The sequence below is a fragment of the Hibiscus syriacus genome, unplaced genomic scaffold (assembly GCF_006381635.1).
Source record: "Hibiscus syriacus cultivar Baekdansim isolate YM2019G1 unplaced genomic scaffold, ASM638163v2 tig00111008_pilon, whole genome shotgun sequence".
Classification (NCBI taxonomy): domain Eukaryota; kingdom Viridiplantae; phylum Streptophyta; class Magnoliopsida; order Malvales; family Malvaceae; genus Hibiscus; species Hibiscus syriacus.
Window position 1 is genome coordinate 2,140,263 of NW_024062951.1, and position 133,781 is coordinate 2,274,043.

At 33.5% G+C, this 133,781-nt stretch overlaps 7 protein-coding genes and 3 pseudogenes across 7 annotated transcripts; 2 read left to right on the forward strand and 8 right to left on the reverse strand.

Moving 5' to 3' along the window:
• Positions 1-470: 470 nt before the first annotated feature.
• Positions 471-9,367, reverse strand: LOC120149585 (linoleate 9S-lipoxygenase 6-like). The gene is made up of 10 exons (XM_039162318.1): positions 9,272-9,367; positions 3,573-3,724; positions 3,212-3,504; positions 2,875-3,115; positions 2,467-2,805; positions 2,296-2,387; positions 2,111-2,218; positions 1,724-2,031; positions 1,366-1,629; positions 471-1,292 (listed from the first exon to the last, which is right to left on the reverse strand). The coding sequence occupies exons 1-10, from the start codon at positions 9,334-9,336 to the stop codon at positions 539-541; spliced, it is 2,616 nt and encodes an 871-aa protein (XP_039018249.1). The 5' UTR covers positions 9,337-9,367; the 3' UTR covers positions 471-538.
• Positions 9,368-40,660: 31,293 nt separating this feature from the next.
• Positions 40,661-42,130, forward strand: LOC120149844 (repetitive proline-rich cell wall protein 1-like). The gene is made up of 2 exons (XM_039162549.1): positions 40,661-41,713; positions 41,853-42,130. Exon 1 carries the CDS (start codon positions 40,697-40,699, stop codon positions 41,705-41,707), a length of 1,011 nt encoding a protein of 336 aa, XP_039018480.1. The 5' UTR covers positions 40,661-40,696; the 3' UTR covers positions 41,708-41,713; positions 41,853-42,130.
• Positions 42,131-48,496: 6,366 nt separating this feature from the next.
• Positions 48,497-49,431, forward strand: LOC120149845 (calmodulin-like protein 7). Its single transcript, XM_039162550.1, has one exon. It carries the CDS (start codon positions 48,591-48,593, stop codon positions 49,287-49,289), a length of 699 nt encoding a protein of 232 aa, XP_039018481.1. The 5' UTR covers positions 48,497-48,590; the 3' UTR covers positions 49,290-49,431.
• A 3,079-nt stretch (positions 49,432-52,510) lies between these two features.
• Positions 52,511-55,687, reverse strand: LOC120149813 (EIN3-binding F-box protein 1-like). Its single transcript, XM_039162521.1, has 2 exons — positions 55,473-55,687; positions 52,511-55,015 (listed from the first exon to the last, which is right to left on the reverse strand). The coding sequence occupies exons 1-2, from the start codon at positions 55,495-55,497 to the stop codon at positions 53,103-53,105; spliced, it is 1,938 nt and encodes a 645-aa protein (XP_039018452.1). The 5' UTR covers positions 55,498-55,687; the 3' UTR covers positions 52,511-53,102.
• A 20,556-nt stretch (positions 55,688-76,243) lies between these two features.
• Positions 76,244-78,546, reverse strand: LOC120149635 (annotated as a pseudogene).
• Positions 78,547-81,101: 2,555 nt separating this feature from the next.
• On the reverse strand, positions 81,102-86,126 carry LOC120149578 (annotated as a pseudogene).
• On the reverse strand, positions 83,309-84,897 carry LOC120149579 (NHP2-like protein 1). Its single transcript, XM_039162313.1, has 5 exons — positions 84,811-84,897; positions 84,616-84,736; positions 84,414-84,517; positions 83,670-83,801; positions 83,309-83,582 (listed from the first exon to the last, which is right to left on the reverse strand). Exons 1-5 carry the CDS (start codon positions 84,811-84,813, stop codon positions 83,556-83,558), a joined length of 387 nt encoding a protein of 128 aa, XP_039018244.1. The 5' UTR covers positions 84,814-84,897; the 3' UTR covers positions 83,309-83,555.
• A 1,094-nt stretch (positions 86,127-87,220) lies between the features above and the next one.
• On the reverse strand, positions 87,221-91,076 carry LOC120149751 (DEAD-box ATP-dependent RNA helicase 52C-like). The gene is made up of 7 exons (XM_039162462.1): positions 91,024-91,076; positions 90,045-90,858; positions 89,851-89,934; positions 89,445-89,687; positions 88,857-89,027; positions 88,549-88,662; positions 87,221-87,892 (listed from the first exon to the last, which is right to left on the reverse strand). The coding sequence occupies exons 1-7, from the start codon at positions 91,074-91,076 to the stop codon at positions 87,326-87,328; spliced, it is 2,046 nt and encodes a 681-aa protein (XP_039018393.1). The 3' UTR covers positions 87,221-87,325.
• Positions 91,077-98,706: 7,630 nt separating this feature from the next.
• Positions 98,707-104,369, reverse strand: LOC120149752 (annotated as a pseudogene).
• A 20,567-nt stretch (positions 104,370-124,936) lies between these two features.
• On the reverse strand, positions 124,937-127,425 carry LOC120149656 (cytochrome P450 734A1-like). The gene is made up of 5 exons (XM_039162384.1): positions 127,128-127,425; positions 126,572-126,795; positions 126,242-126,486; positions 125,730-126,099; positions 124,937-125,427 (listed from the first exon to the last, which is right to left on the reverse strand). Exons 1-5 carry the CDS (start codon positions 127,408-127,410, stop codon positions 125,002-125,004), a joined length of 1,548 nt encoding a protein of 515 aa, XP_039018315.1. The 5' UTR covers positions 127,411-127,425; the 3' UTR covers positions 124,937-125,001.
• Positions 127,426-133,781: the final 6,356 nt, after the last annotated feature.

Below are 133,781 nucleotides of genomic sequence, written 5' to 3' on the forward strand. Positions count from 1 at the left end.
TTATTTAAAATGGATGTATGCAATGGAACATATGGTGATGAAGATATGCTGACTTATACTTCGAGTTGAGACCACTATAGGTAAAACATGCTCACATTTTTAGTTGACACCACTGTAGGTAAAACATGAGCATGCTGACTCTTTGATGCAACTCTCGTGTTCTCCTTATTTTTACTCAAGGGCTTACCCTCATATTATTTATTTTGAACTATTCATTTCGAATGCTCAGGGTTGTGGAAAACCAAAGTTCATGCCTGCTGCTACGCAATACCCACGTGATCAAAAACCTAACATGCTGGTTTTCTTATGGCCTCGTATTAGTAAGAGCAAAGTTTATTCTTTCATTGCTGCCCTCCGAATTTTCTTGGAAGGTAGATTTATTCCTAATAAATAACATAGAAGCATTACATCATACTTGAAACAACACACAACCTTTAAGAAAATAACACAAGACAAAGACGATAAACTGATGTGCTTTAATAATTACAATAGAAGCACTTATTTAATGCAATTTATGCCCTTAACAACGTCGAGTTTATTAGATTGAGATGCTGTTTGGAATCCCCTTATTAGAGATTCCAGGTTCACCAGTTGGATGGAGCAAATTATAAGGAACATTGACCGGACCGATCCTGTTCTTCAATCTCTTGTCCAAGTTCATTTTTAAGATTTCCCCTTCAATTTCAGCAAGCCTGTTATTGAAAGCCTCTGAAGCTGCTAGCGGAATAGCATCCGTTGTCCAGTTCGGGAATCGTTGTCCAAGATACATCTCATCCGATGCATGGTTCGACAGGGTTTCAACCACGGTAATGACGGTCAATGATTGCAGCTGTGAGGACATGGTTCTAAAGAAAACCTTCTCAGGGTTCTTCTCAAGCTCATCATATTCAAGAGTGCCTTTCTCAGGCATGAACCTTCGGCTTAGCGTTGGACGGTTCGGGAAGTAGCCTCCATAGGCATATTGTCCGTAATTGACAGCTGCATGAAGTGCAGAAGCAATCCATATGATGATGGTACAAGATTGTATTAGCTCTTGGCGGTTTTGCATCTTTGGCCACCATGGCTCATGTTTCTTGTCACCGTGACCGACCTCTCGGAGTTCTGTCCACCAAGCTTGAAGTTCAGGGTCCTCTTTAACCATTTCGTCAGTCTTGTAGTAAAAGGAACAATAATCTCTAACCCAATTTTCAATTGCAAACCAGATCTTCAACCCATCAACAGCATATGGATAATCTTTTATCAGAAGTCGGTCAAGGTCACCGAGAGAATTTATATCACCATCTGCAATTCCCCTGTTACAACATGGAAGATTATAACCATTTACAGTGGATGGTTAATAGAGGCTTTTGAGCAAGATTATATTACCTTTTCTTGAGGTCATTAGGAAGAGCCTGATCCAAGAAATTCCAACTCTTGTAAATAACCGAGGACATCTCCAGGGAGTATTTTCCGGGACAAAATGTCTTCTCTATAATCCCATCTGCATTTACAAGCAATTCTCTGGCCAATGCATTAATAGTCATGGTGTCACGAAAATGAGGATGGAGAAGTTTATAAATTGGATGAACCACACTCAGTTGTCTGTTTGTTGCAATCACGAATGGCTCTAAAACTGCATGAGTGTTCAACCTGAGATCAAATCAAAAGATTCCCTAAATTAGCTTCAAACTGATCTCTGATTTAGCTTAATAAAAGCTATATATATATATATATTTGTATTTACCAGTGGCTCACAAGCTGATGATGACCGGAATCATTCACGGTTACAAAAGCTTTAGCAAGCTGCCAAATCCAACCCTCAACTCCGTGTTCTGCAGGAGTGTATACTTGATTAAGAGCACCAATTTTGTCTCCATCCGGTTTCGGCAAGGTCAATTCAATAGCCATTGGCTTTAATGTACCGTCGCCTCTCAAGAACAGAATTGTCCTAGATGCATATGTCTTTGCTTCAGTATAGCTGTTTATCTTCCCAAGGTAAGGCATTACAGTATCATGATGATCCAAAATAAATAGCCTTTTGCTACTCAGTGCCTGGACCACATCCATAGTTCATTAGTGATATTCCAAGAAATATAGAAATGAAGAAAATGATATATACAAAAACTAGTACCTCTTCTACAGTAAGTCCATCCAAGTTATACTCAATGTGTTCTTTAGTTATAGAACTGTTTTGATGAACATACACTTCAGGATCTAACTTGCTAGCCGGAGGGAATTCCTGCAATTGATTTCATAATTAATAAGCTGAGATCATACAAGACAATACAAGTTGATTGAGTTTCTCTTTAAGCTTACCGTGAGGAGACGAATGAGAAGAGGGTTCAATCCTGCAATCATTTCTCGGCCATATTCTTCATCTGTCCTCCATGCTATGGGATTATTCCGGTCTGCTCATAAGTCATCGAAAACATATGAAGATGATTACATACATGCATGCGATATTTTATAACAATAAAAAATGTTTACCTTCAATCACTTTAGGCACTGGAAACTTTAAGAGTTGTTGGCCATCAGATCGAAAAAATTCCTGCATCATCTCCAAAGGGATGTTACTTGCGAGTTGATTGATAAGATCGGTAGGAAGTGGAATTCCATTGAAGTAGAGATTGTCTACGTCTTTGAAGGAGTCGAACTCATTCGGAGTATAGTTAACAAAAGCTTCTAATAAAGGAATGATTTTATTAACTAAGCCTTTCAGATTATAAACAATGAAATCCGACAGCTTCAAATGACCAAATTGCTCGTCTCGTGGGACGTAAATGTTAAGAACATCCGGTAGAAAAAGCCTGCTCTCCGTGTTAGGATCTATGAAAGAAAGAAAAATGTTGGACACAATTCAATACAACTAAAAGCACATATAAATCACATTCTGACCTGATCTTGAAGGTGGTCTGCTTGTTCTTCCTCTACGAGGATAAGGATACTGCATTGAGCCTCCGAGAACCGGACGGGCGAGTTCGGCACCCTTATCAGGGTCACCCAAATCATTGTACAAAGCATAGTCATAAACACGATCTCCTAGTTTCAGCTCTCCGGTCCCATCACCTCTCAAGGCCTTTAGCTCTTCCTCCCTGTATTTACGCAGCGCTGCAGGCATCTCATGTGGAAGGTATGTCTACAAAAGGTGTTTAAATACGGAAGTTCGGGTTTAATTCATATAACAGAAGCAAAAGCATGTATAAGGTCTCGAACGTCCAAAGTGTTTAGGTACCTTGTTGGGGAAGAAAACTCGTGGTTGTTTATATTGTCTATCAGGGTACACCCATGAATTGCAAACAAAGTGAATTCGACCGGCGCCAGGAACATCTTCGAGGGTGATCGTCTTTAAGAAAAACTCAGCCACATGATTATTTCGAAGGATGATAGCTCCAGGAATTCCAAACTCCACATCCCACTCAAATGTAACCTTATACAATGAATCACTACCAGCCAATGGAGGAGTAAATGTCAGGTTCCAGTACTCCAAACCTTCCATCTTCCCCAGCTTTCCTCCATATCCATTTGCTGTAACATTCATTTATAATTACTGATAAATACAAAAATAAAAAGTGAAAGCAGGAAATGAAACGAACCAGGATCAGAATTTTGAGCACTGACGAGCTGGAGAGTGACTCCATTTCCGAGAAACTCGAAAAGGCCATCTGCGACGGTGGAGGTCATGGAGGTGAGGTCCAAAAAGTTCTTCTTGACTAAAACAACACTGCCTGTTATTGTCTTGGTGGATGTGTGATGCAGGGGGATCCGAGACAGATGATGCTGAGCTGTCAGATTGCACGTTGATGGCGCTGAGATACCATGAGTTGGCAGATCAGCGCAAAGGCGGGAATTGATTGTGACATGTTCCTCATTGGGGTCGTTTTGAGTATGTTTCAGTCTTTTGGCCATAACTTTGGCTACAGGTGTCAGAATCGCGCATAAGACCCCAATCCGGAAAGCTCTTTTCGACGCGCACGCTCTCCACATTGAGCTACGCTCCATGTGGCCTTTTTTTCAACCTCAAATTCTGCCGTTTTCCCCTCCGAATCACTAGATTTAGTTATTTTTTACTATTTATGGTAATATTTCGATTGTTAATTAGGAAGTCAATTTAAATCCGATTTTGGCCGGATTTTTGGGAGATTGCTTATTTTATTTCGAATTTTAATTTAGAGTGATTTTCGGGATTTTGCTATTTTTGGCAAAATTCTAATAAAGACGATTTTTGGCTATAACAGTCCGGCTTGTGGACTGCTTTTGGGCATTATTGATTTTATAATATTTTATTAAACCCTAGAGACTTTTTTTTTTCTCTGGTTTTTGGGCGAATTTTCTCTTGTGAATCGTCTGTCGGAGCTAGCCTACAGGATAATCACTATTCTGTCTGGCGTCAGTTGGTGTCAGAGCTTCAACATCTTCTTGGGAAATTTCACCAGTTTCAATGGCTGGAGGTCGTGGTCGTGGTCGTCGTGAGCAGGTTCCGAATGAGGAAGCCCAACGCCGTGATCGCAGCGTTCAGGATGTGATGATTGCGGATTTGCAGAGGCAAGTCGCAGAATTAACCCAGCGCCTGACGGCGCAGGATTTCGAGGATCGTGAGGCCTCTGATCACGATACCAATTCCACTTTCGAAAACCCATATCACAATCGCGCAGGATTCCGGGGCGCAGGATTCCGGGAGCACCGTGGTCGGGAGGAGCGTCATGGAGACCTCGGTTTTCGGGTCGATCTCCCTGAGTTTTCTGGTACGTTACAGGCCGAGGGATTCGTGGATTGGATTAATGAAGTGGAGCGTATTTTTGAATATAAGGAAGTCCCCGATCGTGTGAAAGTAAAACTGATCGCCATCAAACTCAAGGGCAGAGCATCTGCGTGGTGGGAACAGTTACGACGTTCACGAGAAAGACAGGGCAAAGCCAAGATCACTGATTGGGAGAAGATGAAAAAGAAGATGAAGGGCCACTTCCTTCCCTTCGGCTACACGCAAACCTTATTTCAGCGACTTCATGCGTTGAGGCAAGGCGCGCGATCAGTCGATGATTACACGGAGGAGTTTTACCAATTGGTCGCCCGGAACGATTTATCTGAGACGGAGGAGCAGATGGTGGCGCGATATTTGGGGGGTTTACGCCAGCCCTTGCAAGATGTCCTCAGCCTTCATTCATTGTGGAGTGTTTCGGAAGCATACCAGCGTGCACTTGCTGTTGAAAAACAGCAAAACAGGAGACCAGTGATCAGGAGCGATCACAACAGTCGACCAGTTCGCCCTCAAGAGTCCCGTCCTGCTCAGCAGCCACCGCAGGGTAATTCTAACCCTACTATTAGATGTTTTCGTTGTGGTGAACAAGGGCATAGGGCGACTGATTGCAGGAAGCCTGCTAGTCAAAAGGGCAAAAATTTGTTGATTGAGGAAAACGTGGAAGACGAGACTGAGGAGATTGGCGAACCCGTGTATGACGATGATGAGATCGATGATGTGCTGTATGGAGATGGTCATGAGACTCTGGTCGTTCGCAAGAGTCTACTTACCCCCAAGGGCGATTCAGGGGACGATTGGTTGAGAACCAATATTTTCCACACGACTTGCACAGTTGCAGATAAAGTCTGCAAAATGATCATTGACAGCGGCAGTTGTGAGAATGTAGTGTCCGAGGAGGTTGTCCAGAAATTGCAGTTGAAGACGGACCGTCATCCTAAGCCATACAAGTTGTCATGGCTAAATAAAGACAGTGAGGTAACAGTTGATAGGCGATGCCTCGTGTCTTTTTCAATTGGTAGAAAATATTTTGATAATGCCTGGTGTGATGTTGTGTCTATGGATGCGTGTCATATATTGTTGGGTCGACCTTGGCAGTATGATCGCAGTGTCATTCATGATGGACGGAAGAATACATATTCCCTTAGCATCAAGGGAAAAAAGATTGTGTTGGCACCCCGGCGGGAAGGACTTACTCCTACCCCAGTAACCCATAATACTAATCTGCTTTCTATGTCCAGGTTTTTAGATGAGATTGAGCATGGCGGCGTGGTCTATGCCTTGCTACCTTGCGAGAACAATGCAGTAGACGTGGATACAGATTTACCAGTAGAGGTGCAGCGGCTGCTAGCAGAATTCTCTAACTTGATGCCAGAGGATCTTCCTCCTGGACTACCACCTATGAGGGATATTCAGCATCAAATTGACCTTGTTCCTGGGTCAAGTTTGCCAAATCGACCAGCATATCGCCTCAGTCCCAAGGAGGCCGAAGAGTTGCAGCGACAGGTGGAAGAGTTATTGGAGAGGGGCTATATCCGAGAGAGTATGAGCCCATGTGCAGTCCCTGCTCTGTTAGTGCCAAAGAAAGATGGTTCTTGGCGTATGTGTGTTGACAGCCGAGCGATCAACAGAATTACAGTGAAGTACCGGTTTCCAATTCCCCGTCTAGATGATATGTTGGATCAGCTATCTGGTTCCAAGATCTTCTCAAAAATTGACCTTAAGAGCGGTTACCACCAAATCAGAATAAGGCCTGGAGATGAGTGGAAGACGGCATTTAAAACGCCACAAGGGTTGTATGAGTGGATGGTCATGCCTTTTGGGTTATCCAATGCGCCCAGTACATTCATGAGATTTATGCATCAGGTCTTGCGGCCTTTTATGGGGAAATTTGTTGTAGTTTACTTCGATGATATCCTCGTTTATAGTCCGACATGGACTTCACACTTCGATCACCTCCGTGCTGTGTTTGAGATGCTGAAAACGGAGTGCTTGTTTGTCAATCAAAAGAAGTGTTCTTTCTTCACTACTTCTGTGACTTTTCTTGGTTTTGTTGTGTCTACTGATGGTGTTCATGCAGATCAGTCAAAGATAGATGCAGTCTTGGAGTGGCCCAGACCAAGAACCTTACATGACATCCGAAGTTTCCATGGCTTGGCGTCTTTTTACCGTCGATTCATTAGAAATTTCAGTACTCTGATCGCCCCTATCACAGAGTGCCTCAAGGGGCGTGATTTCCAGTGGTCTGAGGAGGCAGAGGCCAGTTTTCAACTGGTCAAGCAGAAGATGACCGAGGCTCCAGTTTTGGCACTTCCAGATTTTGACAAAGTGTTCGAGGTAAATTGTGATGCAAAGTGTTCAAAGAAAAATTATTCCACTTATGATCTGGAGTTCTATGCCATAGTTCAGTCCCTGAAGCATTGGCGTCACTACCTAGTACAGAAGGAGTTTATTCTGTTTACCGATCATGAGGCCTTGAAGTACATCAATGGCCAACACAAGCTGAGTAGACGTCATGCCAAGTGGGTAGCATACTTGCAAGAATTCACTTTTACGCTGAGGCACCAAGCAGGGAGTTTGAACCGCGTCGCAGATGCCCTGAGCCGTCGTACCTTACTTCTCACCACCATGAGTACTAAAGTTGCAGGATTTGAGACGTTCACAGATATGTATGCAGCTGATCCTTCCTTTGGAAGGATATTTCAGGAGGTAACTGAGGGTCACCGTCATGATTTTGTTTTGCATAATGGGTATCTGTTTCGTGGATTACAATTGTGCATTCCAGATTGTTCATTGAGGCAGCAAATTATAAGTGAACTCCATAATGAGGGACACTTTGGCCGAGATAAGACATTGGCCCTTATCTCTTCTGAATTTTATTGGCCCAAGTTGACTAGTGATGTGGCCCATTATGTGGACCGTTGTTATGTGTGCCAGCGGTCTAAGGGAGTTCTCACCAATGCGGGATTGTACACTCCCTTACCTGTTCTTGAAGCTCCTTGGTTCGATGTCAGCATGGATTTTGTACTAGGCTTACCCCGCACCCAAAGGGCCTCTGATTCTATCTTTGTTGTGGTTGACAGGTTTTCCAAGATGGCTCATTTTGTAGCTTGCAGAAAGACTATGGATGCTGACCGGATTGCCCATCTCTATTTCAAAGAGATTGTGCGTTTACATGGTGTTCCTCGATCCATCACTTCAGATCGTGATACTAAGTTCATCAGCCATTTCTGGAAGAGCCTGTGGGGGAAACTGGGAACACATTTGAATTTCAGTAGCGCCTACCACCCCCAGACGGATGGCCAGACTGAGGTGGTGAACCGAAGTTTGGGAAACCTTTTAAGGTGTTTGGCAGGAACGAAGCCGAAGCAGTGGGATTTGGCATTGCCTCAGGCAGAATTTGCCTACAACAGATCAAAAAACAGAACCACAGGTTTAAGCCCATTTGAGATTGTCTATGGTCAGAACCCATCCGGGGTGTTGGACTTAGCCCCTATTCCACGTATAGGACGTTTCAGTCCTAAAGCAGATGAGATGGCAAATTATCTTCGGGGTATCCATGAGCAGGTGAAACAGACCATTCATGAGAGCAATACCAAGTACAAGACTCGAGTCGACAATCATCGTCGTCAGGTACTTTTTGATGTTGGTGATTTTGTTTGGGCTGTATTAACTCGTGATCGTTTTCCTGTTGGTGAGTATAATAAGCTTAAGGATCGGAAGATTGGACCTTGTGAGGTCGTGCAGAAGATCAATGATAATGCTTACAGGTTGCGACTTCCCAGTCACTTGAAGACTTCTGATGTCTTTAATGTGAAGCACCTGAGTCATTGTTTTGTGGATCCTGATGACACTACTCTGAACTCGAGGACGAGTTCTTTCCAACCCGGGGCGACTGATGCAGGGGGATCCGAGACAGATGATGCTGAGCTGTCAGATTGCACGTTGATGGCGCTGAGATACCATGAGTTGGCAGATCAGCGCAAAGGCGGGAATTGATTGTGACATGTTCCTCATTGGGGTCGTTTTGAGTATGTTTCAGTCTTTTGGCCATAACTTTGGCTACAGGTGTCAGAATCGCGCATAAGACCCCAATCCGGAAAGCTCTTTTCGACGCGCACGCTCTCCACATTGAGCTACGCTCCATGTGGCCTTTTTTTCAACCTCAAATTCTGCCGTTTTCCCCTCCGAATCACTAGATTTAGTTATTTTTTACTATTTATGGTAATATTTCGATTGTTAATTAGGAAGTCAATTTAAATCCGATTTTGGCCGGATTTTTGGGAGATTGCTTATTTTATTTCGAATTTTAATTTAGAGTGATTTTCGGGATTTTGCTATTTTTGGCAAAATTCTAATAAAGACGATTTTTGGCTATAACAGTCCGGCTTGTGGACTGCTTTTGGGCATTATTGATTTTATAATATTTTATTAAACCCTAGAGACTTTTTTTTTCTCTGGTTTTTGGGCGAATTTTCTCTTGTGAATCGTCTGTCGGAGCTAGCCTACAGGATAATCACTATTCTGTCTGGCGTCAATGTGTTCGAACCGGAAATGTCGTTCACAACATTTCCTATGGAATCCAAGACACCTCCGAGGATCATTTTTTCTATGGTATTATTAGCTATTTTAACAATGATATCGATGTGCCAAACTGAGAGAAATGTTTGGGATATTTATAGTGAAAGATTTAATTATTACAGAAAATTTTAAATTAATTATGAAAATGACAGTATCATAAACATACTATTATTCGATGAAATCGTTATCAATTAATTATCTTTTAAATCTAATTATATATATATATATAAGTTAAGAATTGCTCAATTATCATGGCCTTTTATTTTTTTTTAATGTTATATGTTCATATCACAATTTAATTATATAAAAATATAATTATTATTCTAATAATTGCATGATTATATAGTTACCTAGACATTGTTAGTTATCAGACTAAAATTATATTATAGTTTTTCATGTTATATTTGATAGTATAAATTATAATTACATAATTATATAAATTTAAATTTTAAAATAATATTAATTATTATAAAATAGTTCATTTTAAACTCTAAATTTATTATGTAAATATTTAAGTATTCAACAAGAAAACTAAATGAAAACATAAATTAACAAAGTTGTTGAAGTTGATATATAAAAGGTTAAAATTAGAAGAAGAAAAAAAGAAAAACATATAATAAAGAATTATATATAATATCGAAACGCCCCAACGTATATTTATACTATAAGTTGATATTAACTATATATGCATATATAGAGCAGAAGATGACTTATTTAAATAAATGAAAAAGATAATGAAGAAGTTGATGTATTATAAATATTTTATATTTACATAAATAATATATATATATAAGAAGTTTTGTTAGGAAAAAAAGGTTCACTTGTATATATATAAAATCTTTTATTATGATGATGACGACGACGACGACGATGATGATGATTAAAGCTAAAAAAAATATTATGAAAAAGAAGATACGAAAATCATTTTTTTGTATAGGGACTAAACTAGAATTTTGATTTCGGAGGGATGAAGCATAAATTTTTTTTTTGAAAGTGAGGGAGAATTTATAATTATTTTATAAATATTTAAATTATTTTTATGATAAATATAATATGAATACAAAGTAATATCTATTTAAAATATCAATCATTTGACAATGAATACAATATCATGCTTGTGTAGTATGAATGATATGATAATAAAACAGTTAATAAAAATAAAAAATATAATTATTTAATATTTATATCGATTTTTATCTATCCTTTGAGAATTAGTATACTCAAATATTTTTTTTATAAATTGTAATAATTAATTAAATATATCAGAATTATATATTTTTACTTAACTATATTCAAATCCAATTATAACTTTCCAGTCATAAAAGTTGAAAGTTTGAATTATTAACCTAAAGTTAATATTACATGTGAAACATGATATTTTTAGCACTATCATATGTGTGTGTCAGTGTGTGTGGTTACATAGACATGAAAAGTGACTTCCAGTTAAATTATTGTTAGTGGTAATTTTTTTATACAAACTATAACTAACCACCCGCTTAGGCTTTGATTAGGGCTAATTAAATATTTTGTAGAGTAAATTATATTAGAGGTCATTTTTATTTTTAATCTATTTTATTTTAGTTATTATTTTAAAAAATTTATATATTAATTATTTATATTTTCAATTTATTATATTTTATTTAATAAATCCCGTTAATTTGATTACATGACATATTAATTAAAGAGATTAATTTTCAAATTGATCTCTTAATTTAATAAAATTCTTTATCCCTTATTAAAAAGGTATTTGATCTCTTAATTTTAAAAGATTCTTTATCCCTTATTAAAAAAGTCTCTTGACCCTTCTTCCCTACCAAAACTTATCTTCTCTAATCCAAATTTTGGCTTACCGCGGGTAGTTCAGCTGTGCGGCGCTTAAAAAACGGCTAATATACGGTGTGATCGGTTAAACAAATGACCGGTTAAAATTTAGATCGGTTATGTTATATTATTTAACCGAAAATATTATCAAGTACAATAACATATTAGGTAACTCTTATATAATGTAATAGATAGCACTTATATAATAAAATATGTATTTAACCGGAAATATTATCAAGTACAATAACATATTAGGTAGCGCTTATATAATGTAATAGGTAGCGCTTATATTGACCTATTTTATAAGTAAATCGGTATATTTATACCGATAACATTGCAAATTTACCTATTACATTATAATTATCGGTTTCGATATTTTTTGGATCGATACTTTTTATAAATGTATCGACACTATATGCGTTCACCTTTTGTCATTTATAGACCGGTTTTATCATATTTTTACATGTTATATTATTATGGATCGATACATTTTTATAAAGTATCGACACTTTATTGGCGCTATAACTTCTTCTCTTATTAATTCCAAAAGTGTCGATACTTATAATAAATTATCGACACTTTCAACATATCCGGTAGCGCTTTACCTGTTTTGTCATTTCGAGACCGATTTTGTCATATTGTTACCTGTTATATTGTTATGGATCGATACATTTTTATAAAGTATCGACACTTTATTGGCGCTATAACTTCTTCTCTTTTAAATTCCAAAAGTGTCGATACTTATAATAAATTATCGACACTTTCAACATAACCGGTAGCACTTTACATGTTTTGTCATTTCGAGACCGGTTTTGTCATATTATTACATGTTATATTGTTATGGATCGGTACATTTTTATCAAGTATCGACACTTTATTGGCGCTATAACTTCTTCTCTTTTAAATTCCAAAAGTGTCGATACTTATAATAAATTATCGTCACTTTCAACATAACCGGTAGCGCTTTACCTGTTTTGTCATTTCGAGACCGGTTTTGTCATATTTTTACATGTTATATTGTTATGGATCGATACATTTTTATAAAGTATCGACACGTTATTGACGCTATAACTTCTTCTCTTATTAATTCCAAAAGTCGATACTTATAATAAATTATCGACACTTTCAACATAACCGGTAGCGCTTTACCTGTTTTGTCATTTCGAGACCGATTTTGTCATATTTTTACATGTTATATTGTTATGGATCGATACATTTTTATAAAGTATCGACACTTTATTGGCGTTATAACTCTTCTCTTCTAAATTCCAAAAGTGTCGATACGTATAATAAATTATCTACACTTTCAACATAACCAGTAGCGCTTTACCTATTTTGTCATTTTGAGACCGGTTTTGTCATATTTTTACCTGTTATATTGTTATGGATCGATACATTTTTATAAAGTATCGACACTTTATTGGCGCTATAACTTCTTCTCTTTTAAATTCCAAAAGTGTCGATACTTATAATAAATTATCGACACTTTCAACATATCCGGTAGCGCTTTACCTGTTTTGTCATTTCGAGACCGGTTTTGTCATATTTTTACCTGTTATATTGTTATGGATCGATACATTTTTATAAAGTATCGACACTTTATTGGCGATATAACTCTTCTCTTTTAAAAAAAGTAAAATTTACCTGATATGTTGAAAGTGTCCATACTTTTTATAAAATGGATCCATACTTTTTTTAAAGTTATGTAATTTATGTTTCAATTTTTTTAATAGTGTTTCATGTTTTTCACCAACAATATTAATTTAATAATTTCATTTACACAAAAAATTATTTGATTGTTTTGATATTTTATAAAATATTATTTAGAATTTAAATTTAACAATATGTTTAGGTAGAAAATGTATTGGCACATATTTAGGTAGTTATTGTACATACCTAAATATGTACTGCGAATTTAATATTGTACCCACCCTTTAACTACCATTACCAATACCACATCCTATTGAAAGCAGCACGACTGAAACATGTTCAAAATGAACCTTTGCTTACATCTCCATCAACTCCGGGACCACTGAACTTGCACAACAAAATTTTTGCCATGGATCATACTGATGTAGACAATGTTAAGCCAACCGAGGAATGCCATAAAGTACATAATGTTGATGAATCTGACAGATTGGTTGGTCAGCTCTTCTGTTCACGTGATCAAGCTTGGTACTTTTACAAGGGATTCGCACGGGAACATGGGTTTAGTGCACGTAAGGGAACAACACGGCTTGACGTGGAAGGGAATGTGAAGACACAAGAATTTTGTTGTTCCAAAGAAGGGTTTCGAGGATCAAAAGTCAATACTGTTGATCGTCAACGTGCTCATACGCCAGTCACAAGAACATGATGTAAGGCTAGAGTCTTAGTTAACAAATACAAGCGATCAGTGGGTTATAAGTAAGTCTGATCAGAAACATAATCATACATTGTGCACACCTGCTATGACACCATTTATGCGTTCTAATAGAGCTGTAAGTGAGGCTGATATCGATGAGGCAATAACATTGAAAGAGGTCGGTGTTGGCACATCACAAGTAATGAACTATTTAACGCAGCAGGCAGGGGGCTATCATAATGTTGGATTTACACATAAAGACCTCTACAATGCACTTCAAAGAGGTAAAGCAAAGGAAATCGTCGATGGGGATGTGAATGCGCTTATTGCCTACTTTGATTATAAGAAACATGATGATCCCGGGTTTTTTTATGACATACTCGGTAGACGAATCGGGGGCATTGTATAATCTTATTTGGTCAGATTCTACATCGAGATCGGATTACACATGCTTCGGTGATGTAATTGCGTTCGACACAACGTACAAAGATAATTTGTATGGTCGACCAATTATGCCTATTGTCGGTGTCAATCATCACCATAACACAATTGTGTTTTCCACTGCCATAATCACTGACGAGACGTCTCAATCTTTCGAGTGGGTGCTACAGAATTTTTTAGAAGCCATGATGAATAAATCACCTATTTCAGTTGTCACCGATGGGGATAGGGCAATGCAGAGGGCTATCAGATCTGTTATCCCTTATGCTAAGCACATATTATGTTCTTGGCATATTTCTTGCAATGCACAAGCTAACATTGGTGACCCAAAGTTTACAGCAGCATTCTCAAAATGCATGGCTTCCTGGTGGACAACCGAGGAATTTGATATTCAATGGCGTTCGGTTGTTTCAGAATTCAACATCCAAAAGCATCCATGGGTGATTGAGAAGGGAAATACATGACACTTATGGGCACAAGCATACCTATCCAGTCATTTCTTTGCCAATATTCGCTCAACACAAAGGTTTGAGTCTATGAATGCTTCACTAGCGATTGTACTGAAACACAAGAAGACATATTTAGATGTTGTTTGTGCAATTGAAGATGGAATTAGTAGAATGCGTATGAACGAGTTGAAAGCGGATTACTTAAGTTCCCATACGAAGCCCTTATAGATCACAAAACTGGTCAACCTTGAAAGCCATGCCGCTGCGATTTTTACCCGCGAATCTTTTCGTGTGTTCCAAGATGAACTTATACGGGAGACATTGTACCGGATTGAGGCAGAGATTAAGTCCTTATCAGATGAATGTCAACATTATATTTTGTCAAAGTACGCAGAAAAAAATAGGAAATTTGAAATTAGTTTTGATTCTCGTACGAAAACTCTAATTTGCTCCTACAAAAAATTCGAGACCGTTGGACTTCTGTGTCGCCATCAACTTCACATTTTGAAGCACTTGGATTACACATATTTTCCCGGGACTTTGATTCAAAATAGGTGGACTAATGATGCGAAAGCTTCTGCACCCAGTTATGTTGACATGAATGTGTCTCCAAAAGTGATGCAGATGGAAAGGTTCGCTGCTCTATGTTCAACGTCAAGTAGGTTATGCTACATTGCATCAAAGACAGACGAGTCTTTCAAAACCGCAAGAGATGAGATAAAAAAACTAATAGAAGAATTAGAAAACTCGTTTGGTTTGAATAATTCAGTCAACCAGAGCATTGTAGTAAACAATGTTCGTGACCCTCAACGAAAACAACGCAAGCGAAAAGAAGTGCCGAAGAACAAGGTCGAGAAGAAAATTAGGCGATGTGGGTACTGCAACGGTGAGGGACATAACAAACTAACATGTCCTCAAGTCAAGCTCAGTTTGAGTACAAGCACACAGCCTACATCAACTGATTTTTTCGAAGATGGAATGGAATGACAACGATCTCCATATATCGTAAGTATCAACATGACTCCTCTCCTATTGTGTATAAGATGTACATATAAATATTGAATGAAGGAAGAAAAACCACGTTACTTAAAAGTATGGACACAATATTAAAAAGTGTCGATATAGGTTGTAGACTTATTCTCTCATAAAACCGGTATATTTATACCGGTTATATTAAAAAATTACCTATTACATTATAATTGTGGGTTCCGATGTTTTTTCAATCGACACTTTTTGAAAAGGTATCGACACTTTTTTCATCCATTCTGGACATAAAGTAGCGACACAATATTAAAAAGTGTCGATATAGGTTGTATACCTATTCTCTCATAAAACCGGTATATCTATACCGGTTATATTACAAAATTACCTATTACATTATAATTATGGGTTCCGATGTTTTTTCAATCGACACTTTTTGAAAAGGTATCGACACTTTATGCTGATATTTTTTTGGGTATAATGAAAATTTACCCATTACAATATAATTATCGGTTTTGATGTTTTTGGGGTCGTTACTTTTTATATATTGATCGACACTTTATGAGAGACTTTAAGTTTGGATACATTTGCAAGCAGATATAAAATACATTAATAACTAGTATTGATATTTCAACAATCCTCAAATGTATATGTATACAGAGAAGAAAATATGGAATAATTAATGAAAATATACATACAATATAATCAAACCAAAAGATACATACACAACAATGTTCAAATAATGTACCGACAAACGAAATTAATCCGATGAAAAAGGGTTATTTCTAACGAAGTCCGGAACATTAGGGGCCTTCAACAAATTTTCCAAATACTCTCATATGTTTCCGCTGAATCATCGATCAAAAGTGTATTTAGCTCGTTAAAATCAGGACACGCGTTCCAAACATCATTGAGATCTTTACAGTAGGTAACATTATCGTATGTTTTGCATTTTGCTTGATCCTGTTCACAAACAGTCGAACATAAATATGTAGGAATCATAGACAACAAAAAGTCAGTAAACTGTAATGACATTCATCTTACCCAAACGAATAGAAAATGCTCAGAAAATAAAGGTAGTTTCTCAAGTACACGGTCGACGTTATGCCTGAGATTGTAATCAAGTTTGAATGTTAACATTCAAATGTATATTAACGATTTTGACTACAGTAATTCAATTGATCCAAACATGTTCTAACCTCATCTTTGAAGACCAAAGGGCAACAAAAAAATTGTCGACACAAAATTGCATAAATTCAAATAATCCTGTTCCGAGGACAACATCTACAACATGAAGAAAATGAGATTAAATTTATACGCTTATATGTTAAAATAATGGATACAAAAGAATAGAATTAAAACCTGCAGGAAGTCTTGAGATGTAGGCAAGGACACCATTGAGATAAAAAATTAAAAGTTTTCTTGAAGGCGGCGTTACAGACACGATATAATTGTTTGGATCATCATCATCATCGTCAGCTTCATCTTCATTGACCGCTTGGTTGTCCACACCTGTTAAAAGAAAATACAATACAGTTCAGAACGTGTAAATGCTTATAAACATAAATAATGAATTAGGGTTGAATTACCTAACTCGTTTGATGTCGTCGACGTAATTCGTCATGCAATGATGAAATATTGGCTCGCATTCCACTCACAAGGGAATCAATATGCTCCCGAAAATTGACCATGTATTCCATCACGGTCTTAATTGTGACATCCTCTGCAACTGGAGCTTCTGGAGCTTCTTCCATCATTGCGTCTCCAATTGGTTGCTCTTCTTCATGGCCAATGGGGTCCATTTCCTCCCTCTCTTGATCTAATCCGACCTCCTTGACACGCTTCCAATCGAGTTTTTCAACAAAATCATATCCCGCTTTTTTAATAAATAACATGTCAATCTTGCGGGCTAATCGAACAGGGACGTCATGCGAAAAATCAACTTATTTCTTCTTCAACAGATGGGTGATGACACATCCATATGGTAGTGAAGTTGAAATTGTTGCTCCCTTTGTGACCATATATACAATTGTATTAAATATGAGTTTAGCAATGTTTGGAGCCGTTTTGGATTTGGATTTATACTTTGCTATCCACCAATAATTGTTGTCTCGAAGCGTTGAATGTTTTCCCCCACTAGGCCAGATATACCATGTAAGCATTTTGTGAAACACTCTCGACTCCACATCTAGGTGAATTGGGCTATTTCTAGCAACCCGTTTAATTGTAGACCAATCTACATCATTTTCATCTGAATCCCCTTTATTCGCTACACCTAAACCCTCCGCAATAGTTTCCAGAGATATATATATATCCTTCCCCATGACATGTGTATTAATTCCTATTATATTAGTCTTATTAGGCTCGTGCTGTAAGGAAGCATTGTTGTAGAAGACTCTAACTAGGTTAGGGTAATATTTTGGTTCTACACCAAGGAATTCAAGCCAACCCCAAGGTTTAAATGTGGATTTAAAACTAAATGCATATTTATCATCAAACAAGAAACCCAGGTCAATGACACGTTCGGGATAAATCTTCCTTACTTTAAAACTCGTATGCCATCTTTGTTTCTCCATATCGGATCTAAAGTTCAGAGTTTTGAAGGACCTGATTTCCTCAGAAGAATCGTTTGTTTCAGAAGGAGGTTGTGGTTGAGAAGAACTGGGTTGAGAAGAGCTTTGAGAAAGACCGCGCTTCTGACGGTGACGTTTTGGAGCCATTTTAGTTGGATGCTATTACAATTGGAACACAAACATTCAGGAAAAAAACTCCAATATAGAAATCAATCAAACCCATAAAATATCGATACATTTACCTGAATATCTGATCGTCACTGTTATGATAACGCTAGTATTCTTCAGATAGGAAGAGTTCTCTTCTGCCTGCTTGTCTTTAGTAAAAGTTTAGGGTTTGTCGATTTAGAGTTTGTATACTATATATAATATAATGAACGAGGGAAAAACACTCGATATTTAAAAATAGTATCGACACAAAATTAAAAAGTGTCGATACATATATTACACATATTCTCTCATAAATCCGGTATACTTATACCGGTTAGATTGAAAAATTACCTATAACATTATACTTATGGGTTTCGATGTTTCTGGGATCGACACCTTTTATATATGGATCGGCACTTTATGGTTGCACCCTGTTTTCCATTCATTCTGGACCAATAGTATCGATACAAAATTAAAAAGTGGCGATACATGTATTACACCTATTCTCTCATAAATCCGGTATACTTATACCGGTTAAATTGAAAAATTACCTATTACATTATACTTATGGGTTTCGATGTTTCTGGGATTGACACCATTTATATATGGATCGACACTTTATGGTTGCACCCTGTTTGCCATTCATTCTGGACCAATAGTATCGACACAAAATTAAAAAGTGTCGATACATATATTACACCTATTCTCTCATAAATCCGGTATATTTATACCGGTTAGATTGAAAAATTACCTATTACATTATACTTATGAGTTTCGATGTTTCTGGGATCGACACCTTTTATATATGGATCGACACTTTATGGTTGCACCATGTTTGCCATTCATTATGGACCAATAGTATCGACACAAAATTAAAATGTGTCGATACATATATTACACATATTCTCTTATAAATCCGGTATACTTATACCGGTTAGATTGAAAAATTACCTATTACATTATACTTATGGGTTTCGATGTTTCTGGGATCGACACCTTTTATATATGGATCGACACTTTATGGTTTCACCTTATTTGCCATTCATTCTGGACCAATAGTATCGACACAAAATTAAAAAGTGTCGATACATATATTACACCTATTCTCTCATAAATCCGGTATACTTATACCGGTTAGATTGAAAAATTACCTATTACATTATACTTATGGGTTTCGATGTTTCTGGGATCGACACCTTTTATATATGGATCGACACTTTATGGTTGTACCCTGTTTATCATATTGTAAATTTACCTTTTGCTTTAAAGTTAATTTTTTAGTTATTGTACATACCCTCAATATGGAATGGCCATTCAGTCTCGCACATGATGATAATTATGATGACATTTGGTATAATACAGACAACAATCTTCATATATAGTAAGTATCAACTTGACTCTTAATGTGTATAAGAAACATGTCATGTACAACAACCTACTGCTAACTTTTCTCATCTCATTCATAATTACATTCACATACAAAATTATAAATCGTATACAAAATTATAAATCTAATACAAAATTAACCCTACATTTACATCATTGCATCATTTTGTTATTCTTATTTCTCATGGAAACTTTTGTTATCTCCTGTCTTCGTTGATTTTGATTGTGGCTTACGAGATCGTTTAATATTCGCGATCGATCCCACTCTCCAACAACCTATATTCAAATTGTCAGAACGTTAAGTATTGTAAACTACAGCATTCAATCTACGACATTTAACAATTTTACCACAAACGAATTTTTTCTTTCCACTTACAAAATCACCAGTTGTCCCTGTAGAACTGATCGATTCCATCCATATCATCACATACATCCCGCAATCATGTCTGTTACAAAATTTGAAAACCACACATGTCAATTATGATGAATCCTGCATAAATTAAGCTTTCTATTTATGATAACATCTCATACCCATTCAATTGCTTATTCTTCTTATGCTCCACAAATTTGAAATTTTTCAAGGGAAACTTTCCTAGAGATCCACAGTATTCAACCCAAATGTGTTTCTTATTATAAAAATCTAATATTTTAATCTGCATTAAAAAAGAAGAAGTTATGATCCAAAAAAGTTATGCATTATAATTTACATAATGTCCTTTCATACATACATACATACCAATCTCTTAGCATCCTTCACTCTCTGTTTAGTTGCTTCAGATGTAAACATACTATCATATATTGTTGCAACACGATCTACCATATCCAACACCAACAGATACCAATGTGAATTATGGTAGTTTATTGTGATCATGATCTGCAACAAATTTCACACCCAATTTGACAAAATTCAACATTCTATATCCGAAAACAACATTTGCAATTGATATGGTGTCTTACCTTCTCACAGTCGGTGAATTTCACATAATTATCCAATATGGGACCCCAGAAGGTAGCAATACTCTCAACAGTTTCTTTCCTGTTGGCATCCAACGCCTGATGCTGCAATTACGCAACAAACATTATTAATTTACCATCTATAACACTACTTATCTCCATTTATTAATTTAACTCACCGCTAAGTGGTATGGAAGGTAGTCAATCCTCCGGAGTGACTTTTGAGAATCGTAGCATACTGTCCAGGCGAGCAAATCAATAACCTACCAAAATTAATTACACAATCAGAACATATTCAATAAGTTTTAACATTTTATACTTTCTACTTACCACACCGCCAACCCATTCCGTAGGCTTCAACGTTGCAACGTCGTATACAGTAGCAAATTGATTTCCCATTGAGATTACAGAATATCTGTATGAATCATTAGGATTAATAAGTTGTCATGAAATATTTAAATATCACTCACAAAGTAATATATTTCACTTACCCCGATTCTAACTCACTATTCCATAAATAATCACAAATTGCAGCTTCGATGTCATCAATTCCGCTTGGAATATCCACTTTTTCAACCTATAATTTTGCATACAAATTTTTGTCACAACAACATAATAAAGATCAAATTAAGTTTTATTTTATTCAACTTACATTCTACTTCTTCTTCCGGGTGTAGGACATTCTGAATCCAAATCTGCTGCCATAACACTCTCCGGTGTATAAATGACATCGACTTCCTTCCTCCTCATTTTTTCCATCTCTTCTTCTTCCTCCTCTGTTTTTTCTTCCATCTCTTCTTCTTCCTCATCCCTCTTTTCTTCTTCATATTTTTTCAGTTCATCGTATTTTTTCTCTACATAGCTCTTCATCTCTTTTATTTCACCCTTCAATTGATCTCCTTCATCCAAGTATTTATCAACCACCCCCTTCACCCCCGTAAGTTCACTCCTCAATTCCACAACCTCCTTCACTACTCCCTCAAATTTTTCACCCGTCACCATCTTAAGATCACCCCTTAACACCTCAACTGCTTTCACCACTTCACCCCTCAACACCTCTACTTCTTTCACCACTCCATCTATTTTTCCTTCCACTACCCCCTTATGCCTCTCAAGTGTATCTTCGACTCTATCAAGTTTCTCTTCGACTCTTGATTGTTTTTGCATGATATAAAATTGGATTTTTTTATATCAGCCAATTCAGACATCAAAATGTCAAAGTTACTCTGTTTTCCCTCACCGTCGTCCCCCTCACCGTCATCCCCCAATACAACCATCTCTCTTTTCTTATCCTCTACCTCCACTACCTCCTCTACATCCTTGCCAATAACCTTCAAAATTAAATTACAATATTAAGACATTGATTATATTCTTAATATTATTTAATTACATTTATTACCCTTTCTTGCTTCCTCGCTCTATCCAACTTCAACTTCACCATCACTCTAACCACCTTTTCCTTCCCCCATGCACGGATGCGTGCCACTCTGGTTCTTTCATAAGCCGGCACTGCCTCACAGCCCGACCAAAAATCGAACAGTGCAACCTGCATTTATAATAAAATTTATATTTTTATATAATAACTATACTATCATTTTATATAAAAACACAAAAAAGTTATTCAACTCATTTACCTCTAAGATTACTATGCACCCTTTGAGATATCTCTGGCTGCCCTTTTTAAAGGTGATTATTGATTCAATCAATCTCGAATGGATATATTCAGCCCAATTGAATTCACCCTTCAAGCCTTCATTACAAATGAGCTTCATATATTCCTTGTTTGTTGACGTATCACCCGTTGGACAAAGAAAGATACCGACAAGGTATAATAGAACTATGGCCTTCAGCTCATCCCCCCCGTAAGATCCACTTTTTATTTCCTCTTCAATTTCAGCATATGTCACCTTCTGCTTCAAACCATATTTGGAGGCGAGTGTTTTCCAGTCCTTACTCTTACAGACTTCTACAACACTTTTGCCTTCATTTTCTACCCCTAATACGGCTGCAGCACATGGGATCCCGAGAGGAAATGAAAAATCACCATACTTAGCAATACATTGTCTGACATCAAATTGCGCCATCAAGGATCGACACAATTCCCTCCGAATAGGTCGATCTCTTACTCCTACCAACGATCCAAAACCTATTTCTCCCAGCACATTCAACTGACCCTTCTCCTTAAGGTGTTTAATTAATGAATTCACCCTTTTAATGATGCATATTGTCGACACTTCCTACATTTTTTAACAATATATAATGTTATAGTTCTTATATATTTTGTATCAACGTATTTACAAGTTTAATGAATACCTTATTTTCATGTGTTTTCCTCCATTCTTTGTATTCTTTACTATCATTCCTTGACTGTGTGATGTAAGGTTCCTTTTCAGCATCACTCATCGAATTCCATTTGGACCTCACATCTTTTGTCACCTAATATTAAACATAAACGTTTCTTAATCAATACATTAACACTAAATAATACTCAATGTCAATTTCATTTTACATACCGAACCGCTCTGTGTGTCATCTTCCTTCATCCTTTTGCGTTCGGCCATACTGTCAACATTTAAAATTTGTAATCAATTTAAAGTTTATCGATACTTTAATCCAATTACCATTTCAACAATAATAACAAAAAGACATTGATACTTACTAGAAGTACATATATCCACCCTTTGGTTACTTTCGAGTCTCGGCCTCAATTTCAAAGTCATATGCGCCACCAACAATTTTCCAACCCATTGACTCCATTTTTCCTGGCCTTTATATATCAGTTTACGCAAATCAAATTATTTTGTTACATACACTTTATTCAATATACAAATATAAATAACTACTCTTGTGGTAAAACGGTTTTCTACAAAAGAATTTGAATGGCCACTACAAAATGTGTCGGCACATTTATACAACCTATAATATCATTTTCTACCTATAATATTTAATAAAAGTATCGACATTTATATTTTTCCTTGAATATCACTTTCTACCTGCAATCGGTCCCAAATGCTTCTTTACTCCAAAACCCCAAACAACACATAAAAACCCTATCGCGATTACTGTAATAATAAAAAATTAGGGTTTCGACAACATACTTTTCGATTCGACTGTAGCAACAAACAAACAAAATTCGCTTTAGAAACGCCTTCTGAAATGCAGTAACAATTACGCTTCGATTTCAAAAACTCGTCCGTTCTATCTATTTTCAGAGGATATTTAGCTATGACTTTTATATTTTCATCGGATATGTTATTTATATTTAATCGATACAAATACAAAAGTGTCGATACTTTTATGTCAGGTGTCAATACTTTCAAAAGGATAATTACGTATTTCTTTGAAAGTATCGATAATTTATTACACGTACTTACGAAAGTATCGACACTTTTAATATATCCGGTATCATTTTACCGGTTTTATCATATTTTTACATGTTATATCGTTGTTTGATCGATACATTTTTTTAAAGTATCGACACTTTATAGGCTCCAAAACTGCTTCTCTTTTAAATTCACAAAGTGTCGATCCTTATATAAAGTTTCGACACTTTCAATATATCCGGTAGCGTTTATCGGTTTCATCATTTTGATACCAGTTTTATCATATTTGTACCTGTTATATCATTGTTGATCGATATATTTTTTGAAAGTATCGACACTTTATAGGCGCTAAAACTGCTTCTCTTTTAAATTAACGAAGTGTCGATCCTTATATTAAAGTACCGACACTTTAAATATATTCGGTGCCGCTTTACCGGTTTTATCATTTCAATACTGGTTTCATGACTTAGACCTACTACATTATTATTAGTCAACATTTCCGGTAGCGCTAAACCGAATTTGTTAAATATCTTTTAATATATCCGGTAACGTCGTATATTAGCCGTATATTAACCCGCCGTTCCTGAGACATTCCCGGCTTACCGCAGCTGCAGCCTTCATTCACTGTTCGTACTCACTGACGAAGCCAGTATAGCATGAGGGGTGTCACCCCAAAATTTCTAAAAGATTTTTTTATATATATAAATAAAAACAAATGATACCACTTTTAAAAAGATTTTGACACTCTTAAAAAAGAAATGAACTTTATATTTTTAAATATTTTTATAATTTTATTTATATATTATAATTTAAAATTATGACATCGTAATTTAAAATTTATAATTTTGTCTATCTTCGTACAATATCTTACTAATAGAGTTAGATCAAACACCTATAACTCATGATAACAACTCCAACGCTAAATCAAAACTGAATAAGTGCCTTTACAATCCTTTAGGTTTCATTAGAGTCGGGTATAAGGAGAACATAATATGCTATTGCTTAGAAGTTTCACTTTCTTTTTTATAATTAAGGGTGTTTAATTTTTTTCAATTTTATAAAATAGTTCATATATATATATATATATATATATATATATATATATATATTATATTGCTTTTATAACTGAAATCTCATAATTTAATCATTCTTTTATCGTTTATTAATGTAATATTAAAATATATTTAAAATGATAAAAATATATTTTCATTCTATAGCGTCTATTTTTAAGATTTTACTTACGATCCAAAAATGTTTAAAATGAGTCTGATGCTCATAAATAATCCTGAAAGAAATCCATGTTGATCATGCGGGAATAAGATCAAAGTCACCGGAAATATCAATGCCTTTTAGTACAATCTTTTTTTTTTGAAAGAGGGTACTTTGTATTATAAAGATTAATAAAGTACACCACCTCAAGGACCTCATTAAAAAACCTCCATAATCCTAATTGGAGGAAAAAGAGTGTACGTTAAGGTGGTAAGAAACTGTATACACAAAAAGCTTACAACACACAAACCAATTCAGCCCTACAACAATCCCCCAGCAGAACAAAAAAACCAAACACAAGTCTCAGATTCCACAAGCTGACAAAAACCTCGGCCAAGAAACGACACATACTTCCATAAAATAAATAATTCTGAAGACTACTCAACTAACCCGATTAAACTAAGCACTAGAGTAGTGGACTGAGTAAACCCGTATTAGAAGCGTATCCACTAACACCAAGGAAGAACGAAAACTACCAAGTAACCACAAAGCGAAACCATATTGAATACAACAACAGCCAAAAATAAATCGCCCAACCTCCCGCCTGCAACGGATACAACAAACGATTACAACCTATGCAACGGATCGCTTATCAGCCCTGCAAACTCCACCCCAAATCAACAACAGCCACTAAAGCCATCTCCTCTTCAATAGAATCACCTTGAACTCCCTCTGGATGTTACTTTATACCTGTCTCCAAAAAGATTATGAATGCTTCTACCCTTTGGCCCACGAACCCTCTCTCTTCGGATATGGAATTTCCTCATCCAAAAAATTAGCTTCGGTGACGCTTTAAGACTGATTCGACTCACCACTCCTTTTTGCCTTGGAACGACTATCAGCGCTTGAAAACAGAGGGATAGTAGGCCTCTTAGGAGAATGTCCAGAAATGAAATCATGCTTACCAGTTGAATGATCCTTAACCAACATAAGGGGAGAAGACACCTCGTCAATCGATACGTCAAAGAGCCTAGAGCTGGAGGGGATGGATTGGGTCGCCCAAGCTTGATCCAAATCCCTGTTAATTACAATTAACCCAACACTATCATCGAAAACTTGCTGCTCATGTGGCCCATTACAAGAAGAGATGGGCACACCGTAAAACCCTGCTGCAAAAGCATCCCTACAGACCTCGATACCATCTACATGCTCCCACACACCTTCCATAAAGCCATCGATATTAACACTCCTCTGACACACCACCTCACCCTGTTCTCTCTCAACAATTCCCCCTCGAGACCACCTCCTGCAGCACCCTCCACGTTGAAGAGTGAGGAATTTGAACCTTCTGCAACATCCGCACACCACACACCACCATCCACTTTAGTTCCATCGAAAAAAACTCTCGCCTCATCCTGCACCTCGGATAGAACTTTAATAGAGACTAAACGACCTTCAACAAAAATTGAGACTTTCTCAGATAAGGATACTTCGGACTGAACTTCCAACAATACCTTGGCAACAGAAAGCTTTGAAGGAAAACTTGCCACACAGTCGTCAGCAACCCTAACATGAACACCTGCAGCAGAACTATTATGAATCCCAGCCTGCTGACCAACATACTTCTAAACTGGAAACCCACATGCAACCGTCGCACCTCCCTCCACCTCTTTAAACGACCTAGAGTCCCTTAATACTGACTTCCAAGCCTTATTAAACCTTCTTAATACATCAACCTTCTTGCAAAGTCTTTCAGGATTATTGTCGTAGAAAACTCTGATTTTGAAACCATCCAACACCCTACCATCAGCTCTACTTACCACCAAGCTCGCTTCATCTCTATTACTGAACCTAACGAACGCAAAAGTAGAGTCTGCGAATTTTCTTTTCAAACTCTTATACGCAATGAACACATCCAAAACAACACCATAGACCTGAAACACTTCCTTGAGAGAAGAAACATGTATCCTTTTAGTACAATCTTAATGTTACAAATTTATAACTCAATAATTACAAACTTATCTAATGTGAATTTCGTGTAAAAGACAATAGAAATGGAATCAGAGATAAGAAGAGAATAAAAAAATTCTTAAATCCATAGAAGTTTTATAGAAATATCAATGCCTCTTAGTACAATCTCAACATATTTAAAATTTTATAAAAAATTAAAATTTTAAATGATGACTGTCACACCTTCCTCTTCAGTCTATCTCTTCCTTGGATAGTAATGGATCTGAAAATTTCATTCCATAAATTGTCTTTTAATTCTCTAAGTAATTGATCAGTCTTAAAACAACCTATTAACCTCAATGTTGCGGGAAATACCCTCCAAATAATCCTTATTAAATATTTTAATTAAAATTTTTGTCATTAATATGATTTTTTTTAATATTTTCTTTAACTTGTTTGATGAATTTAATTATTGTGCATGAGTATCCTTCATCATCGTGTCCTGTAATTCTATTCCAATCAATATCGTGTCCTGTAATATTTCCATCAATATTTTTATTAAAATGGAAAATACAACAATCCGATTATCACTATCACAATGAATGATTATTTTTTAATTAAAATTAAAACCGCACTAATTGTTTTTAAAGAAATGGTTAGTTAAACCGCACCAAGTAAAATGTATTAATGTTGTTATCTCTATCTCTATTATTGTAAACAAGATACAACGTGAAACAAATTGAAAGTATATATTTTTAAATGCTATAAATGTGTCAATATCTTTAGCTCGTAACACTAAATATAATCCTATATTTTAAATTAGCATAGATAGACCCAAAGTGCACAAATAATTAATTAATGTGTACGAATTTTATTAATAATATGGGTGATTACAATAACCATGTAGACGCAACCGTTCGAACTCAAGACATTTAGAAAGAATAACTCCTTTTAATCATTGAGTTCACTTAGTGGTTCAATGTGCACAAAATTTTAAAATACATGTTTGAGTATAAATGAACAGAGTGTTCGGTGAACCGTTCGTATAACATTTGTCTATGTTCGTTCGTTAAGCTTTACAAACAAGCATGAACAAAATTTTTACGTTCATTTAATATACAAACGAACACGAAGAAAAGTGTGTTTTGTTCGTTTATATTCACAAACAAGCTCGTTTATCAACTCGTTCATTTATGTTCATGAACAAGCTCGCTTACCCAGTTCTCTTTTTCCTTTTATTTTTTTACATTTTAAATATTTGTGAGAGTAGAGACTAATTGAACAAATGATAAAAGTTGAAATTTAAATTTTGGATTTTAAGGAGTTTTAGCATTAGTGTAATTTGATCATTTTTCTTCAGCTTGAAAATGAAAGGGTAAAATTAAAAATAGAATATATAAACTAACGATAAACAAACAATAAACAAACACTATACGAACATGTTCATAAACGTTAAATGAACACTTTCATGAACATATAAACAAACACGACCATTAAACGAATATATTTGCGAACAATAAATAAACGAACACAAAACCTTCAAAAATAAATAACTAAATAAACACGAACACGATATTAAAAATTTAAACGAACACAAACTGGACACAAACATAACCTAATTCATTAAAGCTCAGTTCATTTACACCCTTAAATACACAATCTAACAAATAGCATAACATTAAGCACGAACTAAGCGACATTAGTGGTTAAAAATTTTGTTGTTATCCTTTGAGATCCCGGATTCTAACACCGCGTATGTTGAGATATAAACATTCATTGTAAAATAATTAAGTCTTTGAATAAATATTACTTTCTATTCACCTCGTATTTATATATATATATATATATAAACATAATGATAAAGGCGCAATTAGAAAGCTACCTGGTCATATTAAGTTTTTTGTAATAATTCTTAAATAACACTTATATTTTTATAATGTTATATTCAACATATCTAAACGGAGATAACATTTAAAATATAAACAGTAGTTAAAGTAAAAGGCCATAATCTGAAAATCATATAAACTTTTAAAATTGGTATATTAAATTTTTTGAGTTCTCCTCTCAATTTCAGAGATTCATTCGGATTAATTTAGACCTATTCTTTTCGCACATCTAATTTTAATGATTGAATTTTTTACTGACGGTTTTCTATATACACAAAACGTTAAATTCAATACTTAAATAATATCAATTGTTTAGTACTTGAACAGTTGGTTGTTATATTAAAATTTTAACAAAAGGTTAAAATAAATTTAAATAGCGTGTACCATGCCTGCTTAATTATTGAGGGTTGACGTTAACGAGTAAAAGGACACATGAATGGTACGTGTCGATTTTGGCGAACCGGCGTTAATATCTTAATTGTAAGTGGGGTTTTAGCTCGAAGACAAGGTTGATGCAACCACTTTGAACTTCTATGTGATTTTATTATTTAAAGATATCATAGGTGATTTTTTAATAATAAAAATATTATAATAATATATATGCATTATAATCTAAATTAAATTAGAATGCACTTACACTTGATGCAAAAATTTTAGTTTTACATTTTTTAAGATAATTATTTTTTATACAAATGGAACCTACAATTCACCAAAGACTACAATTCAGCGAGCTGATAAATGGAAAAGATAGGCAGCCTTCACCCTAAGAATTTCAGAAGTTACATTATCGACAGTCGACCTTGAGACAGATCTCTTCTTTCTGGAGTTTTAAGAAAGAAGAAAATCACCATGATAAACACAGTAGCCAAATATTAATGGACGATCATAAACATCACTACCACAACCCACATCGGAAAATGAGCACAATGCTAACCATTTTGACTAAGAGGCAAACCACATACCATAGCCAAAAGTGCCTTTAAAAATCGAATATTTCGTTTGGCTGCACCCTAGTGAGCATCTCTAGGTTGTTGTATGAACTAAGCAACCTTGTTTACAGCAAATGAATTTTAGAAGATGTTGTGAGGAAGGCGGGTGGTGGCATATTGATCTTCTATTGGATTTTTTGAGGAAACTGTAATGACTTTGGCGTTGATTCTTAGTGTCGGATCAGACAGAAGCTATTTGTTTCTTGAACTCATAATTCGGAAGTTAGGTTAAGCTATATTAGGGTTCAAATTGCTGCATCGAAATGGTGAGGCTTCAAAGGTGTAGCCTTTATATAAGTGGTGAGTTCGCTTGAATTTTCAGTTTGGTAAGCTGGAGGTGCTGGGTTATTCTTTTCGTCTTTATGGTGTATCATCAACATCTTTGAATCAAGTGTGGTCGTTGCTCGTGATTTCGACATTGGCGTCTCCTTTTTCAAATGTTTGAAGTGGTAGTATAAGGTGAATTTTTGAGATTATGATATGAAGAATGGGATATGACCTTTTGATTATTTTGCCGCGTGGTCTGAGAATTTCAAGGGTGGGATTCGTAGGGTGTTTTGTTAGTAGCATAATGGGTTCATTTCCAGAAGACTGGAGTTTTGTAGATTTGTATTTGGGTAACATTTCCAGGTGTTTTTGTGTTGTAACTTCGGTACCTTATACGTTCTTTTTCCCCTTCTAATTGGAGGGTTTTTTTTTTAATGAGGTATAAAGTGACCTGGATTGTTTATTTTCTTCAATAATAAAATGAAATTGCTGAGTAATATATATATATATATATATATATATGGGTTAAATCCACTTACACAATATAAAACTCTTTAGTTTTATATAAATTTAAGATTGATTAGTAAAAATAAATCGATGAAATTGACTCCTTTTTTTTCAGTGAATATATTTTCATTTCCTATAGTTAATCTCAGTCATCTATTTTCACTCATCCAACAATCTTAAATCTGTGTAAAACTAAAAGAGTTTTACATTGTCTAACATGATCATATCCCTATATATATATATATATAACAGTGCACCTATAACACTACAATACTGCTGAGCATCCAAACTCATTCCCACCAAGTTTGCTTATCTTGAGAGACACAGCAATATGAGTCTCAACTAGTCGAACATTACTCATATAGATCTTGACAAAAATTCTTAAATAAAATTATTTTGACTAAGGAATAGGCCACTCAAAGTTTGGACAGCTTCAATTCCGAAAAATATTAGATGAGGCCAATATTCTTCAACGAGAATCAATCATGTAAGGTTGGACTGAACCTTTAAATGTACACCGCATATGATCGAATGACTAGTTTGTCATCAACATAGACTGCAATATAAGTAACTACATTCTCATGAATGTAAACAAAGAGTTATGTATCAGCTCTGGATGAATTAAAATCCATGCTACAATGAAAATCATGCAGCTTGTTGAACCAGTTCATTCGTGTTGACGTAGACCATAGAGGACCTTCTTGAGTTTGCAAACAAAGATAGAACCATCATTTCCTTGTATCTCAAATCCCTCGAGTTGTTTCATGTACACATATTCCAAGTCGCATTTGAGAAAAGTATTATTCACATCAACTTGATGAACCTGCGAATTATTGGACACAATAATAAATGGTAGAATATTCATAAGATAAATTTTGACTACAAGACCAAAAGAGTAAAAAAAAAATCATAATTGGTTCTTGTGAATACCCTTGGTGCTCGATCAGAATTGAGCTTTATTAAACAACCATTTGGACCTTATCACATTCCAATTGGATGGAAGTGGCACCAAGTCCCAAGTGTCATAATCCAGTAAAGTTTTGTACTCAGACTCCACTGTTTCCCTCTAATAAGGATGTTGATGTGAAACTTTTATAATGGAAGGAGTTTCATGGACCATAGTGTCATAATTTTTTTGGCTTGAACATGCCTACCTTACTCTATGGAACGAAGAAATGTTTGTTGTAGAGGAAGGACCAACACTGTTACCATGAGAGGTACGAGGAGCTGCTTCCAACTACGTAACATCCTGACTAGAAGAATGCAAGTTAACATCAGTAGGAGCATTAGAATGTATTATAAAAACACCTTATGAATATAGGGGTGAAAAAGATTGCTCAAGGACTAAAAATCTTGTGAAGTTGGACACCTGAATCAATTGATTTGCCTGCCGTGGAACACTAAGACTAGGATCAAGGAGAGAAGCAGAAACAAAACTAGCTGGAAAAGCTTGATGAGCCTTCAAAGGAAAAACTGAGATTTCCGATCGTTTTCCGGTGATTTCTTTCCGTTTGCTTACGTATTTCTCTCTTTCAAACAATTCCTTCCTTTCATTTTGATCTTCCCTTCATAAGATGGACTGGAGAAATTTATTTGGTTGTTCTGCTGGCCACGATCTTGAATACTATCCACCAAAGTCTTTCGAAGGAAAACCGACTATCATCCCACCTCCGGAGATCTTAGAAGCTGGTATTTCCGAGTGGAAACTATCTATAGTGGGACAGTTTCTCGGGGCTTCTCCTAGCTTTGCATCAATCCAAAGGATCGTAAACAGTTTATGGAACAAAGCTTTGATGCAAGTAAGTACTGCAGGTAGTAACCTATTCATATTCTCTTTCTCTTCAGAATCTGCTATGAATTGGGTGATTGAAAACGGTCCTTGGCACGTTCATAATAATGCCCTAATTCTTAGGAAATGGGAACCAAACCTTAAATCCCTAAGCTTTAATCTGTCTAAAATTCCAGTTTGGATTCTGTTGTTCAATGTCCCACTTGAGCTTTTTTCTAGAGTTGGCCTTAGCTATGTTGCCAGTGCCATAGGCGTTCCCGTATCTATGGACACCATAACTGCGTCCAAATCTAGATTGGAGTTTGCTAAAGTTTGTGTTGAAATTGGGGCTAACGATACAATTCCCAAGTATGTTGATGTTGTGCTCAAAGATGGTAAATCTACATCGATTTTAGTTGAGGTTCCTTGGCTCCCACAAGCATGTAAGAAGTGTAATATTTTCGGTCACAGTGATAAAGGGTGTTCTATTCCTTCATCTACTATTTGCCAAGTCTGGAAAAGAAAATGAACTACTGTCTCAAATTCTTTAACCCCTATAGTTGAAGGAATTGAAGCTTTACAGGATCCTGTTAACACTAACACTAAACCTTTGACTTCTGTTGTTGCTCCTATTGACACAGCTGGTACAAATTCTTCTCTTCAAATAGGGGAAAATATTGATCCTTATGTAATAGTAGCCCAGTAAATTTTAACTGGTTCTGATCCCAATAGTTCTATTGCTACTGTCCTTAATGTCATAACAACCCAGAATGAAAAAACATGCTCTGTTCTAAACTCTATGGTTGTAAATTCCCAAATTACTATTCAGTCTCCTGAAGTTAAAGATTTAAATCCCTCTCAATCTGTCGGTTTAAATAGTGATAACATTGAGATACTAATTGTTAAAACCGACAATGACTCCACTTCTTCTATTTCTAATGCCTTTGATGCTGCCAAATCTCAAACTGAAATTTCTGAAATTTTAGAAGTGGATCCTACTCAACCAGCCTCTATTAAAAAGGGTATAGGTAGACCCCCAAAGGTTAATTCTAAAGTCCCTATTATTGGTTCGAAGAACAGATTTGATATTCTAAACTCTGTTGATGACATTTCTACTCCCTTAGAAAATCAGCAAAGAAAAGTCAGAACTGCTTCTTTAGGAGTAGCAAATCTTGTGAATTAAATAAAGTCAAAGAAGAAAGATCATGTTGAAAAATCTTAAAGTCTTAATGTGGGAGGTCAAAAGGGATCTTCTCCTCCTCAATGATCTTAAGCTTTTGGAATATTAGAGGACTTAACAATCCTCTCAAGCAAGATAGAGTGATCCAAAGAGCTTCTCAAAATAAAGTAGATGTTTTATGCTTAATGGAGACTAGGGTAAAAGCTGAAAATTCAGAGAAAATTTTCAATTCTAAATTCTCTAATTGGAATGTTAGTTCAAACTATGATTTTGCTATTAATGGCATAATCTGGTTGCTTTGGAGAAAAGGTTTTGATTTCAATGTCATTTTTTTTCGGATCAAATTATCACTGTTAAGGGCTTCTACAATGGATCCCCTTTTTTCCTTTCTGCTATTTATGGTAGCAATGATGGAATTATTAGGAGACAATTATGGCATCAGTTAAAAGTTGTAAATTCTTCTGTTGGTCATTACCCTTGGATAGTTGGAGGTGATTTTAATACTTTTTTGCACTCTCATGAAAGTTTTGATCATGACTTTCTTAGCCATTACCTCACATCTGACATGAAAGACTTCCAAGATCTTATTCATGAGTTAGATCTTCTTGATCACCCTTTTTTATCTTTCTTTCACTTGGAATAACAAGCAATCTGATCTTTTTCTTGCAAGGAAGCTTGATAGGGTTCTTATAAATCCTTATTGGTATACTTTATTTACTCTCTCTTTTGTGGAATTCCTTGCTCCTGGTATCTTTGACCACTGTATGGCTATTGTAAACCTTGCAAAAGAGTCTCCTATAAATAGACCAAAACCTTTCAAATTTTTTAATTTCTGGTCTGATCATCCTTGCTTCTTGAATGTTGTGAGGAACTCTTGGCTCCCTTTTACTAGTGGAAATCCTATGTATGTTCTCTTCACTAAGCTTAAAAGACTAAAATCTGCTCTCAAAGAGTTTAACAATGAAAACTTCAATAATCTTCCTTCTCAAGTGAAAGCTAAAAGAGCTGAGCTGGAATTGCAACAACTCCGCACCTTAAGAAGTGAGGATGGAATTGAAAAGGAGATTTTCATTCAACATGAGCTGAAGACTCTTGAAGAAGCTAAAATTTTGTTCCTTAAACAAAAGGCAAAAATTCAGTGGATTAAAAATGGTGATAAAAACACTAAATTCTTCCACTCTATGCTTGCTTTTAAGAACAAGAGAGACACTATTTTTGTGCTTATTGATGGAAATGACAATCGTTTGGATTCTTTCGATGCTATGTCAAAGGAAGTTACTTCCTCTTTCTCCAACTTGTTTGGATCTATTGACAACAGAGTTAAAAGCATTGATCCTTCTTCCTTTAAAGAGCTGCTGAATTATTCTCTCCCTTCTGATGCATCTTCTGTTCTTGTTAAGGATATTACTAATAAAGAAATTCAAGATGCCTTTTTTAGTCAAGGTAATGATAAAGCCCCTGGTCCAGATGGTTATTCTCCTTGTTTCTTCAAGAAGGCTTGGTCTATTGTGGGAGAAGATGTCTTGGCTGCTGTAAAGCATTTTTTCCATAACAACTATATGAATCATGGTTTTAATTCCACTGTCATTGCTCTTGTTCCTAAAGTTCCAAATCCTCAAGTTGTTAAAGATTTCAGACCCATCTCGTGCTGTTCAGTCTTTTACAAAGCAATCACTAAAATTTTAGTTAAAAGATTGTCTGAATTTCTCCCTGATATCATTTCTTTAAACCGGACTACTTTCATCAAGGGTAGGAGTATTGTTGATAATACACTCCTCGCCCAAGAATTGGTTAAAGGTTACAGTAGGAAAACTATTTCTCCTAGATGTTCTATGAAGATTGACCTTCATAAGGCTTTTGACTCTCTCCATTGGGATTTTATTTCCTCTATACTCAAAGCCCTCATTCTTCCTCCTCGATTTATAGCTTGGATTGAGACATGTTTCACTCAAGCTAGGTATTCCATCTCTTTCAATGGTTCTCTTATTGGTTATTTCAAGGGCGCTAGAGGTTTAAGACAGGGTGATCCTCTCTCTCCTACTCTTTTTGTTCTTGCTATGCATGTTTTATCTAAGATGCTTAATTTGGCTGCTGCCAAAGGAGTGTTTGGTTATCACCCAAAATGCAAAAGGATTGGTCTTACCCATCTTTCTTTCGCTGATGATTTAATGATCTTCTGTAAGGGTAATGCTGACTCTAATATGGGTGTCTTAAGCGTTCTGGATCATTTTTATGAAATCTCTAGGCTTCATCTTAATTCCTCCAAATGTGAAATCTTTTCTTCTGGTTGTTCTTCAAGATCAATGGATTTTTTTCAACAGATTACTGGTTTCAAAAAAGGTAGCTTACCTGTGAGATACTTAGGTATTCCTCTTGTTACTCGTAAACTTACAGAGAAGGATTGTGTTGTGCTTATTAAAAAAATTAAACAGAGGATCCATCACTGGTCTGCTAGAAATCTAGGCTACGCTAGCAGACTTGAACTCATCCGTTCTGTTCTTTTCAGCGTCTTGAATTACTGGTGCAGACAGCTTATCCTTCCCAATTCGATTCTTGCCAAAGTGGACAAGCTCTGTTCCAGATTTTTCTGGAAAGGTGAAGAGAAGTCTGCTTCAGGTGCTCGAGTAAGATGGGATTTTATTTGCTTCTCTAAAGCCAAAGGTGGTCTTGGCTTAAAGAACACTAAAATCTGGAATCAAGCTTGTTCTATTGATTTAATTAGGAAAATCTTAGCGGGTGATGGCTCGCTTTGGGTTGCATGGTTAACATCTTATGTTTTCAAAGATCAAGATTTCTGTAATTTTGTTGCAGATCTAATGTGAGCTGGAGTGTTACTAGAATTTTAAAATTGCGTTCTATTGCTCTCACCTTCTTATCATCTTCTGGTTATCTTAGGCGACATTTGGGAATCTATTCGAATCAAAAGGGAGAAAGTTCCCTGGCAAAATCTGATCTGGTTTCCCATGCACATTCCTAAATTCAGTTTGATTGCTTAGATGCCTTTGTTAAACAGATTACCAACAAGAGATCGGCTACTCAAAATGGGAATTTCCACTGAAGGGACCTGTGTTAATTGCAGTAATGATCAGGAGACAAGAAATCACATTTTCTGTCAATTCTCTTTTGTTGTTCGACTTTGGAGCTCTGTCCTATTGCTTAATGACTTGAAGTATGCATCATCTTCATGGGAAGAAATTCTTACTCGGGCTTCTTCATCATGGAAAGGGAAATCATTGCTCACCACAATCCTGAAGATTGCTTGGACTGCCTATATCTACACATTGTGGGAGGAAAGGAATCGTAGAATCTTCCAAGGTCGTCACAGATCAACTGATGAATTGCTCAAGGTTATTACTGAAGTTGTACGAATTCAACTTAAGGGTAAAAATATTAATAGAGCTGATAGAATAAACTCTAACCTTTGTACTAATTGGGGTATTACTTAAACCAATCATTGTCTTTTAGAAGTAGGTTGTTGTTAAATTTGTTCTGATTGGTTGTTTTTATAGCAGAACTCTGCTCTTCTGGATAATAAAATTTGATTTATCCAAAAAAAAATTGAGAAATAACCACGTTGGACCAATAAAGAGATTTTTAAGTTCTATTATAGAGATAGTTATAATTAAGCTTCATGGAAAATATATAGATAGGTTTGATTTTGTAACTCTTCAACTATGAACAGTTTGAAACATTCTTTTTTAGAGTATATGTTTTTAAGGATAATCTTGTATTATTGAAGCAGATTTATGCTTTTCTTTGGGTAATAACACGTACAAATTATCTATATAAAAAAAGTTAAATACCTAAATACAACTTTAAAGAAAGTTGGGTACTACTTTACACATAAATACCAAAATTAGATATTAAAAGTTATAGTTCCTCTAAAAAGATATGAAGTATTCAACTATGTAAGTATATGGGACCCATCAAGTAGTCTCAATGGTTGCGATGAGTGTTTTACTCTTTAATAGGTTCTGGTTTAAGCAGCTGTGGCCTAATTTGCAATGTGTGTTGTTAATGATTTAAGAAATATTATGAACATATACTAAGTGTTTGTGATGTTTCTTGTTGGGTTTTAAGCGAAAATGTAGGGACTTCAAGAGATTTGTTAATGTCTTCAGTTCAAATTATTATTTGGTTAAAAATGGAGAATGTTTCACTGTCATGCATCGTTGTTCTATTTAACCAATTCCTTTTGCTCCTTATTTACTCGAAATACCATCAAAAATGTACCAAAGCAGAACAAATTAAACAAGTTTTCAAATCTATAAAACCCCTCTGAAACATTCGCTATCTTAATAACTTTTGCCACGCAAAACCAAACCACCAACGTTAATTTGGAATCATTCTCCCATGGCATCACCCAGCACCAAGTCCCACACCCGTACCTGCCTGTGTTCGCCAACGAAGCACCCTGGTTCCTTCAAGTGCAGCCAACATCGCCGTTCCAATCACCCACCCGCACCCGTGTCCGCCCGTCGAGCCACGACGGTGCGTGCCTGGTCGAATTACAGAGAATTAGTTACGAGAGCCGGAGCAAATTCCCACAAGGAGTTTCTGCTTCAAGGCGTGAAGCCGTCGAGATCGAGCGCTGTTAGCATGCAAAGGAGAAGGAATTTCCAGCCTAAACCTTCTAGGTTCTATTTATTGAACGGCAATAGAAATGGGTTAGGGGTTTCGGTTTTATGATCATTTATCCTTTTGTTTTCAAAACTTTGAGGAAAAAAGTATATTATTATTATTGGGACTCTTATATTATACAGATTTTATTACATCTGACCAATGTATTTTATATAATATCTACTTATTAAAATTTAAGGTAAAACTACTTCATTAACAATGAAATTATCATCTTTTATTTAATCATTAAACTATTTTTAAACAGTAATTACATCACCTTTTTTTTCAATTTTAATCACCAACTACTAAATTTTTAATGATGATACTTACGTGAATTTATTTTTATTCATTTATTTAATTTTAAATATATTTTCATATTGTTTAAATTTATGCACTGTATTCATTAAGCTAAAAATTAGATCATTATATATATTATGTATTAATAAATTCATTATTTTCAAAAGTACTCTAGTCAATATATTGCAATTGTTTTAACTCTTTTTAATTTTAAAATTATTTATACAAAATTTAACACACTTGTATATTTTTGTGTTTTTTTTTTTGTCTTGCCATGTTGTAATTATTTTCTCGAATTTATGTATCATATGATTTAATTTATTTATATTTTGTATAAATTATTATAACAATTTGATTTATGAATTTCAAAAATCAAATTCTTGCATATATTGACATAAATATTATATTCAACGTCTTGATCTCATTTCTCAAATTATAATATATTATTTTAATAATAACAATAATAATAGCAGCAAGAAAAACTCTATCGAACTCTACATACTGATAAATAAAATTTCAAGAAAAAAATCATTAATAAAATAGATAATTAACATTAAAAAGTTTAAATTTTAAACATGTTCCCATTTTTTAAAAAACACATGTATCTGCCCCTAACTGTACAAGTATAATCTGTTTGAAGATCCGCGGAGCAAACCGAAGCCAGTATATTATATTTTCTCGGATAAATCCCAAAATGAAGAAGAACAGTTGGGATTTCATAGCCATTCATTTACTGCCACCAACGGTTAATGACGTAAAGACAATATTCACGATAAAACCCCACTTAATATTTTGGGTAAGTAACACAAGATAAGTATTTGTTTTTTATATTGAAGTTTTAAAAGTAACAATTAATTAATTACTAACACTATCAATTTGTTGAAAATTGATCATTCAAGGTTAAGAGTCATTAGTTTAAGTCATGAAAAGTTAAACTGAACTGTTAATTTGACACATTGAACAGTCACCTCTTCAACTTTAAATAAAAATCTAATTTATTTTTATTCATTTTTATTTTAACCCATTATTTCCACCCCACCGCTACACTTAAAATCATCTTTTAAGTTCCGAAACACCGTGAATACTCTCTCTTCCTCAAACTCCATCGCCTGCTCGACAAGACACCATAGCATCTCAAGTTGATGGAATGTGCGTGAAATACTTGATAAACCATCCTTCTAGCCTGTTGCACCAATATACCATTAATTGTTAAACTTGCATCATAGCGTTTCAAACGATTTAATGGAAAGGTATTAGGAAGAGATAAAATTCAATAATCAAATGTACGTAGGAGCATGTGTTGATGGAGAAGTAAATATCCTTAAAATTAAGTTTTAAACATAGCTGGAGTTTATTTAAAGTTGCAGATAGAGAAGTAAATATCCACAGGGCATCTAAGATTGCAACGGGAAGAACCAAATACGCTTCTTGCGGACTTAATTTTGAATGTTTGTGAAAAATTAGCAAGTTTGCATGGTAAAAGAAAAGATCTAAAATCTTCATGTAAGGCATATTTCAAACCTATTAACTAGTTAAAGAAAAGGGAAGGGGAAAAAAGTAACAGAGACGACTGACCGATCACATCAACTAAAAAAACAAAATCACGGACGCTATGAATACAAAAACCATCCATTGTACACTCACTCTCAACCCATCAAATGCCACCACAGAATATTATTTTCATTAAAAATTTTGGATTCAATTCAAACCCTAGTTTACGTGATATTTATTATTATTATTATTATTATAGTATCGTGTTTAGAATCATTGAATCAGCTTTCTTATACATTAATTGATTATTAGTATATTAAATGTTTTCAATAGTGAAAAGAATATTTTTCTTCTAAAATAATATATATTCGAGCAGCTGTGTCTGTAATGTGCGTGTGTTGTTAAAAACTAGGAAAGATTTTACTAATTTAATCTATGAGTAAGTGAAGAAATGAATTAAAAAATGACACTATTCCCCACCATTTCACATGCATTGCCTATACCTCTTTCTTTTTATCCTTGTGTGTCCGGAGAAAGTAGCTCGGACTCAAACTGAAACCTGGATTTTGAAGGAATGTAGCAAACGAAGTGTGGCAACCTAATGAGCTGTAATATAGTGAACGTATGGTGGGAGTTTGGCAATGTATAATGTATACATGGATTGCCAACTAGCAAAGTTTGTCTGAAACTTATAGCTCATATACGTTCACGTGATCGACTTTTCTTTGTTTTCTTACTATTATAATTCTGCTATATATAATTTGCATTTCCCTTCAAGTAATTGAAAACGCTACAACATGGATTCCACCAAAATCTCATCTCTCCTTCTCATTTGCATGCTTTTCATTTCCTCTGCCACTCCAATTCTCGGTTGTGCTTCATGTCGCCATGCACATCCCAAGCCTAAAACCCCAATCCATTTGCCACCTGTTAAAGTCCCTCCGGTCACTGTTCCTCCCATTGTAAAACCACCGGTTACACTCCCTCCCGTCGTCAAGCCACCAATTACAGTTCCCCCAGTGACTGTTCCTCCAGTGAAGCCACCAGTTGAACTCCCTCCAACTGTAAAGCCACCAGTTGAACTCCCTCCAACTGTAAAGCCACCAATTAGCCTGCCTCCAGTGACTGTTCCTCCAAAGATTGTGCCTCCAGTGACTGTGCCTCCAAAGATTGTACCTCCAGTTGTAAAGCCACCAATTAACCTGCCTCCGGTGGCTGTTCCTCCAAAGATTGTGCCTCCAGTTGTAAAGCCACCAATCAACCTGCCTCCGGTGGCTGTTCCTCCAAAGATTGTGCCTCCAGTTGTAAAGCCACCAATCAACCTGCCTCCGGTGGCTGTTCCTCCAAAGATTGTGCCTCCAGTTGTAAAGCCACCAATCAACCTGCCTCCGGTGGCTGTTCCTCCAAAGATTGTGCCTCCAGTTGTGAAGCCACCAATTAACGTCCCTCCAGTGACTATCCCTCCAGTTGTAAAGCCACCGATCAAGCTCCCTCCTGTGACAGTGCCACCAAGTGGAAAACCCTGCCCACCTCCACCATCAACCAAGGCCACATGCCCAATCAACACACTGAAACTGGGTGCTTGTGTGGACCTGCTAGGAGGGGCGGTGCACAATGGAGTTGGCGACCCAGTTGTGAATACATGCTGCCCAGTCCTTGCAGGGCTTGTTGAAGTCGAAGCTGCCGTCTGCTTGTGCACCACTCTCAAGCTCAAACTCCTCAATCTCAAAATTTATGCACCAATTGCTCTTCAGCTCCTCGTCACATGTGGGAAAACTCCCCCTCCCGGTTACACTTGCTCTCTTTAAATCCAGGTTAGCCACTTTCATTATGCTTTCTTTAGGGTCCAACTTTACGTTTGATATTTTCTAGTTACACTGTTTTGATTAGTGAATTAGATATTTTGAGCAACTTTTCCTTCTCATAAGATTTCATGGCGTACGGGTTTTGCAGGTTGGGAGGTTCCTTAAACTTCCACTCTATCAGTCGAATTGGAAATCTCTGCAGCCTAAGCTGTATTTGCAATACCAATTCTTTCTACTTAATTATTCCAAGTGTGCTTATTTCTTAAACATTGTTATTTCCTATCAGTATCTGTCAAATTGTGAATTGTAATTTTATATTCAAGTTAAATATTTTAGCTCATTGTTGAAAGACAATGGGTGGTTGTAAGGTTCAAGGAAGAGGGGACCAATTTTAAAGCTATGGCGCATGAAACTTGTTTGTCTCTATAACATGTGCTGTCTGTTCAAATGTCCGTATATCATATATGTGTACAAGTCGGCTATGATTAGGCTTAAAATGAATCTTAATTATTATTTATTTCTAAAAAATTCAATTGATAATAATTTAAATCTTATTTCTTATTATATAAGGAGTTTATATTCAATCAAATATTTATTAAAATCATTTAAAAAATTATTATTATTTTCTATTTTAACAATGAAATAATAATAATAATAATAATAAATTAATTATACGATACGGTTTAGATTATGAATTTAAATTCTCTAAGTTAAATTTGGATCTAAAAAAAAATTAGTTATTACTTGTAATTTAAAATAATCTCATTATTTTAAATTATTATAGAGAATGATAAATCATAAATGTAATGATAAATCATAAATGTTTATATTTATTCTTGATGTGTGATTCTATAAGTTCAATCAACGTAAGAAGCATACATGCCTAAATCACATTTGATCCTATAAGTTATAAGCGGCTTCTAGTAAGATATGTTAACTACCCAAGTTAAATGAAAACCTCATGATCCAAGATAACTTTAATACAACTAATGACATGATCTTTTGTCTTACGATATCTTGATAGAAAATAAAACATTAAAAAGTCAACATTATATCGTTCTATCTTTAATTTCTCAAAAACAAATTATAGTGTCTAAACAAATGATATTAATCTTCGTCAACTCATTTGAGCACGACCATGTATTTCTTAATCTCAATCGTGGAAGGGCCAAAGATAACTCTCTTATAATAAGAGGGATAAATTCTATCTTAATCACCATATCTCACTACATGATTCTTATTGTATTCAAACATAATTGTAACAACCTAACATTTCGCTAAGGACTAAACTATAAAATTCTAGAAATAGCAGTGACCAAGTAGAATTAAAAGAAGTTTAGATTTTGAGAATTTCCCTCGGAAGAAGAATTAAACTGAAAGGAATTTATTATAGTTGGGTTCAAAATGGAAAAAAGAAAGAGTTGGGTCTTTATAGAATGATTTTCCAAACATTGTCATGAAATTTTTGCAAGAAACATTTTAGACCCTAGATCTAGTGTATTTTGGCATGTTTAATCCTAACCCTCAATTTCTTATAAGTATCTTTTTAAATATAAAGTAAATAAAAAAAGATGAACCATTTCTCTTCATCTTCTCCATAACTTGAAGTCTCCAAGGTAAGGGCTTTCTCCATATTTCTTCACCTTTCTAATTTATTATATTTGGGTTAGATAAAAAACTTGACTCGAAGGAAAAAGTAAGGATCTTTATGAGCTAAGGATCTTGAAGGATTTTATGAGCTCTAAAAAAATACTCATGTGGGTTTAGAGATGGTTTTAGAGAGGGATGATGATAGTGAGAGAAACCCCAAGACCATTAGCTTTACTAATAAATTCTCCTTTATATTACACATGCTGCATATGATTATTATATTGTTTTTCTTCCTTGTTTTTGTATTTCATAAGCTCCAAATAAGGAGTTGGAACTACCAAGAACAAGGAAAAGATTCAAGGATAGAGCATCCTTAAAGTTCAAAGTGGTATTTTGATTAGCTAAAGTAAAGGTGAGTGAATTACATTGTCTTTTGTATGATGAATGTTGTTTATAGAGTCTTGTAACAAGCCACCTAAGACATATAGTCAATGTGAGCCTAATGTATGAACTTTCTATGCTCACAAGGTGTTTATTGTATCTGTCAATTTCATCACCAAATAAATTTACTATCTTATATTGTCTCATAGAAAAAGGGATGGCTTTAAAGAGGGTCTAGGGTTTGAGAAATCTAAGTTATTAGAAGGTATAGTTTAAAGAGATCGAGAGTTGGTTTCATGGTCAAATTGTGTTTGAGGTTTGATTTGAGTAAATTTGGTATCTAGAAGGTTGTTTTTGTTGTTGCACTCCAACTGTTTGTGTTTGTGTGTGAGTGAAGTTCCGCAAACTTCAAGGAAGATGAATGGTTCAGCAGTAACTCTGTTTGTTCAAAACTTACCACCTAGATATCATTAGAGTGGTGCAAGACAACTATTCGGTAGGCATGGAGAAGTGATTAGCTCTTACATAGCGAGGAAGAATGACAGAACATGAAAGTGATTTGGTTTTGTTAGATTTTCCAACAGAGAGGATTCAGTGAGAGCAGCTCAAAGATTAAATGGATTGTGGATATTCGGATATCGTCTATCAGTCAAAGAAGCTCATTATAGTAGTAAGAATCAAAACTAGAAATTGGATAGACCTTCAAATTCAAATGCAACAACCAGGGCAAAACATCGTAAAAGTGTGAATGGAGAAAGTTCGGAGGAGCAAGTAAGAGGAAGGAGTAGGTTAATACAGGGAGAGATAGATGAGGAAGTTGTTCGAAAGCTTCAGAAGTGCTTAGTAGGAACGATGGTGACGGTTTGTTCTTTATCTCAAGTGGAAGATAGACTACGAGCAGGAGGTCTAGGAGTAATTAAAATTAAGTTTCTGGGAGAAAGAGATTTCTTGTTACAAGTAGATGATGATGAGTTATTAAGTATCATGAAGGAGCATAAATGGTCGTATTTAACTGAAATTTTTCTGGAAGTGCAACCTTGGTCAGAGTCATACAGAGCATCGGAAAGAGTAACATGGATTAAGCTGTTTGGAGTGACGTTGCACTGCTGGAATCATGGCACGTTTAAGAGGATAGCATAGTAATGGGGAGAATGTTTAGCGATAGGAGAAACGCATTTCAAGCAATGGGATGTGAGGAGATAATTATCCTTATAGCAACTAGCACGAAGGAATCAATTGATGAAGTGGTAGATTTAGAAGCAGGTAGAGATATTTTTAAAATTAGAGTAGTAGAACAATCCACAAACAGAAGCGATAATTCTGGTCGAAAGCAAGATGTAAAAGAAGCTATGGTGACGGTTGATTCTGAGTCTTCAACAGGAAGAAGCTTGGACTCACCGGAGGAAAAGAACTTCGAGAGGTGGCAGGAGGAAGATGACAGTAAATTTTGTTGTATGGGGAATCTTTTTAGAAGCGGTTACTTGTCGGGTGAGGACGAGAAGGAAAGGAACATAGGAGAGGAAGTAATTGTGGGAATACGAAAAATTGATGATTGATGGGGGAAGGATCTAAAGCAATTTGAGGAGGTAGTGGAACAAGAGGATAGAGAAGTTGAAGATGTTAGCCGAATTGAATAGAAAACTGTATGTGCCAATTAGGAAATGAAGAATAACTTAAAAGATTTGTCTTCATGTGAACATCGATTAGAGTCAAAGGCAGTGGAGGACGTGGTTTATATGGGCCTCACAAATGTATTTTCTAATTTAATTTCCAACGGTGAGGAAGCCCAACATGATGGGGTTTTGGTTGATGGGGACGGAGGAAATGCCAAACAGGGGATAGCTCGGGAGGATATAGATCACAGGATCGGCTTGTCAACACAAACAATGGAGGATTTATTTATGCTCAATTCCAGACAGAACCGAAGGTCAAAGGTGGGGAAAAATAAAAAATACAGCTCTCTGCAAAGAATTCAAGAGAAGTATGCAGTCACCCAAAGAAAGAATAGAAACTACAGAATTAAGAAAAATCAGAAGATGGTGCTAAACGAGGAAGAAGTGTATGAGCTAGAAGGAAGATCTTTATCTGATTCTGACCTTCAAGCAAGGTGACAGAGACAAAAGAGGGAAGCGAAGGAAACATTACAGCTTGGCAGAGAACTGGGTATACAGTTTAAAGGCTCATAAGAGGTTATAGTTCGGGAAATGACAGCTCTGGAGGAATTGGAAGGCGAGTCACAATCTTTATCTACACAATTTTAGCTGAAATCAGTGAAGGAAGAGTCGAGATGAGGATATTATCGTAGATCTTAAGAGGAGTTTAGTGTTTAGATGTTGTTGTCGCATGAGTGTGAAAAGATGAGACTTAGTGTATTTCGTAGCCTTTGATGTAATTTGGTTTTGGTTCGTTAGATGCTATGGTAAGCGAATTTGAAGTGGGTGGTCTATAGGGAATTGTAAATCATGTTTCTTTTTCTGTTACTGGCTTGGTTATTTTGGGTGTATCGGTGTAAGGAGTCACCGCAATCACGGTTGGTCTGCTGTTATGTTGGGATAGTGTGTATGGCAAAGAGTGGTGCTGCTAGTATCCTGTTAAACGAGTTATGGAGATCGGAAGATACGATATAGTTTTACTCAGACGACAATCTGATGAATGATAGTATAGTTTGGGATAGATAAACTTGAGAGTTGGGGCTTGATTATTGGTAGATCCTTTTGAGAAATCTAATTCGAAAAAGTGAAAGGGAACGACAATAGGAAGCAATTCGTTGGTTGGCTATTGAAGTTCTGCCGGTTGCTAATATGTTAGTTTTATCTTCATTACTCTGTTGGTTTTGTTTTTATTGTTAAGTGTGTCATTTATTACAAGAGTTTTTAGAGAGTTTTTGAATTACATTTGTGTTTGTTCATTCCTGCCTGTTTGTCATATTTGGGTCTAGAATGGTTCCGAGGGTGTTGATGTTATTTGAAAGAAGTTTGGTTTGTGTCTGAATTCGCAGTCAATGGGGAGCTTTGTTTGACTCATTGGGAGGGGGTCTTAACTAAGAATATGTTGGATAGAGAAAAGGCGTTGTTGGACGTCCTAAAAAAATGAACTCATGACATGGTTTTGAAGCGTGTTGTCCCGGACAGGTTAGTATGTTCAATTGATTAAGCATGCCATTGTTTCATCAAGTTTAACTTGCAGAAACATTCCTAGGTGTAATGATTGGAGTATTTAGTATTTGAATTAATTTAAGGGTGGGCAATGTAAGGGTGGGCAGTTTGATTCATATTCGGAATTGTTTGAATGAATCAATTGTTTGTTTAGTTGTTTTCGTTTTGTTAGCTTCTGGTTGGTTTTGTACCTTTTACCTAGTTTTGAGTACTCTTTTCCTTCAACTAGGTTAGGGAGGTTTTTAACGAGGCTCTTAACTTAGGTTTGATGAGTTATTAATAAAATTAAATTTGCTGAGCAAAAAAACAAGGTGTTTATTGTCGAAATCATTATATGTTGATTCAAATACATTGAGTTTTTAAGAGCTACTCATATGATTAGACTCACCATCAATCGTTTTAACTAGGTATAATTGAATACCTTCAGTCTCGTTCAACTCTTGAAAATTTGTAATGTGCACCCTCTGAATTTTAAATATATATAACATCTTAAATTTTCATTTCTAACATAAAATCATAAGTCCATCTTTGTATAAAATAATCATAGTATCGCATTGTATTTTTTATTTTTGATAATTTTGGGATGAATACAAAGTATTATCTATTTAAAAACTCTAAATCAGTTGACAGTGAATGTTCAGACCCTTACATATGTGGTGCTCAAACCAGGGATATCAAAAAATAACAATAAATCCTTAGCCACTGAAATTACTTGATTTGTGCATACATTAATTTTTTTAAGCAAGTTTTCACTTGTTAATGTGTGCTAATTTTTTTAAAAGATAAAATATAAGTATTAAAATTTAACTTCTAAAATAATAATGAGACTTCGGCATATTTAAAAAAACATTTTAAATGTTATCCTTAATATTGAAGTGTCAAGTACACAAATGGTCCTAAAGGTGCTTCCTAAAGGTGTTTTTGTTAAGTTTTCGTGAAATTAAAAGTTATAAAAATGATTTTTTGATTATAAAATATTATTTTATTGAATCTTTCGACTATTAAAAGTTACAAAATGATCATCCAACTATTCATATGTTACAAACTCGTCTTTTTATGTTAAAAAATTGGTAGTCGTCTGAGTTGAACATTAACCTGTTGATTAAGATATGATAAAATCATATTTTAATAATGTCTACTAGCACAACAGTTACTTTTAAGAACTAGATCGAACGGTATAATTTTTGAAGCATTTGTTCGGCAGTATAATGTAAACGGTGATCCATAAAATACAATTCAAACGATTCTAAGATCATATTTTAATCAATAAATTAATCTCCAGCTCAGGTGATCACTAATTTTTCAATGAAAAAGAATGATGAGTTTGAAACATGAATAATCGAGTAATCATTTTGTAACATTTAATAGTCGAAAGATTCAACAAAATATGATCTTATAATCGATAAATTATTTTTTTAATAATGGTGACTCAACCAAATATTCAATAGTCGAAAGCATTTGTACACTTGACACTAAATTTAAAATAATTTGTGGAAATCATTGAAGCTTTGACAAGTGTCATTGGTGGATTAATGAATTGCCAAGTGAATGGGGAGTATTATTTTTATCGACTTTAACAGATAACGCGGTTTGTGGGATCTGAGAGGGCACCAAAAACCGCGTATTCTCCAATTTGTGAAGTCAAGGGATCATTGTTGCCCTCAGATAACCATGTGGTAATTACAAAGAAAACAAAACACAAACAAACACTTGTTTTCCATCTTCTTCCCCGCCCTCTTGTTTTTCATTCAACATTAGCTATGGTGACAACCTTACTTCTACTTTCTCTTCTTTTCATCGTTGGTTTCCTTCATATTTACTTTGCTTTTTCTCCCAATAAATTTTATGCTTGGCTTCAATCCCTTTTCCCCAACCCATGTTCTTCCTCCTCTTCTGTAAATTTGAAAACAACCCAGAAGGTCTCGGTTATGGAACGGACTGATCCCAATAAACTAGAGCTGAATAGGGTATTCGCCACCTTCGACAAGAACGGCGACGGATTCATAACGAAGCAGGAGCTAAGGGAATCATTGAAGGCCATCAGCTTTTGTTTGACGGAGAATGAGGTCGAAGAAATAGTTGTGAAGCTGGATTCAAACGGCGACGGATTGATCGATTTCGACGAGTTTTGCGCCCTGTGTAAAGCCATTGACGACGGCGATTTCGGTAATAACGGCGGGGAGGAAAGTAAAAGATCGGGGGAAGAAGGGAATGCATACGAGGGTGAAATTCTGAAGGAAGCTTTCGATGTGTTCGATAGAGACAAAGATGGGTTGATCACCGTCGAGGAATTGGGATCTGTGTTGAGTTCTTTGGGGTTGAAAGAAGGAGACAAGGTGGAAGATTGCAGAGAGATGATTCGAAAAGTTGATGTCAATGGTGATGGCATGGTTGATTTCGATGAATTCAAGACGATGATGAAAAATGGAGGACGATTAGCTTCCATACCAGCTTTTTGATCTCAAATCTCATCGATCCATCAATCTACAGGTGTTTTTTTTTTTGCTTTTCTAAATCTATATGTTGGATTTGTTTCCTTTTAATTACCATTTTGAACCTTCTTCTTCTTTTTAATCATTATTATAACCTTTACAACACAACATGAAACAATGAAATTGAATTCAACAACATAGTTTTGGAATTGTATTTTGATGTTCTATACATGTACACATTTTTTTTAACTTTATTGTGCACCAAACATGTATGAGGTTTGAAGTTTTATTATTCTAGTGTAAATTCTGAACTCCTCAATCAACCTGAAATGTATATTCTTATTATTTTTAAATTTTTTTTGTGAAAATTATTTTTATGAGTTGTGCAATTAATGTGATAAAAGAAAATATTTTTAAAAATTTAGATTCGAATAATTACGTCAAACATCTAAAATTTATTTTCTAACTTTTGGGCTATTAAAAAAATGCTAGAAATTTACTCCGTTTTAAATTTAAAACATGAAGATTCAATTTTATATTTAAATTTTTGCAAGGGATGTTTAAAAAGATATGTAACTTTTTTAATATGTTAATTAATTAAATTGTTAATGTTAAACAATTTCAATTAAACGAATCGCTAAAAATGATAAATGTTAAGGTTACGGTTATGCATACAGTTAACTGTTAGTAAATTAAATTTTATAATTATATTGGGAGATGTAAGTTTATTTACACCGGTGTAAATTTACGTTAAGTGTTACATTTTTTTATTTTATTTACTTACATCGATGTAAGTATGTGTTAAGTGTTACATTTTTTTGTAGTATGAATTATGAAACTTTAAAACGTTCACATTGTGTTATTTTTGAAAATTAATTGTAATATGCTAACTATAGATTAATTTGTAATCGAATATTTAATAACAATTAATTGTTAACGGTTAACTATTTCTTAATAGTTACGGTACGATTAAAAAGATCTCATAACCGTAATAATGGTTAACCAACCGTTTAGGCTAAACAGTATAATAAATCGTTCATGAACACTAATTTTTGTTTATTTACCAAATGAAAAATATCCTTTATTCATTCAAACTTAATTGTTTGTTTCAAATTAAAAAAAATTAATACTTAATTAAAAATAAAATTACAGAATACAATAATTAAGTCGATTAGAATAGCAGACTATTAAATTAAAATGAAAACACTTGAATTCAGTTTTAGTATAAAAAAAATGAGGATTGTATGGCTCCACCAATGCCAAAAAGGCAACCGAAGAGCTTGTCACATGGCGCAAGTAAGACCGACTATAAACGAAAGAAGAAAATTTGCGATTAATTAGGTCAAAGTAAACTTGTCACATGGCGCAAGTAAGACTGACTATAAACGAAAGAAGAAAATTTGCGATTAATTAGGTCAAAGTAAACTTGTCACATGGCGCAAGTAAGACTGACTTAAACGAAAGAAGAAAATTTGCGATTAATTAGGTCAAAGTAAACTTGTCACATGACGCAAGTATTCAACTTGATTAATCAAACTAAGAAAAATTAAAAAGGAAAAGTCATTTATTAACACTTTCAAGGCTTCCACAAAAACATAAAATTCTTCTCTATTGTTGCTGTCGCTGTCGATTCTATCCAAAAGTTACACCACCAGTCACCATGTATTGCTAGCACTTTAAAATTTAAATTGCAAAGTTTATGTTGGTATAGTTACAGTGTTATGGATCAGTAGGCGTTTCCCTTGGCCATTGGGAAGAATAACAAGACATTTACAAGGCTTTTGCACCAGCAATCTCCTCCTTGGGCATTATGCTCACTACTTCATGCAGGTACAATACTGTAACCAGTGATATATTTGCAGTGTTTTGCATTACTGACGCATATCTACAATTGTGATAATGTGATCACATCTCTTCCTTGTTTTGGATTCTTTTCTTTTTCTGTAGAGTTGACCGATTGAGATTTGTGGCTGAGTAGCCAGAAATTAGGAGACAGAGAGAATCTGAGATGGTTGTACTTATGGTCTTTTGGTTCTAAGTTGAACATTTGTTTAGTTTACCCTTTTCAATTTTATATATTTATTGTGTCACGTTAATAATATGTTAGTCTAACGGTAATTAAACTTCAATGACCACTTCTTAATTAAATAAAAACGAAAGTAACAAAATAATATGTTTTTTGAATTCAGTGAGGAAAAGTATACAAAACATAAATGAAACTTATAAATATGTAGTTTACTCAAGAATTTCTTCTTCTTTTTTCCATTTTTTTTACCAGCACCTTAAAAGAAATTTAAATTCGTCGACCACCATACACCGACGATAACATCCATAGTCGACCACTGCTTTCATGGTAAAAAGAAAAAACACAATCCTGACTTCTTTTTTTTTTGTTATAAAATCGTAATTTTCTTTTTACACCTCATAAGCTTATATCTAAAGAAAACTCTTCGACTTTCACCTCATGCCGTTACTGTCCGATGGAGTCGCCATTAAAGTATGTTGTTTCCAACCTCGTGACTTCACTCCCCACAGTGCAGATCGTTGATCCAATTATCAGATCGAAAGGTGTGGTTTTTCATTTTTTTTCCTTTCGAAAAATATTACATGCAATGTATCTTTTGAGAGTGTAAAGTCTGAATATGCATTGAGTTGGGCCAAGATGAGAACCATTTCTTAACGTCATGTTACAAATCCTATAGCTCTCAACTCTCAAGTCCGGTAAGAATCAGCAAAGTCGATTCCAGCAGTCATGTCAATTTCAGTTTTTAAATCCAAAACGTGAATTTAGATATTCAAATTCATGTCAAATGAATCGATAACATGTTTATATAATGTTCATTTATTAAGTTAAATAAACAAGTATAAATTAAAAAATTTATATGCATTTAATAAATGAACACGAATAAATGTATGTTTAGGTCTTTTATATTCATCAACAAACTCGTTTATCGACTTATTTATAAACTTATTTATCTTATTCTTTTTTTCCTTTTATTTTTTTATATTTCAAATATCGGTGAAGATAGAAATAAAATTAAACACAAGATAAACTTTAAGTTTCAAACCGTGAAACCTAAAGAGTTGAAGGACTAATGATGTAATTTCACTATTTATGAACATATAAACTAACATGTTAGCAAATAATAAATAAACAAACATAAAATGAACATAAACACCTTAAAAAATAAAAGAACATGAAACACAATTTTATTTATTCAAGTAATACACAAGGAAATAGAAATATATATATAAAGAACTTCATAGTTGGAGTTGCCAGTTGTACAGTTCATAAACAAGGGGAAGCCTAAAAGATTGATGACTTGGGGGAAAAGAACAACCAAAACAAAGGTTGTAGTAATGGCGTATGAGTTAAACCTCAGCCATACCATAGGCAAAGCCCATCAATCTGCGACCGCCTAAACATACAACTGTTCAACGCAACCACACAACAGGAAATACAAATACACATACCCTATGACAAAAAAAAACAGAATTCCATGACTGAAAACAAAAGAAAATCTTTTAGTCATGCATGATGAAGCTAAAACACCAGGTAGGCATGGAAAGCGTTGGTGATCATGAGTGGAAACTTAAAACCGGGAACCATAGCTACAAAACAGGCTAGCTCCTCTAGGGAGAGCCTGCAAAAACAGAAGGGATGGCTAGGCCATCTCTAAACTGCCAAAGTCCCCGGCATGACCACCTTGTCGGACCCAAAAACTGCACTGAATGTTTGCTACCCGGTCGTCTGAGGTGACTATATGACTTTAATGTTTCTATCATCTTCAACGTTACAAGCGTGGCTGTTCGCAGATCTCAGCCAACTTGTATCCTTGATTAGAAAAGGATTTCACATTTCCACAAGGTCTCAACTAGTAGCTCAATGGTTCGACTGCTGATTGAACTGCAGTGCTGGAGATTCAACCCCAACAGGGTCTTGCCCAATTTTTTAAGGGAAGGCAAGCTTTTGTTTGATACTCCGGAACAACCTGAAAAAGAAAGGACCTGTAAATTGAGTTGCTCTGCATGAGACAAGGCGGCAATACCGGAATCAGTGATTGCCGACCTTGATACATCCAGATCGCTGAGGAAAACACAGTTGTGGGCAATTGCCACCAAACTTGCATCAGTAATTCTCCTGCAACCATCGAGATTGACCAACTCAAGGGTTCCACCATGTAGCCTGGTCAAGGCCAAAACTACTTCATCCGTCAAATTTAAGCAGCCACTCAGATTCACCTTCACTAGTCCGGCCTCACAACTCTTTAGAAGAGGCAGAAGACCGGCGTCCGTGATCCCACAAAGCCCACTCAGATCTACATGCTGAAGCTGAGAGCACAATTTACCCACCATAGCCAGGCTGGCTGTTCCAAATCCAGGGCAGCTTCTTACGGACAAGGATTTAAGGGAATTGCAAGAGGACAAAGGAGCTTCCAAGGATATATCCTTAATTCCCAGGCACTTCACTATGGTCAAAGATTTTAACAAACAATCTGAGAGGACACCAATAATCCCGGATTGTGTGACCCTGTTACATTCCTCCAATTGTAGGCACTCAAGAGAACCTGCAGACCTGGCAAAAGCCACCAGTCCATTGTCTGAAATAAAGCAACATCGCCGAAGGCACATATGCTTCAGGTTTATGCATCCCTTTCCCATGGCTTCAAGACTCAGATCTGTTACCCCCCGGCAAGATGTAATTATCAAAGAGACCAATTTTTGCAAGCCTTGAGCATTCCCCATGACCCAGAATCCCTTCTCACTCACATTTTGTAGTCCGCTAAGCGTTAGATTTGTCACCGACTTGCCATAATGCCCAATCACGGCGAGAGAGAAGTCTGTGATGTTCAAACCTTGAAACTTAACCTTTGAGAGGACAGCAGATGTCGATGACAACAGGCTTGAAAACCCATGATCACCAACAAGTGGGCAATCCTTAATAGAGATGGACTGCAGCTTAGGGCAAAGCTTTCCGATAGCTTGGAGGCCCTCGTTACTGATCCTGGGGCAAGATTCAAGGCTCAATGAGGTCAAATTAGGACAGTTCCCTGCAATTGAAATCAAGCCTTTGTTTGAAACTGAATGGCACTGGCAAAGGTCAAGCTTCTCCAACAAATGGCAATCTTTAGCTATCTCGGACAGACCTTCATCCCCAACACGAGGCACGTTCCACAAAGAAAGTGCCTTGAGAGAAGGGCAACCACGAGCTATGGCAGATAGCCCAAAGTTGGTTACTCCACGTGAAGATGAACTGCTTCCCTTAATAGAAAGCTTTCCCAGACCACCACGACCACTCGTTCCAACAGCAATCGCAGCAAGCCTCATGTCAGTCGCTTTCTTCCCTTCCAAGCACCTAGTAAGATAACCCTCATCTCCAACGCATGAGATCATCTCAGCATCATCAGAAACTGAATCGGTATTCTCCTTGACCGCCTTTGATGACTCGTATTCACCCTTGCGAATACTGATAAGAAGCATAAGCCAGTTCTTTGAGACAGAAGCACATGAGCCCCTTTCTTGGCCCCCAGGAAGGCGTTTGAAGATCTCGATAAGGACTTCATCAGGAAGGATGTCAATAGAAGGTTGCTTATTCTGCTCAAACACAGTTTCTCCAAAGATAAATGGGGCACTAACTCGAGCTCTTTTATGAGGAGGGTAATAGACATCCACTTGGGAACTGATTGAACACAATCTACCCAAATCTGTGGAATTTGTATAGAAAGAACTCCCAGAATAGAAATCATCATCACCTGAAATTCCAATAAAGAAAAACAATAAGCTAAAACTACCCAAAGAACATTTCCAGAATATCTATACATCTCTTTGGTTACTCCTAAGAACAATACTAACCTTAATAAACAGATAAAAGCTCCATTCTTTTTCACAAAATTTACCAATCCAATTTGATGCAAATCTTCAACAATCCAATTCATTCCTAAGACCACATATGTTCACATAAAACAAATAACTAACGACTCCTAAGTTCTTTGCCTGCATTTTCTTGTTCAAAAACAAGCACTAGCTAAATCAATAAGAACCCATTACTCAAAATCATTTCTCTTGGGTTCGGCATAAGATCAAACACATTAAGAACGACAACATAAACCCATATCGAACACGTATTGTTCTTACAAATTATCTCCATATATATTCAAATAAAACTAAACAGATGTGCAAATCAAAAGCAAACAAGGGAAGAAATGTTACCACCGAAATTAACAAGAGCAGGCATGGCTGAATCTCAAAGAAGCCGCCAGCACCAAAAACGCAAAAACCAACAAGACAAAACACAAGGAAAACACAGACCAAGTATACCCTTTGAAAACTTGAATGCATCAGAAACTTGATTTAGAAGAAAGGATGCTTAAACCCTACAACGTAGGGCAAAAAGAGAGAGATTGAAGGATGTTGTTTGAGTTGAGCTTGAAACAGAACATAAGAGTAGCCTATATACTAGGTTGGAGAAAACAAGAGGGATGTCATGTCAAGAAATTATCCCTTTTTTTAAAAATATTATTTTAAAATTAATGTTTTTGATGCAGATACATTAACTGACAACTTCTATTACATGCAATGTATCTTCCCATAAAACCTCCTTTTTTTCTCCCACTTTCTTTAGTCCAACCAAACAACCGGCTAACCCCTTTTGCCTAATCTTTAAGATAGGCTTGTTTGGTTTCAATTTTAAATTTAATATTTGGCTTTATTCAAAAGGCAAATATTAAACTTCACTTGTGTTTGAAATCGAGAAATTGGAAATAAATTTATCGGGTGATTTTAGATAATAGTGTTGTTTTTCTAATTTTGAATAGATGCATCTTTAGGATGTGTATATATTATTAATGATTAAAAAAATCATAAACAGATATTATTTTATAAACTCGTTCGACTATTAAAATAATTTTAGAATTAATGTATGGGCTTGTGGTGCATAAGTAATTGTTTAGGGACTTTGCATAGTAATGACAATCCTTTTATGATTGATTATAATTTTGTCCTCATTTATTCATTACTCTTATCTAGTATTAGGTGGATTAATGGAAGTATTTATCAAACAATGTACCGTGCTTGGTTAACACAATTACTCCTTTATTTTGAGTATATTTACATCTTATAATTTTGAGATCTATGATTTTTTAACCATTAATATTTGATCTGTTTATATGTTTAATCTAAATTATATATTACAAAAGTTTATTATACAAATAATCTTATTAATTTAACTTATTCTATTCACAAATCCATTTCTTTAATATAAAAATTTTGATTTGGTTTTTACTATTATCAACAGGGGTATGCCATTATAGGGCCAGAGGGCTCTCACCCCAGAAATTAATATATATATATATATATATATTTAAAAATAATTTAACTTCTTTAAATGATTTAAAATTTCTTATTGTATTTATATTTTTTGAATGTTTTAAATTAAATCCTTTTTAAAATTTTGAGAAGTTCCCATGAAATTTTAAATTTTTTAATTTGACTCCCAATTTCTTAAAAATATTTTAAATTAATATTTTAATTTCTTTTAAATAATTTAGACCTTCAACAAAAATAATTTTTAAATAGGTGTTTCCAAATTATATTATCAAGACTCGTTATAACTTATCATAATTTGATTAAAATAAATAATAAATTATTAAAAATATATCAACCAAAAAAATAATAATAAATTTTAAATTGTTACACCTTCACAATAATTCTCCAAAAACTATCATTCTCCACCAGACTAGACCCTTGAATAAATCTCACTGCTCACAAGAGCCCTCCCCCTCTGGACACGGGTCTCCAAAATGACTAAAATACATAAACAATACCAATAACTGACCCATGTGATATTTTAAAATGAAATTCAAGATTTAATTATCAGATATTTTTAGCTTGTTAGTCTACATATAAACATTATTATCATATATCTGACACCACTAAACCAATATCACTATAAATACCCACAACTATAACTGATAGAAGAGCTGGAATCTTCCACAACTCATATTGATCTTCATCTTTCTTCTTATAACCACCTTTCTTTCACAAGGAAACATGGACTTATGATTATTCTATGACTCTTCGCCTAAATAAAAAAGAATTAACTATTAACGGTCAACGAAACAAATTTATTCTTATCAACTATAAAAATAATAAAACAATAAAGAATAATTATAAAAAAATTAATCACAAAATTAGTACCCAATGTTTGTATAAATTGTTACTTTATTTCATATTCTTTTTTGAATTATTTCATTTTTCGACGTTTTAATTTTTATTAAAATAACTATGTTAGATGGAAATCGTTAGTTACCTAACTGTTAACATATGTTGCTAACGTGATATTTTTATATGTGTTTAACATATTAACAAAATAATGACGTGGCACATACCACGTCACCTAGAGTGATGATATGACATATGTCATATCACTTAAAGCGATTTCATGACATGTGTCATATCACCTAAAATGATAATTTGTTACATGTCATATCATCAAAGTGATCATGTCACATAGAGTGATGATATGACATTTTTCATGAAATCCAAAGTGATGATGTGTAATGTCCTACATCGCCAAAGTAATGATATAACAAGTGACATATCGTCAAAGTAATGATGTAACAAGTGACATACCACAACATCAATTAAATATATGTGAAAATGTCACGTCAATAAATGTGTTGATAGTTAGTCAACTAACGGTTTCCTTCCGACGGGTTATTTTGACCAAAAAATTGACAAGTCAAGGGTTAAAATACTTAAAGAAAAAAGAATATGAAACAAAGTGCTTATTTGTATAAATATTATATGCTAATTTGGTCATTATACCAAAAAGAATAAAAACAAAAGGTTAATAACTAACAACAACAACAAACCTTATTCCCATATGTAATGGGGTAAGGGGAGGTAGGGTAGTAGGCTGCCCCCAACGCCAGGTTGAGAGCAACTTCCGTGGAAAACCTCCAGCAGTCAAAAGATTAAAAAATAAAGATAAAATACAATGCATGTCTAAATAAATAAATAAATACATAGTTAAACAGTATTCATATGCAGTCTTCATATGCGCGTCTGTAATGGTAAGTAATCCCTGCAAATAAATCCATGCGTAAAAATCTCTGCATATAGACAGAAATGTAAGTTTGGGCTAAATTTAAAAAGAGGAAACATGTAGAGAAGGATACACAGTAGTCAGCGATAGCAAGCTACGAGAAGAAATAAAGTCAAAATGGGTTAAAACCTAAACTAAGGCAACACCCTATGGCTGTGACCCACACTACTCGGCTACCCTGGTTTTAAGTCTCCAAACTTTCCTGTCAGAGGTCATGTCCTCGGTAAGGGCTAAATCCTTCAAATCAGATCTCAAGCAGTCTACCCACTTCCTCCTTGGTCGTCATCTCCTTCTGGCACCGTCGACAGTAATCGACTCTACCCTCCTGACCGCATTCGACGGTTGTCGCCTAAGGACATGCCCAAACCATCGTAGTCTTCCCTCCCTCAACTTTTCGGATACAGACACCACCCTTAAGGACATCATAATTGCAAAGTTTGGTGTCATGTCCCACGGAGTCCTACCACCTGCCCATCAAAGCATTCTCATTTCTGCGGCCTCCATCCTCCTTACGTGATCCTCTTAATTGCCCAACATTTTGATCCATACAGCAGCGCTGGTCTTATTGTCATTCTATAAAATGTTCTCTTAAGTTTTAGAGCCACATTCTTGTCACACAAAACTCCAGTAGCAGCCATCCACTTTAGCCATCCCGCCTTTATACGGTGTGTAACGTCATTTTCTACACCCCCATCTTTATGTATCATAGACCCTAGGTACTTGAAACAATCATTTGAGTCCTTTGATGCATACTTCTACATCTTCATCGTTTTGGTTCCCACTAAAGTTTGAACATAAATACTCTATCTTTTTAATATTGATCATTAGACCATTTTCTTCCAAAGCAGTCTTCCAGGTAGCCAATCTACTATTCAACTCATGTTTTGTTTCAGCAACTAGGACAATGTCGTCAGTGAAAAGCATACACCATGGAACATCGTATGGTGTCGCACAATAGATGTCGTCCATAATCAAGGAGAAGATGTAAGGGCTAAGAGCCGACCACTGGTGGAGTCTGATTTCCACCGGGAATGCCTCGGTGCCGCCAACTGTAGTCCTGACGTATGTAGTAGATCTACAGTACATCTCACGAATCACCCGTATATAAGCAGTTGGGATCCGTCTCGTTTCCAAGGTCTTCCAGATCGTATTGCGGGGTATGCTATCATACGCCTTCTCAAGGTCAATGAAAGCCATGTGAAGATCTCTATTTTTTCCCTATATTTCTCTATAAGCCGTCGAAGTAGATGAATCGCCTCCGTAGTAGACCTGTCTGGCATAAAGCCAAATTGGTTTTCTGAAACCCTAGTAATCTGTCTCAACCTAGCCTCTATCACCCTTTCCCATAGCTTCATGGTATGATTGAGTAGTTTAATACCTCTGTAGTTACCACAACGTTGGGGATCTCCTTTATTTTTAAAGATTGATATTGTAACACCCTCAACCCGTATCTGACCCGGATACAAGTCTGAGGTGTCACATTGACTTTTCAAACTTTAAACTTTTAACGAAAACCAATGAAATTTAAAGCTTTTATTAAAATAATATTGTCACTGTACACGAGTTAACCAAAACAAGACAAAACTAATCAGAGCATTTGTAACTAACACTTTTCTTACATACCAACACACTACATACAACAAAATACCTACTGTGACTTTACTTCTGATCTGATCGCTGAGTAGAGATAGGTTAATCTGCAAATTCCTATTCTTGATTCTCCTGTTCTTCGAAACCTACGTGTAAAAACACTTACACGCTAAGTCATAGACTTAGTGAGGCATAATTACATAATAAATAATTACTAAAATATAAACAGGTCGTCTACTATCCAAACACAATTATATTATCATACCATCATGTATTATACCACATATGAGCCAATATAAATCATAATAATACCATATTAAGATACAATTATATACATCCTCGTTATGTCTTATTTAAGCCCATATACACTATTGAGAACCCAAGGTATACAAGGATTATGAGGTTGTGCACACATAAGCTGTCACCACAGCTCAATGAATGTTCCGAATGACCTATCCAGAGGTCCTAAAGATCCTCGGTAACTATCCAGAGGTCATAAAGATCCTCGGTAACTATCCAAAGGTCATAAAGATCCTCGGTAACTATCCAGAGGTCATAAAGATCCTCGGTAACTATCCAGAGGTCATAAACATCCTCGGTAACTATCCATAGGTCCCGAAGAACCTAGGTAAACTATCCATATGTTCCTTAGAACATAGGTATACTGTCCATATGTCTCGAAAGACCTCGAAAGACATAGGTAGTTCTATGACTCTTGGCATGCCAACTATACTTACAGTTCTCATAACTCATATAATATATATATATATATTGTAACATGTCAATACATATGCTCATTCATACATATAAACCATAACAAACACAGCACACACACTTCATATACCTAATATAGGTATCTCGTAACTCGTTCAATCCCATATAACACATACATTCATATATAAGCTCTAATCTGGAAAATAGATTTACCACAATCTGCATAGTATATCCCATAATGCATATGGTATGAATTCATATCATATTTAATAATATTGAATGAATCATGTATCAAGATATTAAATCTAGAATTATCGCAAATCTAGAACTGAATATACTAACATAATCATGTGATGCACATGTATTCACCTTAGCCTTGTTTGAATTGAATCAATTCTAACCCTTCGATTACTTTGAAGCAAAGTCACGTTCAATATCTACATAAGCATAATTTTCAAGATGATTATCAGATGCCTAAATCTTGAAATTAACCTCTAATAGCCTACCAATTTAAGGGATTAATAGTTTAGTCTCTATTCTTTCTTCTTCTTTTTTTCATTATGGGGGAATCGGTTCCCCCCCTGGGGGTATCGATTCCCCTCTAGCATTCTGTAATTCATATTCGTTTGAGTGGGGATCGATTCCCCTTGAATGGGTACCGATTCCCCTAGCCCAGAAATCCCATTTTGAGCTCGAAAATCACCTTATTTCAGCTCAAACCTTCCTATTTCACTTCCTTTAATACTCCTAACTTTAATACACATACTTAAACTTATTTCTATTCCATAATCACTTCTTTAACTTCAAATCTAGTCATTCCTATGTAATTGCAAAAATTATACTAGTTTTGCAACATGTTCAAATTCCTATTCTAACACTTCATATCCCTTAATTAACTTGATGACAAGTCAAATTCAACTTTCAATTCTCAATATAAACTTTATTTCGATATTTCATTCAAAAACTCTAAATATTTAAATCCTCATAAACTCTTCATCTTGTTGTTTTAAAGCAAATTAATATTTCCTTAATCTTACTTAGCATCTAATAATCAAAACTAAACTTAAATTTCAGCACATAATCAGCTCAAGAGAAAACTCACATTTGCTTGGCTTCACACGTGAAGAAGAAGAAGAAAGGAGAAGAGAACTCTGGAGAATTCTCTCCATTTCCACGTGTATATAATTCCATTTTTAATTCCTTAAATGATCAAATGACCATTTTACCCTTTATTTCCTTTAATAATTACTAAATAACCTTCATCATATATATCCAATAATCATTGAACTATTTCATTCTTCTACTTTAGTCATCAAATTCTGAAACTTTACAAATTGGTCACTAACCCATAATTTGGGATGTTACAAATCTCCCCTCCTTTTAAAAAAAAATCGTCCTCGAATTTTCACTGCACATCCTGAGAATGACATATCTTCTAACGTTCTCATGTTGCTTTCTGAACTTAATCTTTTGTATCATCTTTAATAACTTGGTTCTTATCTTTCCAATTATTCGACTACCTTTTTACTTTATATCTCCTATCATGTCACTTATCAGATAGACAATAACATTAATTCTTATCACTCAAACTCATAAATCAATCAAATTCCTTGTTCATCTTCAATTGTCTTTCAAGAATCACCAGACTTTTATTTCATCCTTACTTGACTGACTCCAAAACTTCCTTAATACATATAAATCTTTATTCATTTCTCTGACTACATCCACTTGATCAAGAAACATAACCTTTATCACATCTGATTCTTTAAACTTCATCCTTTCATTTCCTTCATAAATCAAAATCTTCTTATACACCAATCATATATTTCTTTCATGTTCACATACTTTTTTCCTATCACTTAAACTCATCTCTGATTACCTATCTTTATTATATCTTTATAACTTTACTAATCACTTCACTTATACAGAACCTCATTCTTATCGTATCTTGCTTGTATTTTCTTCCTTCCAAATTTTCTTTAAAACACATAAATATTTATCTCCTTGCCTATATCATATCTATATGATCAAAATACACAACCATATCCAGATTCGTATCTCATTTGATTAACTTACTTTATGTTTCCTTCCAATCTGATAATTCTAACATCCATGCCATTACAGCTAATTAATAACAACTTTTCAATCTAGGGCGTAAGCCCTGATCAAATTAATCATACACATCATTTCAGTTAAAATCAACCCAGTGTAATTCACTTATTGAACCCATACTCTCATTCATATACAGTATTATGCCTTGTCTCCTTTATTACCTTTCATTTCAATGATTAAAATACATAACCATACCTCAATCCACACCATACATAATTAGCTTACCCTGAAATCATCTTCAAATATTATTAAACGTATACTTTACGAAATCAATCAATCTTTTCATAACATTATCTACCATTTCCTTACCCCATATCAACTTATAATTCACACTTTACACCCCTTTTTCATTTAATTCCCTATATATATACTCCTTTATAAATCACTATCTCCTTACTTATCCCTTGAGAAATATCTCCATTAGATTAACAGAGAATTAAATTCCCTGAATTCGAATGTAACACTTCTAACATATCTTGTTTACTTTAGCACTGTACCTTAATGAAATTGTCACTACACTATTTCTAAAAATGACTTCTAACTAAATTCTCAATTCTCTTACCCATTCTCTACTCTTATATGGTTATACAAGCTCATATCAACTAATATCATAAAGCATTTACTGTACAATAGAAGATACCTGCTATTATCTCTGGATCCTCATTGTCTTCACTGATATTGAGATTATATACTCTAGCCGTAGAGCGCATTTCCTGTTGAGTAGAAAATTCTTTCTGGCTTCTTCCTCTACCTCTACCCCGTCCTCTCTGGAATATCGAAGCAGCTCGCTCCAACTGCACAGGATCTCCTGTCCCCAATGGACAATCTCTCATGAAATGTCCTATTTCCCCACATCGGAAACAGGCTCCAGATTCAACTCTACATGCCCCTCCATGATATCTCTCACAAATCTGACAGTGTCTCTGTTGTGCTCTTCCATCACCAGACTTTCCTAATTGAGTCTGTCTAGCTCTCATCTGATTTGATCCTCTAGCAGAGGATACCACTGATTCAGACCTTACTTGGTATTAGAACCCATAATCTCTACCTCTCTTGGGTGGTACAGAGCTCGACGAAGCCCCCGTTCTTTTGGAAGATTGAGCTTTCTGATCCCCAAACTGCTCATTCTGAGCTCTTTCTAGAGCTTTAGCACGATTTACTGCTTCCTGAAACGAGGACAAGTTCAAAACAATCAACATCTCTTTTAGCCTTGGTCGTAGTCCTTCAACAAACCACTCACATGCTTCTTTCTCTGTCCGAATCAATTCGGCCGTGAATCGACTTAACTTGTTGCATTCACACTCATATTCATACACAGTGCGATTCAGCTGTTTCAAATTCAAGAATTCTTTCTTCATTTCCCTGATGAACTGATCTCCTATATACTTGTGCTTAAACTCTTTTAAAAACAAATACCATGTTTTCTGATCATTTGGCATCCTATGAATAACATTCGTCCACCAGATTCTCGCTTGCCCACGGAACAAAGAGACTATGCCATCTAGTTTCTCCATATCAGAGCAGTGGAGTCCCTCTAACATGATCTTTACATCATTAAGCTAAAGGTCCGCAACAACATGACCTTCTTCGGCTTCACCTTTGAACTCTGGAGCTCCTAATCCCTTTAACTCTTTGGCTATATTAATCCTCTGCGTTGAGGATGCAGGAGTTTGGAAACGTGTCAAAATAGTGCCTAACGTCCTGAAGAATATATTTTGATCTTGTACAGGCACTCCAAAGGGTGTCTGTCCTTCACCTTGCCTGGCCAGGGCAGGTGAATTACTACTTTCAGCTAGTATATCATCTCTCGCTTCACCTCGAGAGCTATCTTGTCTGGACATCTAATAAGAGATAACCAAATATTTCTATCAGCTAAACAACATACTCATTACTCGTATCAGATCAGAAGTTCTTACTACTGTGTTGGCATGAACACTTTTTAAGACACTATGGACTCTGGTTTATGCCGAGAATCGACTAAACCATAGCTCTGATACCATTAAATGTAACACCCTCAACCCGTATCCGACCCGGATACAAGTCTGAGGTGTCACATTGACTTTTCAAACTTTAAACTTTTAACAAAAACCAATGAAATTTAAAGCTTTTACTAAAATAACATTGTCATTGTACACGAGTTAACCAAAACAAGAAAAAACTAATCAGAGCATTTGTAACTAACACTTTTCTTACATGTCAACACAATACATACAACAAAATACATACTGTGACTTTACTTCTGATCTGATCGCTGAGTAGAGATAGGTTAATCTGCAAATTCCTATTCTTGATTCTCCTGCTCTTCGAAACCTACGTGTAAAAACACTTACACGCTAAGTCATAGACTTAGTGAGACATAATTACATAATAAATAATTACTAAAATATAAACAGGTCGTCTATTATCCAAACACAATTATATTATCATACCATCATGTATTATACCACATATGAGCCAATATAAATCATAATAATACCATATTAAGATACAATTATATACATCCTCGTTATGTCTTATTTAAGCTCATATACACTATTGAGAACCCAAGGTATACGAGGATTATGAGGTTTTGCACATGTATGCTGTCACCACATCTCAATGAATGTTCCGAATGACCTATCCAGAGGTCCTAAAGATCCTCGGTAACTATCCAGAGGTCATAAAGATCCTCGGTAACTATCCAGAGGTCATAAAGATCCTCGGTAACTATCCAGAGGTCATAAAGATCCTCGGTAACTATCCATAGGTCCCGAAGAACCTAGGTAAACTATTCATATGTTCCTTATAACATAGGTATACTGTCCATATGTCTCGAAAGACATAAGTAGTTCTGTGACTCTTGGCATGCCAACTATACTTACAGTTCTCATAACTCATATAATATATATATATTGTAACATGTCAATACATATGCTCATTCATACATATAAACCATAACAAACACAGCACACACACTTCATATACCTAATATAGATATCTCGTAACTCGTTCAATCCCATATAACACATACATTCATATATAAGCTCTAATATGGAAAATAGACTTACCACAATCTGCATAGTATATCCCATAATGCATATGGTATGAATTCATATTATATTTAATAATATTGAATGAATCATGTATCAAGATATTAAATCTAGAATTATCGCAAATCTAGAACTGAATATACTAACATAATCATGTGATGCACATGTATTCACCTTAGCCTTGTTTGAATTGAATCAATTCTAACCCTTCGATTACTTTGAAGCAAAGTCACGTTCAATATCTACATAAGCATAATTTTCAAGATGATTATCAGATGCCTAAATCTTGAAATTAACCTCTAATAGCCTACCAATTTAAGGGATTAATAGTTTAGTCTCTCTTCTTTCTTCTTTTTTTTCATTATGGGGGAATCGGTTCCCCCCCTGGGGGTATCGATTCCCCTCTAGCATTCTGTAATTCATATTCGTTTGAGGGGGGATCGATTCCCCTTGAATGGGTATTGATTCCCCTAGCCCAGAAATCCCATTTTGAGCTCGAAAATCACCTTATTTCAGCTCAAACCTTCCTATTTCACTTCCTTTAATACTCCTAACTTTAATACACATACTTAAACTTATTTCTATTCCATAATCACTTCTTTAACTTCAAATCTAGTCATTCCTATGTAATTGCAAAAATTATACTAGTTTTGCAACATGTTCAAATTCCTATTCTAACACTTCCTATCCCTTAATTAACTTGATGACAAGTTAAATTCAACTTCCAATTCTCAATATAAACTTTATTTCGATATTTCATTCAAAAACTCCAAATCTTTAAATCCTCATAAACTCTTCATCTTGTTGTTTTAAAGCAAATTAATCTTTCCTTAATCTTACTTAGCATCTAATAATCAAAACAAAACTTAAATTTCAGCACATAATCAGCTCAAGAGAAAACTCACCTTTGCTTAGCTTCACACGTGAAGAAGAAGAAGAAAGGAGAAGAGAACTCTGGAGAATTCTCTCCATTTCCACGTGTATATAATTCCATTTTTAATTCCTTAAATGATCAAATGACCATTTTACCCTTTATTTCCTTTAATAATTATTAAATAACCTTCATCATATATATCCAATAATCATTGAACTATTTCATTCTTTTACTTTAGTCATCAAATTCTGAAACTTTACAAATTGGTCACTAACCCATAATTTGGGATGTTACAGATATCACCGTAGACTCTCTCCACTCCTCTGGCATCTTGGCAGTCTCTAAAATAATATTAAAGATGTTGGTCAACCACTTAACTCCCTCTTCTCCTAGGGTCAACAACACAGTGATAGGAATTTGATCTGGATCGATAGCTTTGTCCCTCCCCATCTTTCTAAGGGTCATTTTGACTTCCTCAATCCCAATCCTACTTGTAGGGCAGTCATTGGCCGTAGTATGATGGTCGGCTGACCCATCAACGTTACTATCTCTATAGGGAGAGGCTCTGTTATTAAATAAGCCAAAGAAGTAACTACCCAATACCCTCTTAATATCATGATTTTTCACTAAAAGAACATCATTGTTATCCTTAATAAACCTAATGCTACCTAGATCCTTTTTCCTATTCTCCCTGGATTTTGCAAGCCCGAAGATGTCGTTTTGTCCTTCATTGATGTCTAATCTCTTGTACATTTCCTCGTATGCCTTATCCTTTGATTTAGCCATTGTTTTCTTGGCTTCCCGCTTTGCCTCCTTGTATCTTTGTTTAGCTCTTGATCTTTCTTCGTCGTCATTGCATTGTAGCAACTCCTTGAAGTAAGTTTGCTTTGTCTTCACCTTAGTTTGGACTTCGTCGTTCCACCACCACGATTCTTTATGTTCCTTGACCTTCCCTATCGACAACCCAAGGGTGTTTTTTGCCCACATCTCTGATGGAATTTGCCATATTTCTCCATAACATATCTGTATTATTTGAGTTTGTAGTTCCAAAACAAAAGGTTAATAACTAAAGGGAAAAAATATGAGCATATGGAAGTTTGATGGTAAAACAGCAAGTTGAAGAAGAGCGTGGTTTTTATTATATTTGATTAAACGTTTCCAACTAAGCCAACGTTGGTATTTGGAAATCCACCTGCTTTATATGTATTATTATATATTTCATAATTAATCAACTTGATCTTACAAAACAGAATAAACGAGGAAAAAACTAATCATCAATGAAACTAAAATTATGTCAATCACAAACATCCATTACTCCATTCCAATTAAAGGATAATTACGCAATTTAACAATGGAAATTTTAATTAATTAAAAAAAGTGTATATGCCTTTTAAATAAAATAGTTTATTGTGTTTTATAAAAAATACATATTATTTAGAAAATAAGTTGTTCCATTATAAAGGAGACTAAGTATGCCAAGTAACCCATGATTCTATATTAGACCATTAGTGGAATTAATCCTTGAATGCACTGAAAGCACCCCTTCAAGTTGTAAACTGTTTTGGTACCTTTTTATGACCCAATAATTCATTGACACATAAAAAATAGATTCGTCTGTCTAATCAATTTTAGACTCATTTAAGGTAAATTTTGCGGAATAATGATTTGTACTTATACGATAACAACACAATTATTTTGGATTTTATGATGAATGTTATATTGTATTTAGAACTCGTCATGTCCTCTTAACAAATTTTAAAATATATTATTTTTTATAAGATCTCGTTAAGTGGAAATGACGAGATTTATGACTTATCCACGACCATCCATGGAACCGAAGGCATCAGAATTGGACGTATGAAAAATCAAAGGCGATGTTGGTTCGAGGTTTTGAGCCTTATTGAGCTTGGGGCAAATATCCTTAACGTGACCATATTTGTCGTTTCGAAACAAATGGTTGGGAGCGCTTTATACTCAACAATTTGTATTCTACCATTGATCAGGAGTTTAGAGACAAAAGGCTTACTAAGATTAAGATTAATTGCCATATGGGCGAAGTGGCCCCAACGACCACTTTCCGTTTGGTAATTATTATGATCATCGATCCAAGCATTATCTGATTCCCGCTGTTAGTCTTTTGTTATAGAAAGTAACAGGCAAACCGGGCAAACAAATCCAAGCAATCACGCAATTCAGGAAAGGTTGCGAGGTTGAGAAGTCAACCGACCACGGCTCAAATATTAGGTAATGACCAAAACTCATCCATGGAGCATCAGAGAAAACCCTCAGGAAATTAGATCTAGTACGAATCGTTATCAAGAAATAGTCATCCTCAATATCCATGACTCGGAAGGGTTGTGAGGGTTTTCATAGATCATAAAGTTTGTTTCGGAGGATTGTGTAGTCGATCCGTCTACCCATGAGTTTAACAATAACAAAGTGATCCATGTTTTTTTGGCTAGCGCCTGGACCCAGTCAGAAAAATCAATTGAGATAATACCATCCACGATGCCACGAGTCACATCTTCAATTAATTGAATCTCCTCTTCATCTATAATTGAATCTTCAACGGGAACAAAGGAGGAGCCCTCTCGTAAGAGCGTGTCTTTGTATGAAGGGGTTTGACGTGGGGTTTCTGTAGCAAGGTTCGCGTTAGGGAGGGAAATGTTCATATTCACAGGGGTAGGGTTCACGTTATCATCAGAGGTAAGGAGAGCAGAATCTGCATCCATGTCTGCGACTGAGTCATCTGACGATGACGTTGTGCTTTTTTGTTACGACGATCATCATCGACGGTAGGTTCAAGATGTCTACGTATCATATGTAAGTTCAATCCAAATATATTATATTAATTATCGTTCTGATTAAATTATGTAATAATAATTTAGACGTACATTATTTATAACTACGGTCGTGCTTAGACTTAAAGTTATTTCAAAGAAAAAACTTTTTATAACTTCAATTAATTTCGGCTCAATTACACCCCTAATCTAGAAGGGATTTATTATTTATAGGGTATGTACCTTTTTTATTTCATTGTAGTTTTCAATTTTCAAAACAAAAATACGCAAAACGGTTACAACAAGTGATGCGCTGGTTGTTTCGTCGGCCACTCCGGCTGGTCCATCCCGTGGCTTAAATGTTTTTATTATGATTCAAAATTTGTGGTCCAAACTCCCCAATCTTGAATTCCATCACATTATCTTTTCCATTTATTCTTTTGATATAGACATCTGATTTTTTTTATCTCAATTAGTACGTATCACAACCAACAATATCTATTATTTTTTAATCTTTTTAAATAATATATTAAATCATATTATAATTGAACTTATTGAACGAACCAAGTGATAAAAAGAGTATCATTTTTCTTAAAACTTTCGAATTTGAGTAATTGTATTTACAGAATATATGTGTTATCAATGATTAAGAAAAAATTTAAATAAAATTTACCTTGGTAAGTTATTGATATGAGATCATTAAAAAAAATGGAGAAAAACCAATACATCATTGATAGAAAATAAATTTGGATAAATTATATGTTTAGTACCTAAACTATTATTTTTATTTTGTTTTTATACTTAAACATTTTTTAAAATTATATCTAACATTTAGTTTAGGTTTCGTTTTGGTATCTCGCTGTTAAAAACTTAACGGTGATATTGACGTGTCACCATAAGATACTGTCATGTCAACAGTTCTATTATTTTTTTTAATGGTGAGTTATAAAATAGAAACATAAACTAAACATTAAACATTACTTAAAATAAAATAAAATTTAGCTACTGAAACAGAACAAAAATAACAATTTAGATATTAATCGTGTAGTTTATCCAATAAAACTAGTTAAATTATTTGAGATTTCGATTGAAATCTCTCATTAGCTTCCCCTTGGTAGTATTGATTTGGGTAATGAAATGTTAGTGGTCCAGCTTCATTTCATTTTCACCCAACTTGTACCAATTTCATTCATATTTTATCCCCTCTTCTTGATACTTACTCCGGACAAAATTATACCATTATCTCTTAGATATGATTATAAAAATCAATTTAATTAAATTTTATTACTTTTAGATAATTATGTTTAAAATCATGTAAAGGTTTATAAATGAAAAAAATCATATTTTTAAAGGTTACATTTTAAAAATAATTGAATGAAATTTTTTGAACAGATACTACGTTGTATCTAATAACACTATAGAATATCTAAGTAACTTCATTTCATATATTAACAACAAATTTATTCTTTTTTTCAATTTATTCATATTTTATTCAATTTGGTCCATTGAATAACATTTTTCGTAAAATTTTCTTCTCAACAATTCTTTTAAATACTTTGTACTCACGTCAATAATTTGTCCTAAAAATATCTTATTTTTGATATTATAAATATATTTTATGATTATAGATATTATTTGATTTATTAAATAAAATTATAAATCTTACTTACACATGTGAAAAAGACTATATAAAAAATATTTGTATATCTTATATGATTAGATAAAGTCATTTAACTTGAAACTAGTATGTATTATAATATTATAAACATTAAAATTTAAAGAGAAACATGAATAACTCGACTCGACTTACTCAAATTTCATAAATTTGATTCGACTAAAAAATTCAAATAAAGTTTAAATCATAAAATAAGATTCATCAACTCAACTACCTCAAAATATTTTGACAAAATCAATCAAATATTCAACCCAAAGTGTAAGTAAGATTCATTTCTTGGTTAAATTAAGAATAGTAGATATGCTAATGATACATACATACAAATTTCAAGTTTAATTACTTTTCTTTCATTTTTAATATATATATTTTAATTACTATCGTTTTTAATTTTAAATAATTTAATTACTCATTTTACATTACGAAAACAATAAATTAATTTGATAAATTTAAATAAATTAGAATATAAACATTTTTAAAAAAAAAATTAAGAACAAACCTGTATCGGTTGACAATAAAATTTGATCTTACAAATTAATTAATTTATATTTAAAAAATTAGGTCTATGAGTCTAAAAATCCCAACCAAAATTCCAAGTTATTAAAAAAACGATGAAATGGGAAAGAAGATGGTCAAATGAATCTGTTGAAAACACAAATTCATGCAATATCTCAAACATCATTTGTGAGTTAAAAATACATTTCTTTTTTTCTTTTTCTAGATTAAGAACGTGTGTTGTTTATAAGTAGTTTAGGGTTTGTTTGGAAATATTCCTCGTATATACACTAATATCTCTAACATTCATGCACATATTCGGGGACGAATAGCATGTAGGGACAATCGTCCCCATTAAAAATTTTAAATTCTCATATGTTTTATATATTTTTATTGATAATTTTTTTTGTCTTTTTGAAATTTTATAAGTTCGTCGCTCTTAAAATTTTATAAATTTATTTTTATAACACAAAATTTTGCGTCTGGCTCAATATATATTTATATATTATGCAAGCATGTATTTCCCCCTGCGGAGGGCTTGATTTTGTCAAAGATTACAACAATCTTAAGAAAATATTTGTCGTGAAAAGGTGTGTATAATGTGTTCTATTTATCCTTCATTCTTCATCGTGTGTATAATGTTGTTGACCTAATACATCTTTCATGTAAATCGGAAAAGTTTATAATATTAATTTATTAAGATATTGTGTTGAAAAATGCATAATATTAAATACGTCTTAAAAACGTGATGGACAAAACATACATTTACTTATAAGAAAAGTAAATATTATTTTTGTAATAGTTTTAAATTCATACTCCTATTTTTATAAATTATTTTTTGCAATGATACATGTATCTAATAAAGTCATAATTTTGTTTGTCTCATATTTAAAGAAAATAATAATAACAGCGTAAAAAGTAGGGAGAGTATGAGTTGGATTGGGTCGAATTTTCAATCAACTTTATATGATTTGAAAATTTTATATCACTCATCTGATACTTGACTCGGCCTGGGTTTAGGGTGACATCACTTAATCTAAAATTTGATCCATTTTTGAGATAAAATTTGAACACAAACTGATCCCATTCGACACAAATATATTTATAAAAAATCTTAATTTTATTCAATAAAATAATAATTTAATTTAAAAAAAATAATAAAGATATATTATTACAATTATCTTTAAATATATAATGTATAATCATATTATTTTTTAGACCGAATATTTTAACCTAAATTAAAATTAAACTTATATTCTAAAAATTCTAGCCCCACCTAAACTCATATTTTTTAAAAAATAACTTGATTCAATAGTCAGATAGAACTAGTCACGTTCGAGGGTCGTGTGCATTCTTAAAAAGAATTCACGGAGATGGATGTCAGGTTTAATTTTAGCATCCTTGGAATTGATGAAAATGTTGGTTTTGGGATTCCTTCTTGTCCTTTGCAAATACTGTGTAGGGTGCTGTTGGGTAAGAGGTCATTGTTTTTGTGATGTTTACCTCTAGTGTTCATGCACCTCTAAAGTTGGACATTTATTTTCCTTTAATATTTGTTATATTCTCTTTCAAGCCTTGGATTTAAATTTATCATCTTCTCGAGTATACACATGTGCATATGTTTTTTTATTATAAATACTTAATCTATTGATTTAAATTAAATAATACAAAAAAATTATTATAAATAATTCTTTTAATTGAGTTTATTTCATTGATAAAATATGTTAATTATATACTTATCAAATTTACTAACATATATGATTATACTATGAATTTGATTGGTTGACAATACAATTCTTTTTAAAAGAATTCATATCAAATAATAAACAATACTTTAATATTAATATTAATATATCTTCTAATAAATAATAATGATATCTTAATTATGGAATGAAAAGGGAAATATATTCAACTACTACCGCATGATGTTGTTTGTTTGTTTGGTTCACAGAATTGGAACATCCTTTTTAATTATGCTTCACTTTTAAAGGGGACAAAATAAAGTCTCTCTCTTTGCTTATTGTTGACTTATGGAGCAACCAATTTATAAAATATTCGCTCCACAAGAGAAGAATGTAATCTCAACTCCACAACTCTATATTCTTTGCTACTCACTTTATAATTTATGTTTAAAGTTTTTAGTTGTTAGAGATTTTGGATTCAAACAGTTATGTTTATAGAGTGCGTATATTGACAATAAAAAACTTTTGACCAGATATTACTTTGTAATCATCTTAGACTATTAAAAAATATATATCTTAAAAATTCCAATGTGAGACACTTGTATGTCTATTTTTTTTATCATTATTGTATTCTTATTATATTTTACTCACTTTATAATTTATGTTTAAAGTTTTTAGTTGTTAGAGATTTTAGATTCAAACAGTTAGGTTTATAGAGTGCGTACATTGACAATAAAAAACTTTTGATCAGATACTACTTTGTAATCATCTTAGAATATTAAAAAATGTACATCTTAAAAAATCCAATGTGAGACGCTTGTATGTCTATTTTTTTTATCATTATTGTATTCTTATTATATTTTATAATAATTAAAAATCATATAGCTACATATTTTTTTGAATAAGTTGTGTATTATTATCCAATAAAGCAGTAAACTGCTACCAAGTACTAGGAGAGAACCCCTAACAAGGAGCTAACGTAACCCCCCAAGCTGTACAAAGATTGGCATTAGTCGTATCAAAACTATCTATGCATTTGTGATGTAATCGTATGCGAACTATATTCTTTATACAGGAAAAAATATCCTCAGCAGAACGACACCTGCCCCTAAAGTGCCTAGAGTTCCTTTCTAACCAGATACTGTACACAAAAGCACTCCAAGAGATCTTTGAAATAAGGTTTAATACAAAATAAATAACTAAATTATGACTCTAAAAACGTTTTAGTGTCTAAAGAATTTTTATTAAAAATAGTTTTCAAACGTTTTTTCGACTACCATTTTAGGTGTCTAGGGATTAACCGGCGTTAAAATTCTATGTTAAGTGACACATGTCACGTTCTGATGATTTTGAGAATTATTATTTAAAATAAAAATATATTTAAAAAACCTAAAAATTTTCAAATCTAACGAAACAAACCAAAACTTTTAAAACCTTAATTTTAATCCCTTTACCACCGCCAACCACCCCCAACACCGTCAATCGACCGAATATCCAACGAAGTGTAACCGGCCAACCACCGAGGATGAAAACTTCCCATACTTTCATTACCGATCGAACATAGAATCCCTCTAAATCTATAAATTTCTAAACATAAGGGATTCAAAACCATAAAACAAAATCTTTCATGTACGCTATTTTTGGGTGTTCGATCGATTGTAAAAGTATGGGGGGTTTTTGGTCATAGGTGGTTGCTTGGTCACACGTCGTTCGGTGTTCGACCAATTAACGGCATTGATGACGACCGATGGTGGCAATAAGATTAAAATTAAAATTTTAAAAGTTTTGAAATTTTTTAAGTTTTAAAAAATAAGTTTTTAAAAAAATATAATTTTATTTTAAATTCTCAAAATTATCATAACGTGACATTTGTCACTTAACATATATTTTTTGTCTGCGGTTAACGTCCACGTACTTAAAATGATAACGATAAAAATATTAAACACTTAACGAAAAAAAATTAGACACCAAAATATATTTTAAACATAATTTGAGCACTTAATTTTGTATTAAGCCTTAAAATAACCACAAACAAAGATATATGGCGGAGTCCCAAGATGATGGGATAAATATAAGTTCATATTTACATCATTCATAACAGCTCTAAGTTTTGTTTTCATCCTCACTCCATCACCCACAAGATATATATGAATCCTTGTGTAGTTAGATGCGAAGTAAAACGAATCTCATGAAACTCACCCCGCTAACATACCCAATTAAAAGTATACTTTTTTAAAAATAAATCACGACGATAAACTATCTAAAATATGAAACATATTAAAAATATAATGAGAAAATAACATAGAAAAATCATTAAAATACAATGATAGACGGAACACGACACAAATACTCGAATGTTAATAATTACATGGCATTACCATCCTCTTATCCAGAATTTGATCCATATTCACTTTCGATTGTAAAAAAAACCCCACACAAACAAGCCACAAAAACGCGAAATTATTATGTAGATCCGGTTTACCAAGTCATTCATAGTCTCGACCAATAAAATTCATTCATTTAAAAATAATTTTCAAATAACTATTCACTCTTTATTTACGTATTGGAAAGAGATGAAGATTCACCTTAAAAAAATGAGATGAGTAAATTTTATTGGCTGAGATATGATTGATGTGATGAGTCGGATTCATTTAATAATTTTTCAAAAATCTTTAAGTCATTACCCATCATGCCAATCTATTTCTCTAAAAGCACAAGACACATGATTGATGAAAAGATTATAAAAGAGTATTATCTAAACCAAAAAATATATTGAACCGCACATTAGTAATTGTAAATCAGCTACAAAAATATACTGTATTAAATCCTATATCATATTATCTGCTTCACTATTCCTTTATCAGCAGCGTTTTCCAGTTATTAATTCCACAGCCTATTTATTTGTGTCTACTTACTTGAAGGCCTCCAAATACCTGTGTCAACTGCACTGCTTGGCATGAAAATCTTTGGATGACAACAGACCATTGACGAGATGTTTGAGTCTCTCGGCGCCCGGACCTGGCCTCAGCTCTGTGGTGTTTGTTTGGACTAGAGTTATGTTCGAATTTCCTTCTTTATTGAACCATCCACCGGGAACAAATCCATCCGCGTTGCAGCCCAAAAGCTCAGAATCGATCTTGTCGAGAACTGGTTCATTCTTGCCGAATTTCCTTGCAAAGGGAGCATTGCTGTCAACCATCTGCTGGTAGTCATTTAGTGTAAGGAAATGTGGGTGTTGTTTCGGCGGGTTGTCCCATGATATGAAATGGAGGTCGTGATTTACGGTAGTGCTCCGGAACTCCTTAGTGTTGCAGATAACAGTATGGAAGTACCCTTAAGGGGAAGAAAGAAAGTTTGCATAGTACATGAGGACCACCCTTGGAAGGTTGTCCCAACCCCACAAACAATACTCTATGAAAGGACGAGAGAGCATCATCCAAGCAGAACCTGATGAATTCGAGCAGAATCAGATGAATGAAAGTGTATCTTAAGAGCAGTTTCCAAGTTTCAACTTGACAAAACTTATCAATCAATCAAGAACAGTGCCATAGCCGATGAAAGGAGGAGAATGAGGCAGGGCAAGACAAGTTTCCTATAAAACAACATGTGATTTACAAGAAACGATCAATTACAAATTTCGGTGTGTTCGATGAATCATAGCAGCACATAAAACCAGGGAAAGTGTGTGGCTGAGCCTTAAACCAGAATCAGGTTCCATAAATAACTACATTATTACAGAGAGATAGGCCTTCGACACCGGCATTTCATGCACGAAAAAGACCGAACAATGTGCAAACATTCTTTTCAAGAAAATCTATACAAGCAAAAAATGCATTTGCCTACCGTATAGTAATAATTATTTTTATAGACACCACACAAAGAAGCACAAAAATGAAAATTTTCTCACCTGTAAACAGCCTATATGCAGTTGGTACACTCCTTTTCTCCGAAGCCCAAAATACATCTAATTTTTTCCGGCTATAAAGTCCCGGATCGATTATAACAGGCTTCGCTCTTTGATACCTGAAATAACCAAAATGACATTCCTTAAGCAAATATGCACACAAACAATGAAAACTTGCAATACAAAGCTACCTTCAAATCGATATCTCCTAAATCCAGAAAGATATATAAATGTTGAAACAGATGGTAATATAAGTGTAAGGGATGAACCACCCACTCCTTCCATCCAATGTCGCTGGTATGTTCGATGAAATTAACGTCTCTTGGGATAGCTGATAATGTATGAAGCAGATCTGTCACACAAAAATGATAAACATACAAATTAGAAACACATATCTGTTAAGAACTTTTCTTAACCTATTGATCGCATACACATACTACAACCGCATCTTCTCGAACTTGAATCCTCTCTATCGGTTATAAATACTTATAATTAGATACTAAGGAAGTATCTCCTATAAATGATAATTTCTAACTGGAGAGACAAAAGTTTTATTAATGTAGTTAACAAAATAAAACCAACCAACTCAACCCAGAAAAATTATAAAATTAGTAACGATTCAAAACAGTTGCACTGATTCTCAGCTCAGACTCACAAGCAAAACCATAACAAAATTAATAGTTTCTGAATAAAATCTAAAAACAAAAAAGATACCATCTTGAGTAACCAAAGGGTAATCAGAAGCACTCAAGTTAATAAACCAATCCCATTGACCGCCTTCCTTGAACAAAATGGCAGCAGCATGAAGGGTATTAGTAACCATAGTAGGCCCTCTATAAGTCACGAGATTCGCTCTAATAACCATCCTAACATTCCCAACTTTCCGAAAAAGGGGCTCACTTTTCACGAACTCGGCCACCTGCAATCTCTCTTCGGCCGAAGCTTCCAAATCCAAATGCACGGCGTACTGGTTCCTGGGATGGTACAAAGCTTTCAACGTCCTCATCAAGCTGACCCCTTCGCCGGCCGAGCCGGAGATGAGGTAAGCCAGTTTGGGAACAGGGTTGGAAGAAGTTGGAGCAGCATGGAGCTTAGATTCCACGAACAGAGGAAGTGGGGTCTTGGGTCTACGTGTGTGGGCGTGGATTAAAAAAGAGGAAATGGAAGAAGTTGAGGTGAGGGAGATGATGATGAGGAGAGTTGAGAGGAGGAGGGAGAATGTTAAGAGTAGGAACCAGCTTTTCTTCTTGTGAAGCTGGAGCTTGGTTGCAGAGGTGGAATCCATTGTTTTTGGGGTTGAAGAAAACAATGGGGATTATCAAATCAAAAGGGCATGGAGTTTTGATGTTTGTGAGTGACTGTGTGAATCTCTTCTCTTTCTCTCTCTCCTGGAAATGGAAATTAAAGCTTCTTCTTTTTTTATTATGACAGAAAGGAAAATTATAGGACATGGAAAAGTTATGGGAGGAGGGAAGGCAAATTCCTGCTGCCTGTCATTTCCTTGTGTGAAATGCACGCGCCTTCCATAAAGGAAAAACCAACTTTTTTTTCTTCTTAAACCTGACTTCTCCAACAAAGTTCAGGAAGACATGATCCTCAATTAAATTTAATGTTTTGTTAACGATAAATTGACAACTTTAATTTATTTGTAAAATAATATATCCATCAAACTTTTCTTTTTTACTGGATAAACTGAGATGCTTAATAAGTTAAACAGTTTGTGACTAGTTTCAACTCAATTAATATTTAGTTAAAATTTAATTTATATTGATTCGATTTGAATTCGAACTTAACTCGAGACTTTAACAAGTTGAATTGAGTAAAATTCAACTTGACTCGATAAGTGTGCGAACAACTTGTTAAATTTTGTATAACTTTGTAGTTTGGTGATTGCAATAAATAATGAATGGAATGAATGGATGTTGATTTATTTATTTTTATGATTGATTATGTGTTTTTGAAAAGAAAAAAAATGAGTTTTTAATAGGTTAGTTTGATTTATTTTTGGACTGTTATTTGGTTTTAATATGTTAGTTTAATATATTTGTGGATTGTTACTTTAGAGTTTAGACTTTGAAATTGCTTCATATGTCATTTTAATAATTTTTTTGTTAAAGTTATTAATTTATGTTTATATTAAGCTCTATGCAGTATTAATAGATTTTACATATAGTTAAAAAATAAAGAAAAAATTATGGTGAGCTTGACAAGCAACGAGTCGAACACTGCCCAACTAGTTATCGACTCACTCAATAAGCATCCATATGGTAAATTATACGTTTAGTATCTAAATAACCATTTTTCTTATATATTAAGGTAGATCAAGTGTCTCATTAAAATCTTATTAAAATAAAAATCTTGTGAGAAGAAAATCTTAATAAAGAAAAAAGAGTACACATATCTTTAACACGCATAACTTGTTGTCTCGTTAAAAATCTTACAAGGAAAATCTAGAATGACAAAACCTTTATTAAGAGAAAAAAGTATGTGTATTTACTCTCACTCATGACAATATCACATAAGATATCCGAGTATTATAATTCAATCTTAAATGCAATCTTCAAATATCCAAATAAACAATACAATGATGAATAGATTTGTCGAACATTAACATTACTTTTTTTTTGAAGATCAAGAGGGAGAAAATTTTAGGTAAATATGTTTCTTTTAAGAACCATCTTTTCAATTGAGCTTATATATTATATATTATCTTTGTACAATATAATTGATATCTCATCATGTAGAAGCCAATCACATTTCTTATTGATATGTTGAGTTAATAGTTTTATTTAAATATTTTTTCAACTTACCTCATGCATAATAATTATTTTTGCGTTATTTTTATATGCGTCAAATAATGTTTAAAGATTTGAAGATATTGATCTTATAATACTTAGATACTATTTTTGGACCAACTAAAATGTAGTGCTTCTAGACTAACAAAGATATAGTGATTATAAACCAACTAATATTTGATACTTCAGAGACTAATGGTTTCTTTTTTCTTTTTCTTTTTTTGAAGGAAAATATATTTATTCATACTTTGATATTTTTTCAATTATTGGGGTACTAAATAATTTTATTCATATTAAATTTCTTTAAGATCTTTTTAGTATGTGTCCATTTATAGACAAAAAATAATTATAATTTTATTATAAATAAGTAAAATTTTAAAAAATATATTAACATTTTAGATTCTTATTTTCTAATTTTTAGATCCACCAATGGTAAGATATAATTCGCTGTAGATCACATCATCGAATGTTTCTAAAGTCCACTTGCATTTTAAGTGCCGTCATTGCTTGGACCCTTTATGCTACATAAATTAGGTTTTTTCGATAAATTTGATTTGAAAAAAATAAACTTTTGGGAATTTTTTTAAAACACTTTTAAGGATAAAATATTTATTTGGGCATCAATCATAAGAAAATTTATGTTTTATTCTTTTAGTGTTTGTAAATCATTAATTTATTAAAGAAAATAACATGATTTGAAATAATAAAAAATAAATATTTAAAATTTAATCATTTGTAAATTTGATCTTAATCTAATAAATTTAATTTTATCTCAATATTTCAAAACCTAATCAAATTACCTCATGCTTTGATTATTCTCCTTCATAATTTATCCTTGTTTTCTAGAAAAGATGAGCAATCATCATCTTCAATTTTTGAACATTATCTGGAGTTAATATCATGGACGGCCATTGGAGTAGATTAGAAATTCTTTCGATTAGGTTTGAAATTTCATAAGTTTTAAGATGAACTTATAAAAATCTAAATTGTTGATTCAAAAAATAGAGAAAAATAAGAGAGTTAAAGAAATAGAGTTTTGATTTAAGAATCAAATCGTAGAACCTTTCATTAAAATATCAGCTTTTACATGTAGATTTTGCCGAGAAAGAAAACCACAGTAAGCCCTACATCTTGCCTAATTTTATAATTAATTCGGTAAACACAAGCAGTCTAAGCTCTTTCACCTCTAATCCTCCTAGCAAGCTGGATATCCTTAGGCATGATCGTAACCCTCTTGGCATGGATAGCACACAGATTAGTATCCTCAAACAATCCAACGAGATATGCTTCAGCCGCTTCTTGAAGGGCAGCGACGGCGCTGCTTTGGAACCTCAGATCGGTCTTGAAATCTTGAGCAATTTCCCTCACCAGCCTCTGGAAAGGAAGCTTCCTAATCAACAATTCGGTGCTCTTCTAGTACTTGCGGATTTCTCTCAAAGCCACGGTTCCTGGCCTGAAACGGTGAGGCTTCTTCACTCCGCCGGTTGCCGGAGCTGACTTACGAGCGGCCTTTGTGGCTAGCTGCTTCCTCGGAGCCTTTCCCCCGGTTGATTTCCTGGCTGTTTGCTTTGTACGAGCCATTGATAGAATAACTTGGCGATGAATAAAGCGTGTTTGGCTCTCGGGAAAAAGCGTTAATTTTGATGAGAAAGTTTTGGAGGAAACGGAATGATTTTCGGTTATATAAGGTGGGGAGCAGCGGGAACAAATGAAATTTTAAATATTGTGTTTTGTACCAAAGATTTTAAATAGGTGAATCTGAACCGTAAACTAATTGGTGTTATGGACGGCTGACGTTTCGTTAAATGCGTGATCCTTGTTAGATGAGAAATGACCAATAAGATTCCTTCTTCTAAGCGGTCTTGTTTTGGTTCCTTTCGTTGAGGAGTGTAAGATACGATCTAGGCCATCCATTGACTAAATCGTAGATGACAGTCCGTGGGATGTTTAACCAACCAATGGAATTCACCCGTCACCTTTACTAGAATTTTCATTTTTCTAATTAATTTTTTAGCTGGTAGATCAATATTGTGATCTCTCGTTAGTGTCTTCAATAACAAATTTAAGATTTATTTCAATCATTCATTCATAAATCATTAAGGAATAAATATATTTAGTCGGTTGATTAAACTATTATTTTTAGGTCATGGGTATTCTTTATAGCCCCTCCCAAATATTTTGGTATAATAACATTCTAGGTACTATTTAGTTTATATACAAAGGCTTAATATAAAAAAAAAGGTTCAAACTATATTGTTTTTCTCGAAGAAGTGCTCAAACGTTTTTGTCAATCAATTTAGGTACCTAACTTTCTAAAAGCTATCATTTTAGGTGCATCGATCTTAACGACCGTTAAAAAAACATGTTAAGTGGCACATATCGTGTTCAGGTAATTTTGAAAAATTTAAATTAAAAAAACAACTTTAAAAAATATTATTATATTTAGAAAATAAACCGAATTGCGCATTCAGCTCAGTTGGTAGAGCGCAAGGCTTTTAGCCTTGTGGTCGTGGGATTGAGTCCCACGGTGGGCAATTCATAATTCGGAGGTCTCCCACTGAAGCTGCTCTCAACCTGACGTTGGGGGCATCCTGCTATCCTACCTCCCCCTTATCCTATTACATATGGGAATAAGGGTCAACTAATTTTTTAGAAAATAAACCCTAATTTTGACTCCTATCTTAGTGTTTGAACATGTATTATATGATTGATTTGATGTTATTATGGATTGTTTGAATGCGTAATTGCAACATATATATGATGATTGAATATGTTACTATTTTGGATTGTCTAACTGCATGGCTGCGTATAGGATATATTTTATGTAAAGATCTCCTTTTTTACTTACGTAATAACATAGCATGCATACCTTTTATTTTCACTTAACAATAAATAAGGTCATATAGATGCAGAGAGAAGACGAACTTGTACAATTATAAAGGGACACGACAACAAATTTTCAATAAATAAAATATTTAAAATATATAATAATTAAAAAAATTAAGACAAATTTTAACGAGATGTATTTATTTAGACTTTTGAGCTAGATTGCTTGTATTTACGCTTACCTTAAAAAGCAGATTAACCAAAGCTTTTTGATTAGAACTTTGAAACCTCGTATAAGTTTACACATTTGTTTGAACATTTACTCCAACACAAAAACCTTAGCTTTATATCATTTAGTTAAAGCAACTATTTTAGTCGAACTGATTAATTAAACAATAAATCTAAAACCCAAAATTAATTCATTCGATTAAATAAAAAATACGGAACTGTAACACCAACGGAACATATTCAACAAGTTCTGAGTAAAACAAGATTGATAACATCGTTCATACTAAGTTGAGCTGAACATCAATTCCAGATTAATCTTTTTCCTTGGTTCATAAGAAAACATAATAGAACACAACAAATGCATTTTTTTTAAAGGTCAAACACTAAAAAACCGATGGTGGCACGACTTCATCAGTCAAAGCCTCTAAAGAACAACCACCACATTCCAAGAGGCCTATCACACCGAATTCGAGTAACATAATATCTTTAGATTAGGAGCTTTTCGATGGCATCCTGCATTTCACAAACAAACAACATAAGCGAATGCAAAATCCATGAGTCCTATAATGTTAATGGAACCTTTCAGAAAGTAAAATATACCTTGAGCTGTTGTATTTGCGATTTCAATTGGCTTCCTTCATTTGTTGTGACAGAGCAGGCGATTACGGGTCTTGTTACCCCACATGATCGACCAAGTGCTTGCTTTGAGGGAACAAATACATACGGAACATTCTGCAAATGTTTGAATTCGGAGATTGTTATTGTGTTGCTGTAATCACGGTAAACTTTCAACAACCGCAGTAGAAAATAGAAATGTTTTAGAAATTGATCCCAGACATTTTTGCTCCATGGAATGATGCCAAGGGGTTGTACTTGAAAGATTGCTTCCATAATAAACTTCACATTGAGCTATGAACCATCAAGAATTCATAACTCAAGAACAGAAAACATGTCGGAAAAAAAGCAGAAAGTGTTGTAAAAGAGCATAGTCTTCCTAAATCAAGAAAATGTAAAACAACAACAACAACAATTGAATAGCTACATATTTGAAGGAAAAATTAGGAATATTAACAAAAGAGCATAGTGTTATGAGGAACAAAACATTAAACAACCATTAGCATATCAACCCTAAACCTGAACAAGGGTAGCCTATAACTAATAAAAAACGAAAAAGGATTCAACATGCTAAGAATCCTCTGTTAACATATATCTTTATGCACAATGTGAGTGTAAAAAACAAGCCTTTAGCTACGTTATATTCTCATGTGACGGAACAAATTACAGACAAACAAACTCCATACATGCAGGAGAAAATACCATAAAGAAATCCCACAAACTAAATACCTTATCTTCAGCAAGCAAAGGGAGATGCAACAGAATCTCAAGGGGCTCAGTATCGGCAGCCATGACAACAAACTCCGATATACCTCTGTTTAAGGTCTTAGTTGCTAAGTCCCAACAAAATGAAGAAAATCCATATCAGAAACAAGTAGAAAAACCATAAAAGAAAGAAAAAAAATGAAAAATGGGTATTGACCACCCAAACCTTCGTTTGCTCCCTTTTTGAGCTGCTTGTAGTTAGCAGCTTGTTGAACAAGATCCAAAATCGTGGTCGTTAATTGAGCATCGGCTAACGGGTAGGCTTTGGGATTCACTGGTTCTCCCATCTGCAAAAGGGGGGTAAAAACATTATGAGTCGGTTGCAAAGAATATACAGAGAGGGAGAGACAGAGAGAAGTACCATTTTGGTGTAGAATGAGGCTTGCGAAGTGGGAGAAGAGGCTAGGGTTTTTGTAGGGAGGGATAATAAAATTTAGGGTTTAAGAGAATATTACAGCGGATTATTTATATTGGGTTGTATCCACATTTTCGGCCTAACCTAATTTGCATTGGGATCTATCCAAATCAAGCCGAAGCCCAGATTAAACTAAAATCCAGTCTTCCAAAATTAAGCAATCATTTTTCAATTAAAATAAGCATAATGTTGAAATCAGTCACCAATGTTTTACTAAAATGCTTATTTTTTTTTTAGTATTTTTGTCTCAACATTTTATTATAGGGAAAAAAATTCCCTAACATGATAGAATAGTCACTTAAGGTAAAAATGCCCCTATTTTAGAGCAGTAATCACGTGTTAACTAGCACGAACCAAGTGATTTCCGTGGTAAATGAATTGTTTATATTCCTAAAGACTCGGTTTCGAGCACCATATATGTTAGGGGTGTGAGCGTTCAATGTCAAGAGGTTAAGAGTTATATTTGAACATATATTATCTTATACTTACCCCAGATTAATAAAAAATCATGTGTTAACTATTGTATTCCATCAATAGAAGAGGATTATTGTCCTAAAATAAAACGTTAGAAAAAAAATACTAAAAAAACATATATTCAAAATTACTATTTTTATAATCGTTGAGGGGTAATTTTAAACTGACTTAATACAAAAATAAATGCATAAGTTATGCCTCGAAAAACGTTTTAGTGCTTGAAGAGTTTTATTTGCTAAAAATAGATACCTAATGTTTTCTCCGTTACCATTTAAGTGATCGGGCATTAACGCCATTAAAAATCTTTGTTAATTGACATATGTTATGTTTTTGTAATTTTTGAGAATTTTTATTTAAAAAAAATTAATTTTTTTTAAATCTTATAAAACCCCAAAGCTTTTAAAACTTTAATTTTAATCTCTTTACCACCGCTAGTCACCACCAACGCCGTCAATCGGCCGAACACCCAATGACGTATGACCGGACAACCACCCACGACGAAAACCCTCATATTTTTGCAAACGATCAAACAACAAATCTCCCTAAATCTATAAATTCCTAAACATAAATCATTCAAAAACCTAAAATGAAATATTTCATTTACACCATTTTTGGGTGTTCGATCGGTTGTAAAAGTATAGGGATTTTGGTCGTGGATGGCTGGCCGGTCACACGTCGTTGAGTATTTGACTGATTAACGGCGTTGGTGGCAGTGGGTGGTGGCAACGGGATTAAAATTAACATTTTAAAAGTTTTGAGTTTTTTTTAAGATTTGAAAAAAATAAGTTTTTTTTAAATATATTTATATTTTAAATATAAATTCTCAAAATTACCATAACGTGATATATGTCACTTAACGGAGACTTTTAACGGCAGTTAACGTCTGGACACCTAAAATGGTAACGAAAAAAACATTAAGCACATATTTTTAACGAATAATTCTTTAGACACTAAAACGATTTTCGAGACATAATTTAAGCAATTATTTCAGTATTGAGCCTTTTAAATTAAATGCTCAAAACTCTACGATAACAAACTCATTTTGGGCACTAAAACTGTTAAATCTGACTATTTATATTAAGATTAACATACATATGCTTCTTTTAAAAAGAGAATTTATTATTAAAATAATAATTTTAAAAAATCCATTAATTAGTCGAGTAATTAAAGATGTTGGTATATTTTATGTGGATTTCAACTTTGATATTGATCTTGGGAATATAATACCTTTTATTTAATTAAATCATAATAATAATTCTAAAGTCGGTACCATTGATGTTACTATAATATAGGAATGTATTCTGTTTAGTTTTTTGATAAAATATATATCAAATGATACTGTCTAATTTTTTTTTAAATGAAACTAAATTGAATAACATAAAAATTGAAATTTTCGGTTTGATTTGATTATTCAATTTTACTGTGTTTAACTATTTACTATTTTTAAAACTCAACATCCAAATAAAGCAAGGTGAGCACATAACTTCAAATTCATAAAAAAAAATATTAGTTTTAGGATCTTATTTATTTAGATTTATTGTATAACAAATTCAAAATGAATTTGATTTAGATCATTATTTTATTTTATTTTGGTTTGAATTAGAAAAAAAAAATTTGTATGAAAATAATTAAAATCAAACCAAACTGTAAAGTCAAATGTCTAAATTGAACCATAAAATAAAATAAAAAACTCAAACCAAATTAAACCGCATAATTTATATTTTGGAACTGAGCCTGAGAAATATATGATATACAAAGATAGCATAGCAGCAATCAAAATCAGCTTCTCCATTAAACAAAGCCCAAAAGGTTGTGACTGCCAAAATCTCAAAACACAGCAAATTTACCACATCACAATACACGGACACTGAAATATGTAAAATATCCACAAAACCCAATAAAACTAGATATATCAAATGCATTTCTTATGCCAATATACCATGTTTAATATCAAATGAAGCCATGAAAATGGAGGAGTGATGCAACTCTAGTCCCACCCGCTGGCAACGATCGATCCGTAACCATATGGAGCAGCAGCAGCATTGTGGTTCATGTCACTCGCAACCAAATAATCGTCATCACCGCTGCCAAGTAAAGTCGGAGCATCGACACTAACAGCATCGTAATGACCATCAATGGCAGGAACACCATAAATATCATTGTATGTGCTTGAAGATGCAATATCTTCTCGTAAGTCATAACCGCCAAAATCAACTCCACCGCGTCTAACCCAACCGCCACCACCACTAGCAGAGTAATTCTCAGCATGTTGAACTAACCAAGTTGGGGCTTCCTGGTTAGATTCCTTCATTACTTCAGCCAATGACTTTGCAAGATTGAAGTTCTTGTCACTGAAGAAAGCGGTAGCCAGGCCACATTTTCCGGCACGGCCAGTTCGACCTATCCGGTGCACGTAATCAACAATGTTTTTTGGCATGTCAAAGTTAATAACATGTGCAACATGAGGTATATCAAGTCCTCGTGAAGCAACATCTGTGGCGACTAGTATTGGAGTAGCACCACTTTTAAAGGATCTCAGAGCTTGCTCTCTCTCCTACAAATTTGCATAAAAGGCGATACCAAAGAAATAGATCAGAACAAGCTATTTGTATCATTCCTACTCCTGATTTTCTTAAAATACCTGTGTCCAATCCATATCCGAACATGAATATAGAGATATCAGCCTGGAAAGACGCTAGATATATGGAAAAATTTATAAATAGTAAACAGAATTACTCATACTGGGGCATACATGTATCTAACACACGCCCAAGTTAAAGTAACTAGAAATCGAGGTATAAATTATCATATGATGACCAAAATTACTTCTCCCATAATTGATTCTTCTGCCTCAAGATGCAAACTATATTATCAACACCAAGAGGATTCAGGGACGGAAGCAGAATTTTATGTTACGGAGGTGAACTTTTAAAAATCTAGGTATGGCGAACTTATAAAATTATAAGGGATGAAAACAGATTATCAACAGAAAATACACACACACAAAAAAAGATATCTATAATATATGATAATTTGAAATTTTTCGGAGACAATTCCCCCTCAATCCATCCTTAAGACTTGGAGCATTACCTTTTCCAACTAAGATGACTGTTAATTCCATGAACTTGACATCAGTAACATATTACGTTTAGGCATTTTATGATGGCAATATCAAGACTAATAAAGTGCAAATTATGGTATATAGCTAACCATTTGCACTTTGTCACCATGCATTGCAATTGCTGAAAAACCATTCCTTGACAACCAGCGTTCCAACTCATCTGCACGTCTCTTCGTCTCCACAAAAACTAGAGTTAAAGCATGCTGCAAAACATTAAATAGAATCTCTTTATCAGCATGTTTATAGGAATCCAGTGATGGCATAGCTATAAGCCTGAATAAGGATATCCACTGGGACCCCATCTATACCAGTGAGGTTCTCATGATAATGACATGTAACTTTGTATAACTACACTGCAAAATAGAACACCAATTAAATTGGAAGATGCTAATTGTACCTTACTATGGGGCGTTCCATTGGACCTTTGAGAACGGAGGAGACTCAAAAGATGGTTTCTTTTGTCCATCTCTTGAACTAGTTCCACTCTTTGGACAATCAAATCAGTGCTTGAACCAACCCTTCCAACAGCCAGAAATACATAGTCCGAAAGGAAATCCGAAGCAAATCTCTGCATAATAAAATTAAGGAGTTTAAAGGAAACCAAAAAGAACATTGAAATGTGGTTTACATTAACATAAAAAATATAGGAATTAGACTAAAGCAAAGTAATTAGACTGTGTGTGTGTGTGTGTGTCAAACGCAGGTATTATCAAATTTTCTCAAGATTTTCACATATCTGAAAGGAAAGGATCACATCTCCATTCCAACATCAAGATATGCACCAAACATGGATATTTCGAGATTATCACGTATCATATATTCAATCTTTTTCAAGATTTCAATGTACAAGGAAGGAAGGTCTTCAAGGACCATATCTCCATGCTCACATCCAGATATCCATCGAACACTGTACTTGCCATTGCTCAATTCTGAAAGATAGTGTTGAGATATTAGCTAACAAAGGATAATGGAATAGGATTGAAACCTGAATCTCATCTGGAAATGTGGCACTGAAAAGCATTGTCTGCCTTGTTCCAGGAGGAGGCATGTCCATTTGCTCAACAATCCTGCGAATCTGAGGCTCAAAACCCATATCCAACATTCGATCTGCCTCATCCAGAGCCAAATACTTTATCATTTTAAGAGAAACTTTTGCTCTCTCAATCATATCCACCAACCGTCCGGGAGTAGCAACTAAGATGTCAACACCTCTTTCTAAGCGGCGCAACTGAAAGAAAATATACACATAAACACACATCAAATACCCATGATTTCTGGATATGGGTTAGACAATTTAATGTCAAAAACCCGAACGCTTACAATAATAATAAGATTTTGAATGAAGCATGTACTTTCAGGTCATAGCTAATGAGTTGAACCCGGTGAAGTACCTGGTTATAAATAGACGTGCCTCCATAAGCAACAGCGATTTGAACCCGAGTCATATAAGCAAACTTCTTCGCCTCTTCGTATATCTATAATCACCATTAACAACCCAAATCAAACAATAATAGAATGATATAATATAATATAACATTTCACCAACTCCAAGAGAACAAGAGCAAAAGCAAAAAGCAAGGGTCACCTGACAAGACAACTCTCTGGTAGGAGCCAAAATAAGGGCAAGAGGACACGCCACCGCATTTCCTCCACCACCACCATGGCGAGCTACTAGCAATGTGTTCTTTAAAACCCCAGAAATAATGGGAAAACAGAAGGCGGCCGTTTTGCCCGACCCGGTTTGAGCGCAAGCCATCAAATCACGACCGGCAACCGCTATGGGAATGGCGTGGCGTTGGATTGGAGTTGGCTTAATATAGTTGCACCTCCTTATGTTTAGCTTTAAACCATCCCCCAAATCGATCTCAGCAAAGGTCTTCACCGGCGGCGGTACGTTGTCGCCGCTTGCTTGTACCGGAATGTCCTCATAAGCTTGTACCGGAATGTCCTCATAAGCTTGTAGATTGTTGGTTACGTATGCTTCTTCCAATGTATCATCAACAATTTCCAGCTCGTCGAACTTTTCATCTTCCCAGTTTGGGTTCCGGCGAGCGGTGAACCAGGGTCCACGGCCGCGGCCTCTACCGCGGGTGGATTGAACAGGTTGTGGTGAGTAGAAACGTGAGCGAGTTAACTCGGGGGCACCGGTATCAAGAAAGGCATCATTGCCATTTTGAGGTGATCTCATATGTCGAGGTAGGTACCGGGGTCTAGTTGGGCGAGTTGGTTTCCTAGTTGACTCAGAGAACATATTTTTTTTCTTTAACTTTTTATCTTCCAACTGTAAGCTTGAAAGAAACAAACCCCAAGCGAAGAAAGAAAGAAAGAAAGAAGGATCAAAGAAAATCAATACACTGGGAATATAATGAAACGAAAAGGGTTTTCTGGATTTGAGGAGTCTTTGACAGAAGAAAAAAAAAAGACGAAGAGACTTATAGTAGAAGGAATATTAAAAAGGGTAAACTACTCCAATGGTCATTAATGTTTGAGTAATTTTTTTACTACCGATATTTTAAAAGTTACAAATCGATCATTAACGTTATCGTTTGTTACAAATTAGTTACTCGTCGTAAACAGGCGCGGAAAACACACGTGGTCTGTTATCAGCAGTTAACATGCTTTCTTAGATGGTATAATTACACAAATAGTCCATATTTATTTATATATTCTTTCAATTTGATTCTAGTTTTAATAAATTAAAATATATTTATTTTTATTCTTATAAATAATGATATATTTAAAAAAAAGGAAATAAAAAATTTAAAATTAGTTATAAAACAAAAAACATAACGTTTTTTATTATTAGGGTAAACTAATAAAAACAAAAAAAAATTAACACTTTTTTAAATAAAATTAACATTTTTTCCTCAAATTTTTTTTAATAAATACTAATATTAAAATCTTGTTTGTGAATAAAAAAATTTCACTCGGTGCATAAAATTTTTTAAAATTAATTTTATTAAGTCTTTCATTTTCTGAGCAATCATATAATTTAATTTGTCATTAAATATTTTAAATTAAATTTTATTACAACATAAATTATAAATTTAATTATTATTATTTATATGATGAAAAATTAATAAGCACATAGGTCGTGAGATTGTTTAGGGAATGGACCGAACTGCATCCGAAGTGACTCGTGATGATATTATTGGTGAATATTCCGAGAGCTTTGTAGATTGGGTAACTAATAGAGATTTTATTCTTTCGATAATCGTCAAGTCGAACTAGTTCGTTATAGATTCGTGATAGAATTCATTTCAACCACAAGAAGAAATAATCCATCCGAATGATAGATTCGAGATAATAAAAAATAAATCTGCTGAATGTTTGGCTTTTGCCCGAGGAAAAGTAAAATTTTTAGCTCGTGTTATATCCGATGATACGACCTTATTTACTTTAATCACGATGAATTCATTAGGTGGTGTAAATTGGTGCCTATATTAGAATTTTATATTTTCAGACCACTTCAAGTAATATTAAATTAAAATTATGGATAAAAATTTATTTGGAAATTAAGTTTATTTTCTTGAATCATGGATGAGGGAGGGCTTCAAAAATTTACTTGGTGCCGATGATATCATCACGAGTCACTTGGGATGCAATTTGGTCCATTCCCTAAATAATTTCACGACCTATGTGCTTATTAATTTTTCATCACGTTAATTTTTCATCATATTAATATTAATATTATTATTATTATTATTTTCTTTTTATATCATCACGTTAATTAAAACTAGGATCAAATTAATTTAATAAGATTTTTGATTTGGATAGGAACAACCCTAAATCTAAAAATTGAAAATCTCATCAAATTTCAAAATTCAAAGTAGCCAAACTAAAGAGAATCGAGGTTTAATTATCGGACATCAACTGAAAATGGAGAACGAGAAATAGAACTTTCAGTGATTTAGGAACTATTTGTAATCATTTAAAAGCTGGGGAGCGAGGAGATAGTGTTTAAGTGAGATTTTTTAACTTCATTTGGTTTTTTAGATTTAGGGATACAAAATTATTATTAAAAGATTTATGTTGTGATAAAATTTAATTTAAAATATTTAATGACAAATTAAATTATAAGACTATTAAAAAAATGAAAAATTTAATAAAATTAATTTTAAAAAATTTTATGCACCGAGTGAATTTTGTTTCCACAAACAAGATTTTTAATATTAGTATTTATTTAAAAAAAGTAAAAAAAAAAGTTTGGGAAGAAAAAATGTTAATTTTATTAAAAAAAGTTAATTTTTTTTGTTTTTATTAGTTTACCCTAACATTAAAAAAACGTTAATTTTTTTTGTTTCTATAACTAATTTTAAAATTTTGATTTCATTTTAAAAAAATATCATTATTTATAAGAATTAAAAATAAATATATTTTAATTTATTAAAACTATGATCAAATTGAAATAATTTATAAATAACATAGACTATTTGTGTAATTATATCATTTAGGTAAGTCTGTTAAATGATGTTAACAGGCCACGTATGTTTTCCGTCACACTTGTTAACGATGAGTGACCAATTTATAACAAACGATAACATTAGTGACCGATTTATAACTTTTGAAACATCATTGGTGAAAATAAAAACTTACCTAAATATTAGTGACCATTGAAATAGTTTATCATATTAAAAAAAGAATATGAGAGTTGTTCCTGACTAACGTCTTTGGGAAGGAAACAAGTCAGGGAACAACTATCATATTCTTGTTTTTTCTTTTTTTCTTTTGAGTTCGCTCAACCAAAATTTTATATTTTATTTTTAGCTCTTTATGTTATTTAAAAAATAATTTACTCAGATTCAAAGATTAAAAATTTGTGTTATCCTTTTAGAAAGTATTTTAATTTTTATTCCTTTCTTCAAAAAACTTGTACAACTATTCAAGTTTAGGTTGAAATTTCCTTACAACAATAAATAAAAAAATTCAAGTAATTCAATGAAAATAATTAATTATTATTTTTTGGGCGAACTATGCGAATAGTCCCCTTTGTTTTTTGTCTGACCAACTTTGGTCACTAATTTAAAAATTAAGGGGAAACGGTCCCTAATATTATTGATCCGTTCAATTTTAGTCCCTAACGTTATCGATATGTTCGATTTTATTCCCTCGGTCATTAACTCCCGTTCGATTTTAATCTCTCGACCATGTTAGGGACTTAAACAAAAGGGGGTTAACCGAAATTAATAGCAAAGTTACTTATACCGAACTGACCAATAATGTGAGGTACCATTTATTTTTAATTTTTAAATTGGTGATCAAAGTCGGAAAGACCCTAAACAAAAGGGACTATTCTCATAGTTTACCCTATTTTTTTCCATTACTATTTCTTGAAATGCATAAAAAGACTCATCAGAACATTAACAACATGTTAACTCTCGTTATGAATAGTGAAAAATACATTTTGGGTTACAAAAATGTTCTTAAATCTCTCATAAACTCTAAAGGTATTGTTCATTGTTAATTTTAAATATTCCTAAAACTTTTAGTTCTTTGATCAGATGAAAAATGATTATTTATTTTGTTTTATTGTTTTAGATTATGAACTGAAATTGAATAAATGTCCTTTTATTTTTCTAGGTCATAATTTCGATTGATTCTTTATTTTAATAAAATAATTATTATTATCCACAAATTTAATTTATTAATATTATATCAGTTTTTCCATTAAACAAGAAGATATTATATTTTTTTGGGTTAATATCAATATTTGAACCTACACAAAATAAGATAACATGAGATTTTTTATCTTTCCACCAATTAATAAATCTCATTCCTACTTCAGTCTGAAATTATATAAAAAATAACATTATTATAGTTAGTTCGAATTATAAAATAAGAGGAGAGATCACTAATTCTTAATTTGTATTCTTGTTGACCAAGTTGAATCTAGGTAAGTCTATCAATGAAGAATGATTTTCAAGACCCCCACTAGATGTTGAAGCATTAGTTATCATAGGGAGAACATTAATTTTTTTCTTCTTTTTGTTCTCCTATTTTATCTGAGTTTTACCCTGATTAATTGGTTCCCATAGTATTAGTTCTTAATTTATATTCTTGTTGACCAAGATGAATCGTGGTAAGTCTATCAATGAAGATTGGTTTTCAAGACCCCCACCAGATGTTGAAGCATTAGTTATGAGAGAGGAGAACATTAAATTTTTTTTCTTTCTGTTCTAGTTTCTCTGAGTTTTACCCTAATTAATCCGGTTCCCATAGTATTAGTTCTTAATTTGTATTCTTGTTGACCAATATGAATCGTGGTAAGTCTATCAATGAAGATTGGTTTTCAAGACTCTCACCAGATGTTGAAGCATTAGTTATCAGAGAGGATAACATTATTTTTTTTTCTTTCTGTTCTCCTAGTTTCTCTAAGTTTTTCCCTAATTAATCCGGTTCCCATAGTATTAGTTCTTAATTTGTATTCTTGTTCATTATTAAACAAAACAAAACAAAATAGAATCGACTTTTTCTTTTAGTTAAGCCTTTGATTCCCCAACCCTAGTAAATAATTTCATTCACTTGGTTATTTCCACCGTTGATAGAGAAAGCTTAGAATTCAAGCAAAATTCCAACTGCATGTTTAATTTAAGAAGAGATTTAGAGGGTTCGTTTCCTGCATAGTTAAGTTTTATTACCAAGCAAGGTAAAAGAATTTCATAAACCCTAAACTATTATTTTGTTCATATATGAGTTTTGATTCTTAAGTATTAATGAGTTTTAATCAATTAACTATATTTTTTAATATTAGTAATTTTATAAAAGATTTATCAAATTAATAGAAGATTAAAATATCGATAGTTAATTTTTTTTAAATAAAATAAAAATAATGTTAAAAAGTTACTCAAAAGTTGAGTGTGGGTAGGGTATTGAACGAGTCGATCGCGAGTTGGACAGTACTTGACTTGTGGTCGTTAAAATATTTTGTTGTTTGACTTGATCGTTGCTCGTTAAATTTTTGCTCAACTCGTGCTCGTTAAAAAAATTGTTATTCGTTAAGCTCACAAAAAATTACCTTGTTTTAACTATAGGTAAAATCTACCGATACTATATAGAGCTTAATATAAACCTAAATTAACAAATTTAACCAAAAAATTACCAAAAGAATGTACAAAACAATTTCAAATTTTAAAATTTAGAGTGACAATTCCCAAATACACCAAACTAGTAAATTAGTAAATTAATAGATTAGTAAAATAGTAGTAATTTACCATATTTCTTATTATCTATTAGTAATTATTATTTAGATTTTTAATGGAATATTTTTTAATATAATTACTAAAACTTTATAAAAAAAATAACAAATTGCTCACAAACTTACCGAATCGAGTCGAACCTTGTTCGAATTAACTCATTAAGATCTCGAGTTGAGTTAGTCTAAATCGAGTATTGATCGAGTTTTGACTAAGTCGAATTCGAACAACTTACAAGCTGCTCAACTCATTAAGTACTCTTAAGTGTGAGTATTAGATATGTTTAAACACTAGTTGTATATTTTTATTGATCACTATAATGTTATGTTACCCAATATTTAAGTACGAGAGTTGGATAACAATATCTATAAATATCTATATGATATAAGAATCTTCTTCCTTTTTTCCAAAGTTTTTCTATGTATTTCGCAGTACACTTGGGGAGTCATATTGTTTACAAACGTTTTGTTATGCACTGGTTACAAATAATTTAAGAAGAATAAAGAGTTGGAAATGTTACTTATAAGCTTCAAATTCATATTGTAAAGTAGAATGTAAATTGAAAATGATAGTATTCCTAATGGCTAATGTCCAAAGAAGAAAACCTCGTATGCAAGTGCTACTTCCACAGCAACTTCATTCTACTTTGGTTCCTAATTTTGGTGTTGCCGAGTTCTTTGACATGCGCAGCACAGTTGCGGTCAACTCCGACGATTGTAGTCCCGAGTTTCAAGAGATTCTGCAAAGATCCTGCAGCCACCACTTTTTCCCCCTTTCTGATTTAAGAGTAGAAGTGACTAATGATATCCCTTCCCCACTTTAAAATGAATTTTTTTTTATCTGATTTAAGCTTAAATTAGATTTAAAATTTATCTTTGATTTTATTTTTGATGTTTAAAGTTTAGTTCAAAAAACAATACATGAATGACTGCACTTAATATTGTTAAAATTTGATTAATTATTGTCGTACTAGTGGGGTTTGAACCCTCAAATCTTTTCCTTGATGAAAAAGGAGAAACTAAAGTCTATCAAAGGAATTAAATGCAGTTTCTTTCATTAATGCAAGTTCACAAGGTACATTTAGGGATGGAAATGGTTTGGATAGTGTCTGTTTTCGGTTTTTGGTTAATCAAATTCGATCGGAAAAATATATATAATCCATCTTATCTAAACCCAACTCAACCTTTTGAAATACAATCTGAACCTGATTCGACCCGACTGAAATAATGTATTTATTAAATATATTATTTTTATTCAATAAAAAAATAAATTTAATTGAAAAAAGTATATAGAGGGCATTATTGCAATTATATCTAAATATGAAGGTAAAATTATATGTTTTCTTGGGTCGAATATTTTTCATCCTAAACTCAAACCCGACCCGAACACACCCTCTAAAAAACCCGACTCGATCGGGTCAGGTCATATCAAAACCCATCGAATTCGAGTATCATGCATATCCCTAAATACATTCCTCAAAGGAATGCAATCTATCCACGTTTGGTAAAGTGGTCACCACCACCGACGGGATGATGTAAATTAAATGCTAACGGTGCACAAAATCCTTCAAATGAAATGATAATGCGTGATGGAGTAATTCAATATGAAAACGACCAACAGATACAAGGTTTTGCGAAGACCATCGATGTATGCTCGACTATGAATGCCGAGTTGTGGAGAGTCTATAAGGGGCTCAAGTTAAGTTAGCAAGGGATATTAATTTGCGGGAGATGTACATTGAAACATACTGTAATGATGTATGGCTCTTATTAAAACAAGGAACTAACATGGATCAAATATCACTCATGGTATCACACTTCATTGATATGCTTGAGTGTGATTGGAGTTTACAGTTTTCCTACGTCCCTCGTGAAGCGAATAGAGTAACCAATGCACTGGCAAAACTGGCTTGGGATACCCTTTGGTTTTAGGAAATTCGTACTGTTAGAAGTATAACAATTCGAAATGATAAAAAAATAAGAAAAAAAAAGATCAAAAATAAATTGAGGCCTGAAGCTGCATAGTTTCCTTAAGATAAATTTTCGATCACCCTTTGGAGCTCAAGATCTTTGGTTGTCTATCTCTCGTGATACAACAACTATATGATTAACGTACAATATTACAATTGTATGAGATCACAAACTATACCATTACCTTTATCTATCATTGGAAAACTAGAGGAAGAGAAAAAAAATTCAAACTATTTCAAATTCTTAAATTCTGAATTGTATTTAACATAGAAGGTTAGCACAGTAGTTATAGAGGATTCTCATAGGTGATTTACTAAAGATTATTCTTTTTTTATATTAAAATTTAAAGAGATAATATCTTTTAATTTGAAATATTCAAAAAGATATAGTTATCTTTTAATATTCAAATTTAAAGAAATAATAAATATATTTTAAATTAAAATATTCAAAATGATATAATTAGTCTATTAATAATCACATTTAAAAATATAATAAATGTATTTTAATTTAAAATATTAAAAGGATATGAATTTAATTTAAGGGTAAATTATAAAAATCAGCATTCAACTTTTTTCTTATTCCTGTTTTGGTCACTCAACTTTAAAAATTTTCAATTTAATAATTGAACTTTATATATTAATTTTTTTTGGTAATTCATTATTTTACTAACAGTGTACTGCCATGGCCTTTTAAGTTAATATTTTCTCACTTGTTGACTTTTCAACTTTCTATTTTTGACATTTTTTTTTCATTTCTTTTCTTCATTGATGTGTTGAATGTTGAAGATGTGATAGGTAAACATCTGAATCTGGTTTAGAGTGTTGAAACTCATCTACGGTGGTCGGAGGCTGCCAATCCGACATCACTAGCACTATCATAGTAATTTGTATTGCTAATATTTTGTATGGCGATAAAGAACCACATATTGAATTAAGTTCTTTAGTTAAAATTGGTACATGGAAGTATGACCCCATCCCACCAGTATAAGATATGTGTCATCAACTCACCATCTCCAACTCGTTTATGGTCTTGAACTAAGAAATAACCTCTACAAACAAAAAAAACGCCCTTTACAAGCATCGAATCAAGGGCTTCGCATGCCTCTTTTCACACCAAAAGATATTGGCTTATTGAACAGTGGGTTTCCCCGAAGAAGCTCAACCTCTTTGGATTTTAACTGTTCTTTTTGCTCTAGTTTTTCCTCACATAGTTTCTCTTCAGCCTTCTCTTTTCATGTAACACCCTCAGACTGATATGGGTAACCCGATCCGATCTGGAGTATCACATTAGGGCCACCGGACTGTAAAAATCTCAAAAAATTTAAAACTTTTGTCAAAACATGTAACTAATAAAATGATTTACCAGTATGCAGAAATAAAATAGATTTTCAGACTCGTATATAAAACAAAAAAAAAATTACATGCCTCCTAATGACATGTATCATACTCTGCAAACAACGCCGAAAGATCTCCCTTACTGATGTCGATAGATGCACTGGTACGATTCTTTTAACCTGAAAAGGTGAGTAACAGAGTGAGCTTTGGAAAGCTCAGTAATACAAAACAACCAGATGATGCTGAAGAACGTGCAAATACAGATAAATATATATTTCCTTATTGGTTCAGATATCAACATATTTTTAGGATGAGCTGAGATCTCATTGATATCACATGTAGTAACATATAATATTCAGTTCAGATGGAAATATTTCAGATGTCTAAGTTCAGGAGATCAGAATAGGTTATCTAGTGTGTTCCCGTAAAACCAGTGAAAAGATAGAGATAAAATATTTCAGTAAAATCGGTTTATATAATATGTTTTAAAAAACATGAACACTACCCCTATCCGTCAATTCCAAAATGTGTAGGTTCCCCAGAATCATACACCCACCGTCAAGTCCAGTAAGGCCCTGAGCACACAACCGAGGAGCCGGTAAGTAAGGTCATGAGCACACAGCCGAGGAGCCTCCAGGTATACTTCCTCCAACATTACCCCCAAATAAAACATGTTCCGTCCGTAAACGGATATATCAAAAATCAAAACATAATCCAGGTCAAGTATCATATCAAAATACAGGTCAAGTATCCGATCAGAATCCAGGTCAAGTATCCGATTAGAATCCAGGCCAGGTATTATAATAGAAATCAAATCGAAAATCAGGTAAAATATCCAGGTGATTAGGGAACACACCATAGTTTACAGAAATTATTTAGAGGTACTGGATAATCTTAGCAGGCAGAGAAATATGAATCTTCAGTATACCGATAGAATATTGAAATTTAGAATCACTATTGGAAGAGTTCAATAACTGACAGAATCATCAATTATTCAGAATGAGACTTGAGCTGAAAATGAAGAAATGAAGGTTCATCACATTTACAGTCTATTTCGATTAATCTGATTATCGAACAACTCCAGATGAATAACTCCCAGAACTAATACTTATCAACTTGTCAATTCATTACCCTTCCAGGGTATTTACTCTTTAGTACCAAATATTCTTATCCATATATCATCTTCTGAGTCATCACTGAACAGATCTTAAGGAGACAAATAGATATTCTAATGGTCTTTATTTCATTTCCATGTTTCAACTATACCAGGAAATGCCGATGTACTTGATTTATGGTTCATAACCATAGGAATGATACATCACGTAAGTTTATCCGAGTTTTCAGGCTTATTCCAATCTCTTACTTAATCCTTAGTCCTTGAGGTTACCTAGTTCATTTAGCAGTCAAGTCTATTCCAGTTACTTCGAAATTTTCCAGAGTAATTCCGGACGTTTCTGAATTTCAGATACATATTGTACTTCCGTTCCGTTCAGTTCGATCTTCGTGGTTGATTTGTCGAACAAATATCCAATTCTTAGTACTAAATGCAATCTAGAGTTGAGTTGAGATGGATACTTTCAAAATTATCATCGAGCTAAACTTGAGTATACGAACACGCATTCAAGTAATATCTATGCAATTCAGGTACTGACATATCATTAAGGTTGATCAACTCACTTAAGTTGTGTTCCATAACTTTTAAGGGTAGTCCAAAACCTATGCTTATTTGGATTCCTTAATTAATCCAAGACATTTACTTAGTATAGGCCATAAGGGTATTTTGTTCATTTTGGTGTTTAGTTGTATTCCAATCATTACAGAGCTCAAGGATATCCCATCATTCCTGAGCTTGGTGATATTCTTGGGTCATTTTCATTACAGGGGTATTTTGGTAATTTTACAGATCTAGTGTATTTCAATATTTTCTTTCCGTCCGATCTTATTATTTAATCCAAACTTATCATTTACTTCAGTCATTTCTAACAATTCTAAGAAAAGAGCACCATCTATAAAAATATTCTGCATGTACTTACTCAATTCGGTAATTTCCAGGTTAAAAGTCTTTTCAAATGTTACTAACGAGTTATCAGGAATTTTCCATACAAAGGTAGGATCTCAACAATCAAATCAGTAATTTATCGGTTTAAATACAAATCCTCAAAATACTTTCTCATTCAGGGTCAACTCGGACTATTTTTATCTCTCAGGGGCATTTTCGTAATTTCTTAACCAGATAATTTTGATATTAACTCTTAACGAAAAGAATTATAATTTAGAGATCCTATGGTTAACTGCTTTACCGAACATTCTCTTATCTTGAAATGATTCCTTAACAGACTTCTAGTATCTTGCACAAACCCTCTTGGGGTTAAACCCAATTATCCAAATCTTCTAGGCAAACTAGCATTTCTTATACACATCTGTAGTTTTATCATATCAACAAGTCTTTTCAGAGTTATTAATCAACTTCTAGAGATAATTCTTATCATTTTACAATATAGGGGTATTTTCGTAATTTAACTAATCAAAATATTCTCATAATTTATCATCCAAGTACCTTTAATGAGATAAATTATAATCTATATATCAATGGTTGATTCCTTTATCATTTAATTCCAGAACTTAAAATTTAATTCCAATTGTCCTCCAATTCTTATAATAGTCATCTAAGCCATATTCAGTTACCTACTTTCTACCGCATTCATATCGAGTGTAGAACTTCATTAATTACACATATGAGACCAAACATTTTCATTCATGCATTTACCCATACCAACATGTCCTATAAAGCATAAAGAGGTAGTAATGTATTACCTCAATTTTCGTGCCATACTGATCGGCCATTAAATTCCATTCAAACGCCCTCGATCTTGAAATCATCTTCCAAAAATTCCTCAGATACATAACAATAATCATTTCATCAAAAACAGGCCTTAATTTCGAAAAATAGATCAAATCATGTGATTAATAAGTGAAAACCAACTTAGCGGGTTCGAATTTAGTGAAACAGACCGCAAAAACGAATTCAGGACGTCGAAAAACGTCAAGATAGGTATACATGGTCAAAGTCAAAGGTCGTTCAACGCCTGGTCAACGCATGTCAACAGTCGACCGTTTTACACAAATATCACTCTAACATAAATTAATTACAAAATTATCCACCTTCTAAAAATATTTACAAAACTAACACTTAAATTTTACACAAATATCACCATAACAGAAATTAATTACAAAATTAACACTCCTACGCGTAGTGGTGACCCGTGAAGAGTGATACAGTGTCGGAAAATTCTCGGAAAAATTCCTAATAATTATTTTAAGGCATTTTGAGACACTTACCGAGCTCGGTTCACAATTTTGAACGGCGGAGAGCTCGATTTTGAAACATCGAAAAGTTTGATTTTCTCACCCTCCACGCGTCGGCGACGACGGAGAAACGAAGAACACCAGTGGACTCGGAACGATGCAAGGAACACGATGGTGCGGGAGGTGTTGAAAACGGATAGCCGGATCGACGTGAATCGACGAAAAACCAACGGAAATCGAGTTAAAATCGATGATACTACCAACTAAAATTAACGATGAACGACGATGATTCATAACGAAATGTTTGAAGGGTTTTGTTCTTCGGTCAAAACCGAACTTGATGGTGGTTTTCGGTTCGTCAATCGGAGGTCGGACAAAGAGTATATCGGAGTTGAAAGGAGGGTTGATGGAGGAGGAAAACTGAGAAAATATCTGGAAACTGCGTACGGGGAAGGGGTTTATATTTTCTCCTAAAAAATGGTCAAATCATGAGTTTAGCCATTGAATTTCATGCACTTCTTAAAATGATTTACCAACTTTGAAATTTTACCATTTAATCCACCATTTCTTTCAAAATACCAATTAAATTCACCATTTTATAATTTCTTAAATTTAGTTCCTAAATTTGGGTGTTACAATTCTCCCCTCCTTAAAAGAATTCATCCTCGAAATTCATTCATATCACATAATTACAAAAATGAAACTTCCATCAGTTCTTCTATATCTTCAAGTAGCTTTTATAGAAATACGAATCCTCCACTAATCCTTAACCAGTTGAGCATTCATTGTTATCAAAATTCTTCCTCATTTCAATAAATATTCAAAACAACTTTATCCTTGTGAAATCAATTCAATATTGGTTACGAGAATAGGCTCATAGAGCAGCAACATATCTCAATTTCATTTCCGGAGTCGGGTCAAAATTTCTCAGATGAATAACTCTCACATGGCTCGTAAGGTACTTTACAGAATTTAGAAACACGTTACTCGTATTTCTTTTTACAAAGTAGAGCCTTAACGGATTAAAACTTCGGTTTGCTCATTACAGATAGGGACTTAACTTTAGAGTTCCGGCTCAGATAAGTACGATTGTAGTCTAGGGGCATGTACTGATTAGACATCTTTTTTGAAAATTCGATCGGCCGATCTATCTTGAAAATTTTGACTCAACCATAGCTCTGATACCACTAAATGTAACCCTCCATGTGTTGGTGACGACGGAGAAACGGAGAACACCAGTGGACTCGGAACGATGCAAGGAACACGATGGTGCGGGAGGTGTCGAAAACGGATAGCCGGATCGACGTGAATCGACAAAAAACCAACGAAAATCGAGTTAAAATCGATGATACTACCAACTAAAATTAACGACGAACGACGACGATTCATAACGAAAGGTTTGAGGGGTTTTGTTTTTTGGTCAACAACGAACACGATGGTGATTTCGGTTCGTCGATCGAAGGTCGGACGACGAGTAGATCGGAGTTGAAAGGAGGGTTGATGGGGGAGGAAAACTGGGAAACAATATGGAAACTGTGCACGGGGAAGGGATTTATATTTTCTCCTAAAGAAAAATGGTCAAATCATGAGTTTAGCCACTGAATTTCCTACACTTCTTAAAATGGTCTGCCAAATTGTGAAATTTTACAATTTAATCCACCGTTTATTTCAAAATACCAATTAAATTCACCATTTTATAATTTCTTAAATTTAGTCCCTAAATTTGGGTGTTACATTTCATTTTGTTTCAAGCTTATCCATAAGAGCTTCTCCCTCATCCTCATCCTCATCCTCATCCTCATCCTCATCTTCATCATCGACACTTTCATCTTCATCGTTGACTTCCCCGTCATAATCTTCAATGTCAACTATGCATGGAACAATTCGATCTTCAATCTCCCATTTTGCCCATTCTAAAAGAATATAAATGGTTCCTTCTCTTATGATCTCCATCATCATTATAGGACTTCTCCTTTGATGAGAAATGCCTTCGTTCACGCTCTTCAAGATCATCAATGAGGTTTCTCTTATGGAACACTTCCTCGGTGTCATGCCCATCATTTCTAGGATTTAGAGTAGTATGTGCCGCAAGATCCCTAGATGAAATTTACGTCGTAATCAGATTTTATTTACAAAGATAAGTTCAACTGAACTTTTTTTATAATGAAATTTGTGAAACTCGGGAGACAAATCATAAAGTGAATGATCTGTTGTGGCCATATCAGAACAGTAAAAACGATGAACTGATGATCGATCTAAAATGTAACGAGTACAACGAAAATCAAATCTCTATTGTTGAGATAAAAAAACGTGAAGGCAACAACTAGCAACGAACGAGGCAAAGGCATCAGAAACAGGAACTGAGAAAAACAACGATCAACGAAATCTAAGGATCAACGGCACCGTTGAAACAAAGAAACGAACAGAATCGAAGGCGAATATGGGAAATGAAGGTTTCAACATGTACAAGAAAAATGTGAGTTAAGATAACATAAATGAAGTTTTTTTTTCATGATTATATAAAAAAAGGAAGTTTAGAGAATTGACTGGTTTAGAGAAGTTTGATCTTTATAGGATGTAGATTTGAGGGAAAGAAGGGAAGTGAAGAGAATTGTTTGTTTTCGCATTGTTGGTTGTACTGGATCTTAGTCAGATCTCCTCTAGTCATTCTCATTGTAGCCAGATCTCCCTTGCTTGAGAAATCTGGACCCTACCATTTCTGTTTCGTCTCAAGATCTAAAGCAAGAGACGTAAAATCAGCAATAGTAGCAGTAACAACCCACGAACCCCTCCAAACTCACCACCCACAATTCATATTGGTAAAACACCAACACTCCAACCTACAAGACAAATTCAGGATTCAAGCCATGGAGCATTAGGTTATTACTTGTGAAGTGCAAATATGTTCCGTTTTTAAGTGTAAGTGAGAAGAAAGTTGAGTGATGATTTTTGTACTTTACCCTTAATGTAATTATTAAGTCCATCAATAAATTACCTCACTTTTTCTAACATTCCACCACATGAATGAAGTTGATGATTTTATCAAAATATTTTGACTTGATGTAGTGATAGTAAGGAACCTTCCTTGTGATAATATATTTACTTTACTGGCTAATTAGTAAATGTGATGTCCTTGAACTATTTTTTCGTTCCTGTAAACGATAATATACTTCACACAACAACATCTCTAACAAGAATATTAGTTCTCATGGGTATGTTCATATAACCATGAACATTGTCTGCAAAAGTTAATTATGCTCAATAGTCTCTATGAAGTGGTTCCACTTCGTTCTCATAGGTAATCTATGTTGCTCGGCTCACCAAAGCACACAATGAATATTAAAAACTTTGCATGGCCTATATCACTTTCATCACTTATTATATCATATATATATATATATATATATATATATATATATAATCTAACCGTTTATGATCATCAATAAACCTCCAATTTCATTATAAAATTCACCTAATTTTTTTTGTTTGAATGTTTAGATTAAATCCCTAAGAATCTCTAAAAACTACAAAATCACTTTAAAATGTTGAAAAATTTTAGTGGTTTAGGGTACTTTTAGTTTTTTTTCTTGTTTGAATGATGTAGGGTTTTTTTCTTGAACCAACCTAACTGTAGTATCCAGCTGGAATTATGAGAATTTGTCCATGGTTAAGGAGTTTATATAGAAGGCTAACATTGTTAGTGGTTTATCATTGCCGTGAAAGAATGATTTTGATACTTGGGAGCAAATTAGTTATCTTTCAGTATAATCTTCCATTGCAATATACATAAAAAGTATGCTATCGATGCACTGCAGATGCCTTTACTTGGGCCCAGCAGCAATGCTGTGGTCTTGAATCTAATTGGCTTTACTGATGGCCGATGGTGAAGTTCCTCTTAGCTATTGGGTTCCTGTTCTTACAATGTCAGCCTTGTAAGGATGATGCCTGTAGCTGTTCTACAATCTAAATTTATAAGCTTGATCGAACTATTGATGTGCGAGTAAAGGAAGCTTTGACTACAAACGACCAAGATAATTATAAGCTTCTTCTCGCGATAGAAATCGCCTTGATAGATAACATGTTTCCCATTGTGATTTTTTCATTTCCTCTTTCTTTATAAGTTTTTATTTTCTTGAAGTTTGAGTCTCGATTTTCTTTATAAACTCATTTAGTTACCTATCAAGGCTATCTTTAATGACATAGAAAAGTTTATAATTATTTTGATCGTTTGTACTTAAATGAATTAATCCATTAAACCTGAGTTTGTTACCTTCTAAGCCTGATTTAAATGAAAATTGAATCGAAGTTCATAAAATTAAAGATATCTTAAACAAATATTATACATTAGTCAAACAATATCACACAATCATATTATAGATCGTATAAAGGTATTTCTATTAAAAAAATTAACCAATTTCAGACTAATATCATAATTAGGAGCCAAATTATATTTTTTTCAAAAATTTAAAGATTAAAATGTAAATATTTAAAAATTAAGAAATTAACCTATAAAGTTCATCCAACTCAAATTTATTGAATATTTATCTCAAATATACATTCAATCATGTTATTACAATATTATAGGACTAGATTATCTATCATACATCATTCGAGGACTAATTATACAAATTGTACAAATTGGACAACTGGTATCGATATCATTGAATAAGTATTGATACCTATTTATACAGTACCGATATTTAATCATTGGTATTGATACTCATTAACAATTAAGAATACCAAATATTATTTTGGTTTTGATATCAAGGGTTTGTATCGATACCAAAATTAGACACGTAAACATTCGAATTCATTTAAAATTCTGCAAATTACACAATATTTACAACCATGCTCAAAATCTCATACCATTTAGCCAAGTAAGCAACATGTAACCTTTCACTCTTACCATTCAAGCCTTGTTTAAACTTAAGCATATGTTATCCACATTATAGCTTCATGATTACTCTTTTGAGAGTTATCATTTGCATCTTATTTGAATGTCCTTAAGCACATTGAGTATAATTTATATATTATTAATTAGGTTTTTAATAAGTTGTGTTATATTGCTTGAATTAAGAATGGAAGACTAATTTTTTTGAGACCGTTGTGTTATGACATCAAGAAAATACATAAACGCTGAAGTAATAAGTGAAAACAACAATGCTGAAGCAATGAGAGCAACGAGGGTTAATGCTGAAGCAATGAGAGCAACGAGGGTTACTCCGATTGTTTTTCAAGGTTGAAACATCAGTAAATTTACGACGACTTTTCAAATATTGTTTTTCAAGGTTGAAACATCAGTAAATTTACCACGACTTTTCAAATGGGATTTGGGATATTCTAGGTCAAGATGTCTTTTTAAAAATGATGGGTTGTTAAGTTAATTATCTTTATAACATATCTTGAAACGCTTCAATTGAACGGAAAAAACTCAAGATATGTTCATTTTGTAGAAATAACACACGTACAAATTTTTATACGAGATTGATACGTGATTTTTTATATATTACAAAATTTTAATTTTTATTGTTTATTTATAATTAAATATATATTATAACTCTTCAAATGTGTTTTAGAAAAAGCTAAGACAAACTACCCTTAGAAAGTTAGACATTTATCCATCTAGGAGCATGTTCTTAACAAGATGTGCCGTCATATCCAATTTAAATTTTATTGTTCTTTTAATTATTGTCGACTTTTCTTTTACTTTGTTTCTTTTTCTTTAAGTATTAACTCTTGTTATTCTTTTAGATCATCACTAATATTCAATAAAGGGTTTATTCTGTTGCGGAAGACGGCTATCGGATAGAGCAAAAATGCAACTGATAATTTGAGAAAATAAAAATGAAGATAAAAGAGACACAAAATTTACGTGGAAAACCCCTGAATAATATAGGGTAAAAACCACAGGCAACGGTAGAAGAATTTCACTATGAGAAAATAGGAATTACAACTTCTCTCGATCTACCAAGGAGAAAACAATGATAATCCTCTCTTGATAAAAAGGAGAAAACAACTCTCAAGAAACTCTCTAAATTCTCTCTAGTATTGGAAGAAAGCTAGAATGCTTTGGGATGGTTTTGAAGCTAAATGAGCTAGGGTATTTATAGTTGAAGCTTTAAGGACTAATTTGTAAATACTCTAAATTACAATGACTAAAATTGAGGTTCTACCATTTCCAAAATTCAGCAATAGTTGTTGCCCTTTTTTTTCAAGCAGCACCAAAAGTTGCATTTATTATGCACACTTTCGGTGCATAGTCAACAATCTCCCACTTGAAGATTTGATTGAAACAATCATATCTTCACACCATTCTTTTTACCTTGTACCATCATGTTGCTTACGTCTCTGACAGACCACAAGAGGATTGACACTAGGTAAATTTATCAGCATTGATCGCCTTCGTCATGAAATCTGCTATATTATCTTTGGTATGGATCTTCTGCATATCTACTGTCCCTTCTTCCACCTTTTCACGAATAAAATGGTATTGAACTCGTATGTGTTTTGTCCTTGAATGAAATACTGGATTCTTTGCTAGATGCAAGGCGCTTTGACTGTCACAAAACAGAGAGACATACTCTTGATTATTCCCAAGCTCCTCCAATAGCATCTTCAACCAAATTGCTTCTTTACTGGTTTGTGTAGCTGCTACATATTCTGCTTCTGTTGTGGATGTAGCCACAACTGACTGCAATTTTGAAACCCAGCTTACAGCTCCACCAGCAACTTTAAACACATATCCTGTAGTAGATTTGCTTTTATCCAAATCACATGCATAGTCAGAATCAACATTCCCATTGATAAGTAAATTTGATCCTTCGTAACATAATGCAATATTTGAGGTCCCTTTGATGTATCTCAGGATCCTCTTTACTGGATTCGCCATGTACCGACTAACCACTCCCACTGCTTGTGCAATGTCTGGTCTTGTGCATATCATAGCAAACATTAAACTTCCCACTGCTGATGCATACGGTACTCGAGACATATCCATCCTCTCTTCTTTACTGCTAGGACTCATACTAAAGGATAATTTGAAGTTAATAGGAAGAGGGGTAGAAATTGGCTTACAATCTTGCATGTTGAATCGTGACAAGATCTTCTTCAAGTAATTCTTTTGTGAAAGCCAAATCTTCTTATTACTTCTGTCTCGATGAATTTGCATCCCTAGAATCTTGTTTGCTGATCCCAAGTCCTTCATTTCAAATTCCCTAGCCAGTTGTGCCTTTAATTCTTCAATATGATCTTTGTTGGGTCCTGCAACCAACATGTCATCCACATACAATAGTAATATAACAAAATCGTTATCACCAGACCTCTTGAAATAAGCACAAGGGTCTGCATTAAGTCTGTTGTATCCAAGGCACATAATGAAGGAATCAAATCTCTTATACCAACACCTCGGCGCCTGCTTTAGACTGTACAGAGAATTGTTCAACCTGCAAACCAAGCTCTTCTTTTCTTCTTCTTCTTCAAAACCTTCAGGCTGGAGCATATAAATCTTTTCCTCAAGATTTCCATGAAGAAAAGCTGTTTTAACATCTAGCTGCTCTAGATGTAAGTTCAATGTAGTACACATTGCCAAAACTACACGAACTGTTGTTAGTCGAACCACATGAGAAAATATTTCATTGAAATCAATACCTTCTTTTTAAGCATATCCTTTGACCACCAGTCTTGCACGATACCTCTCAACTTGATCGTCACCATTTCGCTTGATTTTGAAGACCCATTTGTTACCAATTGGCTTCCTTCCTTGTGGTAGTGACACAAGGTCCCATGTATTATTTTTATGAAGGGCTTCGATTTCTTCTTGCATCGCCATCATCCACAGTGAAGCATCTGAGCTGTTTATGGCCTCCTGGTATGTTGATGGCTCACCGTCCTCTTTTAAAAAACAATATGCAATATTACCTTCTATAACATAATCTGAGTGCCAATTGGGACGTCTTCTCACACGATCTGATTGACGAGTTGTTGGTGCTTCAGAACTCTCTGGTTCTTGTTCATCATGTGTTGGTTCTGCTTCAGAAGAATCTCATTGTTCAAACTCTTTTTCCACATGTATTTGAGTAGTCTCTGACTTTTCAGCGCTATCATCGTCTTCTTTTCTTTGTAGTTTATCTTCTACAAAGATAACATCTCTACTGATGATCACTTTACGGGCAATGGGATCCCACAAGCGATACCCCTTTACTCCATCAGCATACCCCAAGAATTTGTATTTCCTGGATTTTGGATCCAACTTTGAAATTTCTTGGGAGTTGTACATCACATACACTATACTTCCAAATACATGGAGGTTTGAATAATCAGCTGGTTTTCCAGTCCATATCTCTATTGGTGTCTTCAACTCTATTGCAGTTGATGGAGCTCGATTCACCAAATAATAGGCGGTATTGACTGCTTCTGCCCAGAATGATTTTTCTAGGCCTGCATCCCTCAACATTGCTCTTGTTCTTTCTAACAAGGTTCTGTTCATCCGCTCTGCCACTCCATTTTGTTGAGGAGTGTTCGACATTGTGAACTGTCTTTTGATGCCTTCTTTCCTGCAAAAGTCATCAAATTCTTCGCTTGTGTATTCTCCTCCATTATCTGTTCTGAAACACTTGATCTTATTTCCAGAATCAAGTTCCACCCGCGCTTTGAAGTTTTTGAAAGTTGAAAACACGTCTGACTTCTTCTTAATAGGGTACAACCAGCATCTCCTAGAGTAGTCATCAATAAATGAGACAAAGTATTTTTGCTCTGCCTAGGGATGTTACTGGTGCTTGCCATACGTCAGAGTGAACCAATTCTAGAACACTTTTGCCTCTATAATTTGATGTGTTGAATTTCAACCGGTGCAGCTTACTTATTATGCAATGCTCACACAAAGTAAGTGATACATTTGTTAAGCCTAGAAGTAGCTTTTGCTCCACAAGGACTTTCATTCCTTGTTCTGACATGTGTCCAATTTTCTTATGCCATAGCATTGCAGAATCTGAACTACATGAGGCAACAGAGGCTTCTCCTTCTAGCAATGTCTCTCCCTTCAGCATGTACAAGTTTGCAGCTATCTTTTCACCTTTCAGCACCACAAGCGCTCCACGAAACACCTTCATGATTCCTTTTCGTGTCTCAATCTTGCCTGCATTATTATCCAACAATCCGTAGGATAATAAATTTTTCTTCAGGCCCTTCACGTGCCGCACATCTCGAACAACTTTGATTGTTCCATCATACATCTTTAATTTGATGGTTCCCACGCCAATGATCTCTAAGGCAAGATCATTGCAACTATACACAGATCCTCCTGAAACAGGTTCATAATGATGGAACCATTCTCTTCTTGAGGTCATGTGATATGTTGCTCCCGAATCAATGAGTCATATATCTGCAAATCATTTTCTTCCGTCCACGGTGGTTGACGCTTCACAGCATAGAGCATCTCCATCATCTGAAGTGTTTGCGGTATTGCCTTGTGGATTGGAGTTTTTATTTAGACTCCAACAATCCTTCTTCAAGTGACCCTTCTTTTCACAGTGTAGCACTTTAAATTCTTCTTGCTCCTCGACTTCGATCTACCATGTTTGTGACTGCTGCTTTGGCCACGTTTTGTTGATCTCCCTCTTATCGTTGTCAATGCTTCTGCTTGTTACAGATTTACTTGTCTGTCTTCCTTGTTCTTGCGCCGATTTTCTTCTTGTAGAACAGCAGCTGCAACGTCATCGAAGACTAGACTGGTGACATTACTGTTTGTCAAGTTGATGATGAGTTGACCATACGAATCCGGTAGACTTTGAAGTAAAAGTTCAGCACGTTCTTGTTCTCCTATTTTACAGCTTAAGGATGTAAGCTGAGAAAATAAAGTGTTCAACGTATTTAAGTGCTCTGTCACTGAAGTAGATTCTAGCATACGGAGAGTGTACAATTTTCTCTTAAGAAAAATTTTATTGTGCAACGATGTGGCCTCGTACAATTTGGTGAGATGATCCCATATCTCCTTAGTTGTCTTCTTCTCCTCGATGCTTGACAATACTTCATCTGCTAATGCTAGATAAAAGTTTGCCATAGCATTCCCGTCCATTTTGATCCATTTGTTGTCATTTGTGAAATCTACCGGCCTTTCACTGTTAGATGCTAGACAACCTTCTTTCCTCAGGATGACCTTCATCTTCAATTTCCACAATGAGAAATTTCTCCCATTGAATTTTCAATATCAAATTTTGTTGCCATAGCTTCTTTTACGGATAGCTCCCACTATTTCACTATCGTGAATAGTTCTCTGGAACCTTCAAAGAATGGGTAAAACCTTCTTACTTTCTTATGTTGGAGGATCCACCTTTTGGTGGCAACCACAAAGACAATAAGCAGATATTACACACTCTAATCTAGCTCTAATACCAATTGTTGCGGAAGACGGCTATCGGATAGAGCAAAAATGCAACTGATAATTTGAGAAAATAAAAATAAAGATAAAAGATACACAAAATTTACGTGGAAAACCCCTGAATAATATAGGGTAAAAACCACGGGCAACGGTAAAAGAATTTCACTATGAGAAAATAGGAATTACAACTTCTCTCGATCTACCAAGGAGAAAACAATGATAATTGTCTCTTGATAAAAAAGAGAAAACAACTCTCAAGAAACTCTCTAAATTCTCTCTAGTATTGGAAGAAAGCTAGAATGCTTTGGGATGGTTTTGAAACTAAATGAGCTAGGGTATTTATAGTTGAAGCTTTAAGGACTAATTTGTAAATACCCTAAATTATAATGACTAAAATTGAGGTTCTACCATTTCCAAAATTCAGCAATAGCTGATGCCCTTTTTTTTCAAGCAGCACCGAAAGTTGCATTTATTATGCACACTTTCGGTGCATAGTCAACAAATTGTTTATTTATAATTAAATATATATTATAACTCTTCAAATGTGTTTTGGAAAAAGCTAAGACAAACTACCCTTAGAAAGTTAGACATTTATCCATCTACGAGCATGTTCTTAACAAGATGTGCCGTTATATCCAATTTAAAATTTATTGTTCTTTTAATTACTGTCGGCTTTTCTTTTACTTTGTTTCTTTTTCTTTAAGTATTAACTCTTGTTATTCTTTTAGATCATCAATAATATTCAACATGATCCAGCTTTTGTATTTTTCAATAAAAAATTACGAGAAAAAACTATTTTAGAAAGATATAATCATGTTTGTGATCTCTCTAATTTTTAGAGTATCGGTTGCAGAGATGAATTTTGTAAGAAATATATAAGTCTTTTTTGGATATATCAAGTTTTAGATATGAGGAAATTCGATATATTTGTAATATTTGTGATCTCTATGTTCAACTTATCATTTCGATTCAAGTTCAACTTTCAACCATTCAATGTTTCAAATTACACTATTATTTATGGATGACAATTTGACCCGAACCTCTATAAAAATATTAGATTTTGTGACTTAAATTCCAAATTGATTTCCAAATTTATCTAACCTTAAATGTTTGTAGTGCAACCTATTTGGTGAAGAATTAAATTATAAATTACAAATTTTATTGTCAATTAATTTTTTTAATTAGATGTTTGATGTTTAATTATAAATGTAATATTTATTGAATTTTGAAAAATAATATAATAATTATATTTGAATAAATATTGATTTAAATAATTTTTAAATAATCTAAAAGTTTTTGGATCATATACAAAGATGATCTTTTAAATGAAAAAAATGTTATATTGAACCATTCAAGTATTACTAAAGATGATAGAGTGATGGTTAACTAGTAGTATAATACAAAATAGAAATAAAATATGCATCATGTTACTATTTATCAAATTATTAAAAATAGATAATAATAATAATAATAATAATAATAATAATAAAATTATTTATTTATTTAGACTCAATTATCGTGTTAAAATCGGATCTAAGTTCGGTTCGGATCAGATATGGGTAAATAAAATTCGGGTTACTTTCGATTCGATTTGTTTTAAGTTCGGGTTGCTTTCAGATTGAGTTGCTTTTGGTTCGGGTTGCTTTCAGTTTTGGTTGCTTTCGGTTCAACTAAAATTCAGGACGATTTTGGTTCGATTCGGTTTATTTCGGGTTTTAGATCAATTTTGAGTCATCATATTCGAGTCTATATTGAGTCTCAGATCGACAAAATCGGTTTAGGTAATGGTTACTGTCAACTTTGTCTTGTCAGGGCTAGCACCCTTAACGTTCCAAAAAACATTACTCCAACGATGAAAATCATTAACAAAAGAAGAATACAAATAACGGAAATACTACATTCCAGCAGCATCGGCCCGCTCAAACATGGTATTCTCACACCATTGAACTACTTCCTCAGCTTCATGTTGAGGACTTGGAGCTACATTCACACCAGTTACACTAGCGTGATTCAGTTTAGACGTCATGACCGACATCCATTCAGCTAAGACGGGTTTGTTTGGGGCACGTTCCTCCTTTTTCTTTGTTATAATCCCTTTACGCGCCAGCCCCGGCCTTAACCGCGGCTCTTTTGACACTAGTATTCTGCAAGGTTCGTTGTAGAATCCGGGTACTGTGATCCCACGTTCCTCCTGAACTGCCACATGTTTATCCCCACTCAATGAAGAATCAACTTGGGTCACCTTACCAACTGAAACCACCTCTGAAATGTTATCAACATGCTGCGGAACCATGGGGGAATTCCTTGAACCAAGACTTGTTACCATATCCTTGTTTGCTGGACTCAGCAAGATTAGAAGCCTTAAGAGCGCCTCTCCCACCATCCAACGCCTTGATCGTAGACTTTTTCTCCAAACCTTGAGCATCCCGCAACGGAGAAGCAGACACCTCAACAACCTCGTCAATCTCATTCAAAATTGCAAACTGCGATCCAGTCCTATGACCAACATGACGATTCCTAAGGAGTTACCAGTTTTTTTTACTCACATTGGCCTTTCTTTTCCTGTTAACCACTTGCATCCAAGATCCGTAGAGTTCGTCAGGCTTATCATTTCCCTGAACACCCTGCTGACCGTCCACAGGAGCTAACAAGTCAATCCCGCATTGTTCCTTCAAATGGCCATGCTTACCACAACCACAACAAATCATAGGCAAACCTTCATATTCAATGGATTGACGGTGGCCATAAATCACAATACCAGAAACCAGAGGCTTATCAAGATTAACAACTATAGCGAGTCTCGCAAACCGTCCCCGCCTGCCATAAACGGCCCAAGGGCCACCTGATAACACGTGATGAAAATCTTTTCATTGGCAAAACGAACGAGGTAGTAGTTAGTATTCATATTTGCCTTTTCAAAACAACTAACCAAATTAGTATTCATATTTAATCGTGGAAGCATTAAAGATGGGGGCAGAAGTACAGGTGGGCATGTCACAGAAATGGGCAGCAAATTTCCCAGGTGTCATTCCTTGGTCAGTAATATATACAGCACATTGTCTCATTTATTTAAATCCTCACACATTTATAATATGATTTTTTAAATATTTAAGGGGCTCCACCAAATCCTCAGCCCTTTTGTCTCATTTGCATCTCTTGACCATGTGATGATGCCTCTTCTTCAAGGGAAACCTCATTTTTTCTCTCTCTCTCTTCATATTTTCCTTTTTAATAGATTCCTTCCATTTTCCAAGTTCCCATGGATATGGATGGAACTATTCTTATTCATCTTCTTTTTTATGCTAAACTACATTGAATGTAAAATAATTTTTTTTTGGAGGAGAATTTGAACAATTGAATTTTATGAAGATAACGTTATGTTGACTTTTTCTCTCACGAACAAGAAATTCCTTGTGTTTTCAAAACCAATTACTGCCAAGCATAATACATGTTATTGCGAACGAGGATGTAAATACACACATCTCTATTGTAATTGTACAAGCAAGTTATACTCGATATAAGATAAATGCTGTGAAAAAGGTCAAATTCCACTTTCATGTGAAGGAAACTTATTCTTTGGCAAGAAGATCACATCAGGGGAATCCACGACGAAAATGCAGCAAGTACAATTTAATATCCATTGATGGGTTCTATGTTGTAAGCTCCAACGAGCAGAAGTGGGAGTTCCAAAATGCTTTAGTCTAAATATGAATACAATTAATTAAAGCAGAGATGGTAAAAACAAAATGGGGAACCTCACATGCCATCTTAATTAGCAGCAAGTGACATCTTAGCAATAACATTCACAAGCTGGTTGTCTTCCATGACTGAAAATCATTAGATGGAGGGAGAAGGAGTTCAGTGAGCTTGTTTTTACACGGTTTTGTTGGAATGGGAATTAAAATTGTCGTGGGTGGTTTAATGGGAAGAAGAAGATGCAATATGACACGTGAATTATTTTTTATTTTTAATTATCAACTCAGACTTCCATATATAATGAATTAACGAGAGTTAACTGTTAAAGGATCAAAATCGAATGAATTTATAATATGAGGAATCAAAATCATTTTTTTTAATCGGTAATCAAAATCGGACGGACAAAAAATATAAATAACTATACATATAATTAACTATACATACAATTGGCCCTAAATTTGGTTCTTAAGGTTTAGATATATCATTGTTGTACCATTCCACGATAATAATGGTTTTTTGGGTAAGTACCAAATCCTTTTTTTGGGTTCTGAACCACTTAAGTTTTTTTTTTTTTTTGACAATACACTTTAAGTAATTCTTTTCTACACAAGAAATAGTAAAATATAATTAATTAAAGGGTAAGTTATATAAGATATCATTAAATTTTAGACAGTTTATCATTCATACAACTGAATTTTCAATTGTTTCAAATATAACACTAAATTTTGGTTGAGTTAAATTATAACATTAGATCGTTAAAATTCAAAAGATGTGATGACTCGTACAAAACGGCATCATCTTGGTCTTACTATTTGATCCCAAAGATTTTGCCACTAAACCTTTAAAAAGATTCGATTTTAAGCACTGAACGTTTTCAGTCGTCGCTAGCTATCAATTGTTGCTCCTTATCAGTCTTCACTCACATCGATATCGATATCAAAATGTTAACAATTCACTATATTTTTTCCCTCATCGGCTTGATTTTTCTAACAAACAAAAAAAACACTAAAAAAAATCCATCATTTTTTGGGGGGTTGAGAGTTTTCTCATATTTGAAGGGTTTGGGTGTTAGTTCAACAATTTAAATGGTGAGAAGCATTATTTCAAGTAGACGAATAGTATACTTCAAAACTAACCTCCTCAAACGATCGTAAGAGGAGATCAGAGTATTAGCACATTGAACGTTTAGATGAATTTTCAGAAATCGATTAGGTTTTATGAAAAACCAATACGATTATAAGACAAAAGAAAAAAAATATAAACATTTCAATATCGATCTTGTCACGAATGATGATCAATGATTGATGACAATTAATTGCTAGTGACAATAGAAAAAGTTTAATCAATGCACCCCTAAAATTTAGTGCCTAAAGCGATTTCATTTTAAGCATCAATATCCATGCCAAAAGGATATTGTTTTGTCTACATTATCATAATAATAAAAAGATCTGTTCACGTTATTGTACTGTTAAAATTTAATGTCTAATGCTATAACTGCTGCTAAAACTAATATTCAGTGCTAATTAAATACTTCTTAAATTTTTATAAAATTTGAAAGTAAACTGGTTAGATATTAATTTCTAATTTTTAATTTTAAAAGTATTATTTTAATAATTAAATTATAATATAGTATTAGTGATTTTTTGGCCAACAAGAGACTTACATTTATTGATAAAATAAAACCAAGCAAAATGATTGATGGTGAGAGGAATTTAACCGATAAACCTGGTCTAATGTGTAACTGTTAGTTAAAAAATATTAAAATTTTATTAAAATTAATATTAAAATTATTTAATTATGGAATCAAATTACATAATTATTATATTTCCAATTACATAAAATCGAGCGGGTCTTTATGCTTTTGGTGCTGTAGCCGCAAGGTATGCCGGAAATCAAGAGTTGGTTAACAATTACTTAACCTAGTTTGGAGAGGTACTCTGCTAATAATTTTTCAACCTTATGTCACCTTATTTTTATTTTATATTTAAATTCTATGATTAAATGAAACAGATTAAGCTCTCAAGGAATCTCTCTGATGAGTTGTATGGAAGGGCTGGCTTTTTTTATTTTTTTATTTCATTTAACTACTGTTTTATTGATCGATTATTCTAGATTGGATTTTGTAAAGATTCATTATGGGAGCGACTCTTTCAAACTACAATTTGTTTTATCTGCAAACATCAGTGCTTAAATTCCTCATTTTATTTAAAAATATATATAGTGCTTCATCCTATTATATTAACAAAAAAATATTGGGTATTTAAATTATATTAACTTATGAGATTGAAATACAAGAAGATTGCTTTAGCGGCCTCTAGTTGGGGGGCTGGGAGGCTTACAGCTTTTCTACATTATTATAATTTAGATATAATTAGGGATCACAACTAGCAAATGGCTGTTATATCATCATCAAAGACCCTAAATTTCAAATAAACTAATATTCAAAATATATGAGAGAATATACCAGAAAATATTCAAAATAAATATGGATCATAATCCCATATATAAAATATAAGAGAGTAGTGGCATCATGATGGGGGAATACATATTAATATAAAAATGAAAATTGGGGAATTAATAATCCCGAGATGGGAAGGCAGAAGGTGTTTGATTTTTGGTCCAAGAGAAGCACACATTAATCACAAGCCAGCTCAATCACATTGGCATAAAAAATAGAGACAATTTCGAATTAAGGAATATTTTTATTTTATTATTAACAAATTCTTTTGCAACTACAAATTAACTATTAGTTAAGGAATGTTGTCTTATCTAGAGATTCTGAATTCGAGATTAGGGTGTATACACATTATCAACTGATTAAGAAAATTCTGATAAAATATTACGTACCTTGTAATTACCCCGTTCAATTAAAAAAAAGCTAGTATTAGCTAGGAATGATCTATATATTTATTTATTTATCTATTACTAGGGTGATAGTTAAGCTACCTTGCAATAAGAATTGGAAAATCAAAACATGCACGCAATATATAATTATTATATATACACGTACACTTATATATGTGTTTAGCTTGTGAATCTTTTTTGCATGTACGAAGCAAGATAAAAAATATTATCGGGGCAACGTTGAAATGTAAATTTCTTAGAGGTCAAAATATTTTTATATTATATTAATTTTAAATTTTATAAATTTTAAAAAAATTATATTACAATTTAATATTTTAGAGGGGTCAAAATATTTTTTTATTATTACGTTAAGTTAAAATTTTATAAAAATATAGAGGACTAAAACCTAAATTTACCATTGTGGGAAATGCTCCTGCCAGCCACCCGGGGCGGTCAATGTTTTTTTCTTAATAATATCAATATGTGTTAATTAAATTCATGTTAAAAGGATTTAGAATGTAGATTATCAATTGATTGAGCTAAATTCGAATAGTATTTTTTTCAGATTTAGTTTAATGTGATATGATTAGTTCTAATATGAAAAACCATTATTTTATTTGAAATATACCAAAATATGTATACTAAATTTAAATAATATTTTATCATTTAAATAGTATTATAAGTTAGATGAAGCTTATTATGAAATAATAAAATTGATTTTTTCTGATACATTTACAATTTAAAATTCAAGGGAGAGGGATGGCCGTTTCGTTCACGAAATGTCAGATTATATTTGAGAATAAGATTGTTAGGATGTAACATTACTATGAGAATATTGTATTACATTGTTTGGTTTGTTTAGCAAAAATGTAAGATTAGAGTATTTGTTTAGAGAAATATAAGATTTACTTGGATGCGTATATTACCAAATTATCCTTGTGATATATGTTTTTTTTCCAACAAGTTAAACTCTAATATTAAATTTTAAATGCACAAACCAAGTGACCTTGGTGGTAAAGAAATTATTGTTATTCCTTGAAGTCTTGAGTTCGAGCACCATGAATGTTAGGGGTGTGAGCGTTCAATGTCAAATGGTTGAAACTTGAAAGTTATCTATGAATAATTATTGTCTTATACTCACTTTAGATTAATAAAAATATATAATAAGTTACAAGTATTTGAATGAAAATTCATAGAAATTTTTTTAATCCTTACACTATCTAACTTTTGAGGAAAAAAATACATTTGACATATAATTACTATAATTAGTATATCAAACTTATATTTTTAAATAACTTTCATAAGTATCATATTTATTTATAAGATATAATATAATACGAAAAAAATAATATTACAGTCTTGAGTGAACAAAGATATTGTTTTTTAATGTATAAGAACCATTTATAAGATATTTTTTTAACGTGGAGTAGCTACAGTTGCGAGAACGGTAACCGACGATCGATGAGTTTCATCTAGGAGGGAACTATATTTGTTTAAGTTGAATGTTTTTATGTGGATGATTTCTTAAACTTGAATATTGTGTTTGAAATGTGCTTGATGAAATGCATGCTTATTTAACTTTGCTTTAGTGGTTGGATTAGTGTTGTTAGAACTTTATGTTTGGCTTGTTTATAGAGATACAAACTACCCAGTAATGAGTCGAGAGATGTGTTACATTATGAGTAGCATCAATTCTTTAAGAGCAGCGTTTAGCATAAAGATATTTGTGCTGATTGATTGTCGTAGCATCCTTAGCAAGCTTGTTTAGATTGTTGTATAGAGATGTTAACTTTCTTTGTATGTTGTTGCCTTCGAGAGAAAAATAAACTACTAGGGTAATGCTTGACACACATTGATCTGGTTGTTGCAGTATCGTTAATTGCATGTGAATGTTTAATACCTCATAATCTTTTTCCTAATCGATCCATTACTTCATTACGTGTGTTGAAATCCCTTTCACTTTTATCTTGTTTACATTTATATTGTCTTGGCATTGTTCACCACCATAGTTACACACATTTTTATACTTTGTTGTTCAACAATTCCATTAGTAATCACTAGTCTCTTTGGGATACAATACTCGATGCATTAATTGCACTCACTTTATTACTTGATAACGATAGTGTATGTTTGTATTTATTGTTATTACATTATTTGAAGCATTACACATCAAAACCAAATTGCCATGTCAGCCTGCTGTTAACGGGTTAATAATCCAAATCTATAATTGAAGTCTAGACTAAAGTTCACTACTACAACTGAATTAAATTAATGTTAGATGACAAAATTGATGTTAAACCTAAAATTTAATGACATTTGGCATAATTTATCCTTAAAATAATATTATAAATCTGACAAACATTATAAAAATAGGATGATAAAGAGAATAATTAATGAACAATGGGATATGTAATACAACATTATAAACAAGAAAAAGAATGTTGAATGTGTATTATAGTAAGGTTGGGGGAGATATATGCTTAACAAACAATAGAGAGATGAATTTGTCGTATAGTAAGGTTGTGGGAGACATGCTTAACAAACATCACAAATGTCACACCCCAATTTTGGGGCTAAGTTTTAGAAATTTTAAAGTATTGAATTAAAGTGGTATTTTGGAAGAAATTAAGGATTAAATTGTAAAATCCCAAAGTTGGCACCCCATTTTAGAAAGTGATGGAAATTTAGGGACTTAGCCCTAAATGTGCCCATTTTGTGTCAACAGAGATAAAATTGAAATGTTTAAAGTTTGGTTTCTGGTTACAGACCAGAAACAAAGCCCCCAATTTTCCCCAATTTCCTTTCCCGTCAACCTAACTTTGTAGCCTCGATTCTCCATCGTTCGTCGATCCAAAACCACCAATAGACTCACCATCGAATTGTGAACAAAACCCAACCTTTATTGCATCGTGAATCGACGTCGTTCATCGTAAAACTCAAACGAAAGCTTCATCGGTTTTAACTGGATCGTCGTTGTTTTTTTCGTCGATTTCGGTCGATCCGGCCACCATTTCATCACACCTCATACACCATCGGACTCACTGTTACCGTACGCTCAAAACCCTACCAAAATCGTCACGTCGTTGTTGCTCCGTCGTCCTCACTCACTGATCACCGTCGGATAAGTTGGTACAATAAAAAATTCTACAATCTGTTATGTTTCGTTGAAAAATAACACTTGCATGAGACTCCCGGGTTGTCGATCTACAAGTCTGAAAAGTTTCACGCCGAACTGACAACAGGAGTCGCCGCACAGGCCGCACGCGTCACCCCTGCACGTGGGCCTTGTCTGGAAGCTTGGTGAACCGGTTGAATCGGCTGGACCAGTCTGAGCCGAGCCGTTGAGCTGAGCTGCTGAGTTGAGCCGAGCTGATTGAGTCGTTGACCCGCACTGACCATTAACCGGCGTTGACTACCGTTGATCGTCGTTGACTTTTTCCCGGTGACGTTTTTCGATGTCTTGAGTCCGTTTTGCCAAATTCGAACTCGGTAATATGTTTTTCACTGATTAATCACCCGATTCGATCCATTTTTCGCAATTATCTTCGTTTTTTATAAAATTGCTGTTGATATGTATCTGAGGAATTATTGGAAGTTGATTTCAAGATCGAGGGCGTTCGAATGGCGATTAAATTGTCGATCGATATAGCACAGAAATCGAGGCAATACATTACTTCCTTTTCATGCTTTATGGAACATGTTGGTAGTTCTTCTGGCGTTGCTTGCAGAGTATGGTACATGTGATTAGGGGACATATATGTTGTATTTTGTTTTATATACGAGTCTAAAATCTGTTTTTTCTCTAAATACTGGAAAATTTTACTTTTGTATTTATAAATGATTTTATGAGTTTACATGTTTTAATAAAAGTTTAAAATTTTTCGCTATTTTTACGATGGGTCACTCATGTGGCTCTAATGTGACACATTAGATCGGATCGAGTCATCCGCATCGGTCTGGGGATGTTACAACAAATGCAGAATTAAAGAGTAGGATTAGTGGAGGGATTATTGTTAGTTATTATACAATTATAATTTGGGTTTAATTTAATCATGGGGAACGGCTACATAGAATTTGAGTTAGAATTTTACAAATGAAAAATTGAAAATAATTGTATTTTAGAGGGGAGATTGATTTATTCTAAATAAATAAATTAAATATTATATTTGTATATATTTGAAATTTCTTGGAAGCGCATGTCTCATTGAAATGTACACAAACCACATGCTTCTTTGAGACAAGTAAATCCTTTAATTAGAGCTCCTTTGATTATTTATTTATTTATTTATTTTATTTTTTAAAATATCAAGATTCTTATATAATTAAACCTCCTCTAACGAGCAAGAGAAAATCCCAAAAAATAGTACAAATTATATCTTATTTCTCACTATAAATTACAACACAAGGCCCCTAAACCCGTAAACATGATAAATATTAGGTTAAATTATTAATTTGGTCACTCACCTATTACTTAGTTCTTTTTTATCACTAAACTATTATTTTTTAAATCATATCTAATGTTATGTTTTTTGTTATGTTTTGATCACACATCATTAAAAAATAACAGTGATGTTGATGTGATATTTTATTATTTTTCAATGCTGATGTAGCATTACCTTAAGGTGAAACGTCTGTATCGTTGTTAATTTTTTAGCGACGGATGATCAAAATAGAACCAAAAATACAATATTAGGTATGATTTAAAAAAAATAATTAGGTGACCAAAACAAAAATTAAGTAATAGATGGGCGACCAAATATGTAGTTTACCCTAGACATTAAAAGTATGTGTAAATATACAAAAATGCATTTGCATGCTGGATTCCACTCACCTTTGCTTAAAACAACATTTCATGCCTTCTTGGGGTGCTGGAATTTGTCCTTTCCTTTTTAATCTTTGTAGTGACACAAAGAACACTTTGAAAACACCTACGAAACTTCATCTTTGTTGGTCTTTGAACCATTGGGGAACCCTTTACCGTTTCCCATCAAATCTCCCCTTAAAAAACACCAATGTTTGGGTCTTCTACTATATATTTTCCTTGAAGATTTAATATTAACTTTTTAGAACTCAACGAGCCTCAATAGTGAAAAGAAATAATGTTATTCTTAGAAGATCTTAGTTTGAATAATTATATCTGCAAGGTGTATACGTGATGTTAATATATTAAGAAAATTCTGAATAGATACTACTTTTTAATCATCACAAACTATTTAAATTAAATTTGAGTAAATTCAGATTAAGATCTAAGTTAATAAAATTTAAACGCACAAATGAAAATTAAGTTAATTAAGGAATTGCATCAATTGTATTAAACCTTCTAGAGTTTGTCAAATATATTGTATTAAACCTATCTTATAGGTTCCATAAAAAAAATTACGTCAAAGTTTTTAAATAAATAAAAATTGGCCATTGAATTTAAATTTATTGAGTGATTCGGTGGTAAAAGGAATCTTATTCTCTCTAAAAGTCTCTGGTTCAAACAACCACATCTACAACATGTGTGTGTGCATTTTAATAGTTTAAAAAAATAATTAAACATGTATTATCTTGTAATCACCTCATACTAATAAAAGAATTACCATGAAATTTCATGTTGGTATAGAACGAGTATACAAGAGACATGTATTTATGTGTTAAATTGTCTAAACTTTTTTTTTACTTTTGTTTGATGATTATTAGATATAAATATAAAACTATAATTTTCAAATCATATACAAAGATTTTGAAAAAATGAATGTAGTCGTGAGAAATATATTGTTATAGAACATTTAGTTTGAAGATACAGAGCTGAGAAAGTGTGGGATTAATTTAGGACCGTTGATCATCGAGGTTTAAAGATGATTGGGGCTCCATATTGTGGGTAAAGCAGCATAAGAACCGTAGGTGCATGTTGATAGGTTTGAGCCAACCGGAAGGTGAAGCGTTGAAGTATGATAGAAAGGGCTAACTTGGCTTGCAAAATGGCCAAGTTTTGACCTATGCAAGTCCGGACCCCAAGACCGAACGGGATGAACCCGACCGGATGTTTTGCTGCACTCGCCACGCCTTTGGAGAACCGACCCGGATTGAACTCATTGGCATCGTTGCCCCATATGGTTTGATCATGATGAACGGCCAAGATTGGTATCAAAAGTTCGGTCCCACGAGGGATCATGTAACCCCCAAGCTTAGCATCTGATTTGGCCTCTCTGATTGTGGCTATTACTGGCGGGTATAAACGAAGTGATTCATTTAATATCATAGACAGCTGCACAACGGAACATATAATTAGTTAAAAGTGAAAATAATCATTAAAAAGGGATAAATTATACTTTTAGCATATCAACTATTATTTTTATCATAATCAAAATAAAGTCAAAATTTAACGTTTGATATAATTTTAAAAAAAATAATCAGATGATAAAAACGAAACAAAATTAATAATTGAGATATAAAATGTGTAGTTTATCCTAAAAGAAATTAGGACAATTTTAGAAGAAAAAGGAAAAGAAGGAAGAGCAAAGAGACAAAAGACATGAAAATTGTGTTTAATTCAGAGGGGGGCTTTACCGTCTTAAGCTTGACAAGATCATCTTTGGTGGGTAAGTCACGTGATCCACACACCCTTAACACCTCATCACGTGCTTGCACCTGCCACTCTGGGTGCATTGATAGCAAAACAGTCGTCCACGTAAGCAAATTGGATGTGGTCTCTTTGCCTGCAAAGAAAAAACTCTTGCACTCTTCAATCATGTCGTGGACAGTCATATTCGGACTTGAATACGATGCTTCGATCAATGATCCCAGCAAATCCATCGCCCCCTCTTCCTCCTTTACGTTCCTTGCTTTCATTTTCCGACGTTCGATTAGCTTCATCAACGACTTCTTTATCTCCTTGTCCAATTTCCAACACCTTATGTTCCTTTTCGTAGGTAAAAATCTGAAATTAATAAATTAATCTTTCTTAATGAACATATCATATAACCGCAGCTAGTTGCTGCAGAATTCTTAAAAAGAATAATAGTATATTCTACTATTGAGTTGGCTCAACAAACTAAAAAAAACTCGAATTCTATGTTTACCTATAGCCAGGGATGAAAACCTTTTGAAATGTCTCGGCAGCAAGCACCAATTCTTGAGCTTGTAAACGAAATATGGCCTTCCCTTCCTCGTAACTGATCCCGAACGCGGTACGCGTAATGACATCTTCGGTGAGTGTTTGGAACCATTCGCAAACGTCGATTTTGATGTCGCCGGAGTCGGACAACATTGCCGACCATTGGTCTAGCATCTCGGTCACTCTTTGTGCCATCACCGGCACAAGCAACTACAATAAGAAAAATGGATTGGAATAGTTAAAAAAGTGAATAATGATGATGGGATTTTGTTAATAATGGAGAGCTTAAGCTTACTTTGAGATTTTCCATATGGAAAGTGGGGGTAATGATTTTGCGATGATGAGCCCATTTCTGACCTTTGAGACTAAGCAGGCCATCACCTTCAAGCTGTTTAATCAAAGGGTGCGCATCGGTTTTCTCATAGAATTCGGATTTGGAGATGAAGATTTCCCTTATGAGATCAGGGTCCGACACTGTTAATCGAACCGTGGGACCGAACCACACAAGAAATGTTGCACCTGCAATTCAGTTCAAAGGTGATGAAACTAAACAACAGCCTTCATGACTCACAAAATTTACCTAATTCTATCACAGTAATTTGTTTTTACCGAATGTGTTTGAATTGTAAAAATATATAAATTAATGAGTGACAGACAATTGCAAAAACACTGCAGTTCTTTTATACGTATATATGTAAGGAGTAAAGGGTGCAAGAAAAGAAGGAGAAAGAGAAGAAGCGTCCAAAAGCTCTGAACTTGAAACATCAGAAAAAAAGCTGTAAAGTATATAAAAAAAACACCCCAATCCTGAAAAAACAAAAATAAAAATGAAGGATGGATGAAAAGAGTACCATAGATTTTCTTCCAATGGTGGTAAAAAGAGAGGACTCGGGGGAGAATATTGTGAGAGGAATTAGGCATGGGAGTTGCAGAAGCCTTCAACATCATCCCCACAAGTTCCTTAACATTCCCAATGAAGAAATGGTAAGGGGGACCTTTGATCCCTTGCCTTGAGAAATGGTCTTCGATCTTCCTCGGTCGCCACCAAAGCAACACCCACAGTTTTAAAACCAGCACCACCACCATGACAGAGACGAGCACTAGCTTCAGCCACTGAAACAACACCGCCTCCATGGTTCTTCAAGAAGAAGAAGAACAAGGAACAAGAGATAGTTTCTCCTCTCCTTGGCTTATATGTTTACTTTTTATTTGCTCAACTTGAGTTGGCCTTTTATTACTACAAGAGAAAGAGGGAGAAGAAAGAAACAAAGAAAAATAATAGAAAAATAGGAGAGAAATTAAAATAATCAAGCCAAGGCCAACGGCGTAGTAGCCGCCATTAGAATCATATAAGGATCAACGTGAGGACTTTCTTTTTTATTTCCCAAATACATAACATCTACTTTTGAGACAAATGTTACCCCTTCTCTTTTATTTTTCATTATCAAATATTTCTATATTCCATACATAATATATGATTTTATGCACAACTCTAAATATTCATTGATAACAACATTTTCTTATAACCATTAATACAAGCAACTAACTATTTAAAATCACACAAAGATCATAAAAATGTTAAAAAATCTAACTAAAAAAAGACAAACGAATCATAAAAGTGTATCAAACAACTGAAAGACTATTGATAAAAGAGTCGAGCGATGTGAGAAAACTATACACGAACACAAATTATGTATCCAAATTCGATTCGAAGATCCAAAGCATGAAAGATCATCATAATAACAAATAAACGTCACCTTGATTAGTTATACTGATAACTTGTATATTTTATTAATTTATTATATATTTTTTATCATATACAAGTTATTACCTTATCATATTTTATTTTACTTTTAATCTTCATTTAACTCTCATAATTTATGTATCCATATTGATGTGTTTTTGTTGTAACATAATGGGTTTACTGTATTAATAATTTGTATATTTTTACATAAATTATGATAAATTAATAGCAGGTATAACTTTTAAAACATTATGTTCTGAATTATTTTTTAAGAGGTCCGTCTTTCGATAAATGTTGTACTATTGTTTTAAACTTAATAATTTATTAGTACAAGAAAATTACCACCATTTGATGTAAAAACTTAGTTAATACGATATTTTTCGAATAGCAAATCATTTCGGAAGTACATTCTTTTATAAGAATGTCCCCCTTATACTCTATTTATTATTAAAATAAATCTAAAGCATTAAAATTGAGAAATACAGTGGTTAAATTTTCAATTAAAGAAGTGTTGGTATTTCTATTTTCTGAATTGAATTATGGGATAATTCTTTGGTACATACGAGTAGATTTTTTATATTAAATTAAACATTAAACCGAACGGCGTCATTTTATATTATTCATGAGATTATAAGTTCGCGTGTGATTAAATATAATTATCTTTTCTTTAAAATTAAAATAATATTTCTTTAAAAAAAATTAAAAAGAATATGAAGATTTTTTTATAGAAACTGTTAAATTTTTTTATTAAAAAGAAAAAATATTTAAAATTATAATGAATGTTTATAATCATAAATGTAAACTAAATATATAATTAGAACATTTTTCTATAACAATTAACATAAACATTAGTTATTTAAGATCATACAATGACCATATAAGGAAAATGTTATAAACCTAAATAAAATACTAAAATAAAATATAGATATAAACATGTATGATCACATCAACAAACAAATCACAAAATGAGATTAAGCTACTGAAAACACCATTGACAAATCGTAAATTAGAGTCGAGCGACGTGAAAAAAAACATTAACGAGCGCAAATTATGTATCCAAATCTAATCCTAGGGTCCAAAGCAGGAAAAATCAACATGATAACAAATAAACATCATATTGATCAGTCGTGACGATATCAATTCTAAACCTGAGGAAAAATATTAACTAAAACAACTGTCAAGCGAATGAAAACATTCCATAAAACAAAGAAAAACTTCCCATAAAGATAGAGAAAAACATTTTATAAAAATAAAATCATTAAAAATTAAAAAACTAAAACTAAAATCGATATAAAAATTAAAGAAAAAACTTATATTGTCAATATATCTACTTGAAAATTTAATAATTTACCGATAAATTATTAGTCGTCCACATATATCACCACGCACAAGCTAGTGGATAATATATAGATCGTTTTTGTTAGTTTAATTAGATGTTGGAAGAGAGTAGATTAATGACTGACAGTATTATGCATAATATCTTTAGGACAAATATCATTCATAGTATCACGAAATAATATTTAAAGGTTATAGGATTTCAATTTTATGAATATTTATTATACTTTTGGTGTGCAATTTTTATCTTCAAATCAGCACACCACCAGTGTTGTCTGTTGAAGTAAATTCTTGAGTTTTCCTTATTATTATTTTTATGATAATTAGAAAATTCATGAAGTAACTTTTCTAATTTATGACTTGGCTTATATAAAATAAATAAGAGGAAGACAATATGAAGGAAACTAATTAATTCTTATCGTACAAGAAAGACCCGAAGTATTTAAGCACATCACATGTTGTTGAACCCTAAATCTTTTTTCTTTTCTTTGAATTTTCAGCAGTTGTTTTTCTAAGAAAAAAATATCCTTTTCTTAATAGTTTAGGTAATTACAAGAGAAATATGTATTCATAACTTATTTAATATATATGCATCTTGTAGACGTAACTGCTCAAACCTTATATCTTTTGAAAAAATGACATATCCAGATCACTTGATGAGTATAAAAAAATTTATCTTGAACTAAAAAGTAACTCACTTGGTTTATATAATTATTATCGTAAAGTTTCATGCAACACTTCTAAAGTTCATTGTTTCAGGTAATGATGTCTTTTGATTTTAACTATTTGATTTGATCTTTGAACGAATTAATTGTTTCAACACCGTTATAGGATAAAACATCTAAACTTAATTATATTTGTTGTGACACGTTAGAGGTTATTATGTTTACGTTTGGATGTGTTTTATTAAGAAAACACAGAAATAGGGGCATGAAACAAGGAATTAAAAAGGAGGAACAAAGTACCAAGCTGTGTGGCGTAGGCAAAAGTTTGAAGTTTTTTGTGCTTCCGAATGCTTGTTTTTGTTTGGTTGTTTATTAGTCAATCGCTTGGAACGAACGATTCCAAGCTGTATGTTGGTGGAAACTGTTAGAAATTATTTTTAAGATTATCTGTTTATTTAACACCTACCCATGTAACTTTTCGCACTTTGGATAGCCTCCATTCAACCCAAATTATCGTTTATGCAATAAAGGTCGTTTATTAAGATTCCAATTAAGATGATAAAAGAGAGTGTTGGTCTCTTTAGATGTCTCAAAATTCAAGCATTTTCGTCTGCAAGATACGTACAAGTGTTCATTGTCAATTAACTAAATTTTTTTTAAACAAATATTACTTTATAATCACTCCATAATTGTATTCATTGATGAACTTAAATTATAGAGTGAATTAAAATGGGTGTCCCATATCAAAATCCCCCCTCACATCACATGTTCATTGTGAAGTATTTAGCAACATTAGAGGATAATTTTATATACAAGTAAACGATAAGTACATCTGTACATGTGAAGCGTTTGTTGAGTTAACATGAATAGGTTCCACCTATTATCTGTAAATATACATTATATATGTTCATTTGAGGGGAGAGGAAAAACGAAAAGAATTGAGTTGTTTAGCAAATTGTGGGTTGAGTAGTTATCAAGTCAGAAAGTGAAATTAAAAAGAGAGAGAAAGAAATGGGGCCACATGCACTATAGTTAATTGTGAATAATTGAATATATTTCATATCCATGGACGAACTATAAAGTTTATATCTCAAATTCTATTATTATTATTATTATTATTATTATTATTATTATTATTATTATTATTATTATTATTATATTTTAACAATGGAGGCGGTTATAAAGTGATATTGGTTTAAAAAAAATTAATCATTAATAATGCGCATATGCGGTCTGTAAAGACAACTAGGGAGAACAATGTTCTCTTTAATTACGGAGACCACTTGATGGGCTTAACTTAGGTTATTATTTTATAATTATTGTATAATGATTCTTTTATAAATATGTAAAAAATAATTTAAATATCTAAGGAAAAAATTAAACTAACTCAAACCGATTAAGCAACTCAGTAATAAAAGGAAATATTATTTTCTTGTAAAATTTTGGGTTCAATCAGCTACTTCTGGTCGTCTGCAGGATGTGCATATATTCATTATCGATTGACTAAAAAATTCTGAATATATATGAATTTGTAATAAAGAGAAAATGACATAATAAGAAAAAAAAAGATAAAATTGAATTTTACTCCAATTAATATATATATCTAAAAATGATATTTAATAAATACTAAAAGTTTCAACATCTTTTAATTTGTTTATATATAGAAAAAGAGATAAAAAGGGGGTGTTATATTGGTTTTGGAATGTAAGTCATAAATTGGTGCACATGGGAAAGAAGGGTGTCTATTTTAGGAGTTCTCATTGCTGTTTGATGTGGGGAAATATGCTTAACTTGACCGAGGTACCCACACAAAGGCTCATTTCCTAATCTTGTCCTAATAAACCCAAGACATGATGGGTCCATGTGCCCCTTCCTACGTCCCTGCTAACATAACTCAACTGTTACAATGTTTTCTTTTCTTCTTTCTTTACCACAAAATATAACAATAACTTAAGGAGTTTCAATTTATGTTTAGATTAGACTGACTCAGCTTTCAAACCATTTTTTTCCTTTTCATTTTTATTGTTTTTCTGATTTTTTTATTTGAACATTTTAACTCAATGAGTTTTAATAGAAATTAAAATAGAAACTTAAATTAGATAGATGAGTCTAGAGCGCACTTCACACACTGAAACACACCATTAATATGATATACTGATGCACATCACTAACTAAATTGTCCTTATTAAATAAATATGAAAAAAATATAACGATCTATTCACAATTAATCCTTTGTTATTATTTAGTTTAAATTTTAATAAGAATATAATTAGATTATATTTTTTATTAAAATTAAAAGGGTAAACTATACGAATAATCCATTTTGTTTTCGATCTCAGCAAATTCGGTCAACGATTCAAAAAATAAATGTGTTTGATCTCTTCGTTATCGATCCATTAGGTTTTAGTCACTCAGTCGTTAACTTCCATTAACTCATTTACAAAAATATTAATGGCAATTAATTTTTAAAAAAAAATCATATGCTTCTTCTTCATCATCGAACTATGGATATTTTAAGTCTTTAGGATCAATGACCTTTGTGCAAAATATGGACATTTCAAGTCTTTGAGATCAACGCAACTTGAACCATAATTGCAACAATTTTAACACCTTCTAAAAGGGCTTCACAAACTTCCTCGACAGTGAGTGCCATTAACAAAATTGTTATGTTTTGTTCTTTTTTGAGATCCAACACTCTGTTATCTTGGTTTGAGGATGGAAGGACAGATCGTGGAGTTGCTTGGTTTGGTTTCGAATTCGGTGTCTTTGTGACAAATAGTGTTTCAAGGCGAGGTGGGAGACTTTTGGTGAAGACAAAGACAGGTTTCCTCTTGACGACGATAGTGTAGGTTGAAGAATGCGATTTTCCGACAAATATAGGATCGTCGGTTGTGGTTTTGATGGTTGCTCTAGGATGATTTTACAAACTTAAATAAGTTAAGTGATACAATCCTAAACAAATAAAAATTCTTAAAAAAATTATAATTTTAATAAAAAAATAATCTAATTATATTACTATTAAAATTTAAACTAAATAATAATAAATGATTAACTGTGAATAAGTTATTATATATTTTTTATATTTATTTAATAAGGATAATTTAATTAGTGATTCATCAGTATGTCACATCACCATCAGTGATGGGTTTATGTATGTATAGAGAGAGACCATTAATCTCATTTATTTCATTTTTATTTCACTTAATATAAAAATAACATTTTTTTCATTTTTTTTCTTTTAACTACATGATTTTTAAATTTTATATTTATCAAAAAAGTCTACTAGATTCAATATTTAATTTTACGAAAACTACCAAATGTATTTATAATTTAAATTCAATACTAAATTTAGGTTAATTGGTCACCTTTACCCTTGTAGTATACTTATTTTATCATTTTCGCCCATATCGTATTTTCGTATCAATTTAACCCTTAAAGATTTTTAATTGTATCATTCTATATCCTACCCCCAACTAAAAACCTTAAATCCTAAATACTAAACCCTTAATCTCTGACTAAAACCCCTCAATTTAGGGTTTAAGTGAGGAGTAGGGTATAGAATGATGCAATTGAGCAACTTCAAGGGTTAAATTAATGCGAAAATACGATAAGGACAGATATAATAAGTTAGGTCTACTACAGGGACAAATGTATCGAGCTCTTAATTTTAATTCTTCACGAATTACGAGTTCTTCAATTCTTTACGACTAAAATTATTCACGCTTCCGATTGCTTAAAGTAGTAATATATTTGATATGATT

What these genes read in the sequence shown, in the direction of transcription:
- LOC120149844 (XM_039162549.1), top strand. Translation starts at nt 40,697, where the DNA reads ATGGATTCCACCAAAATCTCATCTCTCCTTCTCATTTGCATGCTTTTC.
- LOC120149751 (XM_039162462.1), bottom strand. Translation starts at nt 91,076, where the DNA reads ATGTTAACTGCTGATAACAGACCACGTGTGTTTTCCGCGCCTGTTTAC. An exon ending in TCCGCGCCTGTTTACGACGA is followed by an intron (nt 90,859 to 91,023) that starts GTAACTAATTTG and finishes CTTCTGTCAAAG; the next exon opens with ACTCCTCAAATCCAGAAAAC. An exon ending in GCACGTCTATTTATAACCAG is followed by an intron (nt 89,688 to 89,850) that starts GTACTTCACCGG and finishes ATTTTCTTTCAG; the next exon opens with TTGCGCCGCTTAGAAAGAGG.
- LOC120149845 (XM_039162550.1), top strand. Translation starts at nt 48,591, where the DNA reads ATGGTGACAACCTTACTTCTACTTTCTCTTCTTTTCATCGTTGGTTTC.
- LOC120149585 (XM_039162318.1), bottom strand. Translation starts at nt 9,336, where the DNA reads ATGATCCTCGGAGGTGTCTTGGATTCCATAGGAAATGTTGTGAACGAC. An exon ending in CAGACCACCTTCAAGATCAG is followed by an intron (nt 2,806 to 2,874) that starts GTCAGAATGTGA and finishes TTTCTTTCATAG; the next exon opens with ATCCTAACACGGAGAGCAGG. An exon ending in AGTGCCTAAAGTGATTGAAG is followed by an intron (nt 2,388 to 2,466) that starts GTAAACATTTTT and finishes ACTTATGAGCAG; the next exon opens with ACCGGAATAATCCCATAGCA.
- LOC120149656 (XM_039162384.1), bottom strand. Translation starts at nt 127,410, where the DNA reads ATGGAGGCGGTGTTGTTTCAGTGGCTGAAGCTAGTGCTCGTCTCTGTC. An exon ending in CCATTGGAAGAAAATCTATG is followed by an intron (nt 126,796 to 127,127) that starts GTACTCTTTTCA and finishes ACTGAATTGCAG; the next exon opens with GTGCAACATTTCTTGTGTGG. An exon ending in TCCATATGGAAAATCTCAAA is followed by an intron (nt 126,487 to 126,571) that starts GTAAGCTTAAGC and finishes TTCTTATTGTAG; the next exon opens with TTGCTTGTGCCGGTGATGGC.
- LOC120149813 (XM_039162521.1), bottom strand. Translation starts at nt 55,497, where the DNA reads ATGCCTGCTCTTGTTAATTTCGGTG. An exon ending in TGCTCTTGTTAATTTCGGTG is followed by an intron (nt 55,016 to 55,472) that starts GTAACATTTCTT and finishes TTGGAATTTCAG; the next exon opens with GTGATGATGATTTCTATTCT.
- LOC120149579 (XM_039162313.1), bottom strand. An exon ending in CAAAAAGGGAGCAAACGAAG is followed by an intron (nt 84,518 to 84,615) that starts GTTTGGGTGGTC and finishes GTTGGGACTTAG; the next exon opens with CAACTAAGACCTTAAACAGA. An exon ending in CTTTGCTTGCTGAAGATAAG is followed by an intron (nt 83,802 to 84,413) that starts GTATTTAGTTTG and finishes AAACATTTGCAG; the next exon opens with AATGTTCCGTATGTATTTGT.